Raw genomic sequence first — 141,378 nt, 5'->3', positions numbered from 1 at the left:
TGCCCAAAGCACTTCAGCTACGAGAGCCGGGGCCAGGCTGGCCCCTACGCGCATCGTCCCCAAGCGCGGGGGCAGCGATGCCTCCGTCCCCGCTAAAGCACCGCTGGGGACTGGGCTCGGGGTCTGGCTGCATCTCGCATCCCCAAGGCACTGCCTGGGCATCCGTCTGGGAAGAATTCTGCTGTCTCTTGGGGGTTAAACGAAAGCCTTCGCTCCCTGCGCTCTGCTTCCTTCCCCCGCCAAGGGACTTCTGAGCCACCGAGGAGCCCGGGGTCTTTGGCAGCCCGGTCACGGAGCAGCTTCCAGGGTGCTGGCCCAACACCCACCGTGTTTAATTTCCTCCTCTCCTTTCTCGGCAGTGTCTACTGAGCCCCCCGAAGGAGAGCCTTTGAGCCAGCTCAAGAGGCAACACAAGCTGCAGGAAGGAAAGACAAACGGGAGCCCATACAGTCAGCAACTTCAAGTGCACGGGCAGGGGGAGCCGGGGGGGCGGCCAGAGCCCTCTGCAGGTACCAAACAGCTCAGGGGGAAACAGAGAAACCGCTGGTGGGGCTCCTGCCTGCACCCCGAAGTGGGGGGATGCTGGGGGAGCCCCTGGCCCCCTCCCAGGTGGCTCCTGGATGGACCGCGCCGAGCCGGGCTTTCGTCCCCCGGCGCCCATGGGGCTGTCGCGCCCGTTTACTCGGGGCATTAACCTTGGCGGGAGCAGCGCTGTGCGAGCGAGGCCCCGCTACCCAGGCTGCAAGACACAATACACGTAATTATGGGCTTATCTGGCGGGAGGAGGAAGAGGGCTGGTTAACCTCCGAATCCCTTGCAGCTGCAGAAGGGAGCACGGGGTCCGCGTGCTTCACTATCTGCTGCATGGCTCCTTCCGAAACCAGAGAGAAAACCTGCTGCCAGAGGCATCGACACAGCTCTGGGATCACAGGACGGACCTCGGTAACGTAGCGAAGAAATAGGCTTTAACTGAAAAAAAGAGCCAGGGGGGAGATGGGTGGTCTCACCAACGGCAGAGGAAAATAGAAGCCATCCAGCGCTGCCGTCAGTTTGCTCCAGCGCTGCAGGAGCAGCCAAGCACGGCAGCTCCAGCCCGCGGCAAACCCCTCCACAGCAGATCCAGCATCGCCGTGTCTCAGGAGCCGTCCCAAGGGCTGGGCCAGGTCAGGCACCAGCCGAGAGCCAGGTCTGCACTGGAAGGAGGTCCCGGCTCAGACAGGGCTCCGGGTCAGCCCGGCTCCTTGCATTGAGCCCATTCGGAGCCCAGCCCGGGCGAGAGGAGCGGGGCCGGGCTGGGGGGCCCGGTTACGTGATGGGTTTCACAGGGCACCAGCTCAGTATTTTACTGTTTACACTTTTTTCTCTAGCCAAGTGTAAACGGTTTTTTCCCCTCGACTGTTGAAAGGTGAAGCAAGGACATCTGCAGCCAAGCAGCATCCAGACTTCGAGAGCTCTGGCAGCAGCGTTCTGTTCTGCAGCAATTTTAATTTATAACTGCGCTCGTGGTAACCTTAGAGAAATGCAGAAATTGGACTCCTAATCCCTAAAATTAAAGAGTATCCAGAAATCATAATTTGGGAGTTTTCTTCCTTCTGAGCTTTCCACTAGAAGACTTTGTTTCCGGCTTAAGAAAGTTGGCTTTCACAGACAGCCTTAAATAAGTATTAAATCCAACACTGACATATGGCTCATCATCCCAGAGGATCCCAAAAGCCCTCTGCGAGGGAAACTCCACCTCCTGGGCAGACGGTGTGGACCAAGTTCAGAGCTCCTGGGATTTAAAACCTGACTTGCCTGTTCGCTTAGAAGTAGTAGCAGGTCTATAAACCTCTTCATGCTGTCCAAGCACGAAGCTCTCCAGCACCGAGGTGTTTAAAGCAGAGCCACAGGCACCTGAACAAGGCAGGGGGAAGGGACGATGCCTTCCCCGAAGGTGACTCTTATCACCCCGCGGCACAGCGAACAAGCAATAAACCAGAGCCCGCGGTTTGCGTGTCTGGTAGGTGACAGCTCTAGTCCATCACCGCTGGTCTCCCCGGGGGTGCTCCAGATGGAGCAGCTCGCTTTCATCCCCAGGCACCGTGTTTAGCTTAAACGCTGGCAAAGACTTGAGCGCGACAGTAAAAAACCAGGACGGGCTTTCAGGCTGGTGGGGTCCTTGGGAATTTTTTTCCTCCCCAGCACGCATCCATCCATTGGGCACAGGAAGACAAGCTGGGCTCTTCTGGCACACACGCCACGTCCCCTGCCCCATCCCAAGGGATTAAGGATGGCTCTGGCGAGGGCACGCTCGGCTGCGAGCGCCCCATGGCCATTTCCCAAAGGAAGGACCTGGCCCATGTCTCCAGCAGACGGTCCCTGCGGGGCACCGGGCAGGCAGGAGAGGGAGAGCCCAGCCCATGCGCTGGCCGTGGGACCATTGGAGAAGCCGCCGACCTTCACCGCACGGCAGAGATCCTTGCGGAGACTGGTCCCTCCCAGCAGTGAGGACACATTCACCAGACATGGCAGCTTCCAGCTCGTCTGCTCCAACCCCGGCACCCAGCTAGAGGACAGGCAGCAGAGCCCAGGACCCCCCGGCCTTGCCCGTGATGAACATTTGCTCTCTGCTTCCTCCATCCAGGACGAACTGCTGTCTCCACTCCCAGCCTACCGCAGGCAGGGGGACAACGGGGACACCAGCGCTTGGCCAGCTCCCCGGTCCTAGACTTGGGTGAGCATCTACCAATAACCTCAAGCTTCAGCAAAAAAAAAAAATTTCAAACAGCAGTTTAGAACAAGCAAGGAAAAAAAATGGGAAATATAAAAATATAAAAAGTGGAATGTCCTTTCATGGCTAGACCCCTCCTTTGACCAAAGTTCCTGAAGACACAGCAACATTGGTATTTAACTAATCAGGCCATCATAGAAGCATATCCAAAGGGCAGAGGCTGCTCCAGACACGTCCCTTTCAAGCACCGGCCGCAGGTGCTGGCTGTGCCCCATGGGAAGAGCTCTGCCATCGCAGCCAGATGTCACATGCAAGCGTCACCCCATGGCCTGGTGACTTGCCCTGTCTGGGCATGAGCTGCCCATGTCCTTGGTCTATGGTGAGCAAACATTCGCTTATCTCCCCTTGGCAAACAACTGGGCCATTAAGTGACAGGACTCAGACAATATTTAATTACCCTGATCGTGGGAAGGGGGCGGCAAGGGGGAGGCAGAAACTGCAGGGGAAATTCCACAACCGGAGATTAAACGGAGCTGCAAAACAGCGCTGACAGGTTAACAGACAGGTAATATCCCAGCAGTGTTTGCTTAACCAGGCGAGCTCCCCAGCAGCCCGGAGGAAGGGTGCACGCCGTATCCCAAACGCCAGAAGGAGAGCGCACCAAAACCAGCACAGGAGAGCTGGACATTTCTCCTCTGGCAGGCAGGGGGCTGCGTGGGGCCAGGACTCATCTCCTGGAGGTGGGAGCTGACCCAGGGTGGAGCAGGGTCCGTTTCTACATCAACTTGATGGATCCAGAAACCTTCAGTGCTGGATCCCCATCTCAGTGGGGCCAACCCAGAAGACCTTCCTTGGACCTGCCCTTTGAGGTGTTTGTTGACACCCCAAAACCTCTCCCAGCAACTCCTCCAACCCCAGCTCCTGGGGAAGAGCAGAGCATGGGGAGGGCTCAGCACTGAGCACAAGGGCTGCAGAGCCTCCCTGTTCTTCACGTGCCCTGTCGGGCCCTCCGCCAGCCCTCGCTGGTCCCCCAAGGAGTTTGGAAATCCTGGCACGGCAGGTGAGCTCCACAGGCTGCTGAGCACCATCCAAGCCACATTCGGCGGCAGGAGCTAACGAGTGATTAATAGAGGTCACAAGGCTGCATCAGACAGACAGGAATGTGTTATGAAGGGCAACGAGCACATCAGCAAAAGGTGTTAAAGAGCCCAACAGGTTGTTTATAACCCTCCATGAACAACCGATTAACCATTAATCCTCTGTTAGCACTGCTCTTTATGAGCGAGGACTCCCCGCAGCAGGGGAACCCACCAGGTCTGCAGAGAAGCAGAGGCACTCGGGCAAGAAACCCTGAAGCACACACAAACCCATGGGCCTCGTCGGCGCAGGGGCCCCGTGGGGCTCAACGGCCATGTGCCATTTTGAGGTCAGATCATAGGTAATCTGGGGGAGTTAAAAAAAAGCAAGCAACCCAGGTGGTCAGATGTTTGTCATGTAGCTCCCACCTGAGATGGGCCACATCCAGCGGAGGAACTGACAGCAGGGTTCTGCTCTAAGGGGATTTCCTGGTGAAATCCCTTTTCAGATGCCCACGCTCCTGACCCTGAGCTTCCCAGCATCACCACTCCATGAACACCACCCTCATGCTCACTCAGCTTCTTCCTGGCAGCTGGTCCTGGCCTTGGGATGGTGTGGACACCTACACAGCCTCTCTCCACCAGCATCCTAACAGGGATGCTCTTGGCAGGCCTCAACACACTTTAAGAAGAAATAAGGAGCCGTTTGTCGGGTGCATTATAGAAACAGCTCCCTCTGCCCCCATTCTGGGCTCCAGGGACACAGCACGCAGCTGAGGTCCCTTCTGCAAACGGGGACAGGGTTGAGTGTGCTGCTGGGCAGGATCGCATGTGGGGAGCGTGGCGAGGGCTTCATGAGGAAGGTGGGAAGCCACCCTCCAGCTACCACCCTCCAGACACTGCTCCCTGTTGTCTTGCAAATGCTCACGCCTCCCAAAACCAGCCAAAGCCTCTTGGAACAAGTTTCAGGAGTTGGAGAAAGCAGGTTTTATGAGCATCCGGATAAGTCCTGGCCAAGAAGGGGAGGTCAGCACAGAGCTCGCTCTACCTGCACTGACATCACAGCATCCCTCTTCCAAGTGCTGGAAGGGATGCCAAAAAACATCAAAACAAAATACAGCTCTTCGGCAGACAGCTTTACCCGAGCGTCGGACCAGGAGGTGCCCCGGCAGGAACACGCAGGGCTCAGCATTGGCAGCACCGCTCTCTCGCCCTCCCGTCTGCAGGCTACTCTGCCCCTGCCCCTTTGGGTTTTTAACTGTATAAATCGGAGTTATTTGCCAGATACCCAGCTTCATTGCTGCCAGCAGCAGCTGTTTCCTCTCACCCAGTCCCACCAAGAGACTACAGAAGAAGAGACCAAACCCTCCTTTCTCGGGAGTTGGACTGTTCCCATCAATGCCCCCAAAACAAAGCACTTCCCAGGACCAAGGGCAGGATACCATCACACAGCACTGCGCGTGCCGAGGTGCCTGGCTCCACGGCCACTATTCCCATATCCCAGCTGGAAAAATAACCCATGCTAAAAACTGATTTCAAGTTTACTTTGATAAAGTTGCATACGCAGCTCTGATGCCTTGATTCAACAGGGCAGTCTGAACACCAGCCAGCTGTAAAAAATAGCATACAACAGCCCTGAAGGTAAAAAGTTGCATTTGCACATGAAAAAAGTGCAGGGGGATACAAAAAATAGCACCTACAAAGAGCAAGCCTTCCGTGAGAAGAATCGAGCAGGAGTGCAACGGCCACAACACAGCAAGAAGCGACTGCCCTGCGCAGGCGAGGCAGATGCCTCTCAAAGCTCTCCCTCCGCAAAGAGCATCGGAGATGAGCTGCATCACCAGCGAGGGGAACCTGCTCTCCACTCGGATTTGCCTGAACTTTGTTTTCAAAGATTCGCTTATCACCCCCATCCCGTGGCATCTCCCCCCGCTCCTGCCAGCTCAGTCACAGGGTAAACATCAGGAAAGAAAGAAAAGATGGAAACCTCGCCAGGTGAAAGTCACGGAGGAAGAAGTTGTGCTCTGAAAAGCTCTTAAGGGTTTTGCAATCATTGTGGTGCCTCACTGCTTCTGCTGCTGAAGAGCTTGGATGTTCTGGACCGCCACAGACCTGAGTTCAATATTCTGCTCCAGCCAGAAGCTTTACACACGGGCTCTTGAGTAACTTAAGTGACTTGCAAGTCCCAGTCTTCTTAACCAGGAAGCTTCAGAAAATCCCAGCCCTAAACCTTCTGTGCTGTATTAGCCGCCCTTCCCTTCTGTAAAAAGGGGATAATATCTTCCTGCCCCAGAGGAATAACCGCTAACGCCGTTTTCGAGCTGCTCAGGCGCTGCGGTGATAAGAGCCTTGTAACAAGCTGAGCACAGAGCTCTGCGAGGAGCTGCTCCCCAAACGCCGCTTCGGCAGTGCCTTTCCTTTGGAAAGCGAAGCCCTCTGCCCCAGCAGCTACAGTGTGCATGGACAGAGGAAAATTGCATAGAGATACCTGCGTGTCTTGCCCAAGACCAGGAACAGCAAGCCAGAGTCACTGCTCTGCCCCTCGGTCCTAAATACAGCACGGGGCAGCCTGCAAGGAGCAAAGCCATCAGCTCCGCCACGCCAAGAGCAAAGGTGCGGTCTCCCTGGGGCTCTGTGCGTTGCCACCATTCCCCTACATGACTTCAGATAAGTTACTTCATCTTTCAGAGCCTCAGTTTCCCCTCTTGAAAAATGAAACGGAAGCAAACGCCGCTTCACCTGCCTGCCCAGAGGGGTTACCAGCCTGCGTCCGTCAGTGGTTTACAAAATGCTTGGAAACCATGGCAGGGAAAGCGTGAGAAAAGCCCAAGACACGATGGTTGTTTTTATGATTAAGAAATTCAGGCTGAGTCACGGAGTCAAAGCTGTGTGTTCCCAGAGGCAGGGAGCGCGCACCAGACACTCAACAAACTGGTTTCCAAAGAAGGGGTTTTGGTGCTCATCCCAGAAGGGACTGAACAACGGCGCATGGCTAACGGGGACCCTGCGTCTCGAGGTTCCCATCAGCACAGCTCCGGCCCCGGCAGGGCTGGAGGCAGCTGGAAGGAGACTTTGGGCCGTCGCTTGCAGGGGAGGTGGGATGCTCAGGGGATGCACACAACATCCATGCACGTGACAGCTTCACGGATGAGCATTCCCAACTGCATCCTCCAAATGAGTTATTTTATCACACAGGTGCCTCCTGCAAAAGAGGACATAAAAGCTTGACTCATCCCTGCAAAAAGAGCGTTGCCCATGGGGAATGCACAGTTTTCCTTGCCCTTTAAATCGCTCTTCTCCCTCCCTCCTGCCCACACCCACTCATTCAGCGATATTTATTATCGCTACCGATTTCCTAATCTCCAGCACATGATGCAAGAACAGCACTCAGAACAATGTTACACATTAAAACCCAGCCACAAAACAGAGATGTGGGAAAGCTCTTCTCTGCGCAATAAAGTAACTCGGAAAAGCAGGATCAGGGCAGCAGCTCGTCTCCCTGGGCAGGAGCACTGGCAGCAGGCACAGCCCCAGACTGGCTGCCTAGGGAAGGATCTCAAAGGTAAAAAAATCCAAGTTGCTTTTTCCTGCTTCCCCTGGGACCACCTCAATGAGTCACTGTCCCATGAGGGAGGGCAGAGCGAGCGGCCGTGCAGGACTCCCGCCGAGGACCTCCAAGGCAAGCGGGAGGTTTCCATCCCATCACGGAAAGGATTTTTACTGGTGAAGGAGTTAAGAGGATGCTGGGGCAGATAGAGGAGACCTCACCGTGTACAGGTGGGAGTAGCTCTGCAGCAAAGTCCATCTCAGACACCACCGCTGCACTGGGGGACACTGAGGCAGCTGCACCCCTTATTCTTTTATAGCATTTACTAAGTTTGGTCCAAATCCCAACCTGCCCTTTCCTCCAGGGAAAGGCGAATTCCCCTGCAGCTGGTCCAGCCAAAGCTCCCTCCCAAGAGCAGAGAAAAGCCTGAAAGCAAAGAAAAGGAACTGCAGAAGAGCAGGTCAATAAAAGCCTCTAGAGCCTTGACGCAGTTCCTGCAAATGCAGCAAAGCTTCAAAAGGAAAAGCAAGCGGCAGAGTTTGGTGGCCAAAAGACACCACCACAAGCCCTGGAAGAAGCCAAATACAGCAGATGAAGGAAAACAAAGCAGGAAGGACAGGGAGGGAGGGAGAGGGTGAGTGGGACAGACAAGGAGGGCAAGGGATGGAAAAAGAGGGCAGGATCTGCTTGAAGCAAGATCTACAGCCTGTTCCTGAAACTTCCCGCTTGTGTGCCAGGCACTCCCGAATACTAATCAGAACTGAAAAAATATCAAACAATTAGGAAGGAAAGTCTCTTGGCAGGGTTTCTCCTGGAGACGTCGGGCTGGTTTTGTTTACGAGCTAGAGGAAGTGGTAACTGCTCCTGTTTGTTCTTCTGAAGAAAAGAGAAAGCTCCAGTGTTTTAATTTCTGTGCTGAAAACCCTGGAGATTTTGCCTTAAATGGATCAGAATGGCTGATCTAGATTCACCCTCAGCCTTTTGTTACAAGAAAATATTTTAGTCATTTTCTCCCTCCCCTTCTGCGTGGGGAAAGAAAGAGGCAGTGGATACAAAGCAGGCATTTTTTCCTCTGAAAATATCAATGAAAAGAGCATTCCAGAGGACAAGGGCGCAGCGCAGCTCCCGGGGCACGGGAGATGTCCTTGCAGAGCAGCTGGGCAGACGCACCCCCGAGGAAGGGCAAATATATAAACTCAGAACCTCCTTTGCACTATAAAGGCATGCGAGGCAATGCGCGGGAAGCCTAGGTAAAGTTTTTGAACAAGTTTTTTGCCTCGCAGCCGATACACGTGAGGCGGGGAGGGAGTCAGGTCGGCGGTGCGAGGCTCCGGGGCTGTGCAGAGCGGTGGGGTGGGCACACACACTCACACCCGTTTCCTTGAAGGTACAACTGGCAGCTCATTCGATGCAAAGTCCCTGTGTAAACAGTTCATTTAGTTTTAATGCAAGTCGCGTCAGAAGGGCTTGAACTAGCACCTCGGCAAATGAAACCAGGTTTATAACAGCAAGTGGAAGGCACGAGGCACGCATGGAAGGAGTGCGGTGCAGCAGGCAGATGCGTTTGCAGGGACAGGTCCTGGCGTGAGAAAAAACAGGTCCCAGGACAGACCCATACCTCAGCCTCACACCTTCCTCCGGCAGCACCCCAGAGGCAGAGGGTTGTGCTGCAGTCCACAGCAGCGTGAGAACAAAGCTCGTGAGCCCGTCCCCAAGGCATCAGCCGTCAGAGGCCTTTAAAGCATCTCTGCTGGGCAGGCAGCCTCCCCCCAAAGGGAAAGCCAGAGGACCTCCTCCGGTGTAGCAGGACAGAGCGACAGGCAAACTGTGACACTCGTGGCAAAAAACTTCCCAAAAGCTCTGGGCTTTTAGGTGCAGGACCAAAATGCATTCACCATGGAAACCCAGCTCCGGGGCTGGTAGCGCTGGTGGAATTTGCAATTGGCTCCAGTTATCAAGGAGGCAGCCTGGACAGTGAAACCTTTCAACGTGAATGGTGCCGACCAAGTAGTCTGTGACTGCTCTGGAAGTGCTTTTCAAGGCAGCCAAACACACTGGTTTATCCAGCAATAATTCACCCGCTTCCAGACAGAGCGATGTGGAAGTGGAGCCAGGCAGCGCTCGCAACCCCTCTTCTCCCAGGGGAGTCGGAGAAGGGAGGGGAAGGACGGACGACGAGAAAGGGAGAGGCAGAGCAGGAGGTTTCCAATGCCTTTTCTTTGGGGGAAGGCAGCACGTTGAACCGTCCCTGCATCAGCTGCACAGCGCCAGGAACGCTGTGTAGGTGGCCTGCTCAGAGCGTGCTGGAGACAGGCAGGGACAGCAGATGCCTCTGCATCACACCCCTAAGGCAATCATCACCCAAGCATCGGCCTCTCGCTCTCCCAGTGTCCTCCCGCCCCGGCGCACACCAGCCCCGATTCCCAAGGCGATGCCCCAGGTATGGCCCAGAGTTACCAGGCGAGGTGTCCTCAGGACCAGCCTTGCCCTCAGCACCCACATTTCCAAGTCACATTCATGGATCTGCAGCTTTTTACATACAGCTTAACAGTTTTTCTAAGCATCAAATGCTTTTGGCTAAAACCAGATCCACAGATGTCATGTTTACAGCCCCAGACCTGCTCCCTCCCCAGCCTCATCCCTTATTGCCTTGACACCCTGGTCTCAGTGCTTTTGGGTATGAGCCTCCACAAGCATCCCTAGGAGATTAGGAACTGCTGGTAGCCCCAAATGCTTGAAGAAATGGGGCACAGAGCCACAGCCCTGGAGTGGCCTATTTGGGTGCCCACTGTCACAGAGGATGCCCTCGTAAGGGATTTAATTCAGGCCTTAAAGCACCAGCGAGCGCCCTCAGCAGCAGGTCAGCCACCTACCAAGCACACCCTGGGACCTACCACGCTACATCCTCCACTCCAGCCAGCACAGGGATGTTCCTAATCCAGAATTACCTTCCCCTTCTCCTGCCCTCAAAAAGCCATTCTCCGTCTCTCTCTGCAGCCACATCCAGAGGGAAAACCGAGCCGCAGCACAGCTTTGCCAGCCGCACGCTTGCGCCCAGCCTTTGCAAGGGATGCCGTCACGAGTGCACAGGCTGCGCTCAGTCTGGGCAGCATTTTGGGGTGCAGGAGGGAAGGAGGACATCTCCCCACCCGCTTTGCGCGGCTCCAGCCTGCACTTAACCCGACAGCAGCAGCGCCCACTCCCCCCCACCTCCCCCCCACCCAGGGGGGTAGGAACCCTCTCCCCCGCACACCAGCCATTTTGTGCGGGCGGGTGGGAAGGGGCAGGCGATAAAAGCCACCGGCGGAGCGGAGCGCAGAGGCGGCGCGGGGGGAGCGGGGCCGCGGCGGCGGGAGCCGGGCGGGGGATGCCGCGGAACGCCGCTGCCATCCAGCGGCCGCGGGCCGGGCGCGGGCAGCCCCCGCCTCCTCGGGAGCCTCTGCCTGCCGGTACGCGAGAAGCGACTATCATCCCCCCCGCGACTATTTCCATAGCAGACACCAGTCTGATTTGCCCCCCCCATATCCCACTTCAGCTGGCGATGGAGCAGCCCTGCCCTGTTCAGCCTCTGCTCTCAGGAAGCTGGTCGCTCCACGGTTCCTTCTCCGCACTTTTTCCCCCAACTTTTTCAGCTCAGAGAGGGACAGAGGGGAACAAGGCCAGCATGTGGCCTTTGCAGAGGGGATATGCACAGACACAGCAGGAGGTTTGCGTTGATTTCTTTTCCTCTCCTAATAATTCCCCACCTTCCAGTTTGCCTCCTACTCGCCACCAAGAACAATCCGAGTTCAGGCTCCTTCTGAAGTGGCAGCTGCAGGCCCTCTGTGCGAGAAACAGCCTGGCCACGGGCTCCTCATGTACAGCCAGAACAAGGGCACCCACGAGTTGATACACAGATACGTACAGGAGGGGCTGAGAAGCAAAAGAGGATGGGTCAGGAGGGGTCCTGAGATGTTCTCCAGACACTCAGGTGCAGCACAGAGGCTGCCCAGGCTGTGGTCACAGTCTCCAGTCCCTTCCCGGAATTTGTGCCATTTGCCACCTGAAGCTGGCAGTGGCAGGAACAGCTCTTTGCTTGCTGACTTTTTGGAAAGCAAGCAACCATGTGGTAGCTGAACCAAGCCTCCCAGACAGTGCTCAAGGCTGTGAGAAGGAGATATCAAGAGGAAAGGAACACAGGGAGAATTTGTCCAATGCACCAATAAGCATCAGAAGCAAGAACTGTTCATACTTTCTCTCAGCCTCATCTTTTTGAGCAGAGATTCACCTTAGAAATCCACTGGATTAAAAAAAATAAATCTGTTCTGCCACTCCCTTGCGCTGACCACCTTTGTGGTTTGCAAGCACTACCACCTTCTCTTCTCTCCTACCGTCTGAAGTCCCTAAAAGGGACTTCCAGCCTAAACTTACTAAGAACCCCTCAGATAAAGATCCCCCATCATCACCTCCTCTTCTCTACTCTCCTTCCAGTCCCTCCAAGGAGCCACACCACAGCGTGCAGCAGACTGGGACCTTCCCTCCCTGGCCCCTACAGCCACAGCAGATCCCACCATGGGGGCACGGCTGTGAAGGGGCCCCACCCGCGGTGGGGGACACACACCCACAGAGAATTTGGGGCTCTTTACCCGGAGGAAGGGGACAGAATTTGGCTCTCTGTTCAAGGCCTGGGGAGATGCTCTCCCGAGGTCTGCGCATCGCAGTCCCCGGCCGCGGGGGGGGTGTAGGCAGCGCTGCCTGCCCTCGCCCGCCCCCTGCCTGCTGCTGCCGGCCCTGCCTGCTGCTGCCCGTCCCCTGCCCGACTCTGCCCGCCGCTGCCGGCAGGTGTCAGCGCGCACCCAGGAGCGCTCCCGAGCCCCGGCCGGGACCAGCATCCCCCTGCCCGGGGGGACACCCCGCTCCCGGGATGCGCACAGCAGGCTGCCCTCGGAGGGGGTGTACCCGCCCCCCCCAGAGGCTGAGCGTGGGGGGCACCCACGGGAAACCGCCCGGCCGAGGTGGAGATGCACGCAGAGCGAGCGGCTGAGCAGGGTCAATTAGTCCCTAAAGCTTTTTGACAATTAGCATGTGGGTTTCCCCGGGTCCATGCCTCCCCTGCCAGCCAGCAGCACGGGGCTTCCCCGGCGCGTCCCTCGGGCCGGTTGGTCCGGGCACTGGCCCCTGCCCGAGGCCCCGCTGTTCAGATCCTGCTCTGTGGTTGCCCGGGGGAATTACTCTCCACTGAGCCATTAAAGGTGAGAAAGCGCCTCTGCCAAGGAATAGTTTACAGGCCAGAGCGCCTGACAAGGGATTGCTACTTAAGATCATGTTAAAAAGCTTTTGCTGCCTGCAACTAGAGGCAAGGGTCTCTGCAGCTAGATTGCAGTTTCTCCTTCCCACAGGATCCAGGAAGAAGCACAGTACCAGAAGAGGACTGTCTCGGCCACCCGAGCCTGCCGTGCATTGCAGCCACCATGAGCAGCCTCTCAGGAGGGCTGACATCTGCACCAGGGACCCAGGCTCCCAGTAAGGTCCCCAGAGCAAGCAGGACTCAGTACATCACTTATACACATACACAGAGAGCAACCAAGCAGACAGCAAAAGCATCCATTCACAGGGCATCTCTCAGAAAAAGCTGAAGATGCAAAAAAACCAAAATCCAACTTCCAGCCTGGCCCCTTGTCACAGAAGCTGGTGCAGAGCCAAGCAGGCCTGAGCTGCGTTACGCTAGTTCGGGGTGGAAAGCTTCTGCCTTGCCTTAGCCCAAGGAGCTCAGCACTCGAGAATCTGCTGTACTACCAGCAAGAGCATGTGCATCTCATCCCGCCTCCTCCCTGCGTTTCAGAGGCAGGGACAGGACAGGAAGCCAAGAGACTCATGTTGCAAAGGGATGAAGTCAACTACTTGGTACATTCAGATGCTCATCAGGGAAAACACACAATCCCAAGGGTCTGCAAAGAGACTGAGCCTCAAAAGCACCAGTCAGACACTGTCCAGGAAAGGAAATTAAAACACCCCAGCTCTATTCAAATAGTTGGAAGTTTGCAGTGCAGAAGAACAGAAGTTAAGCAAGCTTCAGCCTCTTGGCTCTTCAGGTTTGCATTTGCCATCTCCATCCACCCTGAAGAGCACCCAGCTGGCAGAGCTGCCTCTCTGGGGAGGGCACACACCACATCCTCCTGGATCTGCATTCAGTGAAAGGGAAGAACAGCAGCTTTACAGCTCTTTGCAGTTTCCCTTTAACCATGCTGGCACAGTCCACTGCTCAGCTGCTGCAGAGCATGTCCACAGCCACACTGCTCCCAGATGGACACTAGCATAGACCTCACGTTCCTGCCAGCCTGCATCAGACTTCTTGGACTGACTGATCACCATCAAACAAGAACAGATGAGCTCTAACCAAAAACAGACATGTACTTTGAAAACCCAAGTCTTTCCCAGCAGCAGTTTTCCCTTTATTCACCACTTTTCCTCTGGGACAACAAGGCTGAGAAAGTTCACTACAAAAAAAAACACCCATATGAGAAAGCAATCTGGGCAGGGCAAACCACAGCACCTTCCCAAGTGAAAGAGTCCGTTCTGCTCCGTACCCCAAAACCAAGCTGGACCCACCCCAGTTCAGAGCAAAGGGCCCCAGGAGCTGCAGGCTTAGAGCCCGCACAGGGAACAGGGACTGAAGGGGAATGTCCTCACCAAAACACAGGGGGACCACAAAAGCCAGGTGTCACTAGCAGGCCAGTCCCACAGGAAAGCCAAGACAAGACCATTGCATTTACCTCTGGACAAGCGACAGCACACAGGGTGGTGAGGGCAAACCCCATCTTCCCCAGCACAGGAATCACCAGCTCATCCTCCACCCAAGCACAAATCCCCATGTTTAATCCTCATTCTCACACCGCCACGGCTACTTCTGCAAAGCCCCTTGGGCACATCTCCCAGCATCATATCCCAAGATGTCAATGCTGATACAAGTCCTCTCAAAACTCAAAGCCCTGGCATCACTTTCTGGCAATCCTCTGCCTTCCCCAGGAAAGTGGATTTTCCATTGCAAGGAGGCTTACGCCACACTCCCCTCCGAAGGGAGCCTTTCGGCTCATCCCCTGCATCCGCCCAGGCACCGGGAGCCCCGCGGTACCCTCGAGACAAGCCACGTTGTTCCCCGGCAGCCTAACAAGCAGCAGGCTCCCCCGCGCAGCCACCGCCGCCGGCTTCGACACGCTTTAAAGCGCGGAAAGCCAGTGGGGTTCCCCCTCGCCAGGGAAAGAAAGAAAAACCTGCTTGGGGACTGCCTTTGTCCATCACTCAGCAATATAACTCCAGGAAGAAAACTCTTATTAGGGATTTCTCTTATTAGGGGTTTCAGGCTCCAATGGTACTAAAAAGTTAGTGCTTTGATTAAAGCAGGAGGGGAAAGCCTTTCCCAGCTTTCAGGAACAAGCCTATCCACTCTCCTATTCCCCCTGGAGCAGCAGGTCACTAAATTTGGCATTTTTTCCTCAAGAGGGGGAAAATATAATTTTCTAAGAAGCCAGTCCCACAGGAAGGGTTTTGGGGGTTGTGGTTTTTTTGGGAAAAAAAAAGGGAAGAAAAGCACATGTTCTTGACTCACCCAAGACCAGCAGGATTTGTCCTACACGTGCACATGGACTCCTTCCTCCTCCAGAGCCACGATGCTCAGAGTAAGTAGCCCAGAAAAAGAGGGGACTGTAGCATTGGGCTGTAACTGCTGCTTTTCCACATCTGTCAATTGGGAGATTTCATGTAACGAAGCCAGTTCCACCAGGTTAGTAAAAACCACAGCACTGGCAGGATAACGCCAAAGGAAGTAATCCACCAGATTCTGAGAGAAGCCGGTGTCTGCAGCCTTCTGGCTGCGACATTCCCAGCTACAGACGGAAGGGAGCATCCAAAACCCACACCAGTCCACAAGGGCTCATCACTCCAGAGATCCCAGTAGAGAGAAACCATCCAGAGACAAAACCTCTTGGCTCAGGACCATTTGCTTGGTGGAGAGGGCGAAGTCCCAAGCCTGCACACGGTCAGACTCTTGTCTCCTCGCTTCTAGGTACAAGGACAGTCCAACAGCTATTGTGGCTGATGGCATCTTGTCACTCAGTCACAACAAGCTACCAAAACCAGTAGAGAAACACGTGTCAGGATGAGGGAACAGCAGTGACCCTTGGCCACTACAGCACAGCCAGAGTTGCACCTCGTTCTCCAGGTCTGCTGTCAGCTGCAGGAACATCTGAGGGCATCTGAGCACATCGCACGTAGCACAGCTGCAAGATATTCCCAAATTCAGCATTAAGAAGCCAGGACTGTGCCAAGATGAAGGACCACAAAGCAGGATTTTCCTTGCTGCTGCTGAGCAGAGGTACTGGCCATGCTGGTGGACACGTCCCCGGGGAGCAGGCAGCACTGGCCAATTCTTTGCTTAGATATTACTGTCCCAGTTGTTTGGTCAGTACTGGTCACACTGGTTTCTGACACGTAGGACTACAGTTTAAATCCATCCACAGAAAAGAGACAATGATTTCTTCGCAGGGCAGCACCTCTCCTCCTCACAGCAGTGGCAAATGCAGCAAACGTAGCCACAAGGCTCACAAAAATGCGACGATTCGCACCGCCAGCAGCACACCAGCTGCAAGGGTGTGCAGCGTGGTCATCTCCCACGGCGAAGTCCCCCGCAGCAGGGCAAGGAGCTGAATTCCCCTCCTGCAAGAGTTTCCTGATGAAATCAGCACCTGCAGCAGAGCTCAGCTCTGCTGAGCCCTCCCAAAGGTCTGGTCAGAGCTCAGGGGGTCTGCTGAAGACACGGCGAGCACAGACCCCTGCTGTCCCTTACCTTTGGTGACAACCTCAGAGGGCCCAGGGCAGAACCACATCCTCCTCCCTGCACGCCTCTCCAGAAGCAAACCCACAGAATCCACCGACACGCTGTCACGGTAGCGGTGACCGGCTCTGCCTAGAAAGCTGCGGGCACGCAGGATGGCCAACACTTGTTGGGAGGGATTTTGATTTATTGCTCGTCTGCCAGGTCCGCGCACACACCATCACGTGCGCACGCACACACAATTTTATTAGAGATACATTAGTACGCGCACTACCCTGCTTCGTTAGGGCGCTGCTGCTCTCCAGCACAAAGTCCGTATTTGTTTCCCTGCAGGGGTGGAAATAAAGGGGGTTTTGTATTTTCTTCCTCTTCTCTTTGCAGGCTGGAGTGAGTTTATTTGACACTCCAGCACTCTTTGTGAGCTGAGTGCCCGAGGATAAATGCTACCCTTAAGAGTTACTTGGCGTTAGACAGAGGGACCCTCTTCAGAGGAGAATGGGGGCTTGTTGGGATGGGGTGGGAGGGGGCGCGGGGAGGGGGCCTCCGAAGAGCGCCTATGCAGCCCTCATAGAAGGGTCTCTGTCCTGGGCTCACAATAGAGTGAATTCTTAAAGATACCGGGAGCTGAAAGGAAGGAAGGAACTTTCCTCCTTTTAAAAAGGATTTTCAGGAACAATTGAAGAAGCTATAAAAAGGGGATCATTATTTCCCATCCAGTCTGCTGGGCTGGGAAGCCCTCCCTCCCCCTCCCGACTCCTCGGCTGGGAACACTTGACATATACCACTCGGACAAACGTAAGAGGTAGGACATGGTCACCCTCCCTTCGCCGAGGGAGCTGCTCGGACCCTGCGAGCAGGCGATGTCCTCCTCCCGCCCACAGACAGGTACCAGTTACGTGAGCCACCTTCTCCTCCCCAGGACCAGCTGCTCTGCTGCCTCCACGTCCTCCTGCCTCAGAAGCAACCAGCTGCAGAAAAGGGCATCTCCCAGGAGCAATGTTTGACTCGGATGTCCACTGATGGACCAGGATGCCACCGTCCTGCCTGTGATACAGGAGCAACTGCGTGTACCCCCGTGCCCCCAGAGACGCAAGCCTGCACCATATCCATATGGAGAGAGGATGGCACTTCCACAGCTAACACACAGCCTGCCACCACTCACGTGGACGGAGAGACCCACCAGCCAGCTCCAGGTGAGCAGCTCTTCCTCCCTAACTGCAGTGGAGTCTTCTGCAGACACACTCGGTCTTACAGAGCCCAGAAAGAGGAGCTAAAGCCACAGCGGTTTGGCTGGTGAGCTTCAGCTCCAGCTTAGCACCACCACAGATCCCCAGACCACTTCCAGAGTGACAGATAGCAGCTCTTGCTACCCTCATGTCCACTGGTGACCAAGTCCCCTCCAAAGCGCAGCCAAGCAGGACACTCGTGCATATGCACCCCCAAGGGCTGCACTGCAGCATTTCTGGCATCTCACACAGCAGCAACCACAGCCCAGACGCTGACATTTTCCCACCCCCAAACTGAGCCCTGCTCATCACGTTGTCCCCCCAGAGGTGTGCAACACCTCACCAGGACCTCACTCCACCAGGCTCCCTCGTTTCCTCCTCACCTCCAACTTGCTGAGGAGATGCTGGAACCAGACGTGCAAAGTCAAGTCCATAGCAGAGCTCCAGCTGGCCATGAAGAAAGCTGCTAGAGCTCATGCACAACCCCTCCCCAGCAGACAAGGGGACCGGTTCTCCATAGCCTTGGAAGTGCAGAGAGGCTCCTGTCAGCTTTAATTCCTACAGTTTACTTCCAAGTTCATTGCATCAGAGATAGGCATTTGGCCATCCAGCTACAGAACGAGTCCGACTGCCTCTTGGTGTCACTGGCACCCCAGGTCCCAGAGGCTGGCGGCAGGTTCCTGTCCCTCCGACAGCGGTACAGCCTGCCTGGAGGCGTGCCAGTCCTACTGCTGAGCTTATCGGCAGAGGACAAAGATGGGCAGAGGAGAAATGTCACCCGACAAAGAAACACCACGATCATCCTAAAGGGACCTTCTCGGCGTCTTCTGGCTGCCAGCATGAGCCCACACACCAGAAATGTGTTTTCTCATACCAACTTTGGAAAAAACTTCCAAAATTCAGAAGCCACTCCTGAAACACGCTGGCCTGAAAGTGCAGTTTAAAGGACCACCAGCAGGAGCTGAAGTGAACCTGAATGACAGCAATGAAGCCCCCATCCATCCCAGACTGGAAAGGAGGTGACCCTGAGGTCCCAAAGCACCCCATCAGTCCAAATTTGGAGAGGAGGCGACCCTGAGGTCCCAAAGCACCCAGCCTCCATCTGACCCAGTACAGGACACATTCAAGCAGTCCAGGGCAGCCCTTCAAAGCCAGTCTAAAGCTCCCATACAGTACCATGCAAAAACCTTTTGGCTCTTGTGACCAAGTCATGTTGCTTGAGAGGTTCAAGGCTGTCCTAGGCTGAGCTTTACTCAGAACAGAGCCATCGCTGCTCTTTTCCTTCACGAGACCACGGAAGGTTTTGCTGCAGCCGCACCAGATAGATGACAGCTCTTATCCCCTCCCAGGGAGAAGAGGCAAGAATAAAACCGCAGAGGAAGAAGCTTTAAGAAGAGCCTGACTAGATAACATTTGCTCCTGATATGAAACCCATTCTGGGCTTTTTTTTGTTTTTGCAGAAAAGCTGCACAACCACCCAGGGATCAAACACATTTATTTAAAGGCTTAGGTTTTAGCCCTCAAAAAACATCCATGGCTTGGCAGAAAGAGCCAGCCAATCGAAGGAAAACACATTACCTTCTTAGGGCATGGCTGCAGCACAACCTGGGGCTGAGGTCCTGGCACCTCATCAGCTCTGGAGAAGAGGCACTTACAGATGAACCAGAAGTGAGAACAACCTCTCTAATCACACTCATTCCAGTTTTCCTCGTGGGTGCTGGTCCAGGAAAGCGCTGCCTGCAATTCAGATGCTGCCACAGGGGGGAAAAACCCAGAAGTAAGAAAGGGGGAAACCTTGAAGCTCTGAAACCAGGCTGCAGAGCAGGACACGAAGCCACGCTGAACGTGGGCTCTGTCTCCAGGGACTAATAAGGCAATGCACTGTAAACCCTAATCCTGTGTTAAGAGCTTTCATCAAAAAGAAACAGTATTTATTAGGGAGTTATAGGAGGTAATAAAAGGGTTTTCATGCAGTGTTTATACTAACATGGGGGACTTTATGCTAGCATTTGCCCCTTCATTTTTGTTTTAAATACATCTTTCTGATGAAATAAGCCATTCTGAACAAGGCCACCCTTTGTAATGCAGTTACAACTTTCTGGCCAGCCTTGGTAACTGGCAAAACACTGTGCTTTTCTTGCCCTCTCTTTTGTTGCTTTGCTTTCTGTTCAAAGTTCAAACAAACAAAAAACCCCCCAGCAAGCTGCATTGTTCTCCTGGCATTATCCCCCCATTGTCCGGGGCTCAGAGAGCCGGGGGTGGGGGGGGTGGGAGTGGCCCAAGACATTTGATCTCCTAAAATTTGAGACACACTGATCGTTTCTTACACAGAAGAACCCCCAGATAGAAGAGCTTCAGTCCAAAACAGTCTAGATCTGAGCCAGTTGCTACTAAAAAACACCCATCACCAAGGAGAAGTGATGCTACTATATCAAATATATTTAAAACCAAGCACAAGAGGAACACGCATCAAAATCCAGCCCTCAAAAGAGCCGAGTCGGAGCCCAGGGCTTCCAGATTTCACAGCTTGCTTTGCTGCAGACAGAAGCATTCTCTTAGTAAAGAGTCAGGTCCCAGCCCCAGGTCACAATAACCCCTAAGTCCTCTCTACTCGGCACCCTGCATCCTGTAACACACTGAGCCTCGAGTCCAGCAAGTGTAGATGAGGTGGCACCTGAGTCTGGTTTAGAGACTACTGAAACCCCCGTAATATGTAGTTTAATTTCTAGCTGGTGCTCAAACAGTTCACGATGTCCACTGCACGTGACAGTGTGACCACCAGTTTTCCCGGTCTGTTTTAGGGCATCCCTCCTCTTCCAGCCCAAAGGGGTGAATCCACCTTCCCGAGGTCACCGCTCCAGAGGGCTCTGCCAGGGTCCTTTGCCAGGAGAAGCAGCCCGGGAGCAGCCCCAATTCAGTGCCTCTGAACTGGGTCCTGACATAGTCCAATAGATTTGGGCTTGAGACCATTTGGGTTGTTTCCCCCATGGCCCTTACAGGCAGGAGGATCCGTTCTGGACTCCGCTGGCACTGATTTACTGGCTCAGCGGGGGCGGCTGGGCAGGGGAACACACTCCTGCTCCCAGCCCGTCGGGCAGCAGTAGCGGCTGCAGCACCAGCATCTCCAGCCGCTGTTATCGAATCCGCCAGAGCGCAGCACCTGAGCCCCGCGGAGAAACCCGCCGGTGACCGGTGACCGCTGCTGGCGGCAGCCAACGTCCCACCCCGCCGGCTTCAGGCTTCCCCACGCTCCACAAATGGAGCTCAGACTCCTGCAGCCCATAGCACAGCCCTCCCACCCCGCAGCTTGGGAGACACTGCGGAGGGAACACTCCTGGCCATAAGAGCGAGTTTCCTTCCTCCTGCCAGCGCAAGAAATGGATTGCATTTCTCTTCTCATAGGTTGTGCTTGCAAAGCACCTTCACACTTGAGTGACGGACCCTCTTCCCGTCAGAAAGCTTTACATCCCCACTGTCAGAGGGGCTGCAGTGAGCAACCCTGCTGCCATTCAACAGCACCCAAAAAAAGGTTATCACCAACACATCAAATGAAGCTTGAGGGGTGCCACATCTCAGACTGGCTTTTGTTTGAGACACCTGCACATGGAAAGCAACCGGTAAACAAGCAGCTTTATAGAAAGAGCAAGTCCAAGCAGTTCTGGCTCTTTTTGCAGCAAAGCCTTTGAGAAAGGAGAGCACAAAAATATTGCAGCACCCTTCTGCCCCATGATGTCTCCCTGTCAGGGGGCTCAAACTCACCACACATGTTTGATCCCACACCTGTGGGAAGGTTTGAGATGAATTGGGGATACCTGGGAAGATTTTTCCACCCATCCCTAATTTGACAGGGAAATGAGGAAGCTGATGTCCTGAAAACATCACCTGCCTGGTAGGAGAGAAGAAAAGCATCCTTGCGTACACTGCTCCAGCCTCCAAGCTGGAATCTCCCCTTCACAGTGCCAGGCAAACCGAGATGCAGCTTCTTCCCAAGGCCTGAGTCACTGCACACCAGCCCTCTCCCCCCGCCTTCATCCCACCAGCTGTGACCGTGATTATAAAAAGATGTCTCAATTAGCAAGAGAGCTGAGCAATTCCTCTAGTCTCAAAACCCTTCAGAGGAAACACATTCCGAGCCAGCAGAGAGCAACACTAACAATGTCTGGGCAATAAAAGCTTCTCTTGTTTATATCAAAGTAACCTCAAACATCCTTTCCCCAAACAAGCATCCCTCGCCCTCCATACAGATCAGCGGGCTCACACGCTGGAAGGGCTGGTGTTGTCCTCAACGCGCTGGGTCCCTCGGAGCAGACAGCACTAATTTTGATGTGTGTTATTGGTTGCAGGTCTAGACTGGTGTGGTCTTTTTGTTGTAGCAAGCAAAATAAGGGAGTCATTCATATTTTTCCAGAATTCACACAAAAGTGCTCTTGTGCATCACAGATACCTTGCATCACCAACCCCGATCAAGTGTTCCTCACTGCCCGGCTCATGCCAGACAGCACCGAGGGCTGGGGAGACCCCTCGGGCCCCCAGCAGAGCAGGGGAAGGGGCTGCAGGGGGGCTGCCGGCTCCCCGGGGCCATACCTCGCCCATCACCTCGGCCGGGCACCTGCCCAGGGCGCACGGAGCCGTTACCAGCCTTTCCAACAAGGCTTTCCCACGGCAGGAGAAGGGAAAAGTCGTGTGTGTGTCGTCCCCCCCCCAAAAAAAAAACCAAACAAGAAAAATAACATCCACACGGTTTTTCTTAGAGAGAAGAGGAATCCTTCCCTCTCCCCGCTAGCCGGGACCGGGCGCTCACCCTCCACTCCACGCTCGACCCCCCCCGGACAAGGAGCATCGCCGGGCCGGAGCCCCCTCGTCCCGGGGAGGGCGGCCCGGACCCGGCGGGACACAAAGGCGGAGGGTGCGGGGAGGGAGCCGACACGGGGGGTGCCGGCACGGGGGGTGCCGGCACCGGAGCGGGGGGCGCGCAGCCCTCCCCCCCCCCCCCCGCCGTGCCGGGACCCCTGGGGCGCACCCGCAACCCCCGCGGGGGCCACACGGGGTAACGGGACCGGGAAGGGCCGCGGCAGGAGCAAGTGCACGGCGGAGGTGCCCCGGGCGGGCTCCCGCAGCCCAGCCAGGGGGGCCCGACCTCCCGTACCCGCTTCTCCCCCCCCGGGCCAAGCAGGGCACCTACCTCCGTCGGGCCGCGCCGAGCCGCCTCCGAGCCGCTTCCCGCGGCCGAAAACACTCCCGGGGCTCCGGGCCCCCGGCGCGGGGAGCAGCATCCTCCTCCTCCATATCCACATCGCCCTCCGGGGGTCCGTGCATGGCCCCGCTCCGAGCCCCCCGCCCCGCCGAGGGAGGCGGCTGCCGGTGCCGGCCCCAGGGCGCGCAGGTGACCGCGGGACGGGACCGGCTCCGCCGCGGCCAGGGATGCTCCGACTGCGGCGGCTGGGCCATTCCCCCTTTATATAGCCCCGCTCCGGCGGGCGGGCGGCGCGGCTTCACGGGACTTGTAGTTCCTCCCCCCCGGGCCGGGAGCCACCTCCCTCCGTCCCTCCGTCCCTCCCTCCGTCTGTCCGGCCCGGCCCGCCGCGGGGAGGGGACGGCGCAGGCGGTGGGGGAGGCCCCGGGGTCGGTTTTCCTCCTCAGCGGGACCCCGCTGCTCTCTGCGGTCCCTCGGGAGGGGGGTTTGCCTGGAAAAGCCCCCCGCAGTTCACGGGACTCCAGAAGTCGCATCCCCCCGTGGCACGGCAAAGCCGGCCCGATGCCAAACTGGCCGAGTGCAGAATCTGTCCCGTAAACTGCTGGGTAAATGAGTAACCCCACCAAACACTTAGCACGAAGACCGATTACTTCAATTGTCCCGTGTATTGGTTATTGTTCAGTTTAATTATTGTCCCAATTATTAATTTAACTTAATTATTAACCCATCTGTGGAATGAATGAGCAATTAACTGTGCTGTTGACTTAGGGGCTAATTTAAGGCCCATTCTTGCAAGCACAGGCAAAGCCACCCGAACGTCCCGGCGGGACCGGGCCTTGTCCCCCTGCTGCTCTACGAACCCCGCGTGCTTTTGACTCCCTCCAGCGGTTTGCACAGTGCAAGGAAATGCCCTAAAGGGGACACCAGGCACAAGGCAGGTGGCAACGGCAGGGCCAATGCCACCGCACCCGGTGCCCTCTCCAGGCACAGCCCCTCTGGCAGAGGGACCACTGAATTTTGGGCAGGGGAGAGGGTGGAGGGTGCAGAAGGTGCTGGACGGGGGGGATGATCCTGCACGTCCCTCACCTGGCTGGCCACTGGGCTCAGCTCCAGGAGGGCAACGTCCCACCCCGTCGGGTGCGCAGGAGCAGGGACCCGGATCCAGCATCTTCCCACCTGCACCGGGTGGGGATTTATCCTCACGCGCTCGGGAGAGCTGCCGGAGTGAAACCGCAGAAGTTTTCTAGGACAAGTGAGCAAAGGGGCCTGGGGTAGAAAGAGGGAGAGCGGAGGGGAAGGGAAAAAAAAACTCCTGGCAGGTTTTCAGGGCCCAAAGCCGGAGTGGAAATGCTTCCCTTCCCTTAATTGCTTCGAGACCAGATGAATTTCTTGAAGAAACCGCAACTGAAATGCTGCACAAATCACATTGTTGTACTTGTGTTGGCTGCCTTCTTAAGGAGGTAAAAGGTCATCGTTTATGGTATATTAAAAAGCAAAAAAAAAAAAAAATTCTAGCACTGTGGAGGAGGGGGTTGTGTTGCTTTTTCATACCCACGTTCTGGAAATTAAAACCTGTTTGGCAAGCGCCAGAGCGCGACTCACAGCGAAGAGCAGAACTGGGAAAACACGCCAATGCGGGGCTCTGCCACAACCCCCGCGTGTCCCCCGGTGCCACCCCCTCCCCGTCCCCGTCCCTTGGCTGGCGGGGTGATGCCTGTGCGGAGCAGCGGGGCTCCGGGCGCTGCTCCCCCGGGGTTCGCCGGCCCACGGGGGCTGCCTGTGCCAGCCCGGCGCTGCGCCTCTGCACGTCCCTGCAGCTTCAGGGCCCGAGAGGGTGCAGCACTGTCTGTCTGTCGATCCTTCACTGTTGGGAAGAGGCAGGAAAGTCCTGATTCCAGCCTCCGAGAGCTCCGCTGCTTTTATTCAAGCACAGAATCTTGGCTGCTCCCTTTTTCTCCCTTTTCTTGCCAGTCAGTAAAATGATGGAGCTTATTTTCCTCCGGCTGGCTGCGTGTGAGCAGACGCTGGCCGCCCTGCCTCTGAGTCACGGGTGGAGAAGCGCTGCCTGCTCCTCTCCCCTCGCCTCCGGAGCCCCGCTTGGCTCCAGCTTCCCTTTGCTTTCAGGAATCCTTCACCCGTAAGAGGTTGCACCTTCCCAAATGTGGCAGGACTTGAACCAGCAAATGAGCAACGCAGGCCGGCAGCCTGCCCTGGGCACCCGGTGAGAAACCTCAGGAGCGGCTGACGAGCGTGGAAAATAATAGCATGAGCGCCAAAAATGGCAGATGCTAATTTGGTATTTACAGCAGGGAGGGAGGTGCTGGACGTGCCGAGGTCCGGTGTTGCTGTCCCTCACCTGCCTCAGCCAGGAACCCCCTGAAAGCGGCTCAGATCGAACACCCAGGACTGGGTTGCAGATGGACAGACAGACAGACAGAGAGATGCAGAACTGGCCTGGCCGCTCTGCAGCAAAGACCCCTCACGCTGGGTGGGATGGGAGCACTTGGCCTTGTGATGCTCACGGGCAGGATGAGACCCAAAGCTCGATGGAGTCAATGGGAAGCTCTTGCTGACCCAGCAACCCCTGAACTGGGTCTCCAAAGGCTCCTGTCGGCTGGGCACAGGCAGGAAGCACAGAGCTGTGTGGCTGGATGGCCTGGGATTTCGAAGGCAAATGACCATTTTTATAAGTTAATTAAGAAGCTTTCCTCCCTTTTCTAGTGCCGTTCCCTTCAGAGGCACGTGCCCTGTTAGGCATCGTCACCCGAAGCGACTCGCAGCGCTGTCAGGCTCTGCCGCGGCTCCACGGGCTTTTGCCAGCAACGTCTGGGCTGGTGCAAAGGACCGCGCAAAGCAGCCGGGGGCCGGGCAGGTACCTCTGCTCTGCACAGAGACCCCCAGCCACCTCCGAGCACGGTCTGAGGAAGGAACTGAAAGGGAAAGGTGAGCTACTCGTTCACAGAGGAGCTTGGCATTGATTTATGGGATGCTCCCAGCCCTGGTTTTGCAAGACTATGACGTGATGGTAAAAGGTTTTGGAAGATGCTGAACTCTGCCGTGCCGGTGCCAGGTGAGGCAGCAGGCGAGCAGGCGTGGGGCGGCCGTGCACACCCGGGCATGGCCTTGCGTGACTACAGCCGGCTGGAAACACAAAGACATTGTTTTTAAGTGATAGCCGTCCCCCCCCGCCCCGGCTCCTTGCGAGAGGACAGCATTCCTGTCTCGCATTCCTCAGCCACTGCTGAGCTGGGGAGGGGAGACCTGAGCCAGAAGAAGAAAGCACAAAGTTTTAATTAGGAAAGTGGCCCGTGTGCTTGCGTGGTGGTGGTGGGTGGTGCCGGCAGGGAGGGAGAGCAGAATTGCCCATAAAACAAGATAAAGTGCATGCGGATCAGGTAATAAGGATAATTACACAAGAGCCTGTGGATGTAAGAATGTCAACCAGATGTTTCCAAGTCGCGGAAAATCAGTGGTTTCCCAACAGATCCGCTTAGCGCAGCTGAAAGCATCCTTTATCCTGCAGGGCAGGGACTCGGGGCACTCCTTGGCGAGGAGGAGTTTGGTCCAAGGGCTGCCAAACACAGGGCAAAACTGCCTGCGGCCGCTGGCCACGCTTCTCCGAGTTGCTTTGTGAAAGCTTTTAAGCAGAGGAAATCCTCAGCGCAACGGCAAATGGAGAGGGAAGAGGGTTTTGCTGGGGAGGCAAGTTCTGCTCCTTGCTGCGGGGCCGGCTTTGGGGTTGGGGTCTCTGTGCCACAGCCACGCTGAAATACCTCCGGGAGGATGGACGGGCACCGATTCTTCTCCAGCTGAAAATATCCTCGGGATACCGAATTGCCGACGGTCAGTATTTGGCAGGGAGAAGGAACGGGGTTGCTGACTCCTCCAGACAGAGGGAAAGCACCACGAGGCGACCGGAGCCCGTCTGCCCTAACCTGCAGCTGCAGCAGCCTTTCGCAGGAGGTGGAGCCCCAAAAACTGCTTATTCTTGTAAAAGTTTTGTTAGTACAAACACCTTCTCGGGAGCACGGTTGGGTTCACAACCCGAGGTCGTGTTACTTTTACCACGCCAGTTTGTGAATGGCACAGCTATAAAGTTCACCGTGGAATTTGCTGTTGATTTAAAAAAAAAAAACAACAACAAAAAAAAACCAAAACCCAAAAAGCATTTGGTGATGGGCACCAGCATTGGCAAAATAAAAGAGATTCGGGAAGGGTGAGCTGGGATGAGTTCCCACAGGATGGCTGTTCCCAGGGTCTGGCCAGCACCATAACCTCTGAAAGTCCTCTGACCTTCAAATACCCTCCGCAAGCCAGTTAAATATATATAAATATATTGAAATATGGAAACAAAAAGCTTTTTATTTCATGCGCTGAGAGTGCCAAGTGTCTGCAAGAGCCAATAAAGAACCGTTGCTCCAGGGAATGGGGAGCTGCGTTTCAGGTAAAACACAAACAACCTGAATCTTTACCCAAAACTTGAACCAATCCCAAAGTTCAAAAAAAAAAAAAAACAAAAACCCTGAGGTTTTGTAAAAGAGGAGGAAAAGTGTGGTTACATGTTTTAAGTTTTCTCCCCGGTGCTGGATCGCAGCCTGGACCACAAGCGCGCGCCGGCGGGTCCCTGGGAAGGACGGGCTGCTCCCGCCCGGGCACCGCTCCGCGTGATCCCGCTGCCTCGTCCGGCTGCGAGAGCGGTGGGAAACCTCTCGGAGGGAGCTGGAGCAGAGCCGTCCCTGAAAGCAGCCGAGAGGCCGCGGGGAGCAGCGAGGGAAGGACGGCTACGCCTTGGGAAACGCTCCTTCCCCCCCCGACGGCGTGAGCTTTGCTTGGGCTGAGGGCTGCGGGGTGCAAAGCCGCGCTGGGCGATGCGCGGGCCGCGGCGCACGGGGGGGTTGCCCCAAGCAAGTGTAGAGCAGGAACGTGTGAAGGTCCTGGAACTGGTCCTGATACGTAAGAGGTGGGAGCCTGGAGCGCTCGCACCCCGTGATGGAGAGGAGATGCAGGGCCAGGCTACCCCGTCCTGCACCCGCGCCGTGCCGGGGGGCACGGGGGACGCCGGGGACCCCAGAGCAAGAGTGAGAGCACAGCGCTGAGCTGCAAAGCAACGAAGTCCCAGTCCGGCTGCGGGGACCGGGAGCAGGGACTGTGCCCTGAGGGACATTGGCTGGTCGGTGTGATGCTCCCTAGCACACAGCAAGCCCTGCAAGGCCCTGCGAGGGGCAGAGCTGGCCACGAGGAACTCGAAGGTTGACATGAACCAAGGAATTACGGAGCCACAGAGAGAGGGAAAGACATTTCAAGACAACCAGGAGCAATTCGGCACCCTGCTCCCGCGGCTTTCTGCCTGCTCACAACATCCCATCCACCCTCCACCAGCTTCCCGGCACACTGGGAAGGGAAAAGCCGCTGCAAGTATGAGAAAAGGCACATCCGTCACCTGGTTGCACAGTGACAAAAGCAAAGCGGGGAACAGAGGTTCACAGGCCATTGCCAAGGTCACGCAGGAGATCTGGGGCACAGGACCCGCTCGCCCAGCCTGCTCTCCTCCACGGCTCCTCCATCTCCTACCTGGCCCATCAGCCAGGCACCCCAGGGAAGCCAAAACAGCCTTTAACCCAGATGGCAAAGATCTGATAAATCCCCCAAAACGTCTCCGTAAAAACAAAAAGGAGATAACATAAAGCAAAGGAAGGGAACAGGTAAAATCATGAACCGTAAGAGCAAAATCTGCTCTACGCTGGGACTGGGACAAAGAAAATCCGCACTCATGTGACGCTAACCCCATGCCAGTGTATATATAGGCTGCGTGTTTTATACTTAAGTTACTTAAAAAGAACTTTAAAGCTGAAACACTGTTAAAAAGTACATTGTGTGCTCCGCTGTGAAGACAAATTCATTATTTAAACTTGAAAAGGTGACTCATCTAACATCTATTATAAAAAGGAATAAAAACACACACACACGCAGCGAGATTTTCAAGGAGTCCAGTGATTTAGTGTCTCTTTCTTTCTCTCCCCACACTTCTTGCCTCCTGCACAAGGATCTATTGAGAAGCTGCAGAACAAACGTTCCCTTATGCAGCTCCAAAAAAGTCTCCCTCAGTTTGTCTGAGACAGCTGCCTGCAAGCACACTATGGTTACTCATTAACCGGGTCTCCCAGGGCAGGGGAAGGAGGAGTAAACTTAATAGACCCTAAACCAGAGGCAACAAAATAAAAGAAAATAAATACATCAGGTGTCCCGGAAAATCAAGTGGGGAAACAGGTGGCACCGTGAGCACCTCCAAGGCAGAGGGTCCGGCGCGACGGGCAACCGGAGCAGAGGGGGACAATGACATGGAGAGTGAACGTATGGGGACAAAAGAGTAAGATTATTAAAGGGAAAGAGAAGAAAGAGACGGGACAGAGAGGCACTTGTGCTCCGCGGTGCTTTATATGCTCGGGGTGCCGGGGGAGGATTACTTCATTGCGGCGAAGTCGCCCGGCTCTGCTCCCCGATGGAGGGATTCATTCCCTCCCCCCTCGCACGTTTTGCATGAGAATGAGGGGCTGCCTCGCCGGGGAGCACTTTCCAGGGGGTCAGTCCACTCCCGAGGCCTCTCCGCTGCCAGGAGAGCTGGTCCCCTCGGCGAAGCGTCCCTTCTGGCGGGCGAGGGTGGGCAGCTCTCCCCCTGCTGCCCCGCACACGGGGGGCTCCCACCGCCAGCGCCGCGGAGCGGGCGCTTGTTCTCAGGCTGGATCTTAAAGATGAGATCCTCATCCAGCCGAAGGGGGGGTTGGATTCTGCCCTGTCCCGAGACCAGATGCGCCCCTGGCTGTCACCACCTCCTTCGCCCGCTCCCTCCACCAAAGCCCTCGGCAGAAGATGTTCCCCAGGGCAGAGGGGGACCCGCAGCGCCTTGCGCCGTCACTTCCCACAGCCACGGGTTTTGGGGAGGAAGGCAGCGTGGCTGCCCGCCCCAGAAACACGCGCCGACGCGCGGTGGCAGCTCCGCGGCCAGGCAGGGGGTCGCTGCGGGCTGGGAGCCAGCGTGTCCCCGAAGGCCTGGGGACACTGGGCAGCATGGGACGCGCCGGGGGCAGCCCTGCCTGCCCAGCCCTCGGCCACGGAGCGGGGAACGGCTGGTGCCGGGCGGACACCTCCGCAAGGTCCTGACGGAGAACAATAATTATAGTTGCGATAAAATGCTGAATATAGCTGCACACAACGGCAGTAAATCAGCCCTGCCCGCCACTCAGAGCCTGGTCTGCGGAGCCTCGGCCACCGCCAGAATTAATTCTCTGTTTTCTCTTTGCCCAACACGCTCCCCCCGGAGATAAGGGGGGGCAAGGGACTGTAATTATCTCCCTGCCTTTTGTCATGTGCTTTTTTGAAACAATTAAGGGATTGCAGTCAAAGGAATGGGGTGGGGATGGAGCAGAGCCAGGCAAGCGCTCTCCCGCAGGACCACAGCCCTCAGGACTTTGCAGGATCCGTCCCGAGCTGAAAGCAGGGTCCTGGGGCCACCTTCTCCCCGAGGAGCCCAGCACCCCCGGCACCGCGGCAGCACGGCGAGGGCAGCGGCACGGGGATCCTTCTGCAGCCTCGGCACGGGGCCGTGCTCTCACCGTGCAGAGCAGAGCCGCGGAGCAGCCTGGGGCTGTGCCAGCGCCCCTGGGGACAACCCAGACCTGCAGACCGCTGTGCCCAGGGCCAACAAAATCCCTGTAGGAACCCTCCCAGCTCTCCCGGAGCCCCTGGCAGCACGTGCTGCTCCTGCTGAGGCAGGATCTCCCATCCCGGAGATGCCCATTTCCCACGAGCAGGGGCCGCAGCTGGGAAGCAGATATTCCTACTCATGGCCCTACCTGTAGGCACCCCACAACAGAGCCGTCGGAGGCCGATCCGCTGCAGAGAGCCCCTGCAAAAGGATTTAGCAAAAGGCAGCAGCCCCTGCAGCCGCTCCTGCCAAGCACATCTCGGGCAAAGCCGCGCTGGCCCCGCTCCGCAGCCCCTGTGCCCCAGAGAAGCCGTGACTCCCAGTCACCTGCGATGCACCAGGTATGATCCGCTCTCTCAAGGGCTGGGATCTGCCGGCAGCTGCCTGTGAAAGGCAAGGCAAAGACTGGAAGGCAGCTCTCTCCCCATCCGGGTCAGCTGGTGCTCCAGTGAAACAGGTACCTTATGATGAGGGGTTTTTTGTGAAATGTTAAACATCTGGAGCTCGGCGGTACAAGGCAGCCTTTGTGCAGCTGGTAAATTATCTGCAATAAAACAGCACTTGTTTCGGAGAGCTTCGAGCAGAGGGGGAGGGAAAAAAAAAGATGAGAGAGAAGCTACCCCCACCGGAGGAGGAACCCCAGACCTCTTCTTGGGTCTCATCAGCGTTTTCCACGCTGTGCAGGGTGGCTCGCGGCGTTTACAGCAGCCCGAGACCCTGCAGGGACCCCTCTGTGTTCACTGCGTCTGAACCCTTCGCAAATGGGGCCTCTCAGCCCAGCCCAGCCCAGCCGTGCCCAAGCAGAGGCACGCGGTGCTAAGCAGCCCCAAGGAGCTGGTCCTGGCCGTATCAAATAATTGTGATTAAATATTCTGCATTTGACTCTGGAAGGGCCATCGTCCCCTCCTGGCTCGCAGCTTTGCAGCAGAAGGTGGTGTTTCCCACTGGTATTTTCAGATTTCTGGATTTAAGAAGTGCTGATCAAATAATATTTAAAAGGGACCTGAAAGGTTGATGTCCTTGAGAAATGAATGCCCAGCCCGCGCTACACGGCCAGCGCCGAGCACATGGGGCTTGGGGAAGCTGGAAGCAGGGGGTGCCCACACCCGGCGGGGGCTCCCGCTCCCTGCCGCAGCTCCCAAGCCGCAGCATCCTGCTCCCGCTCGCCGAGGGAGATTGCAATGCTCCACCTTAGCTGGTCATCGCGTCTGAGCACAGCGTGTGTCTAACCATGGAAATTAAGAGGCAGCCGAATTCGGGAATTTTGCATCTTTCCTTGGATGAAAGGAAAGGAAAGGCAGCGCCTCCTCTATTTCCTTCTGGTTAAGATCCACCATGCTGGCGGTTTGGTGTGGAGGTGACTCTCAGCTCACTTTTGCACAAAGAAGGGAAAAAGATTTGCACAAGGGAAAAAAAAAATCCCTTTTGCTCACCGGCCTCTCCTGAGTCTCTGGAAGCAGCAAGAGCAAGGAGCGGTCTCAGGGGCCACGAAACACCTTGGGGGATTTGGAGCCAAGGTCCATTTAAAGAAATGAAGCCCACTTGGGAGGGCTGGGGGGTCTCCCCCTCTGCCCCATCCCTAAGCCCAGGGACAGGACGGCACCTCCCTGGACCCAGCATCACTTCAGGCATCCCAGCCCCGGCTCCCGCTGCCAGCGCGGCCGAGTCCCCAAGGGTCCCACGAAGCCAAACCAGGCTGGGGCTGCTGCCGGCTGGGCCAGGGGAGCCGGGCGGGGGGAAAAATCCCCCGAAGTCTCTTTGTCTCCTTTCCGCCCACCAGTGCTGCCTTTACACAGCAATTACCGAGGCCTCGGGGGCTTTCACACCCAGTCACCTGGGCCTCCTTGTTCTAAACAACTTAATTTGTTTAATGACTTGTGAGGCCCCGGGGCCCCCTTGTTGTCTGCATTTGTTTCCCCGGTCTCCCAAGGGTTTTTCGTCGCGGAGCAGGCAGCCACCACCCAGGACCGAGGACACTGGGGGGCTTCTGTGAGGCACCCAGACAAGTTTTAAGACATCGCCCCCAAATTCCCAGGGGTCTCTGACCTCCAGGGACACGCCAGCGACTCCGGATTCAGGGAAAAGGACCTCCAAACCCCACCGGAGGGTTTGTTCATCCACCGGCAGAGCCACGCCGGTTGGCAGGGATGGAGGCAGAGCAGCTCCGGGACAAATGATGGCCTGGAAAGGAAGGGGGAAAACAAACGACGTTGTGAGACGCTGCTTCGTGCTCCCAGTCCAACCTGACGCCTGCCCCTGCTGCCAGCCCAGGCTGAAACACCAGGTGGGGAGAAATTGGGGTGCTCCCGCCCTCGCTGGCATTTTAACCTCGGGAAATAAAAAGGGCTGGGGATGCTGAAGCCTTTTGCCCACCCTGTGCGGAGCCGGGGGAGCAGCGCTGGGGCTTGCGGCTGGCGGAGGTGGGGGTCCCCGGGGGAAGCCCGGGGCAGTGGGGAGTCCCGCACCCCGGCCGTTACCAGCACCTCCCTCCATTGTTTCCCAACCAGTGTTTTTCCCTATGACCTAATCTTCCCTTGGCTCTTGCTGGTAATTTTATGGCAGGGAAATTATTTTGCAGTAAAAGGAAAGCAGATCCAGGCCATTCTCTTCCCTCCTATTTTCATATGGGTTTTGGAGCGGCAGTTTTGTTTTCTGCTTCAGGCACAGCAGAAGGTTTATATGAGACGAGATGGGGAGCGAGCGTGTGTCGGTCTGTAAAGCTTTCTCTGTTCCTGTAAGAACACGAGAAGGCAACAGCAAGAAAGAGATCTAAACAATTCCCCCATGCAAACCAGCTCTGGACACAAGAGCTTTTTAGTTATCATCAGCATTTTGTAAGATTATATTAAAATAAACCTTCAGGCTCAGTTTCCTGCTCTCAAGAACCCCCTCGTAGGATTATAAGGTGCAGAAACATATCCCAGAAATCTCAACCAAGGACTTACTAAGAATATTTTCTCCCTGTTCTTGCACAAATGACTGCACTGTAAAAGCCTTAAAACAAGAAAAGAGGTACTAAGATCGGAGCTGTGCAATATGCAGATCCCACAGTGTGTAATTTTCCCTCTTTTCCCATTCGGAACAACCCTCCAGACTGAAGAATCTGCAGCGGAGCCGTTGCTGGACCGAGGGCATTTCACCCTCGTGTCGACCTTTCCCACCTCGCACATAAGAAACCCCTTGGGGAACATCCCTCTGAGACAGCAGCGAGGAACCTCTCTGCAGCCACCTCCTTTTTTAAGTAAAGCAACCAGGAGAAAAGCAACCAGGGGACCATCCCTGAGCTACAGTCCCAGCAACCCAGCACAGACATCAGCACGTAGCTTTTCGAGGGCCGGTTGGCCGTGCAAGACTAAATCCACATACTTAGAGCATGCCAATATATACCTTAAGAGAGAGACTGGCATTAAATCTCCACTAGAAACCCAACGCCCCCATAATATCTGCCCTAGGAAAAGGGCACCCTGAGCCATAATTTCTCTTCTTCCCTCTGGTCCCCCAGAACCAGGCTTGTCCTAAGCTTGGGGGGTCCACGCTGGGGATGAAGCAAGGCCATGTGGCACGGCCAGGGCCAGCGCGATGGGCTCGGGGCGCCCGAGCAAGCTCCGAGCAGGAAGAGGAGCTGCACGTTTGCTCTCGAGCGTGTGCGCACGAGAGAGAGCGTCTCAATTTTAATTGCAGCCTCGTTGCCAAGTACAACAAAGTCCGCGTACAAAGAATAGAAGTCATTTTGTCTTGAGGTTTGAATTGTTTCTTTCCCAAGGGGAGAGGCGGGAGGTGAAATCCAGTCCTTTATAAGCAATGACTCAGGTGCTGCGATCTACCCTGGGCGCGCATCTTGCAAGCCCGAGTAATGTTTTGTGCCGTGTTTTGTTTGACGGCATGGGCCCTAATAATGGGATTATTGTTCGGTTGCGTGCAAAGCCCTCGCTTGGGGTTTTTCTGTCTCCGCCCAGCCCTGCAAACCGCAGCCGCCTTCGCCTTCCCCAGCACCCTGGCGTGGGCCGGCGAGCACCCAGCACCCGCGGAGGGCCCACCCGCCCATTCCTGCTCCCTGACTCACGGCACCGTGCACGGGGCGACGTGAGCCGTGTCACGCCGGCACGGGGAAAGGGGTGCTTTCCCTGCCCCGGTTGCACAACCGTAACCGCGGCCTTTCACCATGCTCTTCCCGGCCGGGAGAGAGCGGAGCAGGGCAGGGGGAAGGAGGTGCCGGGGTGGGAAGAGCAGCAGCCGAGCAGGCGTCGTGCCGTGGTGCCAACCTCCATGCCCGCCACGTGCCGCCCTGGCACCCGCCGGGAGCTGCCTGGCATCACGCGGAGGCGGGGAGGAAGGTGGGATTTGCCAAGGGGACGGCAGTTTCTCCTTGCACCGCAGCTCCGGGCGGGATGGATCGGCCACATCCCCGAAGGGAGAAGCCCAGCGCTTTGCATTACACACTCAGAGCCCCGAATAATCCCCTCTCTAAAGCCCTAATCCCCCGGCAAACACGCGTACGGTGCCACACACCCGAGCTATCAGCAGCCTCTCCATCCACCGCTTAGTCACAAGCACAACCCGACGTTTGTCCCGGGCAGCTCTCCTGGTTGCAGAGGAGTTTCCCCTTGGACTCCTCCACCGACTTCTCGCCAGCCATTAACTGCCCGATTGCGTCCTGCAGGAAAGTGTCTCAGTGGTTCAGCCTCTGAAAGAAAAAAAAAGCACAAGAAAAGCAGCAAAATACACCCGGCGCTGCATTGCCGGGCTTTTTCGCAGCAACTTGGCTTGGCAAAGCTCTCCAAGCACCAGCTCCACACCCGGGGCACGCGTGCTTGCACACGCAGCACCAAACCGCCTCCGAGCTTCGCCCGCTGCCAAACGCAGCCACCTCCGGGGCTGTGAAGAATTGGGGGATTTTCCAGTTCTCAGCTAAGCACTCAGGTCACCCTCCGTCATTAGCAGGGCTTGCAAAACCCCAGAACATCCACAAAGGCATCAGGAAGCACGCCACCAACTTATATACCGGGTTTTGGGTTATTTTTAAACCCCATCGCAAAAGCACATACGCGCACTGCTTAGGAAAAGACCTTTCTCTTTACATTTTGGGGTTTGAGGCTTTTGGACGGAGGGGAGTCACAGTGTAAGTTTTGCTCCAGCCAATGTAAGAAGTTATTACCATTTTAAGAGAAAACCCAAGAATCTAAAGTTTTTGTATATGTGAGGCTTTTCTGAAAAATTAGTAGGGGGGGAGAAATCACCAGCATTGATGGTGATAATTTAATAATTTAATATTACACTTGTAAGGGGCTCAAAGGACATTTCAAACCGGTCCAGGCACCGCTGTGCCGCTCCGAAGGCTGAGTGCCAGCCATCAAAAGGATGGAAAGCCAGACCCCCCCCGTGCTCACCGTCCTTCTGTGCTGCGGGCCAGGGCTTCTCCCCGTTTCCCAGGGGCAGAGACACGGGCCAGCTTTGCCACGGGGGCTCAGCGGCCGCTGCCTGCGACGGGGAGGGACCCCACCGCTGCCGGAGCCCCCCGGGAGGGCAAAGCCCCGGTTGCACCCCAGCACCCACATCCAGGCCAGGGTTTGGGGCCAAGCACGCCCGGTGTCCCAAGACCCAGCGCCAACCACGGGATAGCTCCCTCTTTTCCCTCCGGCAGAGCCCGTCCCCATGTTGCGGGGCTTGGCTGTGTGTTTATATTGCCTTTGCTCCGAACTCCACCTTTTCATCGACAGCTATTGTTTCCACGGGTAATTTCAGGCCTGGCCCCCAGCCAGCTTTTCAATCATACCAAGGAATAGATATATAATTTCATTCACCTCCAGGGTACAAACAGAAAAGAAGGATTTTCGCATGTGCTTTCTGCATCACCCTCCCCACTCGCTTCCTACGGGTCCAATGTACATAATTATCTCGGCTGGCTACATCTAAGCAGGATTAAATGCTTTACGTGATATTATCTTGCAGCAATCTGATTACAAGGCTGCCTTTAAATGTATAATGTGTTTTTTTGTACCGACTTACACCACACGCCAGAAACCAAATAAGAAAATATCTCCCAGTCTGCGAGAAATCCCGACCTGTGGACAGGTTTTTAAGTTTCAGGCAAAGGCTTTCAGCTGAAAACAGAGGGCTAAAAGCTTGACAAACACTTCTAGTGTGTCTAGAAACGAGGTGAAGAGCGGTGGGAGGTCGCCCAGCCTTTCCACGGGTGGCACTGGGAAGGAGGGACCGGCCGCAGGGGCAAAGGGCTCTTGTTCCCGGCCGTGGGCAGGTCCCTTCCCCCTCCCGGCCCCAGGATGGCAGGGACAGCTCTCACCTCCTGGTTTTAAAAAAGGGTCCCGACACCCCGCGCTTTTCCCGCTGAGGGCCATAACCTCGAATTTCCCCTGTGCCTGGTGAGACCCGGCTCATCTCCGCAGCCCCGCGGATCCCGGGGAAGGTCGGGTCCCCCTTCCCATCCCCGGCCCCCGGGGCGGCAGCGCTCCGGGCTGCCCCAAACGAGCATCACCCCTGCGCCTCGCCCCGGGCTGCGGCCACGGCCGAGCCAGGGACAGCACCTGCACGTCTGTGCGCACCCCGTGTGCCACCGCAGTGCCCGCACCTGCAGAGCTGCTTCTTTATCCCCAGGGATTTCTTGCGGTTGCTTTTTTCTGAGTCCTAAGGCACGAACCAGGCGCTGGACCTGGGGGTGAGCTGGTCGGCTGCAGCAATCCCAGTGAATACCAAAACACACTCACGGGTGCCTGGATGAGGCACTGCAAAGCTGCCTTTCTTCGGCTTTTTTCCCCCTTTTTTTTCTTCCCCAAAGAGGCTGCTTTCCTGGTTGAGAGGCAGGACCTTTGACAAGCCACGACAATTAAGTTGGAGAAAAGAAACGTAGCAGAACAGAGGGGGGGATGCAAAGGTACAGCTTTGCGGTATCAAAATAAATCGGTGCAAACTCTGAATTTCCCATTTATTGAAACCAATCACAGTTAAAAGGTCAAATCCATTGGCAAACAGTAGTTTTGTATCATCCAGAGCGACACACAAATGAAGTACAAATGAAATCCAACAACAAAAATAAAAAAGAACCAAACAAAAATGCATGGCTCTAGCTTAGTTTGCTCAAGACTGTTCCCTTTGGCTGCCCCTCCTGCAGCTTCTCCGGCAGGACCGAATGATGGTCCGTGACCCCCGCACTCGCAGCCCCGCTCCCCCGAGAGCCCCCGGGGCTGAGACGCAGGCAGCAGCCAGGTGATCCAGTTATTCCTGCTGAAGGGTCTCATGAACCCCTTTTTACTGAGGACAGAAGCACCCGGAGCCAAGGGGCAGGTCTGGTTTGCAGCATCCTTCCAGCTTCGGCGTGCACCAGGCACAGGCGGGACGGGCAGGGCTCGCTCCTCAGCCTGGAAGGGACTAATCCTGCCCGCTCAGGAACGGTCGTTCAACAGAGATGCTTGAAAAGCAGAGGGTGAAGAGGCAGGTAGACACGGTGCATGTTTCTGGCTCTTCAGGTAGGGTAATTAATTCACTCCGATGAATTATTTCATCCTGATGCTGCTCAGGAAGACGAGAGCTCCCGGCACGCTCAGGCCCCGACGCAGCTCCGAGCTCTTCTGCGGGGCGAAGGGGCCACCACCGGGACCAACCTGCGGTGGCTCTTCGGGGAGCTGTGAACCCTTGGAACAGCAATCGCTGGGTAAGGCCAGAGTCACGGGCCCCCGTGGAAGGTATCCTGCTGGACACCAGTCAGGCGTCATCGACGACGTGGATGACCACCCCTTGCCCTTTCAAAGCGTACGTGCTAGAAAACACGAATATTCTTCTTTCCTGTTTTTTTTTTTTTTTTTCAGAGAAAACCTCGAGGTATTGGACACAATGCATTGGAAGAAAGCTCCACTTAGGAGATAAATTTAGGAAAAAATGACATTTGCCTCTTACAGAGGTCCCAAGAAAATGGATTTTTATTTGCCTGGACTACTTGCACCCATCAAAACTAACACCCTAAAACATTCCCAAGGACCAGCAGGATACACGAGACCTGCGCAGAGTGCTGTAGGTGTTATCTGAGCCCTAACGCCTTACACCGCCTTTCAAAAACAGCGTGGAAATCGAGACTCCGTAAGGAGTTTACTCCATTCAAATGCCTTGGTACTTAACCACAGACCAGCTTAAACACGCGACAGTGAATTTCTAATCTTCTAAGAACAAGGATGATCAAAACCCAGCGCGACCTGACTCAGAGAAACCCGCCCAGCGCGGAAGGGAAAGGACAGGGTGACCCGCAGCCCGGCCGACGTCCAACGACCCTCCCGAGAGGAAAAGAAAATCTGGTGGCAAAAGGAAACCAGGACCTGCGAGGATCCACCTGTATTTGTGCTTTGAAAACCATCGACATGACGTTGGAGGGGAGGAAGAGATATAAAATTATAGGAAATCAACACCAAACCAGATCCAAAAAAAAATATATATACAAAAAAAGTCTAGAGGATAAGCGTGTCCAGTTCCACATGCCGCCGCACAAATGGCTCTGAAGTCTTCTCCTGGGGAGCGGCGCGCTGCCCTACCCGAGCCCCACGTCCAGGGACATCATCACCACGAATCCTAGGATCGAGGTCCAGGAAGCCAGCTTCCCGTTGCCGCTGCAGGGAGACAAGGGGAGGGCATCAGCTCCTCGGAGCCAGGACCGGCTTTTCGGATGAGGGAAGCGCTGCTTTGTATCTCATCCAGGCAAGGGCAGGGATCTTCCAGAGGCCTCTGCGCTCCCCCCCGCGTCTATCTGCCTTTATCTCACCTGGTCTGTGCCTCGGGGATGATATCATCCATCACCACGTAGACCATTGCTCCGGCCGCGAAGCCCAAGGCGTAGGGGAGGAGAGGCTCTGCCACCACCACGGCGAAGGCACCGAAGACGCCGGCTAAAGGCTCCACCATGCCGCTCAGCTGCCCGTACCTGCAAAAGACCGAGACTAAAAGCCACCGGGGACCGGGCACGAGGGGCGGCACAGCCCCCCCGCGGGGCTCTGCAGCTCCCCATCCCCACCTCTTCCCTAACGCCACCCCGGCCGGGAGGAGGTCGCCACCCGGCCACGTCACGCCAAGCCACCCGGATTATTTTAAACGGGCAATGAAGGTGATTTGACCCAACCTAGCTGATTTTTCCAGGAAGGGAATTAAGGCACAATCCGATTCCTTCCCCCAAGAGCTCTGCGGGATTTGGGGATTCAGCTTGTGGACAGGGATGGGTCAAAGAGGAAACATTTCCAACCAGCATAGCTCAGTCCCAAAGAGGACTTCTGGCCACAGCCTCAACCAGGATGAAATCGTGCTCTTCCCCCTCGTTTTCTTTCCCTCTAGGACTGTTTTAGCTCTCCGGACCATGGGAACTCCCTTCCCGGCAGCAGCAATCCCAGTGCAAGTCCCAGCACCGGCTGCGCTTACTGAACTGGAGGTGGGTGGGAGGGAAAGAAAACAAAGCTTTGGCGGGAGCAGTTTCCAAGCCGCCCCCCTGCCCTCCCATCCATCACCCGGCCGAGCACACGTGCGCGGGCAGGAACGCAGCCCTGCGCTCGCAGGGTTCATGCCCTTGGCTTTTTCACCTCAGGGAAAAAGGAAAAGAAAAAATAAAAAGTGGGTTTGAAATCCAGCCCAGAGCGAAGTGAGAGAAAAAATGAAACAAAATAAAAATTAAAAAAAAAACCCAAAACCTACAAAAGCCTGTTTAGTGCAGGATCTGGGAGCTCACCACCGGCTGAAGCGGGATAGCCTGACCCACCGGCATCACCGAGGCATCCCCCGGGAGTCGGGGGCTCGGACCTGAGCTCGGGCGCTGAGGAGGGAGCAGGCAGCGCTCTCCGCCCTTCCTCAAAGCTGGAAACCAGCAGCGCTCCCAGCAGCAGCTCTCCGTGATGCCAGGAGGGGACCCGGCAGGTCTGGAACAAGCCCATCCCAAGGGCAGCTGAATGACAGAGCAACGCAAACGTATATGGGGAGGAAGTCTATAGGCAGCCGCTCGTGGGGAGCTGCTGGCGGAGGGCTCTCATTTCCACGAGCAAAGAGGAGCTCGGCTTACCAGAACGCTTTCCACGTTGAAAATCCAGCGCCGCGCAAAGGCAGGCTGACGGCCAGGCCCTCCGGGAAATTCTGAATCCCAATCCCGATTGCTAAATTCCTATCCACACAAAAAAGCAGAAAAATATATATATATATTAGGTGGAAAGCACAGCCTGGGGTAGGCTGCTGGGAGCTGGGGGAAAAAAAAAAAAGACTTTAATAAAGATATGCCTTTTGAATGGAAGTGCAGCTAGCCCTGGGGCTAGTCACGCTAATATTTAACATGAACCCAGCAAACTTCATCTTCAAAGAGCTCTGCAGCATTTAATCAGCTTCAGCACCAGCCCTGGGAGCGACAGAGCCCAGATGGAGGAGCAGGGACCCGTCCAGGGAGGCCCCACGAGGCGTTTCCAACCCGAGCCGCAGCATCCCTGGACCCCGGCATTTGGGGCAGTCCCAGGCTCGCGGGTCCCCCAGAGGGTCGGGGTTCCTCCTCCCGGGGGGCTTTGCCAGAGGGGCCCCGACACAGCCCCCGGGGCGGCCGGTCCCTCTCCCATAACCTGCCCCAGCTCCGCCGGCACCGTCCCTAGCCAGAACCACCCCTGCAGGAGCCCTACAGCCGTGGGGCTCATCAGAAGAGAAGAAGTATAAGTTTAGCCCCAGGATTTCGCTTGCTTTCCCTCTTTTTTCCCCCTCCTGCACCCTATGGAAAGGCGGCACTTGGACTTCCAGAGCCAAAACCAGGGAAGAGAGCTGGCCTGTCCTCCAGCGAAGTGGCAGAGGAGGAGGCAGGCTGCGCCGGACCGTTTCTCCGGGCACAAGAGAGGCCAGGCCTGACGAAGGGGGAAGGCAGGCAGGCACGGTGAACTTGAACCGCTCCAAGTAAAGCCCCACGTCCCCAGCGGCAGAAAGCACGGGCCCTAGAGCTGAAGGACAGACAGGAGAGGTTTGAAGGGATGTTCAAGGGCAGAGAATTAGGTGAGGTTTCTCCTCGCCTGCCTCTCCCCTTCGATACTTAGACCCGATACCTATTCCAGCGCCCACCTTCAGAGCACCCCGCGCCCGCCCGCTGCGCTCCTGCCCAAGCCTCTCCCACGCAGCAACCCCGTGGTGGGACCACCACACCACCCGGAGCTTATCCAAAATGGAAATACCTCTGCCAACAGCTGGCGGTCACGAAAGCTGGATTTGAGGTGGAAGGGTTTGTCGGATCTTCCACGCGGGAGGCAGCTGCACCCCAGCTCCGTGCACCAGCACCTCACCGAGCAGGGGCTGCTCCCGGCACCCCCCACCCACACCGTCACTGGGATTTCCTCCAGCCTTGGGCACGGTCCTTCCCCTCCAGGGTCCCTTCCAGCTCAGCGGGAGTTTTGGATTTTTGGTGAGACCCAGGAAAGTGGGATACAGAGTTTTCTCCTTCACTCAAGGAACAAAAATGTTGCAAGCACCAAACCAAAAGGGGCTCGTTTTTTATGGCGTGGGCTCCTCAGGCTGAGCGGCTCCACGAGAGCGAACGCTAACTTGTTCCACGGTTGGAGCATTTCTCCCGTCGTGGCTTTGCTGGTGTGTGTCGGTGGAGCTGGCCGTGGCCCGTCCCTGGGGGGGCTCAAAGCTCCAGCAGCGAGGTACCGGGCTGCGACTGCCCCAGCCCAGGGCTCCGAGCGGGACCCCAGCGCCGCTCTGCAAGGTCAGTTATTCCTTTGCCAGCAGCTGAAAGCTCTCTTTGCTGCTTTAAACACTTGTTTCCTATTAGTAAAATAAGACTGGTGAGAAAAATCTCTCTGGGTTGTTTAAACTTCTACCAGGGTTTACAGAAGAGGGGAGGGGAAGGTGGAGAGGCTGTGGGTTTCCCTAACCAGGACAGGCTATTACAATCGAAAACATTATTCAAGGGAAAGAGAGAGAGAACGGAGGGGGAAAAACATCCCTTTTAGAAAACACTGGAGCCGCTGTCTGTGCGCTGGGTTTTTTTTTTCCTCCTTCCCTCGCCTTCACACAAAGCAGCTATTACTGGCCCCGACCACAACAAATTAATGGGGTGGGAGAGGGAGGTGTGAATGGAGGGGTCTGTACGGGACGGGCGGCGAGCCCCCCCCTCGTCCCCGGTCCCGCCAGGAGGAGGGAGCCCCGTGCTGACCCCTTGCCCTGCAGCAACCCTGGGGGGAGAGAAAGCCCCAAGGGGCAGGAGGAAAGGGATTTTAACCTGGGCAGGGAGGCAGCAACGTGTGCCCCCTCCCGGGTCAACATTTTAACCTGTTTTCCCAAAAAACGCAGGCGGCGGCACCACGCCGCGTGGGTGCCGGCAGTCAGGGCAGGCGTTGGGCGCAGGCACACGAAGCTTCAGCGTGCGGCAGGGCAAGAGGCAAAGGCCACCAGAGACCCAGCGCCCGGCCGCAGGCGTCCCTGCGCTGGGGTTTCTCACTCCTGCCTTGGGACATCCATGGGGCAGAAAGGACCTTCTGGGCTCAGCGTCAGGCTGAGAAGGTCCCTATGTCATCTCCTGGCCTCCAGTCCCTCCGTGTCCCCGCAAAGGTCTTCTGCTCACCCAGACCACATTCCCCCGCCCCTAGGACCACTCGTTCCTTCAGCGCTTCCTCCCACCGCAGCTCTGCCTGAAGGCTTCTTGGACTTCGGGGCCCTTTGAGCCTTTCCCAGGGATGCTAATCTCATCAGGATGAGGATAACTCTGTGACAACATGGAGGCCAGGAACACATAAGCCTTCCTATTTGCTTTGCCTTGGTTCGCTGCACGAAGGGTACCTCCACTCGCTGCTCAGGGGCACCTCTGTTTGCCCAGCGCAGTGTCTCGGGAGATCTGCGGGTGCTAAGGCAAAGCAGATTTACCTCCGATGCCCCAAATGCGAAGTAAAACCACCCCACGGGACATTCCTCTCCCCCTTCGCCACCGAGCCGTGCACACCTCACACCTTCCCCGCAGCGCCCGTGTCGAGCTGACAGCAACACGGTTGGTGAGAAAGCAACTGAATCAAAGCTGCATTGTGTACGAGGAAAACAAAGGCGTCCTTATTACGGAAATAGGTGGGGATTCTTGGAAGGCTTCCCCCGGCTGCAGAGAAACACATTGTAAAACAGATGCACAAAGACCGACTGGAGCAGCCTGGCCCAGGGGAGCCGAACCCCCGGGTGCCCGCGCCGAGCTACGGGACGCAGAGGAGACGACGACGGGGAGATGAGCCAACGTAGCCAGAGGGACAGTCATCAGAATAAAATGTTTAGAGACATTAGGGTCTCTAAAGCGAGGAAGGTGGGCAATAACCGATAAAGAGGTGTTAGAAGCAGATCCCATCTGGTCTGATGGGCCACTGGTGTCCAGCTAAAAGACATTTTGCAGACAAGGAGGACAACCTGTGGTTCATCCCCAACCTACAAACGTGCATTGGTCTAAAGAGCGAGCAGCCCGGGGAAAACCACTCCGGGCTCTGCCTGGGGATGTGCGTGCCCCGTTAGCGGCTCTGCCACCGGCGCCCTGGCCAACGCGGGAATGTCACTTGGGTGTCTTCCTCCGTTTGGGCACAACGGACCTTGGAAGCATCGAGGATCAAGGAGCCAACATGCATTGGACATGTTACCTTTCCCAGCTCTCTGCCTCAGCTTCCCCCTCTGTAAAAGGGCAGTGATGACAGTGATGTCCTCCATAACCTTCTCAACCTGGGAACAGAAACGCCACTAGGACACGTGCCACCTACACGTGAGCTCTGCAGGGAGCCAGCGATGCCGGGATGGGTCTGCCCTTGCGTTGGCTGATCCTCTTCTGCAGCAGAGCTCAGTGCTGCAGTTTTAAGGAAGAAAAGGCAAAACCGTGGTGTCCTGGTGGAGCTCCACCGAGGACCAGCTCCTTGTGGCGAGAGGGAAAGACTCCGTGTCCCCCGGGAACGTACCAGGGCTGGACCTCCTACCCCCAGCTCGCCTGCCAACTGCTGTGGCACCATGCTGGGAGACTCCAAGTTCACTTTCAAAAAAAAGTTGGCATCTCTGCATATTTGCAAGGTCAAGGCACAGAAAGCCTTCTATAAGCCTAAACCCTTGTTTTCAAGGGCCTATTCTTTTACAAACTGATTATGAAAGCAGGCTACATATTCTTAACAAGCCCCTTTTCACTACGGCTTTCAATTCCCTCCAGTGTATAATGTGCATGTGTATTCTTGCATGGCAGGCCCTTACATACTGTTTTGATTGTTATCGTCTTGCCATGAAAGGGCCGATTGTTTTGGGTTCCCAAGATTACATCATGGCTCCCACTCGGGCCGCCCGTCGAGGTGTTTGATCAGGGCTCGCAGGTGGGAAGGAGCTCTGCGGCGAGCGCAGGGCCCTGAGCGTTTCCCCATACCTGCCCTACCTGTTAAACACAGCTGCCGGCACGCTCTGCCCCGGCGTTACGGGCGGCTCTCACGCGAGGAGGCGGCCGGGGGGCAGAGGGGGGCAGAGGGGCGGCAGCGGTCCCCCGCACCAGCCCCGATGCCCACCGGACCACGCTCCGGTCCCCAGGAGACAGCCCGACCCATCCGCGGGAGCACAGGGCTCCTGGTGACTCCACTGCTTTGGGTGCTCGGCATTTTAAAGGCCAAATCTGCAAAAGCAGGTGGGAAGAGGTTACTTCCACAGATTTGACCCTTGGTAATCCAGTATCTTTCATCGCAAACGCTCAAAACCATTAAAAAAAAAGAAAAAGCGGATGCAAACCTACCGTGCTTCCTCCTCTTGAGTGCAGCCACCAGCCCCGTGACCCACGGGGACACAGGAATGCACAGAGCAACGCAGGAACCAACCCTGCGCAGGGGACGCAGCGCGTGGCCCCGTCCCGGGCAGGGGACGCAGCGCTTGCTGCCCAGAGCACGATGCCTCGAGCCTGAAAGCCCTCAGGTCTCCTCCCCACGGGCAAAGAAACAACCAGGCTAGTAGCCACTGCACGATTTCCCAGTTGTGCAGACATACGGACAGATCGGAAATTAGATCTGAATGAAATGCGAAAGAAAGAGGCGCCCTGTTTTCATTTGGAAGTCGACAGCAGAGCCTCCACCCAAACCGTGCCACGAGCAAGGTGCGTGCCAAACGGCACCACAGTACAGCCAGTACATCTGAAAGGAAGCAAAGGGAAGAGGAGAAGCGGCAGGAAAGAATTTGGGGCACAAACCAGGGGAAGAGCTGGAGGCAGAACGGGCTGGGCGGTCGCATGGACACCCATCTCCAAGGAGAACCGCAAAAGCACAAGACGAAAGGGGCACGGATTTTGAGCGGCTACGTAGCCTTTGCACAAGCCGCTCCGCCAGCCTGCTCCCGGGAATAGAGAAACTCATGCGCACGGTGGGCACATCCCAATGGAAATAACGCCTGCTCGCCCGGTGCTTGGCCCTTCCGGCGCTGCTCCTCGGTAGCCACTTCCATACCTCTTCCCACCCCTTCCTGCCCTCTTCCCATTCAATGGCTCGGCTCTTAAGCAGCGTGCCGCCTGCTCTGTGTCACATCTGCTTGCCTGGCCCTCTGCCAGCCTTAAATACACACCGCTTTGGATCCGCACACAGTAAACATTTACAATTTTAGGAAATTTTACCCTTAATTTATCCCAAAGGCGCATAAACTAAGTTCAAAGTCGTAAAACCTGCTCTCCCCTCTGACTGCGGCAGCCGGAACGTGAACTTTAGCTGAAGAACAAGAAATTCTCCAGCTTTCCCGACAGAAATCCCCACCGGTGCCAGGGCTGCCACCCGCCCCCCCTCTCCGGCAAACCTCAGCTCGGGCAGGGCTCGGGGGGCAGGATGGGGAAGCCCCCGCGCCGCCCGGCCGGCCGCATCCTGCGCACCAAGGCGACGGGGATGGGGACAGGTCTGTGCATGAAGCATCCAAACACATTCACGTGCCTGAGCTGGTTCCATCTTCAGGTTACATCGCTCCGTTAAAACACGCAGGACTTTTTTTTTTCTTTCCTTTCCCCCAGCCTGCTGCGTGTCGGTGTGCTCTGCGTCCCGCCCGCGGCACACGTGTCTCCGCTAGACTCACACCAGCACTCGGGCTCTCTCCTCCCTCCCCCCCGAATCCCACTTCAACTGACAGCAAACACCACGGCGTTATCATTACAGCTTAAGTGGCCGAGGAAACTGGGGACTGGCCCATGAGGGTGGGCAAGCCCTCGGATGCAGCTGGCCAAGGGTGCAAGAACATCCCACGAGACACACGGCGCAAGCGAGGGTCATCGTGCCGGGTACCAGGTGCTGCCAGCCCGGGCTCGGATGCCCCACGGGGCTGGGGCATCACCTCCCCATCCCAGGGAAGCCAGGGGGGCTCAGCCGAAAGGACGCAAGTCCGGACACCCCCCTCCAGCTATGCCCGGACACGAGCGGCTGCCGACAAGAGCAAGTTCAAAACCTCGACGTCGGCCGGGGCGGGCGGTAAGCGATAGAAACCGTGGCTGGCCGGGGTCATTGTTCCGTTACGGCAGGCGCGTATCTACCGCCGGATCGCACGGAGGGGTCCCATTGTCTAGGGGGTATTTATTCCTCTGGGGTTTTAAAATCTTTATTCTTATCTGCCCGGTTATTTATGTAACTGATTTATGAGTCAGACTCACGCACGGGGTAAAAGTTCACATCTCCCCCGATCTGGGAAGCACAAAGACATGTTTCATGAGCTCTGCGTGTTCCTGCTCTCTTCTCTCTTTCGCCGTGTTTTGACATTGGGGAGCCTCGGCGCTTCCTCCTGCTGCCAGATAAGAGCGTGAACGCGACCTGCGAGCGCAGGATCCAGCCAGCAGGATCCTGGCTGGCTCCGGCTCTCCAAGGCTGGTACCTGCAAAATGAGCAGGAGACGTGGCCGAGCCCTGGACTCGCTCCCTGCAAAACCACCTTTGCAGGAGACGCAAGCCGGGAGCGATTGCCCTTGTCCTGCCGCTTGCTCTCGCCGCGCGTAATGAAAAGCGGAATCCATCGCACAGGCAAATTTCCATTTGCACAGTTATGGGCTACCAAGCTAAAAAGTTAACAGATACTTGTAAATGGATGAAAACATCACTTCCCCTTCCCAGCATCACTTCCCCATCCTATTTACTGGGTTAAATCCATGTCCGAGGAAAGGGACCAGCACAAGACCCAACTGTTCCCGGGTTTGACGCCGGTGACGTCACCCGCGCACAAATCGGCTCCCGGCAGCCGGTCCCCAGCTCTGCCCAGCCAGGCAGGAGGTGGGGACCCGGCCCGCGGTGGGACGATGCTCTGGCTGCAGACGGGCGATGAGCCCCGGGAGAGGCTCAGCCCCTGCGACAGGCACCCGCCGCTGCCCATGCAGTGAGGAGCTGCCTCTGCCTCAGTTTCCCCATTCATAAGGTAAGGATATGAAGGCAGCATTAAAATGCGGCGTGCAGAGCTGCAGGACATCTGTCATTGCTGTTATTCACAGCGTCCTGCCTTTTTCAGAAGCGTATTCGGAGAAAACCTCTGCAACATTAGGGGCCACCCCGAGCCCCGCAGACACCCAGGCACCCTGTAAATCCCACCAAGCTGTTACAAGCAGAACAGCAACGACCGTAAAAACAAGAGTCTGCGGGGACGGCGAGAGCTCGCATCTCGTCAGGGCCGGCTCCCAAAGGTTTGGACAGAAACGTCTCCGTTTTTGAGCAGAAACCAAGATCACCCTTCCCCGGCAGCCACCAAGGAGCCACAGGCAGCACCTTCCACTCCGACCATCACCAGGCGGTTTCGGTTAAGACCCTACAAGTCAGAAGCACCTATTTTTGAATACTTTAAGACAGCCCTCATGTGAGACCTCGTTAACTCTATTTTAAACAGCATCGGGCTGCAGAAAATTTAAATTTTTACATATTCATATAGGCACGCCCATAAATAAAGCAGGATTTAATGATGTGGCTGCACTGATGTTGGGTAGGGCTAGAGCTGGAGGGAGATACAGAACCTTATAAAGGTTATTAAAATATTTTTTAAAAAATTAAACACACACAGAAGCTGGGTGGTCTAAAAGCAGGGCTGGGATTATGGCCCACCTATAAAAGTTCCCAATAATACCTGCCAGTTAATGTTTATAGCTTCATGCAAAAACGCCAACCCTCTCCCCTTTGTACGAATCTTCAAATCATAAGCACGTTTCACCTAGAAAATTATTTTACACGCCATGGAAATCTCAGTGCAAATAACATGCTGGGGCAGGGGAATGGTTATGGGGGGTATTTTTCAGGGCTTTTTTGCCTTGTCCTCCAGAGCCGGGCAGCCACCGGCACACACGGCCCCCATCGCTCCCAGAAAACAAAAGCCTCGAGCGAGGCAAGGGAGGGATGAGTGTCGTTCATAACGACGCTATTCCTCCTCCCGGCTAGGGGGTCAGAGAACCTGAAAGGACTCAAAGCCCAGCCTTAGGTATAAATAAGTACACACACGTACGTCACCCATCCTCTCTCAGCCGCCTGCAGTAACACCCTGACGGAGCTCAGCATCCCGCGCGTTCCCCCGCCGCAGGCAGCTCGCCGCCCTGCCAGAGGGGCTCACGCACGATTCCTGTGTGTCCCCGTTTGCATCCCGATGGGGATCACTAGCTAAGAGCAAAATTAAAAGTACTAAAACAGTTTCTCCTCTTCCCTCTCCCGCAGCATCGCTGCTAAAACGTGCCGGGGGAGAGTGAAAGCACCAGAGCGGCTCCTTTATGCAGCCTGAAAACCTGGAACTAAACAATTTACTAACAGCTGTAGCTATAAAAGGCCCTATTATCGCATCCTGTACGGTAACAATGTCTTCATTCAAATTGCTTCCCCTCCTCGGAGGGTTTATTTTTAAACCAGGCTGCTAAAGAGAGGAACAGGCCACTGGGGCTGCAAAGACCGAACCTGGTGTTCAAAGTGAGCCTTGTTTGGCATTATCTCGATAAGATAATCACGGATAACGGCTTTTTCTTTCTCTGCTTTTTTCTTTGCCCTCTTTTTTTTATTTTAAGGTGAACAGGAACTGAACGGGTGCACTTTGCAGATCAAAGCTGGGGCAGGAGAGACCTTTGCAATGAGGTCCTGGAGAACACGTGATGGCCAGGTTTTGGCTTTTGGGGCCGGGGAGGGAGCAGCGCCCAATGCTTCGTCCTGTGGGAGCGGGGACCAGGTTCAAGGGCAGGCGCTCGTGCAGCCTGGCCCCGCCAGCCGCAGCTCACCTCCCGACTAACCCAGCCCCTACAGCGCCCGCTGTCACTGCATCGCTATCCGTCCTCTGCCAGAGCATCACGCACAGCCTGGACCACCACGGAGAGCCGGCCCCGGGACCCCTCCGTGGTCCTCCCCGGCTCTGGGCAGCCTCCCCAGCTGCTCTCCTGCAAAACATCAAAGGATGACGCAGACACCCAACATGGCTGCATTGAAAACCACGAGTGCCTCACCTCCAACACGGGGTGCAGGGTGAGCTGTGCCCCCAGGGAAGTATTACAACACATTCAGCAGCTGCTGCTCACGGGTTCCTGCAAACGCAGAGCTGAAGCCTTCTCCTCTTGCAAGGCCACCATGGGCTGCTTGGCCATTGCAGCACCCAGCCATAGCTTCGCCAGAAGCCGCTCAGTTGGCCAACAGCACACCCGGGGAAAGGGTTGGGCAGCTCCCCACAAAGCCAGAGAGGTGAGAAGCCAAAGAGCTTCACGTGGGAGCTGCTCCGGGCATCCCCTGTATCTGCAGACGCAGTGACCACCACAGAAAGAGAAGAAAGCAACCGTTACACAGACTTTCCACAGAGCCAGATGTTTGGGAGGCCAGCTGTCCCTCATAAGTATTACAAATCAACCAAAAACCCTCCTCGGTCTAGACACTTGAGTAAGGGAGAAGGAAGAAGTGAGAAAGAAGAGAAGGGGAGAGTATTTATACAAACAGTGATGTAAACGCCAACAGCCAGCAAGGGATTCACAGCCAGCAGCCCGGCTCCCAGCCAGGCTTTGGAGACCTCCCTGCTGACTTGGGAGGTCTTCTCCTCCTCCAGCCCCGGGCAACGAATAAAGGCTGCAGCACCCATCCAGCCCCAGGAGCTGGGGCCCAACGGAGGCTGGGCTGCCAGGGGCTTTCAACCAGCCCGTTTTGGATAAGGGACAGGTAAGGGAAGAAGAACGAGTGTTGCCACCAAACCTGCCGGCACCAACGCGGCGAAGGAGCCTCCGACATGCAGACACAAGCCACGGAGCCCAAGGGATTCTGCTCAGCCTGGCTCCGCCACGGGCTGCACCACTTCGGGCAGGTTTTCCCTGCCAAAGCACTGACTTCGAGTGCCTTGAATTCTGGTTTTTGAATTTCAGGAAAGCACAAAGCGCCCGTTTTCTCTAGCAGCCCTCCACCTTCTGCAGGTTGGCTGCTTTTGCAAGATGCTCCCCATCTCCCTCACCCCCCGTCTGGCACCTCTACGGGACCCAGCAGCCGGCGCACAGCTCCGCTCCGCGATTCCCTCCTTGGCATCTCCACGTGCTCCCCACCAGCATCGCCAGCCGAGAGTGACCCCCAACAGCCGGCTGCCTCGGAAGGAGCAGCTGCCCCTAAACGCAGCCGTGCAACGGAAAACCACCCCCGGCCAGCCGAGCTCAAAGAGCAAAAAAAAGCATCCTCCAAAAAGCATCCCCCCTGCACCGGTGCATGGGGATGGGGGGAACGGACCCACCCCCACCTCCCCAGCCTGGCAGGAGGCAGGACCAGCATTGCGAGGCCAAGGTAAACTGCTCAAGATGTCGTTCGCTGCCAAGAACTACCGAGGAGCCGCTCTCCCGGCTGGAGCCCTGCCTGACGGCAGCTGCCGATCCGAAATGGGTTCCCTTTGCCAGAGGGGCTCGGCACAGCTCCCCCCGTGTCTGCTCGACGGTGGGACACAAGCGCCTTCCCACCGCCCGTCCATTGCCCGGGGGACCCAGGCGCTGCAGGCAGGCGAGGGTCCTTGCTTGGTTCCAGAGACATGGTTTGCATTGGGGAAGTCTCCCCCACAAATTTAAATTCACCCTGAACCCAGTCTCCAGCAACCCGGATCGCTGTGACCAAGCTGAGCTACCACATTCAGAAAAACGTTTGCACTCTGCTCCCGATCCCAGGATTGGAAAACAAGGTCTCTGCTCCCTGCCCACGTCTCTCTGCATCAGGGACTGAGCAGCAAAGCACCCTAAGACCCCAGATTTAACTCCCCGGCATTGCAGCAAAATGGGAAGCAGGTCCGTCTGCAGGACGATAGACTATCCAGGCACCGCAGGAGAACAAATGTTTTCCTGGTACGGAAAACATCTGGTAGCTTTGAAGGCAGCTCAATAAAAACACTGCAGGCCACACAGCTTTCCCACTGCATTTTTTTTGCAGACCTGGCCACGCAAGGTGACGGGAGCCGTGGGTAGCTCCGGGGCTGCTCCGGGAGAGGCTGTACGCGCTGCTGTGCATGGTGTCATGCCGAGTTCATTATTCACGCAGATAATAATTTTTCTTGGATACAGGATGAAGCCAAGACATCGTGGTCAGTCTGGCTTCTGTGTGTCGGTGGTGTAAGTTTGTTTATCCAGGATAAGGAGTGGGAAGAGAGGCTACGCCGCTCTGCCGGCCACGGCCACCCTCCGCTCGGCCTTGCGCCGGGGGCTGCTTCGTGAGATCTCACCTACGCCGCAAACCAAGCGCGTCGAAGCAGTCCTGCAGCATCTGCTAAGGCTTCCAACGGGAACGGGGCACTCCCCCCGAGATGACAGAAAGGGATGGAAAGGCTGGAAAAGGCCTCGGGAGGGGGAAGCGCAGGCAGAGGCGCTGCTGATACAGCTCAGCCCTGCAAACGTTGTGGGGGGGGGAAACAGTTTGAGCCCACCTCACCTTGCTCCCCAGGCACCCACTTCCTTTTCCTAATGGCCAAGAAGGGCTGTAATATCTGTTTACCATAAAATACAGTTTTCTGATGGGGAAAGAGAGACTCGCGAGGCTTTGGCAGGAGGAGCGCACGTGCATTAGCTCTGCTCCCACGTCCGCCCCATTGCAGCCAACCCGTAGCCCCGGCTCTCCCGGCAAGTGATGGAGGAGAGCGCTTTCCGAACACCCCACAGCCTCATTTCATCTGGCACCGAGACCTGCTCTTCTGCCTAAATTGTGCATTTCTTCTCTTAAAGCCCGTCTGCGTGTTTCCACATGGGGGCTGGGACAGCTGCAGCTGGGGCTTCTGTTGGGAAGGTGCCGTCGCCGCCGGCAGGAGCCTCCTCTCCTCTCCTCTCCATCTCTCCAGCCATCGCTGCTGAGGTTCGTTAGCCACGATGAGAAACGCAGCAGCTGAGGAGCCACCGTCCTGTTTTGTGGCTCGCCAAACCCTTCCAGACCACTTTCTTCTCCAGAGCACCAACCATGGTGAAAACGCACCTCGGTACGTTCACAAAAGAAAAGCCCTCCAGAAACCTACCCAGCTCATTAACTCTCACTTAGTAATAAACATCTACCTTCAGGAGAGGCTAATTAAAAGGTGCTTAATAAGCATCTTCCAACAGTTTTGTTTTGTAACCGGGCTTTGCGCTGCGCCCCAGGCAGGAGCAGCCTGGCTGCAGGAGCAGCATTTGTCTGGGATCCTGGGGAAACGTGGAAATCCCCGTCCAGCCCCACCTCCCCGACCATCAATAGGTGGGTTTTTTCCATTAGGTGTTGCTGTGCACAGCCTTGATCTGATAAAGAGGTCAGGATTCGACCCCGCATTTTGATCCTACCCGAGCAACCTCTTTAGTAGCTCCACTGTGGATCTATTCATGAGCAAGAGACGGAGCTTGCATGTGTGCGAAGGAGAGAAAAACCCAGTGTGTCTTCTGCTGTCTCTCAGACCACAATGATTTCCATTCATTCAAAGAAAACACAGTATAAAATTTTTGCCTGGTTTCAATCTCCGTACATTAATCAAGCCTTTTTTTTTTTTTTTTCCCCAGCCTGAGAGACACAGCGTGGGAGGCACAGGCTGTCCCATGAAATAATATTTTCCAAGCCATAGTCAAAGTCTGCCTGTCAACTCGAAGCCTCTTTTCTGTCTGTTTTACCAAAGCTGGACAGGAAACAATCTGTGGGCACAACAGATCAAAACAAGGCCAGCATTCCCAGCAAAAGGGCCGATGAATGGGAACCATTGTGCAGCGGTGGAGAAAACATCACCATCATCATCGGGGGGGGGGGAAATAAATAAATATATCTGTTTACATCACTTCCACACTCAGACCCAGCTGCCCTAAATAGGAGCTTTCATTCAGGAGATAGCCGGGGCAGGTGGGCTGCTGGTGGGAGCTCCGGTGCCACGATGCGATGGTCCGTCGGCACCAAACGCCCTTTGCAAGTCGAGCCGTGCCGGGGAAGGGCAAGCCCACGTTAAACGTTACACCCACAAAAACGTGCACTTTCCCCCTCCTCGCATCCGCGGCGAGCGGGGCTCAGACCCAGGACAAAATACTACCTGCAGCTTGCAGAAGAGGATGCAACAAGCTCTTCGGTGGGATTTGATTGCCCCAGCACTGCTAAGGGGAGAAGGAACCCGTCCCTGCCCCGAGGAGCTCGGGGTTTGGGTGAGAAAAGCTCGCCGGGTGCAGGTCCACCTCGCCCGGGAGGTCCCAGCCCCGGCAGTGCTGTGCCCAGGAAAAGAGGGTGCTGGGGGGGTGACACCTCTGCTCCCTGCCCGAGTGCCGAGGGGTTCCCCTGCCGCCGGCTCACCCCCCGACTGCTACGGCTGCTACAGGGGATCCACGTGCACCCCAAGAACCACCCCCCAGCCACGCGGGGAAAGCCGCCGTCGTCACCGTGAACAGAGCCCCCGCAACTCCCCCTGCTTTAAACCAGAGGCAGCAACCGACACCCGCGGCCCCCCAGCCCTAAACGTACCGAGCTTCATCCTAAGGCAGAGGTTTGCCAAAAATTCGCCTGCACCATTTTTAACCTCTCTAAATTATTCGCATCCGCGGTATCCTGTGGGGACCCGGTGCCCAGACCACCCATGGCTTAACAAAACATTTCACTTTATTTTTCAAACTTGTAGTCCTTTATGTATATCATCTGCTCCGAGTAATTTACGGCATTTAACTCGATATTGGTTTCACTTCTCTGAACATTCTCTCGCGTCTGAAAGAGCAGCCCTCTGCTAGGCGTTTTGCCAGCAAAAAAGCCCCATTTGGGAGTCCCGTTAGCTCCAGACTTGCCCTAGAGCGGTGCGAGACCTCGCACCAGCCCCAGATCTGCCGAGAACGGGCTGGTAGGAACATGATGTTACCACCTAGTGTCAGATGGGAGAGGAGCAACCAGGGGTGGGGACGGCTCGGCCGGTGTCCGACCGCGAGCCCAGAGCCTGCAGGACACCTCTGCTCTCCTGGCCGGCAGCGGGGACATGAGCTTTCTACCCCTGTAACAGGCATGGATTTAAAAATAAAAATGCACGATACGCTTTTGGGGAGGAAGAGTGCAGAAAAAGCCCATCTGTGTTTTGTTCTGTCTTTTCAGTTCGAGTCAGACTTGCAGATATTTCTTGCCTGCAACCAGCCAAGTTACTCACTGTAATAGTCAGGTCCACACTGTCCTAATTCATCGCCTATTTTTGACGGAAGAAATAGAGAAGCAGCTCTGCCCCGTCCATGTTGGTAGCACGGGGAAGGTGCCTGAGCAGCCAGCACAGAGACAAGCCAGCAACAAAAATGCAGAATATAACAGATATGTGGGGATGGAGCACCGGGCTCGGCTGTTCAGACCATCGCACAGGGAGGTATTTAGTGAAACAAGCACAGCGAACGTACGCCAAAGGAGAAGAATGCTTCTTCAGACAAGGCCGGAGTCACCCGTCATCTCCGCACGGTTAGCCCGGTGCCGTGGGAATCCCACGGCAAAGCCGAACGGCTGCGGGCACACCCGCGTGGGCAGGAGCTCCAGCCCTGGGCTGGGGACGGCTCGCAGCACTGACTGAAATTAAAATTAAATGATCTGCCAAACTTAGACCTCACCAATTACTCAGGACCTGAAAACGCTGCCGCAGCCGAAATTATCTTTTTTTTTTTTTTTTTAATATTTTATTTTCTGGCACATACTGTCCCTTGTGACCAGACTTAGCCTCGTGCCGTGACAAAGGCCGCTTTCTCACAGAGTTAACGCTGCGGCACACCACGGCCCCACGGCTCCCGCGCTGTGTCGCATGCGAACAGACAGCAGCTCTGCTCCCCGGGGACCCCCGTCCCCCCAGCACCCCCGTCGCTCCGTCCCTGCAGAGTGCCCGGGCTGCAGCCGGGCACCGCGCTGCTCGCGTACCCTCCGTGCTAGGATGGGGAGGAAGCCTGAACCGACCCAAAGGACCTAGAGATGGACGGTGAGGGCGGGGGAGCTGGAGCGGGGAGAAGAGAGGGCATCCGGGCAAAGACCACAGTTTGCAACGGGAGCTTACAAAGATCCTAGCCAAAAGTGCACTGGCAGTCCTGTTTCCAGCATCTCCCAGTAGCTACCGGCTTGATTTTCCAGCCTTAATAATAACCTTTTATCATATTTTTAAAATTATACACACAAATGACATTAAAATAATCCCAAGGCTGCAAAATGACACCCTCGGAGGTTACACCCAGACAGACCCCATACGCTACGGGGACTGGGAGGGAGAGCCCCCGTGCTCCCGCGCTCGCGGGGGCACCGGCACGCACGCGGAGATTATTTCCACTGGAAGAGCATCCCGAGCGCACAGGCTTCGCATCCCAGCTGGAACCGCGGGTACCGGCGGTGAATCGCTCGTTGCCTGTGCTGCCAGCCGGTGATGCAGCGACTCTCCTAACTGCTGGGAACACGGCGCTGTGATTCCTCACAGAGGAGCGGATCACCAGGGAGGGATCGGCAGAGGAAATCCAGACAGTTCAAAGTTAATGCTGCAACAGATTCCCTCTTCCTCCCCAAAGTAAGCAGCCGAGGAAGCCACCCAAGTCCAGGCACCGCTCACTGCACAGATGAGACCGGTCGCAGAAACTGTCCTGCTTTCACCACTCGCCGCCTCTTCCCCTCGCCCTCCATCCGCCTCCTCGGGGGGGGTCCATATCTTAAAGGCATTTCCAAACCTTTCTCCTGTTTAAAGCAAAATTTCTCCTGTTTAAAGCACAGGGGTTTTACGGTAGTTTTCTGTTCACTCTGCAGTATAACGCAGAACGTACAGGAGTTCCGCAACCCTGATGGAGGAAGTTAATTTTATGGTGAATTCCTCTTTGACAGAAAAAAATTCACAGGAAGAAGCACCGCTCCGTAAGAAAACGGATTTGACTTTTGTGTGCTTGCATCCAGCACGATTACAGGCTGCCTCCGCTTTCAGAAAGCAAATAGCACAGGAAGGATTTGTAAGGGGCAAGAAGCAGAACCAGGCTCCCCGCTCCCTCCCCAGCACCCCGCTCTGCTCCCCCACACCGCCGGGCTCCCCCCAAACCCAAGCATCATGCCAAGGCACCAGCACACTGCCGGGTGGAATGGGGAGGGGATAACCAGCCCCTCGTGCCGATTCTCAAAGGAAGACCCTGCGATGGGGGGGGAGGGAAAAAGAGAGGTCCCCAGGGACCCCACTTCCCCCTCCACTCTCATGTTTCCAGCCGAAGCTCCAGCTCCCGCCGCGTGGGCAGGGGATGCAGGAGTGGAGATGCTGCAGGCTCCTGGGTGCCAACGCAGCGGCATCAAGGGGGGTCCCGAGGGAAGGGATGTGGTCCAGAGGGGACAGCAGAGTGGGCACGTGGGATCTCCTCCCTGCCAGCCCCGACCCCACCTCGCAGCTGCCCAGCTTCACAGGCATAACCCCCACGGGACGAGGGGCTCAGGGGCCCCCCAGGGCTCACTGGTGGGGGGTCTTTTATCCTCTAAAAGACACAGCAGGGACTGGGAGAGAGGGAGACCACCCCGACACCCGCCACTCCCCTGCACCGCAGCCCCGGCGGATGGAGATGTGCGGCGCGTGGCCAGCAGCGGGGACCTGCCCCGGCCCCTCTCCTCCTACAGCCAGCCCCGGGGAAGCCACTGACAAAGCGCACCAGCGTTGGACAGCCCTGCCTGCACCCCTGCCTGCACTCCTGCCCGCTCTGCATCCCCAGAGCGGCCGAGGGACGCGCAAATTCAGCCCGTCTTGATCTCAGCAGCTCCAGCCCCATCTGGTTCCTGTTAAATCAGCCACACAAGGTGGAGAGGGTTTCCTACCCCCACGCTATAGTGTGCAAAGAGGGGGAGGTAAAACAGCTTTTTTTAAGACATGGCTGCCCTTCTCTTTACCTTCCTGCCTGGAAGGCAGCCAGGAGCGGCTCAATGCCTCCCTGCTCACATCTGGAGGGGATCGTCCCCTCCCGGGGCTCGCTGCACGCCCCACGCCGGGCACCGCTCCTCTGCACGGGCACCGCTCCTCTGCCCCGGGCACGCACTCGCTCTGGGTCTCGCTCCTCTTCTGTCACCGCAGCAGCTTTGTCCTGAGCTGCTATTTCCAGCCCGTGGAACCTTCCAATGTTTTCACACATGGGAGGAACTGGGCAGGCGAACCATGGTCCCGCAGCAGGGAGGGAGGGATGCTCCGCAGCAGCCCGCTCCTGCCTGAGGACGAGCAGCGGCTCAGCCACCCATGGGAAACAACCCGAAAGCAGACGTGAGCTCGTCCTAAGCCCTGTCCAAACTGCCATAAAACCCACAGCACCCTTCCAAGAAAGGCGCGGGTGTGCCGTCCCGCTAACCTTAGCCCAGCCGAAGGAGCACTGATACCCACCTGCACACGAAATTGAAGATCCAGCCCCGCCGCAGGGACCCCCACCTTCCTCGGGCACAGGACTGCGTCTCGCTGGCACCCCCTGACAGGCCAAATAAAGCGGGTTCCCCCCACACCGCAAGCCGTAAATGAAACAACTCGCAAGGCGAGGGGCTGTAATCCAAGGGCGAGCCCTGGCACCGGCGGAGAGGAGCTGCGGAGGAGCGAGATCGCAGGAACGGAGCCTGCACACCCGGTGGCAGCAAAGAAACGCGGACGAGCGCGGGCAGGGGACTGGCAGGCAGCACCGAGAGGCTCCGGGGAGATGGGGTGGACGGAGGAGCCGGGAGGGCCAGATCCTGCAAGCACAGAGGTAAGGGGCAGGACCCTACCGGAGCCCAGAGAGTCAGGGAATGGCAGAGGGGATGCCAGCACCCAGTGTATTAAGAGGTGAGAATCCCACCCAGCTTGCTAATCATCCTTTTTTGGTTTTTAACCAAACCCCAAAGCGTCCCCCTGACTCGGACCATCAGCTGCAGGTCTACGCCTGCAGTGCTCTGCTTACGCCGCCCGTGCCGGTGCTCACCCAGCCAGCCCCATCTCTGTAGCACACCCGGCCCCCCTGTGCTTTAAAACCCAAAAATGGTCCCTCGCCACGCTCAGCCGGGGCTGGGCTCTGCACCGGCACAGCCCCCAGCGCCCGGCCGGGGCGGAAGCCCTGCAGCATCCCTCCCGCCGCGGGCAGCACCGGGAAGCTTTCCGACCGCCAACGCGGGGGAAAGTCCTCAGCCTAGGAAAAGCCTCGCGGAACCCCTGCAAGGTATCGGCGACAGGGTGTTAACCCTCATCCAAAGCTGGGGAGCATTGCTGCGCTACCTGAAAAAAAGCAAAGCACTTGGGACCGTGACGGACGGGGCAGGCAGGGGCCCTGTTGCAACACCCACCCTCGAGCTGCTCCAGCGCACAGGGGTTCACCCGGGGAGCTTGCTCGACAGCAAACCAGGCCAGAGCAGCACCTGGCTGCTTGCAACGCCCGGACGTCACTGCTGCAGCACCGCTGCGGTTTGCAGAGCGGCTGGTGCGCTCCCCTTCTTCCTAATTGTCTCTCTGCAAACACACTGCTTATTTGCAAAGCCCACGGCTCGGAAAACAGTCCTTCAGATACAGCACGGCTGTGTTTCACCAGGGCCCTACAGCGAGCTGGAATGAATTCAGGCTCCTGCCGAGATTTCACCCCCCTGGGAGCAATGCAATCAGGCAGCGCTTCCCCAGGCAAGCCAGCGTTTATTCATCGAGCACAAGGCAGCGAGGAAGGTCCTCTGGTTAGCGTGGGCAAGTCACAGCCAACCCTGGAAACATCTACCAGTTACTGCACGCGTCCCCAGGCATCTGCATCTTTAGCTCGGGCTCCGAGCGCGTCGGAGCGTTCATAAATACTTTTGCACAATTCAAGGTTTGAAGGGATAAGCCTTCCTGAGAGGCAGCGCGCCCCAGCTCCAGCTCCGTGCGGTGCTAACGCCGTTAGTCACACCCAGGGGGAAGCAGAATGGAGGAGGTAAACTGAGTCACGCAGCTGCTTCATTAAAACGCTATTTCAAAATAACGGACACGAGAGGGATCACAACTGTCGTGTCCCCTAAGAGCTGAGGTTGGCCAAGGAGCAATTTCCCGTTTGGATGTGTCAAAAGATTTAGCTCCATTTCTCACATCAAGTATAATTCCACTGCTGTTTTTTAAGCCCACATAACACAAATTAGCCACCTAAAATTTTACTCTTGGATATTTCCAAAAGGCTTCATGGCACAGTGGCTACACCGAGTGATTTTTGGGCTGCCCGCAGATGACAATGACAGACAGATTGATGGCAATGAAGTTATTTTGTCTCCTTTTGCAGCTGACTAAATTTGCATTGGTATTTTCATGGTACAGACTCCACCTTTCATCTAACATGATTAATGCTGTTGTAAATACAGAGAAAGAACCAGCTGCTTCTGGCTTCTTAGCTTCTACTGAGCAGCTGATGAAAAGAAGTCCTTTTGTTCAAGCATCTCTAGAGCCTCTGCGGACTTTATGAAGAGCCTTTTATTTCAAAAGGTTAGAGAAACGCGGTGTCCAGAGCTGGTGTATCCTGCTTTTCTCACCACAAACCTGGATGTATCTGCTGCCACCGAAGCACCCGGGGCAGCACACCCGGTGCTGTCAGGATGGGGCCCCATCGGCCGGGGATGTAACAGGGCATCGGGTACAGAAGGTTTTGCTCGTGTCTTTGCAGGGTCCTCGCGAGCACAGCTTGTGCCCGGCCAGAGAAGGGGCTGGACAACCTGGAGGGCTCCAAAACCAGCCCCGGGGCCCCGCAGATCCTCTGGCAGGAACAAGGCGGCCGAGACACACCGGCACTTTCATCCAGGAGCCGTAAGCTGGGCAGGTTATTCGCAGCCTGAACACACTGCGTGTCCCCAAACCTCATAAATTACAGCGTGGGTCTGGTAAACAAAGGGCGAAGAGAACGTGGTGTGCCACGAGCCCCGGGTGTAAAATTCAAACAGAAAAAGAAAAGCATTTGGTATCGGCACATCGAGGAGCCTCGGCAGCAGGGTGCCGTTTGCCAGCCAGCCGCCAAGAGGTGCCAGCAGCTTTTCCAGAGCCGAGGCAGCTCCTCCGGCTCCTGCTTCGCACCATACTTCTTCCTTTCTCCCATTTCTTTAGCAATGCCCCCAGTCAGCCCAGTTTCAGCTCTGCCGGGTGAGGCCGGGCGTGGGGAAGCAGCAGGGCTCTCCCTGCCGTCACCCACCCTGCACCCCCAGGTTTTGCTCCCGCTTGGTATGAAAATGCACCCGAAGCCCAACCCCCCCCCCCAGGCAGTTTGGAGGAGCTGAATTAACCCCCCATGCTCGCACCAGTCCCGGAGAGAACCACAAAAGGTTTTGCCTGGTAGCACGGGGGCAACGCTGGTGCTCCCAAAAACAGAGCTGGGAGAGAGCGGCTGCTGGCGAGGCTGGAGCGGGCGAGCAGGGATGCCAGGAGGATTGAGAGTCTTTATTGCCACCAGTGACAATCTAGTGGCCCTGCTTGGCAGGAATGGAAAACAAAGCCACCGCACGCTTTCCAACAGCTCCGGCAGCTGCTCCTACCCGTGGGGGATGCCGCTTTTGTGGAAAATCTCAACATTTCTCTGTCACGTCTGACAAGCACAACCACTAGCAAAATGCAACAGCACTAGGAATTTCTTCTGCTCCCTCTGCCCACACTTCCAGACGAGTTTCAGTCAATCAATGCAGCTCCAACCACCCCGGCACGGGAGCAATGTGGGACAGACAGACAACCTCCAAGAAGCAAAGGCACGCGCAAAACCTGATGCACGCAGAGCAGAAGCGGCGTTGTGGCTTACCTGGCACTTTGGAAGGTCGCAGATGCGGATTTTCCAATAGCCCCAAATCCAACTCCCACTGCCAGACCCTCTGAAACAGGAAGGAAAAAACCAGTAAGGTCAAAGCCTACAACAGCCCCGAGACCTTCCCTCCCCCTGCGCTCCAACCGAGCAAAGACCAGCACGAGCAGGAAAGCAGGACCCTGGGCCAGGTCATTACCCTTCTCATTTTAATCTAAATGCATTTAATCTAAGCTCGGGCAAGAGCCTGCCACGCTGCCTGGGGTATTTCCCCACTATGAAGCCAAACCAGCAGTTTTTCGTGAAGCCAACACAGAGAGGAGAGATTTCTGTATGTATGAGTGCACTGGAGGGGAAAAGATGACAATCCCCGCCAGCCGAAATCAGGCGCATAGCAGTGCAAAAGTCTGTTCAGAAGGATTCCAGCTTGGCAAACCTCTCTGCAGGGACCGCCTCTGCAAGGTGCGGACGAACTGGTGCCACAGGGGGTTGCAGAACCACCAAACACCGACTTCTCCCAGAAACTCCCCAGGAGCTGCGCTACGCCGGGACCAGGCTCCCAGCAACGGCCCCTCCCCGGTTTCTGGTCTCCCCGTGCCCAAATGCCAGCACAAAGCCTGTACAGACAGTCTCCAAGCAGAAGGAAACCCAAACTCCAGGAGAAAATTCTCATCTTGCAGATTATTTTAGATTACAGTTAATCCCATAAATCCCAAAGAAAATCAGCCGAGGAGCCTTCCCAGGGGGGCAGCGGGTGCGGGAGAGCTGCGATCCGCCACCGCCTCCTCCGTGCAGCTCCTCGGGGATAACTGCTCCGTCCTTCCCCGCTCCCCTCCTGCCCTTTCTCAAACTTTTCTTACCCTCCCACCACTGGCACAGCTCCCTCGTCCCTCCCAGGGAAAAAAAAAAAAAAAAAAATCTTACTTTCAGAAAGCATCACCACTGCTATTTTTTTTTTCCTTTGTTCAAAATCCCCATTTTTGTTTTTGCAGCCTCTCTGGTATCGCTTCCCTCAGAGCAAGGCCGGGGGGGACATTCAAAGAACCTGTCTGTGTAGCTGGATGGGTTTTACAGCCTTCAAAGGAGGCAATTACCCACTCCGGCTGCCGGCAGCCGCTCGAGGGGCCAGTGGGGACTGTTCAGCTGAGCATTCGAACAGGTTGAAAATGTCACTGAGAGCGTTTACCTGCGTACGGGAGGATAAGGTCTCAGAAGAAGAGGACCGTGTGTGTGTTTGTGGTCTTCTGAATTTCCAGTTGCCTTGGAAACACACCATAAAAAGCAGCACTAACTCGGATAATCACGGCATTTGCATCCTCGAGTCCAGGCTGAGCACGGAGAACTGAAACACTTGACAGCTCCTCGGAGTCCTGATCCCAGGCTTGTGCCAAGGCTCAGGATGGAGCAGGCAAAACGACAGCAGCAATCAACCCCACGTGCAGGGTTACGGGGTAAGGAGACCCTGGAATGCCACAACTGGGTGATAACTCCATCCAGTAAAACAGCCAGAGGAACCGAGGCACTCGCCAGACCCGGGAGGGATCACACACTTGTGCAAAGCCCTTGTGCAAAGCCCTTGTGCAAAGCTCTCCCACTGCCCCAACAGCACCCGCCGGGAGAGGGGCGAGCACCCGGGGGCAGGAGGCTGCGATGGCCAAAGGGGCTGCCCCTGCGGATGGTGATGGCTGCGGAGGTCTCTGCTCTGCAGCACCCAGGCAAACCTTGGGAGGCAGAGCTTTTTAAAGACGTTTAACGGCCGTGCTCGGTACGGCTGTGAGGACGTAATGAAGCTCCACACAAATGGGTTTGGCACTGCTCTTCCGAAAGACTTCTTCTTAAGCGAGACTTGCCCAGAGAGCAAAATTCAAAGGACAAAAGCGCTCATTTGGGTGAATAACAAAAATAGCTTTGACGGAGGGGAAAAACCACAACGATTTCCCCGCTGCAAAGCACGTCTCGTGGAATAAGAAACGCAGCAGCACAATTAATGAAAGTACAAATTATATATACATGGAAACAAATTATGGGAAATTAAAAAAATCAACAGATGGTGCGTAGTGAACTGCTTATTGGGAGAGGGAGAAGCAGCCGATGGTGGAAGCTGCAGCACGGTGGAGATGCTCGCAGCCCGGAGAGGAGGCGGCAACAGAGCAGCCTCCGGCCGCGGGCTCGTCGGGTCCCCACTTCCCACGAGAGGACACGAGAGCTGGGGCAGGACGAGCACGACCACGAATTGGCCAACGGGCTGGTGACCCCAGAGCATCCGATGGGAATTCACAGCCAAGCAAGTCTGGTGTCGCACGTGGTCCAGAAACAGCAGGGACCCCAGCACATCCTATGGTCACTGCTGGGGCTTGGGAAGCCTCTTATTATATATAGTAGGTATTGTGTGACGCACTCAGCCCATTGCTACGATTTGTTTCAAATATTTCATTTGGAAAAGCCTGCAAGATCACACAATAACTTCATTGCTTCAACAATACAGGTTCAGCCTCTTTCAAAGATGTCAAACCTCAAAACAACTCTGTTTTGCAGCTAAGCAAGCAGATACACAAGGATTTACATGGAAAACAAACAGAAAGAGCAGCTTGCTGGCAGTTTGCCCACACTCAAAGCTCACAGCCAGCTCAGCCCTCCAGTTGGCAGCCCCCCTCTTGGGTATCCTGCACATACTCAAATTAGAAATAGCCCAAGCGACTTCTTCAGGTGGGAAAAGACACAGAAAGAGAAAGGTCAATATTTTTATGTCAGCCACTTACAGATACGCTGCACCGAAGGCTCTGCAAATGGATGACTAGGACATTAGGTCACTGAAGATGGGTATGGGAGAGCAGATCTCCTTACCCACTGAAGGCTCAGACATCAGCTTGAAAAATAAGCAGCCCTGTGCAATTTCTGGTTCCTGGCACCATGCAAGCAAAGGCAAAGAGGAGCACAGTCCTGGGCAGCCCTGAACAACCGAAGGATTTACGGTGGGCCACCACTCTGCAGAGGGCAAGGCAAAAGCTCCGCAGCTTGGGATGCGAAAGAGGGTGGGAGGAAGGTGTGCATGTCCCACAGGAAAGCTTTCCCTGTCAGAGAGGGTTTTTCCAAGGATCTCAGTGGCTGAAGCAGTTGTCAGCCCCTCTTGCAACCGGTGATGGAGCTGAAGGAGCCAGAGGGTCCACACAACCCTGTTAGCTGGAGAGCTCAATGGGGAAGGCGCGAGGCTGGGGTGTTAATTTGGCATCGCCTTGCAGAGTTGCAGAGCAAAGAAAGAAAAATATGACCAATGTCAGCCACTGTCAAGAAAATGCTTCTATTTAATCTAAACAAAGGGATTTTGCCTCTCTTGGGCTCCTTGGCTTTACAATTCAAGACGCTTTATCCTGATAAGGCATTACCCAGGGATCAGACTAATCCTACGCTAACTTAAGGATCAGCTACAACCTCTCAGCCGGCAGTGCTCCTTGCAAGGGCGTGTTTTCCTCTCTGTCTGTTTTCCAAGAAAAGAAAAAAAAAAGCTTCAAAACCTCAACCTGCAAAGCAATAACCGTGCTGGAGCGTCACTACAGAGACTCCTGTTGTCAACGCCGGACAGCTACGGGATATGTTATGGCAGCCTGCTGATGGCGGTGGTGAGGGCAAAAAGCACGATATCCATAGGTCTCCTTACGTTCTACAGCTGGTATGCAAGAGCTGGGGAGCAAGCATCTAAACCAGGGCACCTTCATAGCACCATGGACCATCTATCAGCCCCAAAGCCAAGGGGAACCCATTTTCCCTCATACCATCTCTTGGCCAAGCCCTGCCACCCTCCTCCCCTCTCCCTTAGCTTCTGGCTGTTGCTGTGCGCAGGATCAGCTCCCCCCTCCGCAGGCGCAGAGGGCACGTTCGGAGCAATGTGGATGGTAGCCCAGGGCACAGCAGGGGAGGGCCACCCGGGAGGGGGGACAGCACGCAGGTCTAGCACGAGCATTGCTCTGAGCCCAAAAAGCATCTTCACAGGGAGGGCACCAGCCCAAAATTTGGAAAGGAAAAGCCGAGAGGGAATACCACAGCACGGAGGAGTCGGTGCAAAGGGAAGGACCGTGGAAAGGGGAGCAGAGCAAACTAGATGAGCACAGTCACGTCAAGGCACCACGGGCAGGCAGGTGATGCGGCCGAGGAGAGATTTACGCAGTGCCCAAAAAGCTGGCGAGGAGGACGTCAGCCAAGGCAGCAAAGTGAGGGCCAGGCCGCTCCCAGCGCACCTCTGACACCTTCACGCGTGGCCTGAGGTCCCCGGCTCCCTCAATGCTCATCCGCCGGCATTCAAGCACCGGCGAGCAGAGGGGACTCGGATGTCTGCAGCATGCTGTTACAGCTCTGGTTTTATTTTTCCTTTAATTTCACTTCAGTGCCCCATCAGCAGAGCTGCAAAACAGCACAAGATGTTCCGTCTCGTTGAGCCAGGAGGACAGTGACAACGTTCCCGCCTGCTCTAATCCACAGGAGCACACGAACTGGCTGGGACGGGCTTTGGGATGAGGCCCAGCACTGGTCCTCCTCCTCCCCCTCGGCGTGGAAAGCACCCACCCCATGCTGGGATGCTCCCACCCCATGCTGGGATGCTCCTGGGGGGGTCAAAGCTCTCCAGCCCCCCGGGACCGTGCTGCAGCCCCGAGGGGACCACGTGGGCTCCCGAGATGGTGCATCACCGCGGTGCTCTGGGCTACAGGAGGGTGTCTTGCCTTTGGATTATCCCCCAAAAAAGCGCTTAGTGCTGCGCTTTCCAGGGAATTCCCCGTGGCAGGGAGGAGAGGAAGGTTTGCTCGGCAGAGCGAGGTGCTGGCGTCGGGGCAGCCCGGCCCCACTGAAACGAGCTGCGGTAGACGCGAGATGGTCCTGAGGCACCCGGCCACGGCTCTGTGCTGCCAGCTCCTAACCAGCCCTGACACCAGGGACCTGGCCGAGGATAATGTACAAAATACACAAATAACTTTAAAAAGGAGAGATTTACTGAAGAGATGCTTCTACTTTGAAAGCAGAAGGCTCAGTCATTAACCGAGACAGCTCGGGGCAGCCCAGACTCGCTGCTCAGACACACGCTGATGGTGCTGTACGTGCCTGTTCGAGCAAACGGGAGGGAAGCCCAAACTACGCAGAAGTTGGGGAACTAAGAGATTGAACTCACCCGGGAAGCTGCTTCGCTTTCCCTGGTCTGAAATCTGGTTTTGCCCACTTTCCCTGGTCTGAAATGGCCTTCTGCCGCTGCCCGCAGCATTGAACGCTGTTTCTGTGCTCTCTCCAATATCTATTTTCCGAGAAGCACCGGCTGCAGCCCTGCCCGGCGCGGCCGGCCGTGCGGAGAGCGCCGGCTTCCACGCTCACATAGTGGGGCTCGTCCCCCAGCGCCGCCGGCTGCAAATGCCACGGGAGCCTTAAGTTCAAAAGATCAACTTGAAAGCGGAACGGCTGATTCCATCCCATCAAACCTCTCCCTTATCACCTACCGCCCGAGTCCGCGAGAGCTTGGCAAGCTGAAAGAACCGGGTGAAATTAAGCAGGCTGCAATTTTAAATCCTATTCAGGGCAGCTTATGCGGCCAGGCAGGGATCACAGCCCTCCGCCTCCCGCTCTGCATCTTAATCAGCAACCAGAAAAACCTTCCTGCAAACCCAGGGTCCGGGTATCGCGGGGCTCGCCGAGCTCCTGCCCTCGCCAGCTCCGCTTTTGAGCATGAAATGAGCTTCGCAGCCACCGCGGGAAGCCACTCGTAATCCTCGGGAGAAGGCCTGCTCACAAGAACAACCGAAAATAAAAGCCCTTCAGATTCCCTAGAAATTCAAACGAGTAAATAGCAAGCATCGCTCGGGGGGCCTTGATAAATTACAGCGGCAAGTAAATTAACCCCAGTTATGTTACTCTTATATGCCACAAAGAGCAGGAAAACGAGCATAGGCTGTGGATAGAGAACAATATCCTACAGGAATGTAAAAAAAACCCAAACAAATCACTAAACAAAATTCACTTTTCTCTCCAAATCAGTCTGTAATCACGTAGGCAGGATTTCAAGAATAAAGAAAACGACATCGCAGCATCCCGGAGCTCGTGCCTTGTCCTGGCAGGGCAAGGAGGGATCGCTGCTGTAACGGGGTCTGTTTTGCAGGCAGCAGCGCCGCTCGCCTGCCCTCCGCTCAGTCGCGTCTCCCGTCCGAAGGCAGCAGCGGGCAGAGCCGCAGCGGGAGGGTACAGGCAGACCTGACAGCTCGCTCTGGTGGAACAGCATCAGAGGGGTTGGGGTTTTTTTACTCCCGCCTCTTGATGTGCAAGCAGGTTAGGACAGCAGTGACAGGGGAACACAGGTCCGCCCGTTACCGTTAGTTTATCCCATGCCTCCTGCTCTCCGAGAGGATGCGCTCGGCAGGGTGCCGGCAGCACAGCCCACCCGTCACCCACCGATGGGTGTCTTTGCCTAAAAAATACCCTTGCAGGAAACTCCTCTGGGGATGCAGCACAGGCAGGGGAGGAGGAGGAGGATCCGCAGTAACAATAAAACAAGGAGCAAGTCACAGATCCTGCAGTCTGAGCAGAGGCAAAATCTTGGGCTTGGAGGGAGGGCAAAGATTAGAGGAAAAGCGGGGTTTGCAAATAACTGCTCCCTACAGCAGAAATACCGCAGCTCTGCCTGCTGGGGACATCGGATTTCTGGGGCAGATAAGGAGAGCACAGCTCAGCGGAGGCTTGTGCCTGCAGAGCTTCGAAAGAAATGGAAAGAATTATGGATTTAACAGCAGTAAATGCCTGCCTTTGTGAGCAAAGGAAAGAGTCTGCGATGCTGAGAATACCCTTTGCATGAGCTAACGCACACCCGATGCAACACAGGACTGCAGGCGCCAACACGGATGCCGGGCCAGAGACACGCTCGCAGGGTTCATTGCAAAAGCATCCTCTGATTAAACAAAGCAAACACTGCTGGGCTCGTAAACGGCTGCCCAAGTCCTCCTCCTTGGTAATACCAAGTGTTGCAACAGCTACACGTACCTTAGTGCTTTACACCCGCTGACCCATGCTCCACCTGCAAGCTGGGACCGCGCGTCCCCCGCCAGCACCTCGAGCCTGGCAGCAGCGTTAACGGAGCCGTGAGTGACATTATCTCCTCCTGCGAGGATTTATGAAGCTAATTCTCCTGGGTCAGCAAATGAACATGCTTCCTTTAGGAAGGTACTACGGATGCCAACATGTCATCAATTATTCATCCTGCTCTTTGAAGAACTGTTAAGTTCCTAGCGGGAAATTAATCTCGCTATAATGAGGTTTGTATTTCTAGGAGAGTTTAAGCATGTCCCTGTCACCACTATTCAAACTTTAAGTTTCTTCCCCCCCAGGTTCCCTCTAGGTAACACCATTTTGCCATGACTGCACAAGAAAGCACAGAGATTACCAGATTTCAGTGACTTTCATGTTTCTAGGTATCCCCCATTATAAGACTAGCAAGCAGGAGGTTAAAGTAATTTTAAAAAGACTTTTTTTTTCTTTTTTTAACTTAACCAAGCCAGAAAGCAGTGGATCTCATTTGCATTTGAAACACAAGTCCTACCGCTGCTCTGGAGGTGGCCTGGCTTAGCCTCTTCCAGACGCGCCAGAGTCGCCCCATCAGCCTGTGTAAGCTTCTCCATCCCCACGCTGGAACCCGCTGCTGCCCATGCACGCGTGTGTAACACGCCTACACCTTCTGGGTAGGTGCTTATGGCACCCGTCACGGTGCCGTGCTACTTAACGAAAACAAACCAAGCTGCAGTTTGTTACAAAAGGTTGCTGCTCATTAGGGTTTGGCTTCAATTCAGCTCAGCCAGGTGGGACGCGGCTCCCCGGGCTCAGGCAGGTTTGTCGTGGGGGGAGATAAACGGGCAGAAGTCCTTGTCCTCTAAACGTGCACGTGAAGAGGATGCGGGGAGCAGCAACAGATTGTGGTGTAGGCAGAGCAAAGGCAGGAGTCCCCCGAGCATTACACTGTCATGAATCGTTATTAAGCGGTGACAGCGTGCTCGACCCTTCGGCCACACGTACAAGCTGTCTGCAGAGGTCCCAGCGCCAACAGGAGCTGTGACAAAGTCACATTGGCCAAGCAGGATTTCAACACGTTTTATGCCTTCTCTGCAGCCCTGCAGAAGAAGCCAGCTAACGAGGCCAGACCACTCCTAATTATTACCCTAACCAAAAATCCTTTCAGCAGAACACAAAGACAAAATTTAAATGATTAATTTGCAGTTTATAGTGGCATGTATTATTATTTGCGGTATGAATTATTCACTCATCCCCTCTCCTCCCCTGGGTTCCCAACGAACAAAAGCTTTTGTTTGAGGGACGGATGGTGGGACGGGGAAGTGGCCGGGTCCCCTTTCCCCTGCGGATTCGCGCGCCGCAGCCCACACAGCGCTCGCATCCTGACCCTGCCAACAGACGGTGACAGGACAGAGAAAACAAAACCCAAGGCACCAGCTGGATTAATCTGCTCAGACAAAGCAGTCCTGGGCAATCATTATTCTCAACTATTTGCAACCACAGGCAGATGCAGGCAGAGCCGCGAAGCCCCACGGATCCCACCCAGCAGAGTCCCTCCGAAATGCTGGCTGTGAAAAGAGCAATAGGAGAAATAAACCCATTTTGCTGCTATCTTACACCGTAACGCCCCGGAGGGAGCAAACAAATAAAATGTGAGAGCATGGCTGGGCGCATCGGGCAGAGAGCTGCCAGCTCCGGCACGGCTGGTACCGGTGGGAAGCCCCACAGTGCCTGCCCAGGTAATCCCACGTTCACGGGGAAAAAACGGTGTGTGGGGGCAAAACGCAACCAAGGTTTGTGGGGACGGCAGCAGTAGGAAAGCACAGCAAAGCCAGGCAGTTTGAAAATGGCGAGAAATTGCCTTTCTGGGTAGGGAATTGCAGGCAAGCCACCACAGACCTGCTTCAGCATCGCACGTTAGCTCAGCCCCTCTCTCCTGCTCCGGGGACAGCTCTACCGACGACTCAGGAGGCTGCCCATTACCGGCGTTAATAAAGCACCGATTCAGCAGGGGCTGAGGCCCGTGACGTGCATACACTAAGCTGGAAGAAGGTAAAACATCTCAAAAGCTTCTGACGTGGCCAGAGAGCTCAAGTCCGCCGCTTTGATTTCAAAAGATATAAAACTAATGGCGCAGCTTTGCCTCCAAGTTTTCCAAGGATTCGCGGATGGGTCCCATCAAGGTTATGCAAGAGGTGATGAAAAACAGCAGATGATGACAGGGTCGAGCCAGCCGTCACCTGGAAAAGCAAACAGCCGAAATCCCCAGCTCACCGGCGCTCAACAGCAGGACGGACACAAAGAAAGCCAAACCGTATTGCTGTGTGCGACGCCATGGAGTTAAAATGCCATTAAAAGGGGATTTTAAGCCCCAATGGGCTACCAGATGCCTTACCCTGGGTGGTCCCGGGCAATTTCCCAGGAGCTTTGTCTGAAAAAAGCCTCCAGAACTGGGCGCTCACACCAGTGGCCCCACCTGGTGCCACCAGCCCAGCCGAAGGGGTTCGCTTGGGTTTGAAAGGAGGAGGGGACCAGCGAGCCCCAGCTGCTCAGGGCAAACAAGGTGACTCTGGGCGACTCATGGCAACAGATACGGGGAAAAACCAGCCCAAGAGAAGCCCGTGGCCTTGCTCGAGGGTTTGTGTCCATTAAACAAGGTAGAATTTGGGTAGCACGAGGCAATTCCCCTAACGCCACCTCCTGGTTTACCCCACACAGCCAGACCATCTACATCCCATCCTGTTCCACATTCCTCCCCCTTTCACCAAAGCGCAACGACGTGGAGCAAATCGTCATTTCAGTCCATCAAGCTGCAACAGCTAAACAGGAGCTGATGAGGCAGCATGCGGCCACTGCTTACACCGAGGTACCTGATTTTAAAGAATTAAAGTAACTGCCCGACATCCCAAAGCTCCTTCATCATGGAAATGCTTCTCCGGAAGAAGAAAAGTCTTTCCCAAATTAACAAACCAGAACTACCCTAAAAGCAGGGACCGACTCGTGCTGGAAACCGGCTCTCCCCGACCCCACACAACCTGAATCCACCAGATATTTAATGTTTCATTTCTAGCACACAAATGATTTCTCAAGCCACCGCTCACCGATGTTTAATGCAACAGATCTGCAAAATCTGATGGGGATAAGAAAGAAAAGGAGCTTCCACATGCATATTTCAGCAGACTTTCATTCCAGCTGGTGAAAATACGTATTTAATTGGCTTTTGTCACCTTTGTGGCTGTTACCGCTTACAAAACACCGATCACCAACTCAAAACGATGCCGCAGAGATAAATGCACATTATCAGTTCTCCCCTGGCTTTCCAGGTGTCTGCCTACAAATTAGTTTTTGAAATACGAGCTGCTGTCAGTGGGGCATTAGAGATCCACAGTTCTCGCCCCCCTGCCCATGCTCCCCCCCCCTTTAATGGTGCCAGCGCGATGGGCTGTGACACCCCCCGGGCTGCAGAGCCAACCTTCCCGTCCGTGCCCACCTAATACATGAAATTACATTTACATCGGGCTGTGATTCACGCACCGTTTCCCGAGGCACCCCGGACCCGAAGCCTCAGCCTCCGTCTGCCCCGGAGGAGCAAGGGGACGTCCCGAGGGAGCCGAGCCGGTGGCCACGGAGCCGAAAGCAGCCCAGAGCCCGGGGCCAGGGCCCTTCCCGTCCCCGGCAGTGACCCAGCCCTGCTCTGCAGAGGGGCACCCACACCCTGGGTGCACGCAGAGGACAGGGAAACAGCGATGCACGGCGTGCGCAGGCACCCAGGAGAGCCCTGTCGTGCTCCCGGGAGGATTTCTTTTCAGCCTCTGCCTTTACAGGACCAGGTTTTTGCTGGTGGCACCTTGCCTTGAGCAGAGGAGCGGGGCAGAGCCGCCCGCAGCAGCTGAGAGCATCACCCGCGGCTGGGGCTGCCGCCCGCATCCTTCGCCCGGCGCCAGCACCTCGCCCGGCCGCCTCCCCACGCTTTCCACCCCCTCAGTCAGAAGCTTAACGACTTTGAGCAAGTTGTTTCCATCCATCGAGGTGCTTAAAAGATGAAAATGTCAAAATATGTGCCGATGAGGCGACAATTAATGAAAGGTTAAAGCAACCTTCCCCAGCGCGAGCGCGTGCGTGCGGCCGTGCTCCTCCTGATCCCACATGAGTCACTGCCGTGCGGAACACTCGGCTTCGCACTGAACACCCAGCCCTGTCTTCGTGGGCTGCATCCGATCTGACCTTTCTCCTCTCCCCCCGGTCGCTCGCAGGGCCATCACGTCGCAGCATCATTGCAAACAACAACCACTCGATCCCTGACGCATCCGCGCCCGGAGGGTCCCTCTGGAACGCAAATCGGAGATGCGATGGGCAGCAGCCTCGGAAAGCCACGTCCCAGGCTGCTTTTTCTCCCCGCAGCAGAAAACGCTGTGAAAAATTCATGACTGTTCAAACGTGCATCTTCCCATCCTTCTGAGTCACGAGCGCCGGCTGAGCCGGTCCCAGGGCCAGCGCTCTCCTCTGCTCCCCTTGACCCTCTGCAGCACTTGAACCCCATCGAATTGCTGCACAACGTGCTCGCCGCACACGCGGACACCTTCCCTTACCCACGCCTCCCTTTCCACCCTCTTCTCTGAAATGCAAGCTGCAGAGAAATCTTCTCCTCCTTTTTCTTACTAAAAATAATGCCTTTCAGTAGAAATCAAAGGTGCTCCAAGAGTGCCCAAGAATAACCATTAAGAGCGATGCAACCAGCAGAAGCGACAGTGGAAGGAGGTCTGCTGTAATTTCAGAAAGAGGCATCACACAGACGAGACACAGATTAATCGGCGCAGCTGAACAGCTCCTGTTCTCACGCTCTGCCGAAACCCAGCGGGTACCAAAGGCATATTAAAGTCAAGAACTGTAAAATAGTCTCAATTTCAATAGACCAACAAAAAACCCCATCATTCAAAATGAATGTTCCCAACCTTTAATGGATCTCTGAGAATATTCATATAAACAATCGCTTTTCTTTAAAACTGAGATGCAATATCCCACTCACTGCCCCTGCCTTCTCTCGGGAGGCTGAGTGCATAGGAACGCCTGTCCCAGGAGACTGAATTCAATCAATTTTTTACTAATGACAAAGTAACCAGCCTGGAAATCACTGCCTCCCAAGGAACACCAACTGACAGCACAGCACGCACCCTCTGTGCTGCTGCAGCCATCCACAAACCGCGCTCTCCATACCCTCCTCTTCGGCAACGAGCAATCTCTTTGCACCCCCGAATTCACCATCATCTGAGGGCCAGCTCCACCACAGAAAACACCAGCTCTGGTTTGGGTCTGACGGACAAGCTCTGGCTGAACCTTGCTGCCTTGGTTTAAGGTTTAAAAAGCTGCAGCCTCCAGCATCCCACCTCGCACCCACCGGCGGAGCACGTCGAACCTGGACTCGACCCCTGCCGCGTGGCAGTAAGCCAACCCCACCGCAGGGTGCTCACCTGGGAGATGTCAAACCACCCCGTGGTTCAGGTACAAACCTCACCGTGAAGCTCCCTCCTCACCGGAGGGAAATATCCTTTTGTTTTGGACACATCTCCACCAGCTGACAACCAAGCAGCACAACGCACACCCACATCGCACACCCACATCGCACGCCCGCAGCCCTCGACGCCAGGAGCTGGGTTTGGCAGACACGCAGACAGGCCAGCCAAGGAGCGATGGATGGGACTAAATCACCATCCACCGCTGGAGATGTCCACAACAGGGGACTGGGCCAAGGGGTGACAATGTTGGGGTCCCCACCAGCTTCCTCCACCTGTGGCCGGCCGGATCCCCGCCGGCGGTGCGGGGTGACGGCAGCTCAGCGATTCGGCTCCCACTTGCAGCGCGAGCTGCCTGCACAAAAACACCCATCAGCCAACAACCAGAACCAAAACCCGCCATCTGCTCCTCTCCCCCAGACGGTCATAAAGCAGGAGACACATAAAAGGACATTAAAAGCGGTTAAAGCTGTAAGAAGCCATAAAGAAAAGCAAGCATCCAGGCAGCTCCCATATCTAAGCGGGCAGTTGTCGCTCCCGGGGCCGTCCCCAGCCAAACCCCACCGCACAGAGGGCAGCAGCCAGCTCTCACGCTATCTGGCCCAAGGGCACTCAGCCGAACCGTTCTCCTGCCAGGCGAAGCTGCAAACAAGCGTGTTTCAAATCAATCTGACATTTACCATCCTCTGGTGCAGGCTTCCCTTCCACCCCCGTTTCCTCGGGATCAGACAAAGCGGCGGCAGCGCTTGCTGCCAGACTCTGCACCTCCTTCGGGACGGGGAGGTGCCGCAGAGCTGCCACGGGGCAGGAGGTGCCTGGTCTGAATCGATCACCAAGGCGAGGAACCGCCGCTGTAAGTAAAGGACTCGGTCGTGCCTTGATGTGAGGACCCCCAGAGACATTGACAACCAGCCCGGTGACAGGGGGACCCAAGCAGGGTGCCAGCACTGTAAATCCTGCACCCTCCTCTGCACCAGCCCCGGGCTATACCTTCCCCCGGGCATCGTCTCGCCCCGACTCCAAGCGTTGGCCAGAAGCCGACCTACAAGTTTTGGGGCTAACTCTCCCCCTCCTGGGCAAGCAGAGAAGGAGGGTCCCCAAAACCACTGCTGCATGCCCAAGCACGGTGCCGGTGCCAAACCGTGGTGCAACCGGGTGCCTCTTGCTGCCATCTCCAAGCGCAGTCCCGAGGGGGATGGACTTGGACGCTGTCACCTGGGGTGCGGGGACCTTCCCCCCGACCCAGTGCAGCTTCCAAGGAGGCTCATTCGTCCTTCCCATAGACGTCACCACCTAAAAGTTTCTCCATTTAAAATCTTCTCCCTCCCGCCCGTAGCGATACCACACCATCCCTTCCGTCCTCCCCACAGCACCTTCGCCACCGAGGGTAGATTTGTTCCATATTTAGCTCATGCACTCGGTCCTGCTCCTTGCTTTGTTCTTTCTCATTAAAAAAAAAAAAATTGCAGCTTGTTAATGGGTTTCTGGCAACGGGAACTGGAGAGAAAGCCTCAGGTGGAGCCACGTGAGATTTGGGGGACGAGCAGGGGACATCAGTGCTCGCACCACGACCCGGCGGCTCTGTGCGCGCCGCAGCGCCGCTGCCACGTCCCGTTTGCTCCCTCCCAGACACCTCCGCTTAACGGTGACACTTGAGGCGGAAACATCGCAGAAATCGAATCGGGGAGCAAACACGGCGTGATAGGACTAAATATGGAAAAGCAAGATATTTCCTTGCAGGAAGGAAAGGGCTGGAGCACAGCGGGTGACCCCGGCTCTGCGCGCAGCTCCTGGGGATGGGCTGGCGGCGTGTGCCAGGGTCTGGGGCCGCCCCGCTCTGCCCACCACATCGCGAAGAAAAAGGAAAATTCAGGTTTCCTCGGCAACGTTAGGGTGGCTGAACCATCACCTCGTGCCTGCCAGCAACCGGCCCCGGCATCGGCCCTGCTGCCTCCCCCGGGGGCAAGCGGCAGCAGAGGAGGGTGCGCCGGCGGGGATGCTCCTCGGGGAGTCGGAGGGATGCGGCGTCGCGGGCCCTGCAGCGAGCGGGGTCCCAGCCAGGTGCCTGCCGTCAGCTGAGCGGTTTTTTGTGGAAGAGAAACCCGCGTTTCCCAGCTGCCGGAGGAAAGCAAGGCAGGGCACGGCCACAACCCGACAGAGGAAACTTCTGCAAGTCCTGCCCCATCCTGCACACAAGTGTGCCCGCTCCAAGTACGGACCCCCACGGGAAGCGCCTCGGGCTCCGGTTAAGGGTCCCAGACAGGCACAGACCCCCGCGACACCCCTGTGAGCACCGTGACTGCAGGGAGAGCCCCAGGGCACGAAGATGGCTGCAGAACACGGCCTTGGTCCTGTCCTCCATCTCGCCAGAGCGGTGTGAGCGTTAGGGGCTCCTGCAGCATCTCCACGCCGGAGGACCCCTCCGATCTCGCGCAGCAGGGACCTCCCTGCCTGCACAGCACCGTGGCTCGGCTCAGAGCAGAGCAGACCCCTCCAGGAGCCGAGCCCTGCGGGAGGACCCCACTCCCCGCAGAGCCGGCAGCGGACCCACGAGCTCCATCCTACCGCGCTCTCCTCCTCCCTTCTAAATGAGCACAAAGAGAAAGGCGGTTCAGCTCACACCTCGCTAATTGTTATTTGTGATACACCAGTAACATTTTAATTAATCTGAAGTCTTCAGCGTAACAGCCACCCAAGGTACAAAGATAAACCAGAATAAACAGGGCTTGATTAAATACATAATTAATGTTCCACTAAACCCAGCATATATGAATATTAATTAGCAGGAATAGTCTGCAGTTTGGCATCTCCTGTCATTATCAATTTATTCTTTACATTGCCAGCCCCAGCTTTGGAACAAATTAACAAACCTTTTGCTTGCCGGCAGAGCCCACTAAATACAACCTGAATGCAAGAGGCTGGTCTTTACATTCAATTATCTCACCCGCACATTAACTGGCTTCTAGCACAATTGCCTGAAACCAAAGATAGGGGCATTGCCAAGACCAAAACACGTTCATCCCTAAATGGGGCTCAACATAAATAAAACTGTTCTCTGCTGGCAATAACAAGGGGGAGCCCGTTCCCCACGAGCGGCGGAGCAGAACAGGGCCAGACGTGGTCCTTGCGAGGGTTTTAACCACCGGACAGAGGGACGCGGTAGAGTTTGGGCTCAGCTGTAAAACACCGCAGGTTGCAGAGGAGCAAGACCACCTCCAGCCCGTCAGGGGCCAGCCCAGAGGTCCAGCAAGGGGAGCATGGACAGCAGCAGTCCCCTCCCGGCGGCACCCTCCTTGCTGCAGCATCCCCCCCAAGAGACATGAAGCTTTATGAAGACAAGAGTGGGACAGAAAACCCTTGGGAACCACCTGGACAACCTCTCCTGACAGGCTCCCTGCAAGTGCATTGGGCTCGCGGGGAAGCAGAGCGAGCACCAGACGTGGTAACGGAGCCGGGTCCTGCTGCCGAAGCAAGCACCGAGTGATTTTGCAAGCCCAGGGGCCAGGAGAGCCGGCAGCCCGCGTCTGGTGGCCGTCCCAAGGTGCTGAGCATCCCCAACTTCTCGGCTCAGCACCTCCCGCCTCCCCCCCGGCCCAGGCGCTGCCGCCCCACACGCTAACCGAGGTGTCATTACGCTGCAGGAGGCTGCGCTAATTATAGCGTCAGCCTTTCCGCTCGCAGGGACGATAATTGAGGTAGAGCATTACAGTGTTTCCAAACCCTGCGCCGCAGGCAGGGGCCGCAGCAGATCGGAGAAGTGCCACCGGCGCTGCCGAGAGTTTGCCGGGAAAGCAAAAGGACTTCGGCAAAAGCCAAGTTGAGCCCCGTCCCGCTGCTCACCGAGAGGCTGGACCAGCATCTGCTTCATGCAAGAAAAACCAGAGACCCTGGTAATGAGCAGGGTAGGTCACAAGCTCCCGTTTTAATCACAATCTGAATTATTTATTAGGGCAAAACCGGTGCTGGCATCCTGTGACCTGCAGGCAGGGCTCTGGGGAGCACGACGGCAGACGCGGGCTCGAGTCCAACTTCTGCGACTTGAAACCTCTGGATGACTTGGGGCAAATCCCTGTTGAAACGGGGACGTTGGTAGAGGGGCTTTGCTGTCGGTGAGCGGCCCCCCCAAGCACAAACAGCCACTGTCACCCACCCAGCCCCACAACAGTGCTGTGGGGCTGCTGGAGAGGCACACACCAGCTGGAAAAGAGCAGGAGGGGGGCTTTGGGGACAGGGCTTGGCAGGGACAGACACCCCCACCGTGACCCAGAGACCCCGCTGAGCCGAGCCGAGCCCCCGGGCAGGGGCCGAGCAGCAGAACCATCCGCAGGCCATCGCTTTCACACACCTCTCTGGATATTAAGCTTTAATATTGTGACCTTTAAGATGCGAGAGAGAATTTCTGAGCCTCTGTAACTGTCCAAGGGTGGCTTTGTGCTCTCGCAGAAGCAATGAAAGGTTAGATCGGCATCTCTGCGTCAGCCAGGGCTGTGTTGCCATTAACCTATTGCTACGGGTGATGCTTTGTTCACTCCTCTACAAAACTTTCTTTTTTTTGCCGGTGACAGAGACAGGAATCCCCAGCCGACACGGCCCGAGGCAGCAAGATGCACAGGCTGCCCGGCTCTTCACCCCGGCTCCCTGACACTCCGTTTGAGGGATGAAATCCAATTACGGTTCGCTCAGTGCAAACCCTTCCCCTTTTTTTGGCATGTGTGGCTAATTTAAAGCTCCCTACTTGCCTCGTCTGCCAGGCATCTGCCTCCCCCGGCAATACATGGAGCTGAACTAAGGCATCTGAGTTACCTACCTATAATTAAAAAAAAAAAAAAAAAAAAGATGAAAAGAGGAAAATCCCTGGGAGCAGGAGCACCCAAGGGCGCTGGGAACCGGCTGGAAGGAAGCAATTAGTGCCCAGAGAGAAGCAAGTAGCAGCAAGGCTGGAAGGGACGGCAGCTCACCAGTGCTTGAGGAGAAGAACGCCCACGCGCAGCCCGGCCCCAACGCCGAGACAGCCCACTGCGTGTTTGCTTTGATTTTTTCCTGCCGTTCAATCCTGGGGTGCCCTTGCAGGGGGAGAAATACAGGATCTGTGATTACAGACCCATAACGGACCCTTCTCACCCAGGAAGCCCAACCAGTGACGGAATTTAAGACGGACGTCCTGGCATCGGATAAAAGTCGCTCTCGAAATCGAAAAGCACACGTGACGACGCAAGGCAGCTCCCCCTCCCCTGCTCCGATGGTTAAAGCGAGCCCCGTGCTGCAGCTGACAATAGCCACCTCCTTGCCAACAAGCCACGCGTTCGCGCCAGCTCGGAAACCACGCCTCTTCCAAAGGCACTCATCGTTTTTCCCCAAGTTTACAGATCCAAGTTATGCAGAAAAGCCTTTTCCTATTCTCCCTGCACCCCCCCATCCAGGCTACAACCTGAGACAGGCAAAGACTGAGCTGGGAAGGGAGAAAGAAAAGGGGAGGGGAAGGAGAAGAGGAGGAGGGAGAGGAGAGGAAACCAGGAAAGCAAGCGTTCAAAAAGGTTTTCTTATATTACTTTCAACATCACCAAGAATTGCAAAGCAGCTGAGTGTCCTCAGCTGTTACAAATTTATCTCACCTTTTTTTTTAATCGCATCTTTTTTTGTAGTCTCAAAGCCCCTGGAAGGACACAGCCCTCCAAGACTCGGGGCTCTGCAGTTTTCCATCTATTGGCAAACTCCATCCCTTGAATAAGAAAAATCCAATTGTACATGCTCCCGCAGAGAAGCGGTGCTTTAAAATGCATCTCTTGCTGGTACGCAGACCAGAAGAGAAATGAAAAGAGACCAGAATCTGTTGTCTTTACAGTGTTATCTTTCTCATTATACCCCCGGATTTACAATTTTCGCCCACGACAGGCTGGCAATAGCGAGCGGGGCTGCAGATGTTCAAGACGCAGCGCGAGCCTGAGCCCGCAGGCTCCCCCGACCCCCTCCCCGAAGGGGGTTTTGCTGCCAAGACCTTACGTGGTTCAGCCCTACCAAGAGAGCGAGATCTGACGTGATAGACCTTGTCAAAAGGCACCCTGGCACCCACGCGGCGAGTGCCACGTGCGAGCAGCGAGAAAAAGAAGGGAGAGAAGGCAGCAGCCCTGTACGATCCTCCCAGGACAGCACCGACCCCGGGAAGAGGCTGGACGGATGGACAGACGGACAGGACTTACCGGGGATGTTGTGGATGGTTATAGCGAGGATCATCAGCATAATCCGCCTCCAGCTGCTGCTGCCGGCCGTCGGAGCACCGTCCCTGCCCGCGGGGAAGGCTGGCGGGCCGTCTGGCAGGCTGGCACCTGCACCCCTCCTCCTCTGATAGGGCTCCCCGTTCTCACCTTTGTCTGGGGGTACAGAAAACAGCCGGGTCAGCCGAGAGGGTGACAGACGGACAGCTGGGCACCTCCTGCCTCCCCTCCCGGAAGGAAAAAGCAGAGAGAAGGAGTAACACGGACCAAAGCAGGGCTGAAGCTGTGTGCGTTGCCCCCTTCGTTTCAGGGTAGGGTAGGGGGTTTCCCCCCACGCAGACCGCAGAGCCCACGGGCCAGGGAGACCCTGAGGCAAAGCAGAAGTTCATCCTCTGCCTCCTCCGGGGACCCGCTCCCGGCCATGGCTGCCCAGCATCACCCCCGGGCTCGCACCCGCCTGCAAACCCAAAGTCCCGATCTGGCGGGGACGAGCTCTGGGGCCGGTGGCTGACGAGGATGATGAGGACAGAGCTGCCGGGCAGCAGCCGCAGGGACCCGTGGCGAGACCGCCCCCCCCGAACCCCAAACCTGGCAGGTCTGCAGTTCCACTGCCTTCGCTGATGAAGGAAAACCCCGCAATACTTCATCTTGATTTCACCCCGGTCACAAAACAAGTGCGCTGAGCTGTACTTAGCGACTATTTGTTCCACTACCAAAAGATTTACCGCTGCCATTTGCTAAGACGTCACCGGATGACCCGGGCTCTCCCGGCCCTTTGCTCCCAGCACAACCATTACTATCGGCTCTATTTCAACCAGCTACTTAAAACCACAGCACTAAAACCCACGCCCCAGTTAGGGCTGTGGAACAAGCACCAGGCAGCACCGTAATAAAGCCTACGCACACCGAGCCCTTCACTGTTCACCTTCAGTCTGAAAAGGTGAAGGGAAGCCAAGAAACGAGGAGCACAAATTCCTTAACCTCACACAGCAACAGCTACAGCTTCGTGCTAAAGAAGAATTGACATTTAAACAATATAATTCTCTCGCCCTGGATTTATGTAATTCTCTCTCCTGCCCCTTGACCCACCCACCCCAAGATTTTATGCGCAGACAGAGCATAAGGAGCCGTCTGAAACAGTTTTGACCGAATGCCAATTGCTTCCCCTGCCGTTCGGGGGCAGGATGATGCCCGGCCGTCACACTGCACGTCGCACAGCGTGCGTTTTCAGCGCCAGTTAAGAACCTCAGCGTAAGAGGGCCGATGCCAACTGTCACAAGGGGTCACCTTGGGAAAGCAGGGGTGTCGGCAACACTTCGCATCTTGTCATCTGTAACACAAACGCGGACACGTAAAGGCATCCTGAAACGGTCCTCAACAACACAGAAAATAAAACCAAGAATTTAATATATTTTGGTACTAAAAAAAAAACAGGGCAAAGACTAAAACGCCACGTGTCTGCAGCGGCACCAGATGACCCTCCGGCGGATTCCCCCCTGCCACCTCCCATGCGACAGGAGCGTCACCAGGGCTGCAAACCGCGACGCCCGCGGCTCTCAGGCTTTCCCCAAAAGGCCATCGCCCCTGCCGCTCTGCAGGCAGAGCGAGATGCTGCGCAGATGAATATTGTCGTTGTCGTTAGCCGTACGGAGCCAGACACTTTCTGTCCCCAAATCCTAGCCCAGTCAATAACACGCAGTAACATTTGATGGTAGAGCTTCATTCCAGCCTGCGGGGACAAAGACAAATATTTTTTTTAAGCAATAGCAAGGACAACCAGATCCAGCGGAGCGGCTTGTCCAATTCACCGCAGGAACGCTGGCGCAGCAGACCCCTGGCAACGGGGCAGCCAAGGCTGAAGCCACTTAGAGATGAAATCCCCTTCTTCTGCCAGACCACTGGATTACTTTAATTGCTTGGCACGCATCCCCCTGGCCCCACAAACAGCGTTATCCTCAGCCGACCCTGACCCACGGACCTACACCCGGCGCGATGGGCATGGGTTTGCACCACGGCACCGTCCCCATGCTGCCCCTGGGCTCCCGGCATCGCCCGCTCTGCAGGACCACCTACACGAAACCAGGGTGATGCGAGGATGCAGAGAGGTGCAGAAATCCCCCTCCGGCATCAAGTGCTTACCAGTGAGGAGGAAAAATGGTTTATGTGACATTTAGAGAAGAGCACTTACATTCAAGTGACAAAATACCAGCGTTTCTCCCTTTATAGAAAGCAACAAGTGTTCAATAAAAGCACAAACGACCACAACGCCGCGACAGCCAGGGCAGCGTAGGCTCTTGAGGCAGTTTTTGTGAGGTACAAATGCAGGATGAATCCTGAAAGCGGAGGTTTCGGTGGCTGCTGGGGAAGCTTTGCATTTTGCAGACTTCGGGTATCTGCTGGGGGAATGCAGGAAAATGCAGAATGTAATATCAGCGACTTGTTTTTTCTTAAGTCAGGCCAAAAAAGCTGCCTGCACCTCCACTGCGCCCTCATCTCTCTCCGCACCAGCTAAGAACGGCGTTACCGACACCAGGCAGGCTACTCCATCGCTGGCAATTTCCTTCTATTTTTTTTTCCTTTTTCTTTTCGCTCGTCTCACGATGTGACCTGGTCCAGACCATCCTTAGCGTTTCTGGCTTTAAGACTGTGCTTAAAAACAAACCCAGCTGTTTGATGCAAGAGAAGCCTCTGCCATCCAAGCAAGTACAAGCCTGTGTCCAACACACCTTCTTCTGCAATCTTAGCTCTTCCCTTACCTCTTTCTCACCTACCCCGGCTCTACCCGAGGACCAGGCTCAGGCTGGAGCCTTCCTCCTCCCCAGGACTGACCCAGCCTCTCCTTCCAGCCGCAGCGGCCAAGTCAAGGAGCCGTCCATCACCCCACGTCACTGCTCCGGCCAATCCTTGACCACATCACCCTCATCTTCTCCGGAATAAACTAAACAAAATGAGTAAATCCAGGGATTTACTTTTTCAGGGACAATCTGATCATCACAGTATGGCTGATGCCCATGTGCTCCCGGGCGCAGGAGGCAGGACTACCTCACCCAGAGCCACCCAGCAGAGCCACGGGTGGAAACCCCAGATGTCTCCTGTCCCCGTGGTTTAGGAAGAACGAGCCAAAAAATCAAAACCTCCCAGCTGCTTTTCACTTGGCACTTAACAGAACCGATAAACCAAATGTCATCAGAGTTTCCAAAAATCTAACTTTCGGGCTCTGAACAGAACAGCTCTGCCTTGGCATCTGCTCTGTTTGCAGAGACGTTAGTTTGTCCCCCTGCTATTAACTCCCGTCTCCCTTTCGGCTGTTTCTCATGCACCATCACCTGGGGAATCGCAGCTCTCCCCGGACTGATGGCAGGGAGGGGACCGCCCGCGGCAGCACGATGCCCGGGATCGCTCGCTGTCTCCCGGGACACACACGGAGCCCTCGGGAAGGGAAGAGCCACCTCCTGCTCCGGCTTGACCCAGCTGCCCAAACCGATCCCGGCAAGCACAGAGGTGCACTCACGCACGGAAACTCCCAGTGCTTGGAGCTGTTGGTTTATTGGGCTTTTCGCTGCCTTATTCCAGACATATTTTCTCCTTATTTCCCTCGTCCCTGGATTTGATGGGTTCACCGCGAAATCGCGCTGCCCCCAGGGCTCCTGCAGCAAGGCAGAGCAAGGCTTTTGCTGGCATTTAAACATCAAAGCGAAGCCTTGCCAGCTCCCTCTTCCAGGCTTTGATCTCAGCTCCCCCAACTCCTATTTGTGGGTGAACTTTCATCAGGAAAAAGTGTGCTTTGCTGAACGCCTGGCCACGAGCACGGGGGAAAGCCCCGGAGAGGAGCTATGAACGCCGCAGAGGGACCCAGCTGCACCTCAGGGCTGCCCATACCTGCGGAAACCAGATGCCCGGGAGCATCAGACACGAGCACCCACACTCCCCCCACGCACCCCACTCGGCTCGCAGGCGTTCAGCTTCCCCAGCTCCGCGAAGGAGCGGAGCAAGGGAGGCAACGGCCGACGTTCATCTCCTCGCGTCGCAGAACTGGGGAAGTTTCAGCTATCCCCATTCTGTCGAGAATTACCATGGCGTTTTGGCAGCGCTCCCTCCCCATTATCAAATTACCAGAAAAGATCCATTTCGTGGCTCTCGCTAAGGAAAGCGAATGCCCAGACCAGCTCCGTTGCTTAACCCGAGCCTGCCACCTGCTAAGGTGTCCATTCAGTCCCACAGGCAGCTACCACTTCTATTAGATACCTTTTTTTATTATTATTATTTTCTTTTACTTACAAGTAGTCTGCTTGCTACTACTGAAAAAACTTCCGATGAAAATGAGAAGTTTTACAAGCATATTTGAAGCACCTCTAAGGACAGCAGTGACAAAGGACGGGGGGTGCCACGGGGCCCACCGGAGCGAGGAGCTCTGCTCCCACCAGTGGCAAATGGGGGAAATCTGTGAGAAATAAACAGAATAGATGCAGTTTTTACAGGGGAAGCGCAGAGGGTGGTTTAGATGGACAATTTGAACACAAAATTGCCTCTCATACAAATTATCGGTGCATTAGCAGGGGATAAAGGCAGCAACACCAAAACCAGGGACACAACCCCAGCATAATTTTCCCGGTAGTGACACATATAACAGTGAGACTACAAACCGCACGTGGGTCAAGCGATGCGTTTTGCTTCCAATTGCTGTGGGAAAAGGGAAAAAGAAAAAAAAAAAAAAGATAATTACAGTGGATTGATGATACCAGCTCATGGTGCCGGACACAGCACGGGAGGGGACTTGTGCGGCTGTCATACAAAATGCAGCACCCAAAGTGCTCCCAGCTTGAAATGCTGCAGGCTAAGAGGAACAAAACAATAATTACGGCTAAACACGGACTTGGCTGGAAATCAGGAAAGCCTCAATAGCAAATTGGAGTAGTGATAAGAGCAGAACAAGGGGTGGTTTTTAAAGAATAGCTGACACAATCAGACAAGGGTACTCGCAAGAACGTTGCCAAGACTGTGGCAAACAATTATCTGCACCGCATACATTATTTTAAATCTTGTTCACAAAAAGTCCTCTATATATTCTACTCGATTTATCATTATTGAATTTCTTACTAAAGCTGCAGGGCAAAGATTCTGCCAAAAGTTTAATTACGTATGTGCAGCCTTCTGCATTTTTCATATCCTCTGCAGCCAGTGCTGGAAAAAGATAAATGGCTTTGAGTATGGCTTAAACTGCTGGTGAAATATAAAAACCAACTGGCTTCTTATCAGCATGTGAAATGGCTTTTTATTTTTGATTATTTCTTAATGAAAACTGTTTGCATTAGCCGTGAGCTCAGCTTTATTGCACTCACAAGCGGTACACAAACAGACGAATACGTTATTTACTCTGTGCTCAAAAAAACCCTCTTTACTGCACTACTTTACCTCCCAAATTCAAACCAAAGTCTACGGAGCTCTCTAGCTTTTCACATCTGCTTTAGAGCCCTTCTCCTCCTCTCCAATTAGGCCTGGCTTTAGCCCTGCCTCTCTCCTCCAGCTCTCAAATGTTTGAAGTTAACCACGCTCAACCAGGCTGCAGAGCCGGGGCTGGGGCTGTTCAAATCCCCGTCGGCCAGGTCTCTGTGCGCGGAGCCTGTGCAACCCCTCTTCGGCGGCCTGAGACCCATTTTAGTCTCAATCCAGCCCGGCCCCACGGCAGCGGGGAGCTCCAGCGCGCCGGGGGGAGCGATGGGCTGGGGGGGCTGGCGGGGGCCGGTACCCACCGGCGGAGGCACGCTCGCGCGGGCAGCATCGTCTCCTCCCTTCTCCACGCCGGAGCAAACACGCTCATGGGAACCTGGAGCCTCCCTTGGCTGAAGATGCTGGAAGGAAAATCATTTACAGCTCCAAAATCCTCCTCCGTCTTTTCCCCATCAATTATTCCCATCAAATTCTCGCAAGAAGACCCTGTCTCACCAGGAAGGGACCTGGACCTGCCAGCGGCTGAGGGAGGGATCTCTGGGCCCTCACAGCAACGCCAGTCCCGCGCCGGGGGCTCCGGGGATTCTTCCTTCAGATTAAGCTTCCAAGGGATGAATTTATAAAAATTCATTTATAAAAATTTGTCAGCTCCCATCTCTAAAGTGTGGGAGGAGGGAAGGAGAGACAGTGCCACGCTCGGATGCACAACAGACTTATTAAAATCTACGATTAACTGCCGCTCGCCAGTTATTTGTAAAAGTTGTTTGGTGTCGATGCGCACGGGAACAAGGCAAAGGAGGAAAAACATCAAACACACTTATTTCGAAAGCCTCCACCCAGTGATGTCTCTGGTTCTCTCATCTGTTTCTACGGTATCCGTTACAACTGCACCCCCTAAACGCAGGTAACAGCAAAGCAGCAGCCGCGCGTGAGGCCAGCGGCCGAACCGGCTCCAGCAAACGTGCTGCCAAATTCCTCTCGGCTCCTCCGAGCCCCACACCACTCTCGCTATTGCCAACACCTGCTTCGTTTGCAGCTGGAAACCTGCATTATGCATTATAGCTGCTATAAAACCAGGAGAGCTGAGCAAGCGTGGTCTGACCCCGTGTCTGGGGGTGGGGTAGGGAAGAGGGAACCATCTCCTAAAGAAAATGATAACACAAGTAGTTGACATCCCTTCCTAAGGTGCAGAAAATAATTGCATGGTAAATTCTCTCCCCTAATGGCTGAGATAAATCAAAATTACTTGGAAAATTTCTAAGATTCCCAAAGGCCCGATAGTCAATCCAAGCCCCTTACAGAAACGCTTGCCTGTACAGCAAGCGTGACGCTATTAAAGTCTCTCACTCTGCAAACCCAAGCCCTTTCCCCGCTCCGCTCGTCTCCATAATCCCTCGATACTCCATTAACTTTAAGCAGATGTAACAAACGCTTCCTGGCAGTTGGGCTTCGTCCCTGTGGCACTCGGGTCCCATCGGCGCTTCCACTCTGCAAAACCCACCCTGGACACCACCTTTGCTGCAAGACAAAGGCATCGCTGCCCGCCTGCGGTGCCCACGGCCGCAGCCGGACAGTGGAAGCATCTCCACGGGTCCGCAGAGACGCCGGGGGGGCAGGGGGGGGACCACCCCGGTCAGGAGCATCCCTCCCTCGGCTGGAGGCTACGGAAGGCAGCCGGTACTGCCTGCGGGAGGGCGGGCAGCACCGTTCCCCAGCACACCCACGGACCAGTGCGCACCATCCCCTTCTCCCCAGCCTCTCGTTTTTCTTTCATTTTTTTACTATGAGGAAACCTCAGAAGAGAAACTGCATCAAAACCAACAGCCACAGCCCTCGGGAAGCGGAGCCAGACACACGCACGCTCCCAGCAGCGCCCACACATCGCTCCGCATTACAGCAACAGCACGCTCTGCCTTCTGAGGACACCACCATTATCTTTTTTCATCTTTTTTTTCTTTTTTTAAAGGCTTTTTTCAAGGATTACTGGCAGCACCTGGGTCTGAAACCATCAGTCCAACTGCTCTCCCCAGCACCAAGTGCCCATCCCATAATGCACACGCATAGTCGAAGCTATTCCTCGCACACGCTGGCGGCGAGTGATGGGAGCTCGTCCCCCTCCTAAACTTCTCCACGTCCTTGTTTTCCTCGTCCTCCTCATGCTGCTGCAGCAGGAATTTCGGGAAGCACAGAAGGGCCTCGATGCTAAAGAGCAGATGGGTGTTAGCGAGCATCTGCTCCCTGCCGCCGCACAGGCACGCTGCTCTTATGTGACACCTCCGAAAGAGATTTTAATTACTGCAAGTAATTAAGCACAGCACCTCTTATGGGATAACTGCTATCCCCTTCGCAGACAGGTACGGGGAGAGGCAGCGAGTGCCGCAGGCTCCGAGCCAGACGGAGCGGAGCAGGCAGGAGTCCCGGGTCGCCTCTGCTCTGATCAGGTCTGACAGCCTGGATCACGGAGGAGCTGGAAATAAAACTGCCAAGGGAAAAGGTTTTCTTTTAAGGAATGAGTCCCCAAAGCAGGGAAAAATCCAGCTCCTGGAAAGTCTGCATGCAGAGAACAAAACTGCTGAACAAGGAGCTCCTCACAGTTGTCCAACTATGGTCAAAATAAGGGTGTTTTTTAAAAAAATAGCATTTATTTAGTGCTAGCAAAAGCTCGGTCTGCTCGAGCAGAGATCGCAGGCTGCCCAGGCTCTAGGTGCCCAAGCGGAGCCCAGTGCCACCAACCCTGCCACCGTGCCGGGTGTTTGGCAGGGACGGGAGCGGGACACCCGTAACACCCATTTGCACATTGCGGTGACTGCAACCCCAGCCTGCTGGCATGATCTCACCCCTCCAGCCCCCTGGACATAACAGATTCATTTTCCAATGTTTCTGGCAGATAAAAGAGGTCCCTGCATCTGCCCAGGCTTTCAGCAAGGAAGATAAATAGAGTGTCATGACTCACTGTCTATTAGGGACCTTCATTTATCCAAGCGTGCACAGGAGCTTTCATAAAAGGTTGTTTAATTCAGCATGACTGACTGCCACTTGCTCTCAGACACACGATTATTGCCGGGATCCGTCTGAAGTTCGGAGTCAGGAGGACGCTGGAGCGTGCCAGCCTGCCCTGCGCTGGCACCAGCCCTGCCACGTCCCTCCTCCACCCCATTTCCAGAAAGAGCATCAGCTACCGAGCAAAGGGGAGCCTGGTACCCACACCCCAGCTCAAACATCACACCGGTATCAAGCCGCCTGAAAAGAAACCCAGCACGCTTTCGGCACTCCCCCACTGCTCCCTCGCGTCCCCACCTCCTTCCTGCAACGCTCCCAGGAATTGCTCCGGAGCATCCTTGCTGGTGCTGCACCGCTCGTCTCCCTTCCCAGCCTCCCCCCGCTTTGCAAGCGCCACCTTTGTCCCCCCAAACCTTGATCCTAATGCATGAACTTCTCCCCCGCTGCCCCAGTAATCCATCATCGAGTCTCGCATGAAATTACTGCTCCAGCCCTCTGCGTGCCATCATTCATCCCCAGCGGCCTGAGAAACCACGTTCAGGCAGATACGCAATGCGCAGACCTTTCTTGCTGCCCTGCTTTATCTCCTACCGCCAGTGATCCTTCAAGCTGCCATGTAATTCCTGCACCCGGGGAAGCTCCCGTCATCCCAGAGAGCTGCCAGCGTGCATTTGGGTGCACTTTTGTATGGGAAAATGAATCCATACTGCAGCTCTTCATCCAGAGGGAAACGTGCTGGAGAAACGCAACAAAGGGAGGGAACAGCACAAGTTGTCCAAAGTTGGCCCAGACAAACCAACGCTCTGGAAATCCCAACTGGATGCACCAAACCAGCACCTTATTCCTCCAGAGCCGCAGGGATTCACTCGCACGGACACCAAACCCCCGGTTCACAGCAACGTCGATGCCGTGGCAGCCTCTTCCGTGAGGATGCAGAGGACGACGGCCACGGCACAGGCTTTGAAGCGGGGTCTGCCGGAGGAGGTCCCGCACTGGGAACCACCTGAACCCCATCACCACACGCTCCTGCCCCAGACATCGTTGGGAAATGTCCCCGGTAAGGCACGGGACCTCGCGGTGAACAGTGCCACCGAGGCTGCTTCCCGGTGAAGGGCCAAAACCCGAGTGACAGAGGTGACACGGCAGCAGCCAAGCACGTGGTGGCAACCCGCAGTAACAGCGGGGCCAAGGTGCTGCTCGCCCCTCGGGCGACGCAGATTGCCTGATGTCAGAAGACAGGAGGAATGCCAAAAACCTCACCGCTCGGCGTCTGCGGTGCTTAAAGATCAATTTCTTGGGCAAGAGCGACAGCACGATGTTAAATGTAATTACATGCACCAGGTCCTTTTAAGCAAACTAATTCACGCTAACTTCCAAGAGCTCTTTAAAGAGTTCCCAGTAGATAAAGTGCATCGCTGGATCACTTTATGCTGAAATTTTACACATTTGAGTTAATTTAATCATTTCAGAGGGCTGAGCTATGTTCGGATCTCTGATCCTTGGCAGGGAACAGCTTCTGATCTGAGCAAGATCAGACGCAACGAAGAGGGAGTTTCCCAAGTTGCAGGTTGCATTTGCTCTTCACGCGTGCTCTGGAATAAAACCACATCTGGAGGGACACATCTGGGGTTCCCATCCTCGTCCCCCACCAGCTGCAGCCCCGCGCGAGGGAAAGGCACCGATCCCTCCGGATCTGTCGCTGTCGTGGCCGGGCAGACCGAACTTGGGAAAAGGGGCTATTCTCATAGTCTGAAAAATAAAATGAATAAATAATCGATTCCCGAGGAAAATAAATAAAGTGCTCCTTTGTTCTCAGCAGCTCAGCCCTCGGACTTACAAAATCAATCCTGGCTCCCCCCGAAGGGACAAGCCGATTGGATTTTTGCCCACTCTCCTGGCAAAACCAAACCGTCAGGCTGCTTTCGGGAGCACAATCCATCATCCCCCGCTCGCCCGCGTCGCGGAGACGGGTGACTTTCCCAGTGTGATATCCTGACGGTATCGCACACACACAAGCTACCCCCTTGATCCACAGAAACAAATTCCAGCAGAACAACAGTATTTTTACAAACAAAGCAGATTTCAAACGGATTGCGGGATGGAAAGAGACCGGGCCGGCAGCCTGGAGAGGAGCGGCGCTGCCACGGCTGGCGTGGGGCTCGGGTGGTGGGACCCCACACGCCGTCCCTCCCACGGGACCTCGCTGGAGCCGCATCCCCTCCCTGCACCCCCCAGTGATGCCGGCACAGAGGGGTTGGATCCCAGTGGCTCCCACCCCAACGGCCCGTCCACGACCGAGGGAAGCTCATTAGCCGGTAACGAGCACCCGGGAAGAGCAGGAGATTGCACTTCTGCCACTTCAGAGCAACCCATCCGTTGCAGCAGGGTGGCCCAAGGGGAGGAAAACAGATTTGAACTGAGCCCTGCCAGAGGAGCAGGAGACGCCTTCCCACGTTCATGAAAGGATCAGCCTTTTTCTTCCGTGTGACTGCACTATCTAGCCTACTATTGAATTTTTAATTTTCCTGTTTTAGGTAGTCCCTAGGGTAAAACCAGAAAAGCAAAACCGGGGCTCAACCCGCAGCGTTATGTTGTGAAACAGAGGATTCATCAACATCTCAGCTGCAAGATGAGACTCTTCACTTAGGGTCTGGGCTTTTTTCCTTCAATAAATTCTGATTTATGGATCTGGGACGAACGTCTCCGAAATGAAAACTCCTGTCTCTAGCAGATTTTAAGTAGAAACAGGCTGTGTGGCTCCAGCCTTCGGCTCCAGCCCAGCCGTCCAGGACAGCTCGGGGGGGTCAGGACGGCCCAACTCGCACCGGGATTGCCCTGCGCTCGCCCCGAGCCCTGCAGCAGGGATGTGCCCATTTTCCGGGGGTTTGACCACACCTGCCCCCCCAGAGGGTTATCACACAGCCCTGGCCACGCAGAGCACAACCCTCACCATCGACCGGGCTCGAGCCCACCGCAGTCGGTGGGGACGGGGCAGAGGGGGTGCTCCGGCGGCTCTCTGGTCCTCAACGTTTAGAAGACCCACAGGACCCCATCGCCCGGGGGCTGCTCTCGGCTCGGCAGAGACCTGGAGCTGGGGGAGGGCAGCAAATACCTCTCGAAAACCAATTTCAAAAAAAGGGATCTGAACCACCACGGTGTTTACGACGGGAAGGAGCTGGGTTCTTTTTTTCTCCTTTGAATCCAAAGCAAATCGATCTCTCTCAGCCCGAGGTGGGAAGACGGGGATGACTCAGCCGGCAGAACGGCACTAAGCTCTGCTTCCTCCACTGCGGCGCGGGAATTCAGCTGGGAAGCACACACATACGTGAAAAAAAAAATCCATTTCTTAAATTTTCCCCTAGTATTTCAATAAAGGATTATTTAAACAGCCTTTACCTGCCTTTTCATGGAAAAGGCCTCAGCACTAAGCCTCCCAGACAACCCCTGCTTCCAGTTGAAGGTATTCCTGATCCCCACGCAGCGGGGGATGCCTACAACACGCGGAGACGTGGCGCTGGGGCCGGTCCTGCTCTCCCCAAAGACCAACCCCAGAACCAAACCAGCAAAACACTGACACAGTGCATAAAATGACGGATGTTTCGCAGGGCTCTCGCACCCGGCAGCGATGCACCTTCCCAGCACAGCCAATATCCCCGAGCCCAGCACGGCTGCGACGCTGAGCAGGCTGAGGTCTCCTCTGAAGCTAATGAAATGTTAAGAGTCAAGTGTGTCGGCCACCTCGCCACGCTCGGGGAAAGCTGCTGAGGTCCACCTGGAAAAGATGTGCAACTTCAAAAAAAAAAAAACCTGTTATTCTACAAATTGCACCTTCCTGGGATGGGATACCGGGGACAGTCCCCATTGCACACTGGAGAGAGACTCCCAGGCAGAAAGAGCCTAACAAATATTTCTCTGATTATTTTTAAATCTGAGCATCGCTTGCAGATGCTGTAAACTCCCGCCGCCCACTTGCAGGGAAAGCGTCACGCCGCAGCCCGCGGCCAGAGCCCCTCGCACAGAGAGGAGAGCGGCCCATTGGCAGTAAAATAAATAAATAAGCACCATTTTAATTATACGTAATTGGGAATTCAGTGCTATTTCATACTGACTTTAAGGCGGTTCGCACCATCTGCTGCCACAGATCCATCTCAGGGCTTTGAAGAGAATCAATCTCAGCTCTGCCTCCTCTCTCCAGATGCCTCCAGGCCGGAGTTATCGTTGAGCAGCACGTGCCACGGAGGGCATCACCCGCTCGGCTCGCACCCGGGAGGGCAAAACTGGGGCCCGGGGCGAGTACACTGCTGTTACGTAGAGACGCACAGATGGCAACGAATACGCTTGAGCTTTAGGACTTGCAGAGAACACAGTTTAAAAAATAGAGAGACTTAGCTTAAGCTTACAACAAACACAGATGAGAAACCACCAAGTCTTTAAAAAGAAAAAATAAAAGACCTTTTTCTGCGGAGCTCCCAAGAAGCTGAGTGCCAAACCCCGCTGCCGCCTCCGTCCCTGCAGCGGCCGCGGGTCCTGCCCGGCTGCCATCGGTCCCCCCAGCCCAGCCCAGGCGCTGGTGATGCTCGGGGGAGCGCGTTCTCGTCACACCGCCCTCGCCGGCAGCTGCCAGGCTTGGCTCCTGCTCTGGGTGCTGGGCCTGTTCCAGTCCCACCAACCCTCCTGCTTCCACAGCCTACTAAAAAATAAGAGAGAAAAAGCCCACTTTGCGATCTCTGCCCATACGCCGCAGCTATTCTGCATCCAAACCCAGATGAAGTAACGCCCGGTGCAGCCTCCAAGGGGAGGACAGCACTGCTGCTCCGGGTCTGCTCGAGCCAGGAACAGCCTATTTCTGTGCCGAGCAGCCAAGGGAAAAACAACCCCGAGCCCAACAATAACCCACCCAGCCAGGCTGAATGCTGTTTGCCCCCCGATATCGGGATGGAATAAAGCCTGCATTTACAATGTGATGAGCAGGATGTCTAAGCAGCTAACCCATTACACGGGCTCAGCTTGAAACCAAAAGTCATTTCAGTCCGGCGGTGCCTACGTGAAAGGCAGAAAGATGCTCTCTAATTGGGTTTATTTATCTGGCATCTCTCCCAGCGGCCGTACAGACTGGGATCGCTGGTGCATGGACCTGCCCCAGCCCGGGCGAGGGTCTCCTGCCCAGCCCCGCATCCCCCTCCCCGTGTCCCAGCCACAAAGCACATTTTCAGCCAGGTCCCCTGGGCATCGCTGAATGGCTTTGGGATGCAGCAGGCAGCAGCAGGCAGATTGGAGGCAGGGCAGCTGCTTCAAAGCTATTCTCCCTTTCAAGGAAACAGGCAGATGAAGGGGGGGATGCTCTGCAGTTAGGGTTCCCTCCTCGGGAACAGCACCAGCAGGAGTTCCCTCTCTTTAGATGCTGAAAAATTCAAATTAAATAGAGCTGTTGCAAAAGTCCAGGCGCCGACAAAGCTTCAATCACAGCCTCTGTCTTATCAGGCAGCAGGGACTCGGCACGAGCCATGGGAGCGCAGCCCTCATTTATCTCTGCCCCTCGCAGAGCTTCTTCCTTCAAATAGGTAAAAGTCGCCCTGTAACCATGCGGCATCTCCCGCTCCAACCCCGGGCACCGTCCCTCCAGCCTGCCTGGCCCGGGGGGCTCCCAGCGCTGTTCCCCGGGGCGCAGTTTGAACCCACGGTCACCCCAGTGCCGGGAACAAAGGACCAGCTCCCGGTGCCCCTGGGTCCCCCCGTGCCCCTGGGTCGCGGGTGGTGGCACAGCGCCGGGATCGAGGTGCACGGGGGGAAACGCAGGCTGGGTTGGTTCAGGAAGAGGCCACCACCCCCTGCACAGCTGCGAGCGGGCACACACGCACTCCGGGAAAGCTCCGGCATCGCCTTTCCCGGAGGCAGGCTCGACACCACCATCCTGCCGTGGGCAGGAGCCATCCTCCCGCATCCCACGGGGATTGGGGCAGAGGGGACACCCGCCGGCTCCCCGCAGGCTGGGTGCCACCTCCCAGAGCAGGGACCCCGGGAAGGCGCCCGCCTCTGCTGCGGAGCCCCGCCGGCTGTTTGCCATTTCACATAGCAGCGTCCCCCTCCCGCCCAGCGATCCTGCTGGGATGCGCACGCTCCGAGAATAACATTGAAAATATTGATCCTGCTGAAGTCACCCCGATGGCACCGCAGCCCGGCGGGCAGGAGGTGACGGCTGTGCCGCAGCAGCTCCGTCTTGTGCATAACCTGGCCAGAGAGAGGCTTCTTCAGAATGTTATCCCAGCGCTCCAGAGGACCGACACTTGGCAGGTCTCTAAACGTCTTTGTCCAAGGAGCAGCTCCATCCCACGGCACCCACCCAGCACCCACCAGCTCCACGCTGGTTTAAAGAGCAATTGTGATGTAAACCCACCAGCCCCACTGATTTAAAGAGCAATTATAGTGTAAACGTGGCTTTTATCCGAACAATCAATACTCGTATCTGGAAAAGCTTCCTGGCGGGGGGGGAAGGAAATAAAACATTGATTTTTAGTGAAAAGGCATATTCCATCATCCTGTGCCATATACCACATGGAAGAGGATAAAGAGAGGCCTGAACACGAACAACTGTCTCAGGACACAGTGAACTGAAATAAAAATGTGTTGAAATTGAAATCAAATGGGAAAGAAATCACCAGCACAAATCACACCAGAACCAGTGATTAGGGAAACTGAACCCACTACCTTCAGAAGGAAAAAAGGTTCCCGACCCTCTGCTCCCAAGGAGGACAAGCTCTGTCCCCAGCAGCTCGGCGCCCGGCTGTGACTTAAACTGGAGCCAAACTGGTGTGCAAGAGCAAAACCCACCAGGCACAGCCTCCTCCGGCAGCAGTGGCGCGGGAGACCTCGCCAAGAGCTCCCAGCCCCAACCCACCAGCTCTAAATCACAAACAAGATCAAAGTCTTAATTTATCCGCCTTTTCGGGGAGCAGGCTCAGCTCCACGAAGGCATTTGAGCACCCGAACGCCCACCGGTCCCAGCCAGGACACGGGGTGCCAGCCCACCAATTTCTTGCCATCTCTCAGCAGCTCAGGAACCATTTGTGCAGCCTTGCAAAGACAGAAAGCCCCGCACAAGCACTTCATGCTTTTAGGCAATAAAAATACGGTTCATGGTGTTCCCCCGCGTCCCTCCCTGCACCCAGAGGACGGCTGCGGTTCTGCTGAGGAGGTTTGCGCTTGCTCAGAGCTGATTCGAAGCAGAAGCAGAGCCAGGATGCTCCCAGCACGCCCCAACCACCGCCACGCACCAGGCACAGGGCGACGATTAAAAATCCCAAAGCAGCACAGGCTTTTAGCTAAATAGATCCCTTGATGGCCACGTTGCAGAGAAGGGAACAGGTCACCTGAAAGCGTGACCAGAACCACACAGAAAATTACCATATATATATATATGGATATACACACACACATATATAGACATATGTGTCTCCATAATGGGGTCAAACTGCTCTGCACGGATGCACTGGGGCTGGGGACCACTTCAGTGCCCTCCCCTAACTCCGTTTTGGGATTGCTCCAACCCCTGGCCCATCCGTTGCAAAACCCATCACACGCACCCTTACACTCCTGAAGGCATGGTCAGTCCCCGATGACACAGCTGGGTTATGGCTTTTTATCCTTTGCTATCCTTAAAATGTTTGTTTAGTTTGAATGTGGGGAATAGCCCTTTTTGGTTTTGATGCAGTTTATCCCCTTTCCTTCAAAGTAACGATGATGGCCTTCCTACACTGCATGGTACATGCCCTGGCATCACTCCTCGGCCGATATTGCTGCCATAATGCAGAGTGACTGCTAGAGCGCCTGGTTTTCTTTTCACTCCTCCAAAGCATCCTTAGGGCGACTAAAAATTATTCCCATCCCCATTCAACTAAAGAACCATAGCTAGAAAACACATGAATTACTGTACTTATTGAATGAAGCCAAAACAACATCCACTCCAGAGGCAATGATACCGATTGTTAGTTCAGTTTAATAAACCTTGAAATTTAAGGGTTTCCTGAACGCAGCTGCAGTGGAGTGGTGTTTCTCCCAAGCTTCACTTGTGCTAATCCCCTCCCAGTCTGGAACTGGGCTGAGACAGGATTTCAGCCCTCCAGGCAGCTCCCGAGCCGCGGGACAAGCGCTCGGGGAAGGCAGAGGTTTGATGCAACGCACGTCTCTGGAGATGCTGCTCAGGGCACGTTTCAATGCCCTATTACCTGGCTAAGTCGGGAGACTTATTACTAGAGGACTAATTACAGCACCAGTGCCTACCCCTGCGCGCACGGGTGCGCACACTTCTCTGACCCCGAGCACCGCGCAGAAGCCATCAGAGCTGCCTGCAGCCACGGGCTGAGGGTGGAAATGATTTTCTGAGTAACCTATTTTATACAGCTGCAGAATTAAAAAGACTTAACAGATTGTCAGGTGTAGCCAGGAAATTAAAGCTCCTTGATAATACTGCACAGAGTTAACGAGGCTCAATTTGGGAAATGACTCCTCTGATTAATGGCCATAAGCACCACAGAAAGCCTCTCTGCAGCTTCCACGCTTGCCGATAGAGCTGATTTCAGAGCACGGGTCCTAACCAGCATGTCACTCCACAGACTTTAATAAACCTCATAGATTAACAAATCGCCCTGAAATAAAAGGAGCGCAGAGTGGAGCAGCAAGCACACGTAGCACGATGCTACCTGCATTCCCGGCACCCATGGTCCTGCAGGCTGGGCACGCAGGTCACGGTGCCAGCTGAGAAGGTGTCCCAAGGAGCTGCCCCTCCTGCACCACCACACGCAGCAGGCATGAAGACACTTGCTCATCTGCCACCAAGCACTTCAGATGAGGAACCCTGCTGCGTTTAGGGGCTTACCCAGCCCTCTTTGCTTGGTAACTTCATTTTTACAGGCAAAAGACACGGCCAGACTCCACAGCAAACAGCAGAGCAGGAAAGCCACGTCCTTGTGCTGTTAAATCTGTGCCTGTGTTGACACAGGTAGGATAAGGGGCTTAGGAGAAAAGCCACTCCAAAGACAAAAGCCCTTCCAGATCTCAGGTAGCGTCTGTCCCCCTTCCGCCCCGCGCGCAGCATGAGGCATTGCTGCACAGCGCATCCTCCACCGCAATACCTGCAGGGCACAACTCGATCCTCCAGCGATGCCACCAGCGCTGGGGTACACCGAATCCCTAGCAAGCTAATTTTGTGTTGTCCTCTTCCACCTGCACCAGCTCCTTTGGAAAGCTCAAGTGCCACTCACAGGTCCCATTGAAGGGTCCTCATCTTGAAAGGGGGATGATGGAAATAATGCTGTAGCTCTCCTGCAACTCTAATAGTTGAGCAGAATTAAACAGAGAAGCCTGTAGCTTCTAAGCCCTTCTGGCCACGTTTCATTTAGGAGGACACTGGATGCAGCCCAGGAAAGAAGGACGCGTTAACGAGAAGCCATGAAAGACAACACCTGCAAAGAACAGCAGGAAGCGGTACGAGATGCCAAGAGCACATTTCACAGGCGCAGATGACACCTGCGGAGAGGGACACCTCTCCCTGTCCAAGCAGTCACGAAAGCAGCAAGTGTGGAGGCAGCTCATGCCTCTACGGGCAGATAAAGCAGCTGCCCACGCTTGCCAGTAGCTCTCACACTCATTACAGCACTGCTCGACTAAGAATGAAGCAAAGGACAAAGCAACCAAATGTTATGCCAGGCTTATGCTGAGGAGCCATCCCTCAAGTGCCCCAACCTCTGAGGGCCTTCCAACTCAAGACTTCTCCTCTTCAAAGGGTCTGACAGCCTTCCAGCTCCAACTCAAGACACCTCAAAGGGCAGCTAAACCTAAAGACATACCACTAACTCAGGAGTATCTTGCGGAATTCCACCCAAGGAATTTGGAAGTTATTTTGCCGGTGCTGCTGCAGCCTGGTTCTCCTCCTCCTCCCTATTAGCAATAACATAAGCACAGGCTCCGCTCCCCCGGCAAGGTGGAAGTGAGCAAAGCAAACAGATGGGATGTGCAACACAAAGATCCCCATCCCGAGAGCCCTCGGAGGTGGAGAAGGGCAGTCCTGCCGCAGCACGGGTCACCCAGAGCCAGGGCTCTCTCCCAGTAGGTCACAGGGATCAGGCTGTTTGGAGCTGGGAATCCTAATGACTTACAGCCGGAGCAACTTGCTGAACTGGGTGGTTTATTTACTGCAGGCTGCGATGAGTGTAGGAGTGCAGAACTGGGTCCTCTGCAAATAGATCCAAAACATTTTTACGTGCATCTGGGAGAGCAGAACAACAGACGGCGTTTACGCCCAGCGACAATGCCCACCAAGAGCAAAGGAGAACAAACCACCAGGTTGCATTTAGCCCCATAAAGTCAAAATTCCTAATCCAAGGAGCAAGGCTGTGCCCATAACAATGGGGGTACAGACCTACGTGTGAAGAAGGCATTTCATCAGTTTATGAGGGATTATGTGCTCTGATTTTATTTATTTTTTTGAAGCTCTGTGTATATAAATTCACATTTAGTCACGACCATAAAAAAACCAACCATGGAACCCAGCCTGACAAGGATGGTCAATAACCATTTGAAACGCTCCAGAAAGGGGCATTAGGATGTTGTTAAATCAATACAGACATTGCCAGAGGCTGTTCATCATTGAGGCTGGCTATTAAAACTCAAAATGAATTGATGCCTTTTGAAAGCAGCAGTTTTCCAGACCAAGCACAGTGTGAACATGTCAACGTCATTACAAATACAATTGGAACCATCTAAAACTGGTGAACATCCCATTTTGCAGAAGGAGCCTCGCGTTATATAAGTTGCAATGACTTAATGAACCTTTCGGATGCACATGCGAGGCTCCGGCTGAATATTACCCCCATGAATCACAACAGGTTTCATGGCTGGAGAGGCTTTATATATCATCCCTCCTCCACGGCTTCTGCTTCTGCTCGGGGAAAGAGGGAACAAGGAGAAAATTTACAGGGTAAGCGTCAGCAAACCGCTCATGCTTTTATGATGGAAACTGGCCATTTCTGTGGAGGAGTTTTCCCCTTGGCCCCGGGGGACAACTGCTGATCAGGGCAGCCTGAAAAGCTGAGACAAGGCTGGACTTTCTGGAACCAGCCGGTACACCAGCAGTAACAGAGCAAAAAGTGAATTTTCTGGCTGCAAGGAAACAACCAGAGACAGAGGCGAACCATACCCATATGCTGCCTGAAGCACCAGTACCAATCCCACAACGTAGCTCACATCCTCTCTTCGTATCGGTGCCTAAGAGGTTTTGCCTCCTCTTATCTCCCCAGCTCCCTTCCTCCCGTTCAGCAGAAGTTTACTGCATCACTACAGGACTTGAACTGTCTGCGCACTGATGAAAGAGATGCTACGCGAGCAGGGTCTGCTTCCTCTGCTGCGCAGTCCCCTCCAGCAGCCCTGGTACACGACAACTTCCTTTGAAGGGGAAAAATAAAGCAAAAATGGAAAAAAATGACAGCCTCAGGAAGGAGGTAGAAAATCAGAGCAGAGGCTGGGTGATGCTGCCGAAACGGGCACAGCGGGTCTTGGGGCAGCGCGGCGGGATGGACCCACGCCGGGTCTGGTGGTGCCCCCAGCCCACCCGCCTGCCCTGCTCCAGGGCGTCCCCAGCTGAAACGCCGCCTAAGCCTCTGCTGCAGATGCAGCAGCTCAAATTTAAGGAAAAAAAATACAAATTCTATGTAATGAGGTTTCTTTATGATGCCCCCAAACCTCATGGCTCATTTAAGTAACAAGTTTAATGAAATTTCATTTCTTAAGTACACTGTTTCAAACACCAGTATCTTTTTCCAATTACTAAACCCATCTGGATTTACTTACTGAACATCTATGCAGGAATGCCACAGTATCATTTCCTAAATCACGGCCCACCAAAACTCAATTGAGTCATTAAAACGAACCCTGATTCCCCTTAATAATATTAGCGACTTAACAGCGTTGGCAGCGCGACGCTAGAAGCACATCACGTGCCCTTGGCACAGACGTCTGTGTGTCTGGGACGGACGACGAGCGAGCAGAGGTGCTGCTGGTTAGCCAGGTACTTCAGCAGACGTTTATCTGTGGCTTGGGTCAGCAGCCAGCTCGGAGACTACTGCTCTTAACCCCCCAGCTCTGCCAACCTCTGAGGGTGCTCCCAGCTGAGCACCAAAACGATGTTTGGTATTTTACTCACAGTACTTTACAGCCACATCGCTGTAAACTCCTCCGCCCCAGCACACCTAGAAAGCATCTCCTTGGACACAAGATCTCCCACCTGCAATAGGGTAGCGAGGATATTAAAGCGAGAGCAGAGGAAGCTGATGGGGAACATCGTTGCCCTCCCACTCCGCTCCGTAATCTGATTTGGAGCCACGTGAATCATTGGGCACCAGGATACGATAAAGAATCAACATGTTAAATATACAGTGTATAGGAGCATGAGTCACAGCTCAGGTTTCAAGGTGCGATGCTGGATGTAAATCCTTTCTGAGAACTACCCAAGAACACCACGCACGTAGCTACGATTTAAGGGGTCAAACCTGGCCTTCCAGTCCCGCCGCCTGCGGTGACCCTGCCGAAACTATTTCCCCTGGTCTTAATGTCTGCGAACTCAAGCAGGCTGAGCTGCCCCGAGCCCCGGGAGGTTTGGGGACCAGGGCAGCCCGTAGCCCCTGCGGCAGGGAGGGCAGAGCCCGCCGGGTCCCTCCACGGCACCGGAGGGGGCTTCACCTGCACCCAGAGGAACAAAAAAACCCTCTTCAGCTTTATCCCGATTTCTTCCAAGAGAGGCAGAGCACCACAGATTACATCCCTTGCCTACCCAGATATATTAAAGACAAGGCTGAGCTCTCTTTCGTTTGTAGTAATTAAAGCCTAGTGATTATCCCACTTGTCAAACACCGAGTCTAGACATGGTCTTTTCACTGCAATTAATGCCAAATCCGCCCATGCTCCACTTCACGTGGATACGTGTGCCTTACTTCACGCATCCACGAGGCAGCCAGCTGTTAGCAACTCCCGTAAAAATCTCCCTTCCATTCAGCATCGATGCCCGTGCTCGCACGGCAGCAGCGGGCTGGAGGGGAGCCGCAGGACGAGGGGAGCAGAGGAGAGATGCGGAGGGAGGGGGGGCTCCCAGCCCCGTCCGGATGGTACCAAGCTTCCTCACTCCCTACAAACAACTTGCAAGTGATGGGAAACCAAGGGATTTGGGATGACGGGGAAGAACATAGGCGCCGAAACACACTGCTGACTGGGAGAAAAAGCTGAATAAGAATTTTTTCTCCCAACAGAGTGGATGAGGGATAGGTCTAACTATTGCATTTCATCCACCTCCCTTTCTACAGGTCTGAAAGAAATCTTCTCGCTTGCTTAGCGCAGCTATAAGGACCCCACCACCCGAGCGTGACGGCACAGTCGCTTCTGCTCCAGCCTCTCACGCAGCCACATTAAATACGCGTTTACATCTCTAACAGCAAAGGCCTCAGATATGCAGGGCCCTGGAGAGCTGCATGTTTACACGTTCTCCAGCCATCTCCATACCAGCTCCCCGGCTCCTCGCCACCATCCCCAGGCAGTAAAGACAAGTGCAAAACAGGGCAGCGGTGCGCTTTGGGATTTTTTTTGTTGTTGTTGTTTTCACAGCTTTAGCGATTTTAAAGCATGTAAATATGAAGGAAGGGTCAATGATTCAACAGTGATTAAGTCTGAAATATTCCACTTAGTACCCATTAGACTTTGGAAATGCCCGTTATGTTCCCAGAGCGTTCCCTAGAGCACAGCCAAGCAGTACCCAGAGCTGGAGAAAGCTGCTTCCTTGGAAGGCTTGAGGTATCTTGTGAAAATACCGAGTCCGTTACAGTAAGCAAAAAAAAAAAGTAGCAAGAGACAATAAAAGAATTAATGTCTTGTAGATTCTTAATACTGTTTCCCCAGAGAGAGGAAAAACAACTAAGTCTAATGGAAATTTTCTGTTCTCAAAACCATTTGCATTGTTATTGTTTGCAACTAAGATGAAAACATAAAACCCAGCAGTTTAAGTTTCTGAAAATTGCTGGGCTGACTAATTTTATTCTTCAAGAAAAAATAAGTAAACTGCACCTGGGATGTAAAGTTTCCGCCTTACAAAAATGTCAAAAACCTTGCAACAGCCTGGCAGCCTGCAGGGCTAGAGCAGCCTTCAAGCTTGCATTTGCCCCAGGAGCTAAAAGACATCCAGGACCCAAAGCCCACTGAGTCCAGCACAAAACTTCCTTCCATCCCTTTGGAAAAATCCAAGCTGGTATTTCAAGTCCTGAAAAATCCTGTGGATTTGAAACACTTTATGAAACATGCAATTAAGCAATGCAGTTAAATAACAGAGCCTGATTTAAGAGGCTAGCACTATTCTTTGCAAAAAGAAGGATCATTTCTTCATCTCAATCTACTCCCAATTGTACTCAAGATATCGGAAACTGCTATTTCAGTTTCTCTCCAACCAAGAAAAAGCAGAGGAGCAATAAGATTAATTCACTAAATTACATTTTCTTTGTCTACTGAAAAGCTGCTGTTAAGTAGAGGAATAGAAAACTGTGTTGCCTCAGAGGACGTATCCCCACGCAGCCGGGTGTAAGGGTGGCCACCACCCGTCCCATATACACACCCTGGACCTGGGGAAGCCTGACGAGGTTCCACCACCTTGACTAAAAAGTTCCTTCTTTAAAAATCTCTTTAAGGAGGAAATAGCTGCCAACAAGACATTTTATTCCACACTTTGGCAGCTACAATTCTATTAACCTCCAGAATAAGAAGTGACAGCACGACTGCCAGTCCTAGTCTATAATTAGGGAGGGCCACCGAGGGTCAGTGTCGCGGGGCACCTTCACCGTGGCATAATTTGGCAAGGGCAGGGTTAGCACTCGCTGCGCCCACGCTGAAAATAAACTTATCTCAAGCTAAGCTGATGATTTCATTTCCCCGGTGAAAGAGATATCTAATTATCAATAATTCATAGGCACAGACAGACGTGCAAGTGGTTTTGAGAACTGAAGTAGAAACAGAAGTAATGATTCTTGGAATAAGAGCCAGCAGAGAGACAGACCCAGAGAGGGAAGAGAAGGTGCACTTTGCATGCACATGTCAAAACCGATCTAATTTCAATCACATACGTGACAGTCTAGGTGCCAGTTTAACGGGGGCATTTTCCCCGTACACTCTGCAGTTGGTATATGACAGGATGCTTGCCTGGATGGAGCCCAGCTCTACCTATCCGGATGGACAACTCGCTCTCGTAGTCCAGGTGATGGGCAGGTTCGTGCTCATATTTTTCTTTCACCGCTCGTTGGTCGCAGCTCAAGGCAAACGCCGCGTAGGGAGGCCCGCTGAAACCCTGCAAGGCAAGAGAGAAATTTAAGGCTTTTCCCACATCTCCCCATCAGCCTTCTCCCAGCCGCATCCTCGGGGACTGCTCTGGCATCTGCGTGGTTGGGAAGCCGATCAGGGCATGTGTCACAGCAGCTTCTCACGGTCTTTTGGGTTCCCCCCTCTCTCTACACACTGTCTAGTTGTTTAGATTTAAATGTGCATTAGATTTAAATGTGCGTTCCCAGCAGAAACGTCAAGAACGGTTAGGAGGAGCTGTGGGCCAAGAAGCATGGGGCTAAAGAGGGAAAGACAAATGCAATTCCATAAATGCAACTTCCTCCAAAGTCAGCCTGGAGGAGACCAGCAGACAAGGAGGGACATTCACTGCTGTCAGCGCTGTCGAGCCGCTCGCGGAGGGTCCTCTGCAGAAGTTTCGTTTGCAGGAGGGTACCATATCTTCAATGTGGATTGAGTTTGAAGGGAAAGAGTTCGTTGAAAATTGAACCCGTTTGGGCATCAAATGGGACACTACGTTCCCAACCACCCAGTGTTAGTCCAGACAGCCGATGAAACTTCAAACTCACTTGGAATATATTCCTACACCATTTGTAACCTCCAGAAAGCAGAGAGGGACGGCCAAAACCAATACTGTCCAGCTATGCGTAAGTCTGCAGGGAATCCAAGCAGACGCCCCGCGGCAAGAGGGACCACGCTGCTCCCATGAGCGATTGCTGCCAAGCTGGACACAGCTCGTGAAAATCAGCCGCGACTCAAGGATGAGCCAGAGTTTTTATCTGCATTGGCCAAAAAAAACCTGGCAGACACCGTTTCTGCCTGTCCCCCACCGTGCTGGACACGCAGCAGGAACGTCTGCGTCTCCGGACGTCCACAGGCTGCTCAAACCCACCTGGAGACGGCTACAAAACCGATAGGAAACACGGGATTAGAGCCATAACCAGACAGCTGAGAGAAGGGAACACGTCCCACAGCGGGGGCTGTACGACCTGGTGTCACCAGCTCTACCCAAAACACGGGGAGCGGGACCCCGACTCCCCAACTCCTTGCAGGGCTGGGAGCCAGCCCCCGGGAGCATCCGCAAGGAGGGTGCCCAGGCTGCACCCGGCGTCTCCGGCCGGGAACACGGGTTTAGCTGTTGGATTGATGGCAGCAGAATAAACGAACATACGCTGAACAGCCAGAGACGGTAATGAGAGACTTGATGGGTAAGGTCACATTAAACAAAAATAAAGGTTAAAGATGAATAACTAAATCGTCTATTCTCCCATCATTTGCATAATATAGTCTGACCGGTGCTATTAATACTAATCACATATTTGCTATCCGGTCTCTATTGCAGTTTAATCAGGGTGCTTTCACCTCCATTAACCCAGCAATTACAAGATGCACCGATGAGGTGCTCGCGTTTAAATCCCCTTGGGAGAAGGGAGACCCACCCCACCCCACCCCACCCGCCCACGGGACACACCAACAGCTCTGCACCTTAAATCACAAGCAGTAGCTGAAAGAGCAGGTAGAAACACAATGTTTTCCAGCAAAACCTGGATGATGTGACACAGTGAGGAAAGAGGGAAACTTCAGCATCACGACACAACTTGGATAAGGCAGGAAGAGACCGAGAACGGAAACTCGCGGGCTGGCCTTGCTGCTGGCACTTCTGCAGCGTGGTCTCCCTATATCCAGGAGAGAGTCTGGTCCTGCTAAAGCTAAATGGGTTTTCACCTCCGGAAAGCGAGTAGCATCACTTTCCGGAAAACGCCAACCTGAGGAGAAGCAAGGATGGGAATTTGAAGCTGCAGAAATAAAGCCTCAACTTTAAGGGCACAGGAAGGATTTGCAAGCGTTGCTCGGGGCTCTCCAGCCATTGCTCTCACTGGGGGCTTTGGGAACGCCAGGTTTCACGGAGCAGAAGGCTCTCCTTCCACATGGCTCCTACCAGCATTTTGTTAAACAAACCACAAACACTACAACAGCAGCTTTGTAGGCTTTATCACCACCAAATTTGTGGCTTCCCCCCAGCCCAAAGACAGCCGCCCCTCAACTGGGTCTTGTCAGCAGAGGCAGGGAAGCGAGCCCCGGGCACGGCCAGAGCCCGCAGGACTCCGCAAGTTATAAGAACCCAAGCAAGGGGAGAAGAAATCACTTGCACAACCAGGCGGGTAACATTCAGTGCATGCCCACTATTACCATTGCACAGCTACAGATACAAACAAGCAAGGTCCTTGCGAGGTCAAGACCAGTTGCCTCAAGGTCTGCAGTCCTGATGAAGCCTCCCACGGCTATTTTCTGTGCCGCCGGTCTCGGCACATCAAATGCTCATCGATGTGGTACCCGCGAATCTGCTTGCACCGAAATGGAGGCACACTTGAAGATATTTCGGATGCTTACTGTAAGGTCAGGTCCCCTCCCTGTTGGCAGGCACAAACACGCAATGCCGGCAATTTGAAAAAATATTAGTGACCTTCAGTAAAGCGAATGATTTATTCCAACTGTGATTGCTCTGAGTCATTTCAGTCCAGTCCCTGCATGAGTCCCGTAATTGGAACGTGTCAGTGGGTTAAAAAATCATTAGAAAGAGAAGAGGAAAGTCAACCCACATTAATTAGTTCATGCCAGTAATTAGCGTTAACTGAAATAACCACGGGGGCTGATTATTTCAAAAAGCAAGATGCAATGAGAGACTTGGACAGGAAGATCTTGGAGGAAAACTATTCTGGGACACGGGAGGCCCCACCACACTCGTCTCTGCTCGCGGAGCTACAGCGGAAAGGTCATTAGATTGTCATGGCCCCGTGTGTAAAAGCAGATGAGAAAAAAATAGATGTCTTTGCAGACAGCAGAGAAGATCCTCACTCCATGCAGCACCCACCTAAATGGGCAGATCCTGCTTTTGTCACCCAAAAGCTGCAGCAATCCCAAATTAATCTGTATGGAAGCGTGCCCCTCTCCTGCTAGCATCCGGGCGATGCGGCCATCACCCCGGCATCGCCCTGGTACTGCAGGGCGAAGGGGCGAGACAGGGAGCAGGCGGCAGTTGCTTGCTCTTAGATGAAGCAAGGATTTCGGATTGCACCCTGCTGCCCAGCCAGCCTCTTGCACAAGTTGCTAATTGAACCGATGCCAATTTTAAGAAGAAACGAAGAGTGAGTGACACCTTTAAAAAATAATCTGCTTCTCCACCTGACAAATGAGGGAGAATAAATGAATAAAGAAATAGTGATGACAAAAGCTGACGGTTTGGCTTTGGGTAGATCACTTGGTACCAAATCTGGAGGTGCTGCTTTTCCGGGAAGGTCGGTGACGCTGCTCTTCCCGTGCAATATCTTACTGGCTTTAACCCAGCAAACGCCCTGGAACCGGCTCCGCAAAGCCACAGGAAACAAAGACCATAACCATCAACTAATGGCAGAAAGCACTCAACAGGAAAGAGGAAGAGAATAAGTTTTACTACCTTATTAAAAAAAAGAAATAATAATGTTCCTAACTTGTCCAGGAGCTAACACAGAGACAGTAAGAGACAACAACAAGCCATGCTTTGATGGTGCCCAGAGGCTCCCGTTTCACCCTTATTAAAAGAGAGACAACGGTAACAGATCAGAGACCAGAAAGCATTAAGAGAAAGAAAAGGAGGGTGGAGAGCAAGGCGAGGAAGGGGAGACGCCGCACGTCCCCAGCCCGTGTCAGCGGCTGCCCCGCGGGGAGGGACACGGCGCGTCTCTGCGGCCCCCCCAAGCCCCGGCGAGCTCTGTGCGTCAGCCGCTCGCTTGGCCTCGCCGCTTCTGCACGGAGCATAACACCTCTGGGGACGGAGACACGGGCTGTGCAGCAACAAAGCAGCGAGTGCCCGGCTTCTCATGAAGGGATTTATGTTAAAAACATGAACTAGGATCGGATAGGAAGAGAGCTCCCTTAGAAAGCACTTAGTTATCAGAGAGCGCCCGGTTGCATGTAAAACGACGGGCTGGTATTTTGTTACTCGAAACAACACATCAAGGGCTTGAGGCTCCCAAGCGAGCCTCCGCGGGCACAGCGCCGGTGGTGAATCCCCCTGCCCGCAGCGCTCGTTTGCAACCCACCGAGAGCCAACGCAGGCGTGAGCGACGGCGAGCCGCCCCGCGCTCCCGCGTCTCCCTCGGCACCCTTCGGTTTCATCTCGGCCGGTCATGCTGCTCCCAAAGTCCCCCGGAGGGTGCTCGAGGGCAGCACCAGCAATCCCCGGGGCAGCCGGTGTCCCACGGGACGTGCCAAGCCCCCGCGCAGCCCCGCTCCCCGGGGAGCAGCACCCTGCACCAGCCCTGCCTCCGAGGGTGCAGAAGGGAGATCCTCCTGCTCACGCCCACGCTTCCCTAAAGCCCTCCTCGTTTCAAACTGCATTTTTTAAATAATAATAGGGAAAAAGAAGCGCCAAACACCACCTGGCCGCATTGCTTCCCATCCCAGCACCGTGCCGGAGCAAACGTGGGGCTGGGGCTCCTTACAAAGGCTCCGTGTGCCCTGCGGGGAGCAGAAGCCAGCGCTCATTAGAGGAGCACAAACAGTTGGGAGGGTGAGGATGTGCCTGGGACGGGGTTTAAAGGCTGCGGCGAGTTGCGCTGCCAGAAGCCTGGATGCCAGAAGCCTGGATGCCACCAGCCATCCCTCTGAAAAATGGTCAGCCAGCTCCACGTTCCCTCCAGCACAGCATCCCCAAAAACAATGTGTTCCTCCACCTCTTCTGGGGGAAAAAAAGCATGGTTTTGGTCAATATTGACCTGGCACAAAGAGATGGGTTAAGGGAACAGGCTAGCAGGCACGAATTTAAGAGGACTTGAGTTGTGGTTCCTCTCAAAGCCAGGATCACTGGCAACCCCCCACTCAAAATACTAAAATCAACAATTCAAGTGCAACCTTAAATACTCCACGCAAAAAAAAAGGTCCTTCGCAACGCCGAAGTGGGTGCAGTCATATTTATGATCAATAGCACTCAATATGCAGCTCACCAGCAAATCTCCCTTATTTCTACTCCCGCAGTGCCTGGCAGCCCCCTGCCCCAGCACAGCCCAGTCCAGCTCCTCGGGGTCGTGCCTGGGTCCCACCAGCAGCACCCAAACCCCTTTGGTCACACAGACTGTGCCCCCGTAAACTGGGAATAAACTGGGGACACCCAGCATGCCCCAGATCACCGCTCCGGCTGCCAGAGTAACAGCGAACAACCCCAGCCCCTCATCAACAAAACCCCGCGTAATGAAGATGGAAAGCCGAATTTATTTCCAGATGAAAGTTTAAGGGTTTCCAAGTGTTTCAGGTGTATCTCGGTTGGCGTTTTAATTGGGAGACTGCTAGGAACAGAGCAGTAATGGGCAGGGCAGACAGAAAGGCATTTAACGCCAATTCCCCTTGGGCTTGCTAACGAGAGCTGGGTCAGTGCTCGCTGTCTATCACGCTGTGAAACGGATTTCTTCCATTTTCACCCCAGAATTCAACTACCTGAAGTTTCTGAAAACTAAACCACAGCACGTGCAACCAGAGGCCGTAATCAGAGCCGTCCTCCAAAGCCTCAAAGTGCTGCCAGATACAGCGGCAGGAGAAGATGAACCACAGAGAAGGAGGTGAATGGAAAAGATCAGCACGTGGGAAGCATCGCACGAGCCCTCGTGCTGCTGGTGGTCATCAGCAGCTCTTGGCTCTACAGATCCAACCCAAGCCCGCATCCCAACACCCAGGTCCCAAACACGACCCTGTCCCCCCACAACGCCAGCGGCAGAAGCAGCTCCGGAGCAGAGAGCTGCGTCACCGGTGGGTCGGGATCGCCTCCCCCACCGGCAAGGGGCTGGAAGGGAATCGCTCCTCAATGGTGGCCGGAGCCCCTGTGGAAATCTGCGCCAGGCGGGAGCGGGGCGACCCTGGCCAGAGCCCTAGGAGCCCAATGATCGATCCGGCAATCGCTTAACGCGAGAGCATCCTCATGAAACCCAATTTCCCACGGAAGAACAGCCCCTGAGGGCCCGATCCTGCAACACGCCAAGCACCGCACCTCCCCACGGCTCGGCGGTGCGTGCCCCCCATGCCAGCCCCGCTGCCTCCACCGGGATCACCGACATTTTCCCGGAGCCGCGGCGGCAGGCGCGGGGGGAGGCCCGGGGGCTCCCCGCTTCCCACGCCGAGCATCTTCCATCTGGCTCCTCCAGCCCCGCGTCCTCCCCCGGCCCCGCACGCAGCCCTGCCTGCAGCAGGCAGGAGGCTCGTAGCTATGGCAGCGCTGCCGCAGGAATTGAGAAGGAAAGGTTCATCCATAGACAAAAATTTCAGCGTTTTCACGGCAGATCTGCTCTGGCAGCGTCTCGTGAGCAGATCACATCAGGGCGGGAGGCCTTTCGCGTCCTGACAGCGCAGCTGGCAGCAACACGACACCAGAGCCTTCCCCTAACAACTGCAAACAGGGAAGCTTAAGTGAATATTAAGGAAGGCTGGTATCAGTTTATCTGTAACTAATGTAATATTATTGCAAGTACATTTTATTCACTGCTAATTATCAGCCACTTTGATAACTCATAATTCTTGAAAATTGCAAACAGCAGCTTTAATCACCAGCCTCTGCTGACGAGCTGCGGGGGCAGAAGGAATAAGTCACCTCCCTTCTGTGTCACCAGGAGCGTGGGGACAGCCGGGGTGTCCCGCGGGGTGACCCCGGAGCAGCCCCGGCCACAGGGGCTCCCCTGGGACCTGCCTCGTCCGACAGCAGCCGACGGGAGACCCTTGGCAGTGCCAAAACCTGCAACGCTCTCACGAGCTGACAGCACCGAGCGCACCCAGAAACACTAAGCCTGGCAACCCTAGGGGAGGGAAGACAACAAATTTATCGAAAACCACCCCAAACCCTCAAATAAACCAAATCTGCCCTCCAACAGGAATGAGGGGAATGCATCCCGCAGCCCACGCCAGGCAAACGCAACCCTTGCGATCAGAGGATGCTGGGGTACCCGCTCCCAGCCGGCACGGCCGGACCCCCGAGAGCATCGCTGCCGGGGAGCGGGCACGCGCCGCCGGCACCAGCCCCGGAGAGCGACGGCTGCCCCAGACCCACCAAGAGCGGCACGAGGGGCTCCACGGGGAGCCAGGCACAGGCAAATCCCTCTTCTTGGCCAAAGCAACATTCATATTAAAAACAAATATATGGATTTTTCTCGTTGGCATGTTTGGGGCTTCAGCCTTTCCAGGAGGGAGGAAAAACACGGCAGGAATGTTGCTGGCACCCGGTCTGGGAAGGCAGTGGCCCCGACGGCGCCGCTGCCCGGGAAGAGGGAACACACACGCAATTCCCAGGCTCCTGGGGAAACCCAGGAGGTTTGTTACAAAATGTGATGTTTTGCAACAGTGATGTTTTACATAGCAGAAAGGAGGTCATTTTTGTAACCTTTGCTATTACAAAATCAAAAGCACAGGAGTATTTTCACTGCTTTTGCCATGCAACCTTGCAAAAAACCAAACAAATTGTTAAACAAACAAAACCCACCTCTGCAACAGCAGGAGACAGCCTGTCCTCCTGTCAGCAACCTCCTGTCCACCAGGAAGCCGGGAGAAACCTCGAAACACAACCAGTAAATTTATTTTTCAAAGGACCGGTTGCTCCAGGCAGAGTTTTTGAGCACACAAGTGCTGCCCGCCAAAACCAGTTAGGATGCATATACACTTCCAATTGTTTGCTGGGAGGAAACTTGCCTGTTACAGCCAAGCTCACAGCCAGCTCCTAAAGGATATTTTCCTAAGGGATATTTTCCTAAGGACTGCCCCACACATCACCATCACCAACGCCCGCAGCTTGCTCAGCAGGACATGGCAGAGAGGTTTGTGGCATCGAGTCAGCACTACAATATGAGATTTTAATTGTTAGCAATAAACCTTTAAGCCTCAGATGGGATTAACAAGAGCTTTTTCTCCACATGCTTATTAAAATCTAATGGAGACCAGCTTCGCCTCTTTTCTCTCTCCCTGCCCCCTTCCCACCTTGTATATTTGTAGCGTGGCAACATGTATTTTTACAGTCCTTTATTATGCAAGGCTTTTTGCAAGGGTAAGAGAAAAAGCAAACAAAACTTCAATTAACAGCTCATTTTTACACAATATACTCCTCGGCAATGATTTGCTATCAGTGCAGATTGAATTAATGGGGAAGGGCAAACAAAGCGGGTGGCTGCTGCTGCGGGGTGGGAAGTCAGGAGCCCTGGGAGGGGGACGGCGAGGGCTCCTCGGAGGGCTGGCGGGATGTGGCAGGGCTCAGCTAGCGATCCATCACCCCTCAAATGAAGAGCCACACCATGCCAGTGCTGCCTAATTACCTTACATTAAAAGACAACTTCCTTTAGACCCGCAATTAGCACCGCGGACACACACCAGCCCCTGGCAGACGGAGGGAGAAGCAGCACTGCTGGGGCGCAGCCCCTTCTCCCTGCATCCCCCCGAGACCCAGCCCACAGCCGGCTCATTCCCAAGGCCATGGCTTCTGCTCTTTTTCCTCCTCTCCGCTTCTTCCGCATCCCATAATTGCCAAAATAGTGCCAAAGCCCAAGAGAGACCCCAACTCCTCGGCTCGTCTGCAGAGCCGCGGCAGAGCAAGGGGAGCCTGGAAGTCCTTCCTGAAGCACAGCGCGACGAATCCACGGGAGAGGCCCTTCGTTCTCTTCAGCTAGCGGAATCCATTTGTTAATTCATTACGGAAGAGAGGCGTAATAAGGGACAAGGCACTTCGTGATTGCCACCAACAAGAAGCTAACCAAATTCCCTTCCTTTGGCAGCTCAGGACAGTAAATCTGGGACTGTCCCACGGGGCACGGCTGAATTTTGAGCTGACGAATGGGCTGGTTCCCCTCCACTCAGCCCCACGGGCAGGGCTCGTCCTAGGCTTTCATGGGTAACTCGTTTGGGTGCTGGACCTGAAGTCCAGAAACCGAGCTCTGAAATCGGCCCTCGCAGCATTTATTTTTATGTGTAGTATGTACCTCACCTATAAAGTCTTGACAGGCCTTAAAAAACACGTATGGAATGCAAACCAACGGCAAGACGCCTTCCCAAACCTGCAAACAGCCTGAAACGCGAAGAGGGGACTCATCCAGTCAGTTTTTCGGTTTGCATTAGCTCAGAAGCCTGCAGACAACAGATTAAATTCACATCACTTTCACCACCTCACTGATAATTAGAGCATGGGGGGGGGGGGGCAGGAAAACACACCACGAAGATTTTCACACCCTGAGCATAGCGCACCCCAAACGCACCCACCCGCAGGACACACCACCCCACGGCCGCGTGCCCAGAGCGCCGGGTGGGTGCAAAAGCAGAGAGACCCATGGGGTCCAAACGCCAGCAGAGGAGCCTAAGCCAGGCTGAGCAGAAAGCAACAAACACACCATTTTCTCCCCAATTCCCCAGCGGCGTGCCACTCTCCGGCGGGGTCGTCAGCCTATTAATAATATACATATAATACAATATATAATACAATATTCCACTGGATTAAGAGTCAGTGTCTGTTTTACCACTCACCAGCAGCCACCCATGGCACCCAGAAGCCGGGAGGCGGCGTGTGGCCGGCGCCGCGCGGAGCCGTTTGCACCGAAGGGTGGTCACCGAGCGCCGCAAGGCAGCGACCGACCCACCCGCATCGAGGGGACCGTCCTCCCTGGGGACATCCGCGCCCAAGAGGCACAAACCTGACTCTTCAGAGCTCGTCTTCAAAGCAGACGGCGTGTCAAGTCAGTCTGGTGAGTCAGAGTTTACCCTGAGAGCAAGCTGGCGTTGTGCTGCAGTTACAGATCTGTGCGTATGCATTTCCCCTGATCTCCATCAAAGCAGCCTTCCTCTCCCTGACGTTCACCACCCAACCAACTGCAACCTCACTCGCTGCTTCTCTGTCATTTTAATGGCAGGTTTACTTTTCACAGTGGAGGCATTAATTTGGGGTTATGCCATGAGCGAATTCAAAGGCAGATTTTAAGATCAAAGAACAGCCGAGGAACCACCCCCAGCACTCGGCGTGCCCGAGGATAAACGGGGCCTCGTTCAGGTGTGCAGAGCTAAGAGCACGGATGCTACAGGCGATGCCGCCTCAGGGCAGCAGGCTCTCCACCACGAACCAGCACTGCGGTCACAGGGAGGGGAGGCAGAGGACTCCCGACTCCTTCCCCGAGCCCGCCTGGATGCAGGCAGGGTGCAGAGCATCACTGCGGCACGGAAGGGAGCTTGAAGTTTCTCTGGCATCACCCCCAGCTTTTCGAGCCCAGGAGGCTCCCACCAACAGAGCCCATCCAACCTGAAGCACGGGTGCAAGCCCGGGGCACTCTGAGCACCCACGTCCCCTCCAGCCCACACTCAGCTGCGAGCGGTGGGTCAGCACCCACACCCTGCTCTCCCCCAGGAGCTCGCTGTCTGCTTTCTGCTTATTCCAGGGCTAAAACTTAATGTAACAAAAAAAGTGCTCAAATTCAATCAGCAAAAAGGTCAGATACTGTCCAGGATCCAGCAGACCCCCCCCCGACAGCGATGCAGCCCTCCCCGCAGTGCCAGCCAGACTCTTCTGGCAGGTACAGAGGAGATCTGGTATTCCAGTGTGCTCTTCCTTTTGGAAAATTTATCCTCTTTTACAATTCCGAGCCAGGCCCCAAGCAGTAATTGAAATTCAATCAGCAAAGGCTGAGCCGCAGAGGAGAGAAAAGCCCCGTCTTACATTACCAGCCTTATCAGTCAGTAATACCCACTCGAGGTAACCAGGGGGGAAAGAGGAGCTTTATCAGGGGCACAGGGACATAACGGAGACGGGAATGGTGGAGAAACGCGTATCCAGTGCAGGAGCTCATTGAACAAGGAATTAAGCCAAGTTTTCTCAGCCCCCGCTTTTTTTCAGGGGGATTTTTTCACCTCCTCGCTGCCCGTGCGACCTTGTGTCAGCCCGCAGAGCCACGCTGCTGCAAGCGTCAAACCGCGCCGGACTTCATCTGCTGTCAGCGCCGTTAGCGATTGTCCCCATGAACCTAACGAGGGTGGGAGGGGAATTTAACCCTGACTTGGATTCAAAGCATCTCTGCTCTTCAGCTTTAGCTTTGGGGCTTCAAATATTATGCATTAAGCATTTCAAAAAAACATTAAAAGAGAGAAAATTATAATTAAGAGCAGCTGACAAATTGCACTCTGGAAGTAAATAACCCTTTACCTCCATTAATAAAACAAAATGCCTTTCTAAAAATTAGTATAATTACAACTTTGTGCTTTTTTTGCAAATAATTTCACCCTATCTAGCAACAACTGGATTTCAATCACTAAAACCACTGCACTTGGGCAGGGAAGGGGTGGGGGCAGGCAGGCTTCCCACAGATCATACGGGCAAACAGATTTTCAATAAACCTTTAGGGGTTTTGGGTGCCAGCCTCGAGAAGGGGGACTCTAAAAGGGACTTTCAGGGGATTCCATGGGTGGGCTTTGCGGTCAGCACCAAGGATCACGTTTGAAATCCTGCCCTTGCCACCTGCCTGGGACAGGAGACAGGGAGCCAGTCCCAGGCATCAGTCCCGCACAGATCCGTAACCTGGGATCGGGAAGAGTTGGGTTGGGTTTATTTGGTAAGTTAAAACTCATGCCCAGGTACTCCTATTTATTTAGAGCTAGAAGGGGAAGGACCTTTCCCCAACAGAAGGCTTTGCTACATTCCCTGATGAGGTTCCCCTTCCTCAGTCAGAGCCAGATCCTTCCTTCCTTGCAGAGCCAGGGGAAAAGGGCCAGAATGCCACAAAACAAACCAAACAGAAGGGCTGCTATTTATTTTCCCCTAAGCAAAGGAAATCAGAGCAAACCAGGAATGCACAAGTCAAGCTGCAGCTCATGCCAGCCCATGCCAACCGCGTCCCTCTGGTCCACCCTCAGCCGCCCCGCGAGGCGAAGGCTCGTCTCCTGCAGCCCTGCACGAGCAAAACTCCGATCCGGGCTGACTCGGTGCAACGCCGACCCGGCCGAGGGCTGTGAAAGCGCAGCGATGGCAGCGGGGCCGTCTGCCCCCGAGGGGCTGCTTCACCCCCGCTTTGAGGGGGGCTAAGCCCCCAGCTCAGGGCCGCACGAGCACAGCGCAGACACGGCTTTGCAATCGTGCATTCGCGCGACTGCCCGTTCCCACCTTCTGCATCCAGGCATCCCCACGCCAGCTCGGCTCTCGCCGGGAGGGCGATGCCGAGATGCGGGAAGGCTTTGCAGGCAGCGGGAGCCAGCAGGCAGGGCTGCCGGGAGCTCGGACCAGGAGAGACTGAACACAGTCTGCATGTAAAAAAAAAAAAAAAAAGTTAGAGCCACTTTGCATGCCCCAGACCACCAAAAGCACCTCACTGGCACCCCTTTATTTGATCATTTTGCCAAGATTATGTGGCCCAAGACATGCAGCTGCCAGGCTGAGCTCGGCGAGATGCCACCCACGCCACCGTGCCTGGGTCCCCGCGCTGCTCTGGACAGCGTTTCAGTCCCACGCTCAGAAATGTAATAAGCCAGAAGATACACACGCCCCACACACAGGCATGTCCCTTGGTTAATGCTGGAATCGGAAAAGCTTCTACCTACTACGGCAATGAGGATGTGCAGCTAATTAACTTTCTAGGAGTCACAGATGAACAGGAAAAAGCACATTAAGAATGGGAACTTGTGATGGGCATGTCTCGGAGGAATTAGCAAATTGCATAAGAGGAATCTTTATTCCGATTATAAATTAACACCAGCGACAAGACCCAGCACATTTTTACTGCCTCATGAAATAATTAACCCATCAAATCCAGCTCCATGCAAATCAGAAGGGAGAGCAGCATTAAAAGCTTTCCATCTTGGCTGGGTGGAAGCACCGAGCCAGGAGGATCACCAGCATCCTCGAACTGCACCCACGGCACTAACGATCGCCCTGCCTCGTTACCCTGGTACGCCAGGTATGTGCTAGGAATCACTACCTAGTGCCCCCCCAAAAAAAGATGCTTCCCATAGTCTAATCCGGCTGTGGTTTAGCCCTGAGAAAGAAATTGCAGTTTTAAATAATGTGCAACTACGCCTGGAGCGGGCGTGATGGTCTCTCCTCCCCCTCCTGCAGCTTCACCATCCACGCACTATTCTCAGCTTTCCCCCAATACGTGACTTGCACAGATTTAGAAAGCAAAATATACATCCTCGAGGCACATTCTGAGCCAAACAACAGACACCACCGTTATTAAACGGGAGAGTATCCCTTGGATATCTGTTTATCAAGCTCTCACATCCTTCCCGAGGGTGCTCGCCAAAAATAGCCTGAAGTTCACGGTGCAAAATGCCCAATCCCAGACTATATTCCAAAAAAGTTTGCAAGCCTCGATTTGCAAAAATAGAAGAGGGCAGGAGCACAACGCAATTACATTTTGAGAGGGTTAACGGGATCCAGCCTCCTACTACAAACATACACACACACGCACCCGCTCCACTCTCATCCATCCCACGTGAAGGTCCTCAGCCTGTTCATGAAAACCATTATGCAGCTGCAAACGACAGCCCAAAATATTTCAAAACAGGTATGAAACACAAGCCCTGGATGCCCGGGAAGGGGTTTCAGCCGCGCTGGTCCTTCCTACAGCACGAGGGGCCAGTGCTGGCACCGCGGAGCACACCAACCCAGGCGAGAGGCTTTTACCAGGCACTTTACTTACTATTTGGTTTAAATCTAAGGAATGGTGCACCCGTCACATGCAGCTTTATTGATTTACTCTGTACTCAGAAAAAAAAAAAAAAAACACACAACAAAAACCCCTGTATCTAGCTGACAAGAAAAAAAAATTTAAAATCCAATTGAGATGGTCTTTCCAGGACAGAATTACAGCCCTGGCTCCCCATCCTCCCGTCCCCAATCATCTTTTACACGAGAAGTATTGGCAGGCTCCTAGTTATAACTGAGTAATGGCCCATCAGCTCTCTCCCTGGATTATATATTAACTCCTGGTTCTCCTGCAACATCTGCCCTCCTCTCCCTCCCCCAGAGCCACCTTCAACACTGATCAGCTCTCCCAGGGGAGACCCCGGGGCTGCCCCAGACCCCCCCATGCCGCAGCACCCACCCAGGTCCTGGACCAAGCTCGGCTCTGGCTGCAGACCTGCACCCACCATGAAGGGAGCGATAGAGCTGCTTTCTGTATGCAGACAGATGTTTCTGAGCAAAATGAAGCCTAGAGGTAGAGATGAAGCTGATTAAGCCTCATTATCCTATTTAGCGTAATGATTGCGGAGCCGAGAGGACGTCATGCAGCCGGGGACTGGAAAAAATAAGGCGGTTAATAGAAGCACGTGGGCAGGCAGGTACGGGTGAGCTGGCGTGCAGCCCACGAGGGGTTTATTATCTTCCGCTATGGCCAGCTCGCTTTCTCCTCTCCCCTGCCCATGCCACCTTCCCAGTCCCACCAGCATCACGCCTGTGAATTCCCACTTGCTCCGAGGAGCATTTAAGGGCAGTGATCCGGAACAGGCAGGAGCAGGGGAGCTCTTGGAAGCCACAGCTTCAACATGGGCACTCAACACTACGCCCAGACCCAGCATCCCACTCAAAACCCATCCGCGTGGGCACAGGAACACTCGTGGGAATGCCTGCAGCACCGCCGGGAGAGGTCTTGGGGATCCGGCAGCTTGAAGACAAAGGCAACACACGTGCACGTGAAAATTCAGGAGCAAAAGCAGCCAAGGACTGTCTGAAAACTGGAGTCAGGGCTGGATGCGTCCTCTGGACTCTTGTGGGATTCCTCCAGCAAGAGGGGGGCCGGAGCAAGAAACCCATCACGGAAACCCAATAAAACATCACACTGAACAAAACGCAGCCAAGTCAGCAGAGCTGCAAGACAGATTTGAAGGATGAGAACAATACTTAATTCCAGCATTCTTATGCATTACAGTAGACCCAAAATAGCTACTCAGTGATCAGGGACCTACGGCACTGAGCAGTATTTTTAAGTACACTCTCCCTCAAAAGCTTCGGGTCTTGGCATCGAAGACCCTCAGCCCCAACCCTTTTTAGTAAAGGCAATAGCATCTCATACACTCCCCCATCACCTGCCCCTCTCCATCCAGAAGCCTCCTGAAATACCAGTTGAAAGCCAAGTTCTTATTTAAAAAGTAGCCGTAAGGTTGAACTAGAGCGAAGGAAGGAGAGAAACCTGCTGCGGATCACCGGGGCCAGGGAGGGAAGAGACAGACAGGCTGTTAGCTCGTGGTTTAAGATATTCCAGAAACTATAGCAACATCCTGCTGCAGAACCAGCTCTGCCGCCGCCTCCCCAGCCACCGGACCCAACGCAGCCGGTAAAGACACACCTTGGCTGAACACGACATGCACGGAGACAGTTGCCAAAATACGGGAAAGCCCCTTTTTTAAAACTCCCGAGGTCTGTTTCTGCAATGGTCTCCCTTTCCACGCGTGCCCGAATGCCCCGTTGCCGTTTGCTGTCCTCCACCAGCCAAGCCAAACGCTCCCGGGTCAGCATCTCCTCCTCCATGAACTCAGCTAAAGGACAAACATACACGTTAAAGGCTTCACACAGGGAAACGGCAAAAGATAAAGATGTAATAGATTAGATCTGTCTTCTGTAAGGAATTTAATGACTACGGCTGCTCGGCATCATTAACCAGTTTGTCTTCGAGGTTTAACCCTCCCGCTGGCCCCAGCTCTGCCGTTGAGCAAACACTTGGGTACCATCGGAGCCGCCCAGCTCCCAGTGGGGCTGCAGCAGGAGCGAAGCCTTGCTCCCTCCCCGGGGAGCAGGGCTGGGGTGATAAGGAGTCATTAAAAGCTTTTAGTACCTGTTGCTATCCAGCAAACCAATTATGGAGGAGTGCCAGGCAGAGAGAGCGCTCTGTGCAAAGAGCAGCCTGCTAAAAACGGATCCCTCGGCCTGCCCTCCCAGGGACAGCACACCCCGCAGTCTCGCCAGCATCCCTTCCTCGCCCGACCTTAAGTGGAGGGGTGGAAAAAAACCAACCCTGAGATTTTCACGGATTTAGAAAGAAGCAAGACTTGTTGGAAGTGAAACGCAATGGCTTAAGCCCTGTCTGAGCAGCACTGGCTCTTGCGAAGTCTGGGCTCCAAGCGAAGGGAGATGCATCGTCAGCCAAATTCCCCTGCCAGCAGAGCCCCAAGGACGGCTCAGGACTGACCAGGCACTTGCTGATTTTCATTTCAACATGTTCAGCTTAACCTCTGCCCGTGCTCCTGTCACAGCATCCCTCGTGACTTCGCCAAGTCTCTCGCTACCCCATCCTCATCCTAAAGCATCCCAAAAGTCCCATCCCCTGCCCAGCGCCGAGTCTCTGACCAGCCCCAGGAGCCGTCACTGCTGCCCCTGGGCAGGGAGCGCAGGAGCCCCCCACCCACCCCCAGCTCTCCTGACCCTGCCCGCGTCACCCGGGGCAAGGACAGGCGGCATTTTGCACTTGCACAAACTCCAACAGGGTGGGTCCTGCCTGCTATCGGCTGAGGAGCCCCCCCAGCGCAGGGACACCCGCTTTTGCGGGAAGCGACACGCAGGCAGCAGCGTTAGCCAGGGGTGTAAACCCTCTTCGAGCTCGGCGTTGGCACACGCACCCGCGACCAGAAGTCCCGAGGGACAAGCCTGTGGTGGCACATGCTCTCCCGCACGGTGCAAACAGCTGAGTCGAGCCAGAGGAGGCCACAGCTCCTCTCCCACTGGTATCTGAACTGGATTTAAAGCAAGCTGTAATTGTGAATTTTTTCTATATATTGCACTGCTCCCTACAAGGCCGTCTCCCTCGCCACCGTGCACGCTGGCCGCCCTTGTCACCACCCCATCCTGCTCTTTGCAACGCAAGAATTTCACTCCCCCGACGCTCCTTCCCCTCCACACGCTCCCATTTCCAAACGCAGCAGAGGCGAACGCCGGCCGTCAGGAAGAAGCGGGTTTTGCGGTGCAGGTGTTTATCTCCCCTGTTGGGAAACACCAGCTTCGGGCAGCTGATCAAACACACCCGGGCCCCGTCCAGCACCTTGGAAGGAGGGTGTTCGCTCCTACGGCCAACGCAGGCAAGAGACCGCAGATTACTGAGAGCAGAAGAAAAAGGCAGGGTTTGATGGCAAACGGCTTCCAAGGGCTCCGGCTGCCCGTCTGCAGCCCCCGGCCCCCCGACGGCAGCCCCCGGCCCCCCGCCACATCCTGCAAAGGGTTCGGAGCCCTGAGAAGAGCCAGGACAGGCAGGGAGCGCGGAGGGGGGCCAGGCTTTCAGCCGTCTGACACCGCTGTCGTTTCATTTATTTGTTCTTTACTCTAATGCATCCATTTGCACTGGAAGCGACACACCATAATATTAAGCAATTTTCTTCATAGCTGAGGATGCATTTGACTGTACCTGTTATGAGAGGCTCAAAAAGCAAGAGAGCGGGGAAGGCTGATGCTGCGGGCTCCCCTGGACGCCAGGGTTACCGGCTCTTCAAATGGAAAGCCTCACACTCCTTACTCATAACCACAGATAATCCCCCCTTCCACTAAAATAAATAAAAAATTTAAAAAGCTCTTTGGAAGTTTTTGGAAATATCTTTACCAACTAAGCCATTCTTGGGTTTCCAGCTGTAAAAATCCAATAGCTTCTGACTTATTTATTTTTTTAATAGTACTCTTCGCCAGTAGGATGGTTCATTCAATTTTGAAATGCTTAGAGGGTTGGCAGCTCTGCAAATTAAACCCCTGGGCTGAAACAGAAGGTCACACCTGAACTGTTTGCAAAGTGTTGCCAGTGAAAAGAACAAAAGCAGAAGCGTGAAGGGGGAAAAAAAAAAAAAAAAAAAAGGAAGGAAAAAAAAGAGCTCAGACAGCCTAAAGCTGCATTCAGCACTGGCAGAGCCACCCGGGGTCTCGGAGATAACACAGTTTCATTAAACCTGTGATAGAAACCAAGCGGTATCCAGCTTCTGTCACAGCAGAGCCGAAGGAAGAGCAGCCCCCGGCCCAGGAACGCCTACTTACCAGCGCCGGGATGAGCAGGTCGGCCAAGTACACGAAAGCTGCTCCCAGGGCAAAGCCCACGGCCACCGGGAAGAAAGCGAAGGCTCCGAAGCTGCCAGACTCCTCGGCCATGTCGATAGCCGGGGCCAGGAGGGACCAGTAGGAAGCGGCCAGCATGACCTGGAAGACAGAAGGGGAGCGGTGAGAACCACGTAGGCACCGATGCCGCGAAGGTCTGGCACACGGCAGCACCGCTGGCACCTCTGCCAGCGGCCCCCCTCCAGCCAAGGAAACCCCTATGCCCGGCCCCACCAGCTGCGTGGCCGTTGCATCCCAGCAGAGCCATCAAAACCCGCTTCCCGACAGAACACATCACTGAAGGATGGAGAAGTGAGGTTTTTCCCCATTTTCACCAAAAGTGCTTTTTTTTGGCTCCAAAGTCCAAGGCAGCAAACAAACGACACGAGCTCATTAGGCCAATTTTCCGTGGGATTAGCACAGCCACAACAGTCCTTCAAACGGGAACGGCAGAGCACGGGAGCAGGAAAACCACCCTCCCCCTGGGGTGTTTTGCAGCAACAGGAGTGGGTCCGTGACCCCACCGGCCACCGCGCTCCTGCCAAAGCCGGGGTGAACCGCATCCATCCTGCACCCAGCTCTGGGCTTCTCCTCAGAGCGGGCAGGGGAGGAAGGAAACACAGCCCTGGTCTCATGCAGGAAAAGAATAAATATTGGAAAACGCCTGGAGCCAAAGAGCCATCTCCAAGCTAGCTGAGGCTTTGCTACGCAGACTTAAGCCCGCTGTGGTTTAGTCCCCACCTCGCTACCCCAGACCAAGACAACCGCAGCAGGAAGGCTTTGCAACTCCTCTGTTCCTGCCCGGACCAACGCTTGGGCTGCTCCTGTCCCAGTGTCCGAGCCACAGCGCCCAGGCTGGGAGGAGAACAAGTTCCCATCCCAAACAGCAACGTGCCAGCTCCCGGCACAGACCAGCACCACCAAAGTCCTACTGGGGTGTTTCACCAACACGGTTTGCACCAGGAAAATAAACCTTCCCAGTAGCAGAGTGCTTTTTTCCCTTGCTTGCTGCTTAGCAGGGAGGGTGAAGGAACAGCTACCCAAAAGACCATAGAAAAACAGAATCTGGGACTTGTGGGGATCTCCAACCCAGCCCTGCTCGGAGTTGGTGGCTCAGGGTGTTACCCAGTGTAGAGAACAGGAAGCCAAGCAAGGCACCAGTTTCACAAGCTTATACTAACGAACATAATATTAACATGCATTTTATCACTTTATCTCTTCCTCTCTGCTGCCCGACATACTGGGCCGGGTTAATTAAAAAGTTATCAGCCCAGCACAACGCCCTTGGCCCCGGTTTCTCCCCCTGCAGCCGTTCAGCTCCGCGGGAGCTCAGCTGTGGCCGGCTCCGGGGACCGGTCCCACCACGCACCGGGAGGAAGCAGGTCAGCGAGACAAGCACAGATGGGCTTAAAAATCACACCGAGATCCGTGGGAAACGGTCTGCACCAGCACGGGCAGAGAAGCGGTGGCACCCGCTGCCCTGCCACGGGCACACGGGGTCCGCGTTGCCTCGGGGTGGACAAGGCGATGCTCCGAACTCTCTCCCAGCCCTGCCTGGCTGGGAGAAAGGGGTGCGGGATCAGGATCCAGCGGGAACCAGCAAAGCAAGCCTGAAGACAGCAGCGGGAGGGATGCCGCGAGGAAAGGTGACCCCACCTCTCCGTCCAGCCCCCCCCCAGCACCCCACGAAGTCCCGTTTGCAGGATGCTCAGAAGAGATGTGCTCAGCTTGCTCTCATGGCACGAGTATTCGCCCGCGGAAGAGAAATGCGTAACGAACTATTACGTTTTAAATCACTTTTAACAAAGGAACGAGAGGCCTATTGCTCTAGACTCCAGTCCCTGCGGGATTGTGTAAATCTCAGCTCGCTATGAGTAAGAAGAAGGCAGGCTGTCATGTCAGGCTTAACCACGGCTGTCAAACTTCGTATTTCAAATGCCACCTCCTTTAAAAAACAACCACACACCCCAACATGGAAACACAAGCAACAGGAAAAGGCTTTGCAGAATTATATTGTCATCTTATGTTAAAATACCATTTCCCCATGGAAAACAGAGGCCTGACACTGCTCAGCCTCCAGATCCCGTCACCACCAGAGTCAGCAACGGAGCTCCCACCGGCTTCGCTGTACACGGGCTCCGGGGGAAGATGATGACGGAGCTTTAAGCCACCCCAGCCTCACCAGCTGGAGGAGCTGCACCAGCCGCCTTCACTTGCTTGGGAAGGAAAAGCGATTTATTCCCACACCCTTTTACGCAGACCCCACTTGGTGGGGGAGCTGGAAGTCACGGCCCTGCAGCCAGAGAAGTGACAATGTCCCCGTGCCTGCCCTCAGCCCGCCTCTGAGCGCCGGTGTGGGTTGAGGGACATGGGCTTGCCTGGGAGCCGCCACGGTCCTGCCCAAGGGTGCTAGCTCCTGCCCACCCTGGTCAGCACCAGAGTGGCGCTTACCCCCGGGTTCAGCAGCATCCCTTCTCAGATGACGCTCATGAACGAACAAAAAGGTGAGGATTTCTGCCAGCGACCTGATTTAAGTAACAAAAATCGCACTCTATTTCAAATCTTTGTAATTGTCCAGCCAGGGACAGGAACCCAAACCCCGCCAGTGTCACCGGGCAGGCTGGCGTCCGAGGCAGGAATAAAAGAGAAGCAGCCTGCCTGGGCTCTCCTCAGATCAATAAAACATGAAGCCACCTCGGCAGAGGGTACGATTTTCTGCACAAAGCCTTCCCCTGGCACCAGCCCTGCTCTGCTCAGCCCAGCCAAGACGGGGAGCAGGGACCCACAGCGTGCCGGCTCGCCGGCACCGGGACACGCGCCTCCTGCCAAACTGGATTTGGACATTTTCGCAAAGAGACTTCGCGCTCCAAAGCCAAGACACAACAACACCGTAAATCCACCAGCTCTTGGGAAAAGAAGCCGCAGTTGATGGGGGGGAGCAGAAAGCATGCAGAAGGCAGCTGCATACTAAAGCATCCCCGGGGATGGAGCCCAAACCCTTCCCTGGGATCCATCAGTGTAACCGGAGACAAAACCCAGGCTCAAAACCCAACTTGCACCACGGAAAATGACTGAATCCAGGTCTGTGACCTCACGCAGATGGGAAACCCTCGAAACATGCCAGGCAGCAGGATTTATAACCACACGGCAGCCCAACACCTCTCCCAGGGATTGATGAGTCTCCATCGCTGACCCCTGGGCACCGGCATCTCCTTCCAGGCAGGGACTCGATGGGGGTGCCCTCCCAAATCCTGGGGTGCCAACGCTCCTCCCCACCCGGACCGCAGAGCCAGCACCACCCCAGCTCAGCCCACGTAGCTTCAGAGCCACACAGGAGCTTTTATTCTGCAAATACAGGACAATGATCTTCGTCCCCAACCACAGCTGGCCCTGCTGGACCCCAGGGCGAGGGGGAGAGCCCCTGCACATCCCAGTCTGGTATCACACCGCTGCGTTAAAATTCAAGCCCTCATCTCGTCCGCTGCAAGCGCAACATCTCACCACACTCCTGTGGGATCACCGAGATGAGAACGGCAGCTTCAAGGGAAACAGCCACGTTAATGGCGTGCGGATCAGAAAACCCAAGCCGCTTATGAGCGAAGGAAATCCCCTTGGCAGGACGGGAAAGAAAAGTGGAAGGTGAGAGACTGGCAGGACACTTTCCCTGCCAAACTTTTTAGCTTGACTTCATTAAGGCTCCAACAACGAGAACCGGCCTCAGTAGACCCATATAAATTACTGATGCTGTTTTAAGGAGCACTGAAAGGGAATATTCAATACCAGACGTGCCTGGTGCAGTTTAAAGAGCGTGTCTTTATGATTTTCTGCTTCACCTGGGACAGAAGAAGAAATCAAACTGCGACCCAGTAAAAGGAATAGCCATGCGAGGCTGCAGGGAAGGACTGCGAGTGTTTATGTAGTGTTTACGATGTCTGAGAGCACAGCACCTCCAGGATAACACCGAGATAACGGAGAACATCTAGAAAAGGTCTGATTTAAGAATATCAGTATTTAAGAAAAAAGCCAGAATTCCACATCAGATGCCCAAGGAAGCGAAGCCTTGTCTCCATGGAAACACATCACCTCAGAGGCTTTCGCATACAAAACCCTCTATCATCCGCGATTTCCAGAAAGGGAACTGAGGCAGAGAGAAGCTAAACGCTCAGACACCTGAGCGGAGGTACCGGGCTGGAAGACGCTGAGCTCCACCACGCCGCAGCAGCCAGCTGCGCTGGTCCCCTTTGCCTGAGGTGACACTGGGGCCATCAGATGTGGTCTGATGTGCCAAAAGGGGATTTTGCGTCGCCGGCGGGATGCTCCCGGCCCACGCCGGCTCAGGGCACGGCAGTTTGACCGCGTGCCCAGGCTTCCACCAGCTCCCCAGAGCAGATGGAGGTGAAGGCAGCGCCGAGCCGCGGCTCTCTCTATCCTAAACTAACACTCTGCACCCCGGACCATCCTCCTTGAGGTCACCTGGACATCCCTGTCCCACGTCCTCCTCCTGGCTCAGCAGTGGTAGAGAAGATTTTAATTAATTCTGGTTTTATTTTGCTTCGCAAGCTCCCAGAAGGCAAGCAGGGAAATGGCTACCAGCAGGAGAGGGAGCCAGCCGTTACACCGTTTCACCAGCAATCCTGGTTTCGGAGAGCACCACGCACGCTCCCTGGAACCCAGATAACTATCAGGGATCCTGAGCTAAGCTCCAAAACAGCAAGGTTAGAAGCAATACCTGCCTCCGAAAGCACAGGAACTGGACGTTTGCTGGCTCTGACAGAGGACAAGGGAAGTTTAATTAAACCCAGCAGCCCAGCTTTCAGAGCAGAGATGAAGAGGAAGTTCAGTGCTGCCTCGCTCTACCCCAGTGCTCAGAGAAACAGCCCGTACATATCTGCAAGGAATCTACATCAAAGACATGGTGTTTTAAACAGCAATCCCTTAGAGCAACAGAAGCAGTCCATGATCAGAGCAACGTCGCTCTCTGAAGAAACACTTCTCACAGGGAGGAAGAGAGAGAAAACAGTACAAATAGATTTCAAAACCGGCTGCTCCACATCCTGCTTTTTCCCCCATGCAGAGCCAGACTGCTAAAACACAGAGAGCCCGTGCTGCTCCTGAGGTTCCCCCAACACCGGTTTTGCAGCACAAAGCCTGAATGAGGCAGGAACAGCCCCTCTTCCCAGCCAGCCAGAAGGATTTCACAGCCCATCTGGGTTTCCCCTCCATTGCTTCCCCCTTGGACACAGCCAGCCCCAGGCTTGCAGCCTGCTTAGCTCCAGCATCACGTCCCACCTCCACCATTCCACTTCCACCCCCAGGCAGGGAGCCGCGAGTCAGCCACGGTCCCTCCTGCCGAAGCGCTGTCCTGAAGAGCCGGGTCAGGAGGTGGTTTCTCCTCCAGCTTCTCCGTGGACTCTTTGCAAAGCCACCAAGCACACACACCACTAGCGCTTTCCCTGTCTGCAGCGGGAGCAAAACACTTCTCATATTGTTAAACCCTTTCGGGTAAGGACGAGATAGAGACACAGCCAGCCAAGCGTTACAATGCTGCCCGGCTGGGAAACGAAAAACTCTGCTAAAAACTCAGGGGGATCCTGTTGCCGGAGGGTGACATCCAGCAAACCCCAGCTGCACAGGGGAAGCGTCAAGGCGCGGGGTCGAGCGCAGCCCTCGCAGGGGGATACGCCAGCCCCTTGTCAGACACGAGGCACATCTGGAGCAAACCGAGCGAAAAGGAAGATGAAAGTTCCAACCTCTGGTGCTTCTGCCACATCACTGCCACCCAAAGACTCGACCACCGAGCAAGGACCTGCTCCCAGCGAGCCCAGCGGCCCTAGAAGCAACGGTGGCACAATCACCTGTGGATCTCTGGCACCTTCCTCCGAAAGAGCTGGTCCTGGCCATGCAGCACCAGGGCAGGGCTGCAGTGACCCTGGGTGACACAGACAGCTCACCCCAACCAGCACCAGCTTCGGCAGCTCAGGCCCATAAACGCGACCTAGAAACCTTCACAAATTGCAGGTCACGGGTGGTTTATGTGGCAGCACCTTCTGCCAGCGCGACCTGCCACCAGCGAGGGTTTCCTCGCCGACGTTCCCCTCCAGACGCTGCAGCAACCCCAGAAAAAGTTCCCCTTTCCTACTCCGAGCACAGCAAATTGAAAGAAGCTGGGGGAAAAGCAAATGTTTGCAGGACTTCTGCTTCACCAGCCGAACCACACCTCTGCCACGCAGGGATGACTCAGTGCTCCTGGCAGGGCGACGCGGTGGCCACGGCAAGGACAGCATCACGCCGTGCCGGGGCAGCACCCGAGCCAGCCCTCGGCCGGGGCAGACACCCCGCCGCGCCCCGGTACCCCCCCAGCTGCAGGACAGTCGCACCAGCTGCTTCAGGAGAGAGCGATGCCACAGCGAGGGGACAGCCCAGCCCACGCTGTCCCCAGCAGCATCTCCCCGACGCCACAGAAGTGGCTCCGACTTGGCTTGCAGGGACGAGGGTGTGTCTTCCAGAGAAAAACAGCTCAGAAATCAAACCACAGAGGAAAGCTCCAGAACGGGCGATTCCTAACGCAAGTGATTCATTTATAAATGATGGCCCGAGAATCCGCTACAACAGACGAGTTGGATTACGCACATCATTAGCAGGTGGCAGGCACGTTCCAGGAGAGCTTGCTAGGGAGCAAGCCGAGCTTTGTAGCATTTCACGTCATCCACCACGGCAGAATCTTGCTCAGTGCAGCTGGGTTTGCTTCAGGCTCCGGGAAGAGCAGAAGACCTGTGATCTCCAGAGCTGCAAACAGTCAAATTTCACCTCGATCAGCGGTGTCACGGTGTCTGGCGGCGCACAGGGAGGAAGGAGCCGCGCTCCACGCGCAACCTCAACACGAGCAGCGTTACTGCACGCTGCAGGACAAACCACCCGCGCTGCCGGGCTCATGGTTCACCCCAAAACCTGGCAGCGTCGCCCACGCTCCAAGTGCCAGCTATACAGCCGGGACACAGCGAGCGGGACCCGGCAGAGCCCTGCACACCCGCCACGCACCCTGGGAAGATCCACCTTCCACCGAGAGCACATCCCCCGGGCTCCCAGGCACACTCCAGCACCTGAAGGAAAACAAACGTGATTTAACGAGTCTGAACGAGCCTCCACCTGCTCCCCATCGCTCCAGCAGCTGGGCAGCGGGAGAAGGTCTACATTCACAAGCCCCAACACAATTTCAAGCCACGCAGTTTCACGTCTTCCTTCGAGAAAGATGCAATAAGCCCCACATTTACTGTGCACCCCTGATGTAGAGCTGCGGTGTCTTCACTCCCCCTTCTCCCAAGGGCTTAAGGCACCCACGCTCTGCAGGAGAGCGAGAAGCACGAAGCAAGCTATGCGCATCAGCCTCCAGGACAAGGGCTCTCCTGCCCATCTTCATCGCACCAGTGCTCCAGGAGGAATGATTCAGAAGCCCAAGGAAATGAGAAGAGTTTAACTCAAGAGAACCAAATCCAGCACGGGCAGTTCAATGTCCTCGTGACCCAACTCGTGCCACCTCCACCCTCACCGAACAGGCACCAAGACACGACAAGACGTGACCAGTGCCGCACTGTGCTCTTCCCTGCCCCACCTGCACCTCAGGCGATCATCCAAGAAACACTAACGCAAGCGGGCAACCAAACGAAGCGTGGCAGGGCTTCAGGGGTGTCAACAGGAGAACACTGGCAGAGACGACGAGTAGAAGGATGCTGTACTTACCCCTGCAGCGAAGCCTAAGCTCCCATCTAGGATCCGCCTCTGAAAAAAAACAAACAAAACACGCCATTTACTCCTGGCAGAAGCAGGAGTGCAATCACACCACACACCGCGCAAAGCGGGGAAGCCAGCTGCGTCGCTGCCGCGCTGAGATAACTTTCTTCTCCCCATCTCTGCAACCCCAGTGATTTCTGTGCTTTGAGGCAAGAGCCGTGCTCCTCACGCAGCGGAGCCCACCATCCTGGGGTGATGGCACCCCACCATCACCAAGAGCCGACAGCGCATCCTGGCTCCCTCAACCCACCGACACTGCCCGGACTGGGCTCAGCCCATCCAGTGCCCACGCCAAAACGCTCTGAGGATACGGAAAGGTTAACCAGAAACTCTGCTGCCCATCCGTGCACACTGCCCTGCGTTTCCCCCCCTTGGAGATTTTGATTCCTCTAATAACAGGCTGCTACAAACAAAGCCATTAGTCTTCCAGTAACCCAGCACGTATCCTGCCCACTTAACTCCCGGTGCAGTTTTTCTACTTTAGCACATCGCCTTCCCCCAGGAAGAAAACCAGTGTGCTACTGCAAAGGGAATCTCACTTTGCAACAAACTCCTGAATAAATCATCACAAGAGAGAGGCATAAATAATAAATTCATCCGGGCAATTTTGAACACAACAGCAAGGGGGGCCTCTAATTTTGGAATACAAGATGACTTAACGATCAGCACTTTGCTTGTTCTGAGCACGGGCTGACCCAAATCCGGCACCAGAGAAACCAGGCTACAGGAGGAGAACCTGCTGTTCCACACACAGAGCCCTGCCTGCGGCTCCGTCCCATCCCGAACACCGTGAGCTGCGCTACAGCACATACCACAGCCTGGGGTCAGGAATTTCATTTCCTTCTCCTCTTCTGTGACAGACAGGAGAGAAACGAGCTGCATTTTTTCTCCTCCTGCCCCAGGACCTCCCAGGGCCAATGTCAAGTCCCTCACGCTTGGGACCAGGCAGCCAAACGCACCCGTGAGCCCAGCGCAGCCCCCGTCCCGGGGACAGAGGGGGCGATGCCAGCACCCACCTGCCCGCTGGAAAACACGAACACCAGCGCCGAGCCAGCCGCCGTCAGCCCCCAGGTGAGGAAGGTTCCCAGCACCGACTGGATCACCGGCCCGTGCCCCGGGATCATGCTGACCTAGGAGAGATGAGGTGCGTCAGGAGAAGCGCCTGGTGTTTAAAGAATAACCCCCAAGTTCCTCCCTGGTTAATGGGGGAGCGTGCCCCAAACCCTCCTCACCAAAGGGGACGGAGTGAGCTTAACCATCCCCCCTGCAGCCCCTCGCTAAGCTTCTCTCCTCCCCTTAAGTAAGGCTTTGCAATTTAATCTGAGCTCAGAGGAGGGACCAAGGAGGGATGGGACGCACCACGTCCAGCGCACAACCCCATGCTGATTTGGGGCTCAGCCCCCCGCGCCGGCACCAGGGCAGAGCGGCTGAAACCCCAACCCTCACCGAGCGAGGGGACGCTTCGTCCCACGGCCCCGGGCGGTTCCCAGGCACGTACATCACAGCCCGCTTCTTGGTGGCACTTATTGGTGCCAAAACCCAATTCGACTCGCGCCGAAGGCAAACGCCCTCGCAGCACCCGGCTCGAGGCGCCCCGGGACCAAGGGAGAAGGGGACGAGTCCCGGGACGGGGCACCAACGCCCGGCCGAGGGCTGCGCCCGCGGGGCTGCCGAGGGCCGGAGAGGTTATCTGGGCACGCCGCGCTCCGGGGCAGCGCCGGGCAGCAGCACTGCTAAGAGAACACACGCCTGTGCATAAATATAGACGTATAAATATATCAAAATACACATACATTTATACAGAAATATGTGAACATACACAGGTATCTATACATTTATATATAAATATATAAGAAATACACACACCACCGCCTTCTTCCCCCTCAAGGGCCCTCCCGGGCCCCCGGCCTTGCCCCAGGGCCGCTGCCAAACCCTGCGGGGTGGGTGTCCGGGTCAGACCGCCCCGGCTGCCCGGCCCCGACCCCCTCCCTCGGCTGCCCGGCCCCGGGGGAGGGGGAGAGGGAGACCCCCCCCGTCCTACAGCCCGCGCCCCCAGCGCCCCGGGCTCCCCCAGACCCCAACGGGGGGACCCCAACACCCCACCGGGCCCCCCCAAACCCCACCCCGGGCCCCCCGGCCCTCGCGCCGGCACCCCAGGCCCTACAGCCGTCAAGACGGGCCCAGGGCTCCCGCACCGCCCGGGCCCGGAGCCCCCCGGCCCCGCTCACCGCTCCGCGCCGCGGCGCCGCCGCCACTTCCTGGTGCCGGCACACGTGTCGCCGCCACCGCCCCGCCCACCACCGCGGTCACCACCAATGGGAGCGCGGCGGGGGCGGGCCGCCCGCGGCTCTGCGTTTCGGGCGGGTGAGGCGGCGGGAGAGCGGTGCGGGCGGGAGAGCGGTGCGGGCGGGCGCGGCAAGGCGGGGGGGGGAGGGCTGGCACTGGCACTGCCACCCACGGGCACGGCGCAGCCCCCCGCGGCCAGGTGACCCCCGGGAAGGGCTTCCCGTTGGGCTGCATAAAGGCAGCTCCTGGCCTTTGGATTGGGATGTCCTGAGAGTGACCCTTGCTGCCACCCAGCAGCATGGGCATGGCCCCGCCATTGGTGTGGTGAGCTGTGCCCGTGCAGCGCAATCAGCCGTGCTCATTAACAGCCAGAGGCTGCACCTTAATGATCAGCACATGGCAGCCTGCTGGAAACATGCCCCCCCCCACACCCACCACCGCTGGCATCCGTCGGAGGGTGCACCCAGCACCACCACCCGTTGACGTCCCCTCAAGGCACCGTGACGGGGCACATGGCGGCCAAGCCTGCAGCCCCGGCTGGGCTGCGGGCAGCAGCGACTCCACAGCGATTCCTCCCCAGCAGCTCAGCGGCGTTGGCAGGAGGGAGAGGGGCTTACGGCCACGGGGCAGAGGGAGCCAGGCCAGCCTCGGGGCTTGCTGGTGCCTCCTGCTTGTGCCACGCCAGAGGGTGCAGGGGGTGGCAGAAGGACGCATCCAGCTCTTCTGCAACATCACCCTTCCTTATTAGCTGGTTTGTCTTTTAACAGCCTTTGATCAGCCTCCCCTGCCACAGCTGGGAAAGGTCAAGGCCATTTGAAACCTCCCTGATTTAGGATTTAATCAATCTCCCCCTGTAATTGCTCGCATCCTTCATTAGCTCCCGTAGCAAGGCAGATGCAGTGTGAGGTGCCAGCTGGGAGGGACGCGGGGACAGAGCAATCAGAGCTCCCCCCGCCGCCCCGGGGTCCCCCGGCCAGCCGTGACGGAGGCGCTGGCAGGGCTGGGGACAGCTGGTGAGCTGGCGGGGCCGGCCATGGGGACACCGCTGACAGAGGAGCCCTGCACGCTGCCATGGTCTGGGGGCGGCTGGCAGGGCTGTCCCTGTTTGGGGACGTGTGGGCAGCTCCAGGCAATGGGGACAAGTGGTGATGGCAGTGAGGCTCCGTGCAGAAGCATCAGCAAAATCAATTCACACCTCCCCTTCCCCGGTGTCATTTCTGCGTGCAGGGACACCTCCACGTCACCCTCCCCAGGATAACAGGGCTGCCCCCACACCAGCCACTCGTCCTCCCGCCTGCCTGCGCGCTCCTGCCCGTCCTCCGCAGCTCAGCCCCGGCGAGGGACAGGGACAGGGTCCAGTCCAGCCCCTTCCCCACGCCGGGGGCAGTTACCCCCCCGCTGCACCCTGCTGCAGGCAGGCGAAGGCAGAGCCAGGGAGGGCTGGCAGCTCCTGCGTGGCCCCTGCCTCTAGCAGCACCAGGAAGGACGAGACCGGCGGTCACAACCATGCATTACCTGGGGTCCCTAAAATGCATTTTAAACAACAAATGGGGCACAAATTCTCATGCAATCTCTCTCGTGAGACGCTGCAAGGGGCAGCACGGCAGTCTCGGCTCCTGGGGCCGCCGGGCAGCCAGGACCCAAATCCCTTTGGTTTTTTGCAATAAAAATCCTTAGCGATGTCTGGGGTAGCTGTGGCAGCAGAAGGTGCAGAGAGACACATCCCAGCACAGCGATGGCCCGGGGCACCGCGGGCTGGGGCAGGTTTGGAGATGCCCCAGCCGTGCCTCTCGCCAGGCACAGCAAGCGGGGTCCCTCTGTTCCTGCCCTGTGTCCCCTTTGCGCAGGCTGGGCTCTGGGCTGGGCTCTTTCCCACCCAAATCCATCCCTGTCAAGCTGGGGTGGTGGACGGAGCCAGCCTGGACCCGCACCAAGGCGGCTGCCGAGCCGAGGGAACGAGGACATCCAGAGACATCCCAGAGGACAGGGGCACGCCATCCCCATCCCACGAGCTAATGGCACCTATTAGTCACGGGGCACAAAGTGACAGCTTTATGCTTCTCCGCTGGCGTTAGGCTCGCCGCGAGAGACACGATGGACGCGGTGCAAGGCTGGGGAGCGCAGAGTCCCGCCGGCACTGAGCTACGACCCGCGGCTGCTTTGAACAGGAGGGGATGCGAGTACCAGCGGATCGGCGCGTGCTGTAACTAACCCTGACATTTCAGCTGGCCTGACTGCCAAACGCAGACTACTGTTAAGTCCTGGTTTAATGCGCAGACCCTCCAACAAGCCAGGCACAGCAGGGAGAGGCACGAGCAGGAGCAGAGATTTCGGTCCGTGGTTGCCAAAGGCTCATTAGTGTCAGGGGTTTAGCGATATGACTCACGGGGAATGTGTGCAGCAGCTTTCACTGCAGCCCAGTCCCAGTCCCCTCGGCGGAGATCAATAAACTGATTACGGAGCCAAATAACAGCAGGGCGAGAATGGGAGAGGCAGGAGCGGGAAGAAGGAGCCCTTTACAGGGAGGTCTGGGGGGAGCGGGAGGCAGCCCCGGGGAAGGAGTCGTACACGGAGGGTGCGGGGGTCCCCCAGGAGAGCCTCCGACCCGCCGGGGCTGCAGAGAAACCTGCATCCCGTGGGGTCTGGATGCTGCGGGGTGTGCGGGGATGCTACTGCCTGCCCTGGCCGCAGGTGAAGGCACCAGCGCCTCTCCCACCCCATCAATCACCGCTGCAGACGCTGCCCGATTAGATCACGTCGTCGTCCGGCAGCAATCAGCCCAGTTCTGCCCTGCCTCAGGGGTGCGGGGAGATGGTCCAGGCCTGTTTGTCTGGCTAATTAGCAGAAATAAAAGCCTCCTCCCATCCCAGGCATCCCTGTAATTGAGCCAGGCAGTCTCCAGCCAGGCGTCAGCGGAGCCACCAAAGCTGCTTGTGGCTGTTGGCTGGAGAAAGGGAAAGGGCAGGGAAAGGGCAGTGCCACCGCGGGAGAGGAAACGCCACAGTCACCTCTGCCTGTGCTGGCCTTGTCCCTACGGCCACGGGGGACAGCAGGGTCCCCCCGAGGGCAGCGTGCTGGGCAGGAGTGGGCTTGGGCATGGCTGCAGAGCTGCTCGGGGCCTGCCCACCACTCTGCGAAGGCGATGATGAGGCTGGCACTGCACCCCGCGCGCTGGGAGTGGGGACAGTGACGGGGCCAGCGAGGCTGCATGGCATCACTTTGCTCCCTGCAAAGGTCCTTCCCACCACTTCCCACCCTTCCCATGGGACAATGCAGCTGGGCACCCAGACGAGAGGAAGCTTTAACCCCCAGGGACCTGTCTCCCAGCACAAACAGGATGCAGAGCCGTGACCTGGCATTTTTGCCATCGGTCATTAACGGAGGTAACGGGAGAGACCAGCAGAAGGGCTGTGGGCAGGGTAGTCCTGAGGACAGCGACGGACAGGGCTGAGACAGCAGGGCACGTGTGGGGGCCCCGTGGCACCCACTTGGGACCCGAAGGTGGGTGACCGGCCCCATGCACCCCCATCTCTCCCCCAGCAGCGTGGGCGGCTGCAGGCGAGCGGAGCGCAGGAGGAGCAAGCTGCGGAGCGAGCTGCGCTCGGGAGCAAATCCTTCCCCTCCCGACTGCTGGGGAATGACAGCTGCCTCCCAGTTCCTCCAGTTCCCCTCCGCCAGAGAGAGCCCCACCAGTCCAACACAGCCTCCTTCATTCCTGCAAAATGCCGGAGATCTCGCTGCCTTCCCTCCACGTACTGGGTAGAAAGGCCGGCTCACCCTACCCCTCCGTTGGCAACCAAACCCCCAGCTCCTTACAACACTCATTTCCAGGACAGGGGTCGAAAGCGCTGTTTTCCATGAGAAGTCTTGCAGAACAGCTGGGAATGGATGGCAGGAAACTTGGAAGGACTTTAAGAACCGCTTTATGGTCACGTAATCCCCATGCCCCTCTCCCATGGGTTACATCGGCCGTCAAAGCCGTGTGGGAAGAGGCCGTGCATTTCTCCTATATCCAGCCCTGCCAGTAAATTGCTTTTCAGCAGAGTGGATGCTTTCTGGGCTAAAGGACAAAGAGGAGTTTATCTGCCAGCACCAAACCAGCTGCTGGGGTAAGACAATGTCTCTCCAAACAGGGACCACCCAGAGGTACAGATCAGACCCTACACTAGGCTGTAACGCAACCCTAAATCTAAGCAGAATAGAAAAAAGATCTTCAAAAGGCTCAGGCACAGCTTCCCCATTCAGCTAGCCGCTGCTGCACTCCTCGCTGGATGGAAATCGGCTCAGATCAGCCCCTTAATACACACTGGCCCATCATTTCATTAGTTTTGGGGTTTTTCTAATGAAGATCAGATCTGTTTTTAGCCAAATGAGCTTGTTGGCTGAATTCACACAGCTCCCTGCATCCAACACCAGCTTCCCACGGAGGTGGGAGCGAAGGGCAGAGGGCGGCTGAAGCCCGCAACGGCTGCTGATGCGGCTTTGAGGGAAGGGCACGGTCAGGACATCCCTCCTGGGCACAGGAACCAGCCGAGAGAGGGGAAAACAAGTGTGAAAAGGTCCCAAGGCATCGGAACCCTCTCCTGTGCCATGCTGGTGTCGGGGAACATCTCTGCTCTGCCTGCACCTCTGCCTACGTTTCCAGCAGGCAGAGCATGGTGGTGGTGCCAGGGGCCACGTGCAGCATCCCAGGGAGATGCTGCACAGGTGACACACAGGTGACACGCGATGGGACACCCCAACCCCAGTGGGCAGCACCCCGCAGAGACCCCATCCCCCATCCGCATCAGCCAAGCCATCTTCCCTATCCTCTCTCCTCACGCGCTTTGGCTGGGATATTAATTTCCACATCATTTATTTCAGGAGAAGCTTTTTCCAGCCTCCTAAAGATTTATGAGGCTGATCATGACTCTTGCTCATGCTCCAGGACCTGGTGTCTCCAGATCCACCTTGGGAAGTGGATGGCTAAGTGCAGATGAGAACCTCCCAGCCCCTCTTGCCGCAATCAGCAGCCTTGCTCCAGGCTCTTTGTTCCAAGTCATTCTTAATTTCCTGCTTTCTATTGTCTCTTTGATAAGTGATGGAAGGGGGGGGAAGGAATAGCTATTATTTAATTGCTTTCAAGATCTCAAACAAACCAGAGCAGAGGTTATCTCCCCCAAACCTCTCTTTTTTGGTCTTCCTCCTCCAGTCGTGGTTACTGGGTAACTGCAGAGGGAGAGGCTGCGGCAGTAGCCACCCATATTGCACAAGTCCCCCGAGACCCCAAAATCACCGCATCCCCTTCCCACCTCTCCCAGGCTGTGCCAAGCCAGCAAGGACCTGCCTTGCCTTGCCTTTGTGGGAAGGTGCAAAATCCCGGGGCCAAGGTACTCCCAGCTTCCCGGGAGACTTTGGGACTCAGACACGTCTTGGGGGCCTCCAGCCGGGGTCACAGCGTGGCCATCACCCTGCCGTCGCCCTGCCCCATTCATCCCCCGCCACCCCAGTGGCCCTGGAGACATCAGGAGAAGCTGAGCCCTTTGCACCATCGCTGGAATCAAAATGTGGAGAATCAGCTTCTGCAGCAGGAGCCAGGCAGCAAGGCCAAGGTTGTGCCAGGAAGGCGAAGGAGCCGAGGGGCGTGCGGTCCTGTGGGGTCTCTTCTGCTGGAAGCCCCGTGGAGCCAGGCAGGTCCCGCCACACTCTGGGGTGGAGCGGGGTCCCTGCACCTACGCTGCCAGCTGCACCGCACCTCCAGCACATGCCCTTGGGAGCCCCTCTGATGCCCTGGTTTTGGGCACCCTTCGCCGTGCACCAACAGCCTCTGCGAGCAGGAGAGGCTCCGCTCCCAGGAGCAAAGCCTGGGACCACATGGCCGGCCGGACCTCTAGCAGCGGCACCCAGAGCCGCAGGTGCCCTGCTTGGCTCACCAGGCGCTGGCAGGGCAGTGGGCACAGCAGCGTGGGCACTGCAGGGGGGAGCACGGCAGGACAGGCAAAGCAGGCGGTGTGGGCAAAGCAGGGCAGGGAGGGGAGCAGGCAGGGTGGGCAGAGGAGGGCAGAGCAGGGTGGGCAGAGTGAGCTGGGCAGGCAGAGCAGGCAGGGAAGGCAGCGCGGGCAGGCAGGGTGGGCAGAGCAGGGCAGAGCAGGCAGGCAGAGTGGGCAGAGCAGGCAGGGAAGGGAGCAGGCAGGGTGGGCAGCACGGGCAGGTAGGGTGGGTGGAGCAGGGCAGGGAGGGCAGCGCGGGCAGGGTGGGCAGCAGGCAGGGAGGGCAGCAGGCAGGGTGGGCAGAGCAGGGCAGAGCAGGGAGGGCAGCAGGCAGGGTGGGCAGCAGGCAGGGCTGTCCCCGCCCCGGCCCCGCAGAGCCGCCCCGCGCGGGGCGGGGCGCAGCCGGTGCGCTGGGTCCGGCGGCGGAGCCGCGCCGGGGACGACGGGTGCGCGGAGCGGTGCGGAGCGGTGCGGTGCGGAGCGGCGGGCGCTACCGGCGCCTCCCCGCTGCCCCCGGGCCGGGGCGCGGCGGCGGGAGCAGGTGAGCGGCGGGGCCGCGCTCGGGGCAGCCCCGCCCGGGTGGCCCTTGGCGGCTGCAGCGGAGGGATGGGACCCGGGGGGGGGGGTGCTGCTCCCCCGCCCCGAGCTCATCGTCCACGGGAGCCGTTCGGGCTCGGGGTGCCCGTCCCGGCTCGGGTCGTGGCCGGGAAAGAAGGGGCTGGCACCCCGCCGAAAGGCAAGGCAAGGGAAAAGGTTTTCCCCCTGCGCTCAGTGTTTCGGGCATCAGTCGCACCCACCCGGGACTCACCAGTTGGATTTTGGGTGTCTTAGGGACTCTGGTACCGCTGGAGTCAGGAGGAGCTGTGGTGTGTCCAGGGCAGACTACTCGGCACCGCACGGTCTCCGGAGGGGAGATGGGGAGGTGGTTTGGGGAAAGCCCCTCCAGGGAGCATCTCTCCCACAGAGCCTGGCAGCAAGACGGGCAAATCCTCCCCAGGAATCCCTTCGTGTCTATGTATTCCCTGATTTCTAGAATCTTCTCCTCTATCCCCAGAGCAAGGGAAGATGACATCTCGGCTCCTCTGAACCAGCAGTGCCCAGGGACCAGCAGAGCCATGGAGCTGGAATACGAGCTGCCCAATGCCACCGCGTTCTGGTTCTCCCCGGCTTCCCCCTTCGACAACTTCTCCATGGAGGCGCCCACCAATGCGTCGCAGAACGCCACAGGCCAGCACTTCGACCTGACCAGCAACGCCATCCTCACCTTCATCTACTTCGTGGTCTGCATCATAGGGCTGTGCGGCAACACGCTGGTGATATACGTCATCCTTCGTTATGCCAAGATGAAGACCATCACCAACATCTACATCCTCAACCTGGCCATCGCAGACGAGCTGTTCATGCTCGGTCTGCCATTCCTGGCCATGCAGGTCGCCCTGGTACACTGGCCCTTTGGCAAAGCCATCTGCAGAATTGTCATGACGGTGGATGGGATCAACCAGTTCACCAGTATCTTCTGCTTGACGGTTATGAGCGTTGACCGGTACCTGGCTGTCGTCCATCCCATTAAATCTGCCAAGTGGAGGCGGCCCAGGACAGCCAAAATGATCAATGTGGCCGTTTGGGGCGTCTCCCTGTTGGTGATCATGCCCATCATGATTTATGCTGGCGTGCAGCATAATCACGGCAGGAGTAGCTGCACCATCATCTGGCCAGGAGAGTCGGGCGCCTGGTACACAGGCTTCATCATCTACGCCTTCATCTTGGGCTTCCTGGTGCCTCTCACTATTATCTGCCTTTGCTACCTGTTCATCATCATCAAAGTCAAGTCCTCGGGCATCAGAGTGGGCTCCTCCAAGAGGAAAAAGTCTGAGAAGAAAGTCACCAGGATGGTCTCCATCGTGGTTGCTGTCTTCATCTTCTGCTGGCTCCCCTTCTACATCTTTAACGTCTCCTCAGTCTCTGTCCTGATCGTGCCCACGCCTGTCCTCAAGGGGATGTTCGACTTCGTGGTGGTCCTCAGTTACACCAACAGCTGTGCCAACCCCATCCTTTATGCCTTCTTGTCCGACAACTTCAAGAAGAGCTTTCAGAACGTCCTCTGCTTGGTGAAGGTCAGCGGCATGGATGAGGCGGACCGGAGCGACAGCAAGCAGGACAAATCAAGGCTCAACGAGACCACAGAAACCCAAAGGACCCTGCTCAATGGTGACCTGCAGACAAGCATCTGAGAGGACAGCGGGGTTGTCCTTCCTTCGCCCTCCTCTCCCCACTTGCTCCCAACTGGCAGTGGCACGTTCGGAGTCGGGGCAGGAGAGCCAGCTTAGGGATGGCGGTGCACACGCCGATGGGCGGCGAGGGTCCCCGGCTGGGCTCCTCCTGAGCTGCTGGCGGGTTGGCTTTCAAGCGCTGGGAAGGATACGGTTCAAGAGGAGCTGCCTCGCCAGGCAAACAAAGACAGCTTGTAGCAATGCAGCGCATTGAAACACCAAAGTGCCACCGTGGGCCACAGCCATCGCTGGGGCGGCTCCGCTGGCTTCCTCGGTGTTACCCTCGGGGCTGGTTGGCTTTGGGTGCTCTGCCCCAGAACGGGTGCTCGCACGCGGACACATGGGTGACCTCACACCGGGTGCGTGCCAACACGTGTGCCACCGCGGAGATGTGCTGTCTTACAGCAAAGACCTGCTGGGAGCTTCCCGGAGAGTCCGAGCACGCTCCCGCAGTCACCCTCCCCGGGGACACAAGGATATTTGGGGTTGCATTTTGCCCGGCTTACAAGTTACTCCTTTGCTCCCCGCTGCTGTTTGACCGCATCGTTTGCAAGAGCCGCCCTGCCCGGAGGGGGCACGCCAGGACCAGGACGGAGGCGTCCGCCCTGCGGGAAGCAGCTCTGCCGCCTCGGCAGCCCCTCGGTCCCGCCACGCTCCTACCCTGCCTCCTCCAGCCCCGCCATCTCCCGCTGCAGGAGACCCCCTTCCCTCCTCCCGCCGTGACGTCACCTGCCCGCAGGTTTTCTCCTCGGATGGAGGATTTCCCCCTTTTTCCTCCCAAGTAGCCGCTGCCCCTCCTGCCGCCCGCATCTGCTCACGGTCCGTCCCAGGCTGCGCCGGCAGCCGAGACCGCTGCTCTCCCCGGCGAGCCGCAGCCGGGCTGGCTGAGCAGCCACGGCACGATCGCCCGGCACCAGTCCCTGGTGGGAAATCCTTGGAAGCATTTAAACAGCAGCAAAACAGCGGGGGTTTGGAGCACCCTGGCACAGGCTGCGGCACATCCCGCTGCCGACGGCTCCTGGGTGAGCCCTGGGCTTGTCCTGGCTCGGCCACGGCTCTGAGGATCGCGGGGACTGGGGCTGCCGGCCCCACGGCGCGCGGTGAGCGAGCATCGACCGGCCGCCCTGCTCCTTCCAGGCA

General features: G+C 55.7%; 2 protein-coding genes across 4 annotated transcripts; one reads left to right on the top strand and one right to left on the bottom strand.

Annotated features, from left to right (window-relative positions):
- Positions 1 to 37,190: 37,190 nt before the first annotated feature.
- On the bottom strand, positions 37,191 to 132,004 carry SLC39A11 (solute carrier family 39 member 11). Of its 3 annotated transcripts, none has more exons than XM_075169403.1 (10): positions 131,942 to 132,004; positions 130,730 to 130,843; positions 129,663 to 129,701; positions 121,869 to 122,027; positions 103,760 to 103,904; positions 80,075 to 80,245; positions 61,342 to 61,411; positions 40,304 to 40,402; positions 39,026 to 39,184; positions 37,191 to 38,873 (listed from the first exon to the last, which is right to left on the bottom strand). In XM_075169403.1, exons 2-10 carry the CDS (start codon positions 130,835 to 130,837, stop codon positions 38,795 to 38,797), a joined length of 1,029 nt encoding a protein of 342 aa, XP_075025504.1. In that variant the 5' UTR covers positions 130,838 to 130,843; positions 131,942 to 132,004; the 3' UTR covers positions 37,191 to 38,794. The 3 variants fall into 3 exon arrangements, 2 of the variants coding, with proteins under 2 accessions (XP_075025504.1, XP_075025503.1); XM_075169402.1 differs by lacking the exon at positions 131,942 to 132,004 and adding an exon at positions 131,212 to 131,230; XR_012676670.1 differs by lacking the exons at positions 37,191 to 38,873; positions 39,026 to 39,184; positions 40,304 to 40,402; positions 61,342 to 61,411; positions 131,942 to 132,004 and adding exons at positions 91,510 to 93,227; positions 131,212 to 131,511 and having other exon boundaries at positions 80,192 to 80,245.
- Positions 132,005 to 138,929: 6,925 nt separating this feature from the next.
- On the top strand, positions 138,930 to 140,227 carry SSTR2 (somatostatin receptor 2). Its single transcript, XM_075169404.1, has one exon. The coding sequence runs from the start codon at positions 138,982 to 138,984 to the stop codon at positions 140,197 to 140,199; it is 1,218 nt and encodes a 405-aa protein (XP_075025505.1). The 5' UTR covers positions 138,930 to 138,981; the 3' UTR covers positions 140,200 to 140,227.
- The last annotated feature ends 1,151 nt before the right edge of the window (positions 140,228 to 141,378 follow it).

Source organism: Calonectris borealis, chromosome 20, assembly GCF_964195595.1.
Source record: "Calonectris borealis chromosome 20, bCalBor7.hap1.2, whole genome shotgun sequence".
Lineage (NCBI taxonomy): Eukaryota > Metazoa > Chordata > Aves > Procellariiformes > Procellariidae > Calonectris > Calonectris borealis.
This window is presented reverse-complemented; position numbering and strand designations above follow the sequence as displayed.

Coding starts and splice junctions, on each gene's coding strand:
- SLC39A11 (XM_075169403.1), bottom strand. CDS start 130,837: ATGATCCCGGGGCACGGGCCGGTGATCCAGTCGGTGCTGGGAACCTTC. Junction 122,028..129,662: donor GCTTAGGCTTCGCTGCAGGG/GTAAGTACAGCA, acceptor TCTGTCTTCCAG/GTCATGCTGGCCGCTTCCTA. Junction 61,412..80,074: donor AACCATCCACAACATCCCCG/GTAAGTCCTGTC, acceptor TTCCTGTTTCAG/AGGGTCTGGCAGTGGGAGTT.
- SSTR2 (XM_075169404.1), top strand. CDS start 138,982: ATGTATTCCCTGATTTCTAGAATCTTCTCCTCTATCCCCAGAGCAAGG.